Raw genomic sequence first — 144,179 nt, forward strand, 5'->3', positions numbered from 1 at the left:
TGTTTTAATTATTTTGTCCTCATTAGGCCTATCATGTTCAGTTATTATTATAATTTTAGTAATTTTTTAACTAAAAGCCAGCTCATTACATCATCCTGCAGGAAGTGACATTTTCGGTGGAGACAATGTATATACTTAAAAATACATGTATAATGTACAAAACCACACTAACCCTGTATCTCCATCATGATAAAGACGGAAGGGAAAAGATGAAAGGTGGAAGAAAGGAAACAGGAGCCCACAGACCTAAAGAGGAAGAGGAGGAGGAGGAAGAGGAAGAGGAGGAGGAGGAAGAGGAGGAGGAGGAGGAGGAAGAGGAGGAGGAGTGATGCAGTGTGGCAGAAATAAAAGAGGGATAGGAGGGTGGCGACAGGCCGAGGAATGAGAAGTGAGAGACAGTGACAGCGCACACACACACACACACACACACACACACCGCCTGACAGAGTTTAATGAAATATCATGTCAGAGCGCTCTGCCACAGGCCACATCTCCATCAACCAGAGGAAATGAACAGAGAGACAGAAGCGCACACATTCTGCACTGAACGAGAGAAAGACTGCTGGGTTGTTACCTTCATTCTGCAGACCTGACAAATGCTGGGATGTTTCAACCCATGATTGGGTCAAATATGGACAAACCCAACCCAAAAGGATTCATTAAAAAAATTAAACCATGTTGGGTTCGTCCATATTTGACCCAATCATGGGTTAAAACAACCCAGGGTATGAACTCAGAACACTACACTGCACCTAAAGGCAAATATACAACTATTATTATTATGATTTTATTATTATTATTATTATTATTATAACCAGTTGTATAGATCTACACAGATCATATCAATCACACTGCGCTTTAATACTTCCCCATGCACTTATTGTAATTTTATTAATATTTTAAATTAGCTTATATTTTTAGTTTCCGTGTTAATTTTAGTTTGCTTTTGTCATTTTATTTGTAAAAAAAAAAAAAAAAAGTGTAGAGTCTCAAAGTACCATCTGAAGTCCGGCAACGAGCGCTTAGGGCTTGACTGGATGACCCAGCACTGACAGCATCTGAAGCATCCCGAAGGACCTTGAAGAGCTGATGACCTCAAGCCGGGAAAATCCAGATCCCCGGTGCCGAAGAAAGGAAAGGTCACCAACAAATCCTGCTTTACACGTGGCAACATCCCAGACAGAAACATAGTGTCGGCCCAGATCCGGCCCGAGTGGAATCCACATGTACCGGATCTGGCCCGGATCTGGGCCGACACTATAAGGGCTTTCGCACTGGAGGAACCTTTTCATAGTTCCCAGAACTATTAGTGGGAATATTTTGGCGTGTTCGCACTGCAGGAACTAGGAACGATTTTAGCTCCTACTTCAGAGTCGGGTCTAAACCAGAATCATAGGAACTACCAGTGACGTCCAGCTTAAGTATGTTCAGTGGTTCATTTTTGTTGTAAAAAAGTTATTAAGAAGAAGACCATCACTTTTATCAGGGCTGGGGAGAAGGTATCACCAGTTAGGACCAGCTGATAACCACAGCACAGGACTGGGGAGAAGGTATCACCAGTTAGGACCAGCTGATAACCACAGCACAGGACTGGGGAGAAGGTATCACCAGTTAGGACCAGCTGATAACCACAGCACAGGACTGGGGAGAAGGTATCACCAGTTAGGACCAGATGATCAGCACAGGACTGGGGAGAAGGTATCACCAGTTAGGACCAGCTGATAACCACAGCACAGGACTGGGGAGAAGGTATCACCAGTTAAGACCAGCTGATAACCACAGCACAGGACTGGGGAGAAGGTATCACCAGTTAGGACCAGCTGATAACCACAGCACAGGACTGGGGAGAAGGTATCACCAGTTAGGACCAGCTGATAACCACAGCACAGGACTGGGGAGAAGGTATCACCAGTTAGGACCAGCTGATAACCACAGCACAGGACTTGGGAGAAGGTATCACCAGTTAGGACCAGCTGATAACCACAGCACAGGACTGGGGAGAAGGTATCACCAGTTAGGACCAGCTGATAACCACAGCACAGGACTGGGGAGAAGGTATCACCAGTTAGGACCAGCTGATAACCACAGCACAGGACTGGGGAGAAGGTATCACCAGTTAGGACCAGCTGATAACCACAGCACAGGACTGGGGAGAAGGTATCACCAGTTAGGACCAGCTGATATCCACAGCACAGGACTGGGGAGAAGGTATCACCAGTTAGGACCAGCTGATAACCACAGCACAGGACTGGGGAGAAGGTATCACCAGTTAAGACCAGCTGATAACCACAGCACAGGACTGGGGAGAAGGTATCACCAGTTAAGACCAGCTGATAACCACAGCACAGGACTGGGGAGAAGGTATCACCAGTTAGGACCAGCTGATAACCACAGCACAGGACTGGGGAGAAGGTATCACCAGTTAGGACCAGCTGATAACCACAGCACAGGACTGGGGAGAAGGTATCACCAGTTAAGACCAGCTGATAACCACAGCACAGGACTGGGGAGAAGGTATCACCAGTTAGGACCAGCTGATAACCACAGCACAGGACTGGGGAGAAGGTATCACCAGTTAAGACCAGCTGATAACCACAGCACAGGACTGGGGAGAAGGTATCACCAGTTAGGACCAGCTGATAACCACAGCACAGGACTGGGGAGAAGGTATCACCAGTTAGGACCAGCTGATAACCACAGCACAGGACTGGGTAGAACGTATCACCAGTTAAGACCAGCTGATAACCACAGCACAGGACTGGGGAGAAGGTATCACCAGTTAGGACCAGCTGATAACCACAGCACAGGACTGGGGAGAAGGTATCACCAGTTAGGACCAGATGATAACCACAGCACAGGACTGGGGAGAAGGTATCACCAGTTAGGACCAGCTGATAACCACAGCACAGGACTGGGGAGAAGGTATCACCAGTTAGGACCAGCTGATAACCACAGCACAGGACTGGGGAGAAGGTATCACCAGTTAGGACCAGCTGATAACCACAGCACAGGACTGGGGAGAAGGTATCACCAGTTAGGACCAGCTGATAACCACAGCACAGGACTGGGGAGAAGGTATCACCAGTTAGGACCAGCTGATAACCACAGCACAGGACTGCGGAGAAGGTATCACCAGTTAGGACCAGCTGATAACCACAGCACAGGACTGGGGAGAAGGTATCACCAGTTAAGACCAGCTGATAACCACAGCACAGGACTGCGGAGAAGGTATCACCAGTTAGGACCAGCTGATAACCACAGCACAGGACTGGGGAGAAGGTATCACCAGTTAGGACCAGCTGATAACCACAGCACAGGACTGCGGAGAAGGTATCACCAGTTAGGACCAGCTGATAACCACAGCACAGGACTGGGGAGAAGGTATCACCAGTTAAGACCAGCTGATAACCACAGCACAGGACTGCGGAGAAGGTATCACCAGTTAGGACCAGCTGATAACCACAGCACAGGACTGGGGAGAAGGTATCACCAGTTAGGACCAGCTGATAACCACAGCACAGGACTGGGAGATGAGACTCGACCTGGGGAAGTAAACTGTTAACATCGCTAAGGCCAGATGTGGTGCTGATCCCAGAATCCTTCAAGCAGATTCTCCTCTTCCAGCTTACATTTCCCGTATCGAGGAGGACAAGAGAACCACGGACATTGATGAGAGTGCAGAGGTGCGAGTCCTTTGTGATGGAGAGGGTTCGCAGACCAGTCTCTCTGCAGGGACTATAATATGCTGGCCATTAAATATAATAAAGCCAGTTGCCAAGGCCACATTTCTCATTTTTATTTGATGTAGCCGACAGTACTAACTACAATAATTAAAACTGAATAAAAATGTTTATAAGTCTGTATAGACCAAAAAAAAAAAAAAAAAAAAAAAAAAAAAAAGACTATATTATATATAATAACATAGCCAACAAATTTACAAAAAATTAAAATCAAAAATAGAAATATAAGAAATAATTTACTTGATGTACTAAAATAACTAAAACTCAAACAAAATTAAGTCTATAGTCTACATTTAAAAAACAAAATGGCAAAAACGCACAAAATCACTACAAATGTAACAAATTAAAATGAAAAATAAATCTAAAACAACTAAAACAAAATGAAGTCTATATAGACATTTAAAAAAAAAACATTAAATGACAACAACATTACTAAACATTTTAAACAAATTCAAAATAAAGACAAATTCAAAATATGAATAAAATTATAATAGGCTACCGTCTTAATTATAATAAAAACCCAAACATAAAAAGAACAGCCCAGAACACTATAGACATCCAGGCACAATTTCAATGAAAAATAAAATAAAAATCCTATTTAGAGCTAAATTGTTTAATATATATATATATTTTTTTTAAACTGAAGTCACAAGGAAACCAAATCAGATGACAAGCTAACATGTTAGTATATATATATATATATATATATATATATATATATATATATATATATATATTTTTTTTTTTTTAGTGCACAAAGATAGTAAGTTGTATGTGATGTGGTGTAATGAGTGATATAATCGCTGACAGACACAGAGTTGATGAAGCGTGCTGGTTAATGTTGTGTTTCTAAAGCGTTTCTCCTGATGAAAATGACTGTAATTTCAGCTCAATTCTGGACACACACGCTCATCATAACACACACAAACACGAACGGTTTCTGCTTCATAAGCAATTTAGACTGTAAACAAATACGCACTTTAATAATCTTTGATGTTGATACTCAACTTCATATTTATGCAATATCAGCACAAGCCTGCATTACTGTAAAGCAACAGCAGCACCTGCTGTACACGAGAGAAACTGACACTGGGAGGATCGTCTCCAAACTCACTGCCGTTATTTACTCACCCTCATGTTGTTCCAGATGGACGGTCTTCCTTCCATGGCGTTTTCCCACAACGTTCACACGACTCTTTTCAGTACAGAGAAAACATATACAGCGACCAAGAGCGTTCAAGGACTTTATGAACGGACAGTTCTGGCCCTGGACGAACTGTTATAGGCATACTAACATAAGCAATATTAACCTTTAAATAGCTTCTAGAAGTTAAAGTTTCAAAGAAAATGTAAGGGGTCAGTAACATATTTAAATGTTTTTGAAAGAGGTCTCTTCTGCTCACCAAAGCTGCATTTATTTCATCAAAAAATATGATGAAAACAGTAATATTGTGAAATATGATTACAATTTAAAACAACTGTTTTCTGAATAAATATATTGTAAAATGTAATTTATTCCAGTGATGTAAATTTTCAGCATCATTCCTCCAGTCTTCAGTGTCACATGATCCTTCAGAAATCATTCTAATATGCAGATTTGCTGCTCAAGAAACATTTATTAATAATATTATTAATTTTTAAAACAGTTGTGCAGCTTTTTATTTTTGTGGAAACCATGTTGCATTTAAGGATTATTTTATGAATGGAAAGTTCAAACAAACAGCATTTATTTGAAATTTTTTTTGTAACATTAATGCCTTTACTGTCACTTTTGACCAATTTAATGTATTTTTGCTGGATAAAAATATTAATTTTTTAAAAATAAAATAAAATTTGAAAGCTAGCGAAATGATTTTAAAAACTAAATGAAACATTTTTAACAAAATGAAACAAACAGAAGCACAAATAAAGGTCCAATGAATCTTTTATTTGTAAGGCACCATAAATACTTCCTTACTGCTCAATCTCTCATACATGAATAGTAAATGTTTTAACCTTTTTTTTTTCTTCCAATTGTCTTTAAATGAAGTTATAATAGCAGATTATCAACACAAACAAAATACATTTCCATCAAGTACATCATGTCATATACAACACGCACACACACACACATTTTAAAAAACTACTACAAAGCTCCAAAATGTGGCAAATATTTGATGAGTACTGTCAGAAGAGGGAGGGGCTTATGTCAGAAGAGGGAGGGGCTTATGTCTGGAGAGAGGCGGGGCTTCAGAGATGGGCTTACATACCGGTTTAAGTCACAAACTAGTCTCTTTCAGCAGATGTTCATGAGACTGAGACCAAGGCAGAACGTTTAGCAACTATAAGAACCAGCAGCCAGTGTTACGTGCATCTAAACAAATCAAAAGCGCAATCGTTTGACTTGACTATTAAATGATTATAGATTTCTGTATATCTCAGACCTGCGCTAAATGTCCTCATGGACACATACACCATAAATGTAGCTTTATACATACAAAAATGTGTACAAAATTATATGTATATTGATATATTTATACATGTACATAAATTGGCCAGCAGTTTTTTGAGATCAAACGGAAAGGAAACAAAATCTGAAAACTTAATTTAGAGATAAAAAAAAGAAAAGAAAGTAGAATCAAGGGCTCAACAAGCGAGCGTCTCGTAGTATACATCAGCACTGGTGTACTGAAAAACACAAACGAATTATGGGACAAAATCTAATAAATGTCCAGGAACACACAATTAGAAAATACCCACAATGCACCAGTGCATATGTACAACCTTAGGTCGAGGTGTCTTTAAAATAGCATGGGATACTAGCATACTACGTACTGTGCAGTATATACTGTGTGATGACCTCATTCAGCGTCCATTTCACATAAAAATGGTTATTTTGCAAATCGCAGGTATATTTTTACACTGGAAAATGTCTGTGGTTTGTTGTACACTGAACAATTTGGCAAATGCAGTAGGTCATCTGGGTAATCAAAGAGTACAGTAAACGTGCACACTATGTAGGGCACATGCTGAACTATTTATGCTGTAATTATGACAGATCGGCTAGGTTTTTTGTTAACAGAAACTTGGGAGTATTGAGAAGTTAATCAATTCATTTTGTGATTTGCACGTTATTGGGGGGGGGGGGGGTTGAGTATTGTATTACTGTATTTTTGATCAATATCAATAATAATGCATCCATTTAAATGCTTTATGGTTATCTTGGATGTTGAGAAGCACAGCTGCAGACACAGTAAAGGTAGTATGCCATTCCAAACATCCTATTACAGCTTCACAAACAAAGACTGTAAAAAAAGATGGATAGCGAGTCAACGCTTCTTTCCACTATAGAAAAATGAAGCCAAAAAAAAAATCCCAGTTGCCGATTACGTCGTTCAGAGCCCGAGTCTGCGAAGTAGTGGAGTATCAAGGTCCCGCCCACACTCGATCTCAAGCACAGCTGTCAATCATGACGTTCCACCCCGTTTTTATAGCATCAAATAACTAACTAAAACCAAACTTACTGGGAAAATTAACCCTTAAACATACATCTCTGTGATAAGAACTAGTTAAAATGACCGAAACGATCTTTGTAATAAAAAAAGTTTAAAGTGTAATTGGAATTTTTTGTTTGCCTCGTGTCCTATTCGATTACATGGAGAGGGCGGGGTTTATGAGCTTTACTGCAGTCAGCCACCAGGGGGCGATAGAAATGCTTTGGCTTCACTTTTCACAAATCATTTAACACGCACTCACTAGCTGCCACCTTCTGGTCACACATGGAACCACATTCACTGCAAACCAGGCGGCAGAAAAACAAACTTCCTTTTACACAGAAAATAAAATAAAAATGAGGGTGTGGGTCCGGATTGGGAATCTCTCTTTGCTTTTCTCAGGACTGTCACTTTCTTACACAGACTGTGGGCTTGATCAGTTCAAGGGCTCTTAAGGCTTTGCTTTACCTTGTTTTCTAGGCAACATCGACAGTGTGCCGTCTTTTTATATAAAATATTTCAATCAATTAATGTGAAAGGGTCACTACAGGGTTTAAACCCTTAACTAGATAAGCCTAGAATAAAATATCATGAAATACATTGAATAGTAGATAACAGAGGAAATTAACTGCAAGCATTTCTGATCCACTAAACAGACCACTGGCCAGCTGAAGTGCTTCACTAACCAGTGACGTGAAAGCATCGGAATCAGATGCTAGGCCATTCCAGGTGGTTGCCAAGGCGTTGCTATGGTTTCTAGGGTGTTGTCTAGCAAATGCTAGAACGTTGATATGCGGGCTGCTAAGTTTTTCTGAGTTGTTGTTTGCACATTGCAATGTATTTGAGGTGGTTGCTAGGGCAGTTGTGCAGTTGCTAGGGTGTTACTAGGTGCTTGCTAGGCCATTCTGGGTGGTTGCTAAGGTTTTCTGAATATTTGTAGCATGTTGCTATGTCACTACTAGAGTGTTCTGTGTGGTTGCCAGGGTGCTGCTCTGTGGTTGCTACATTGTTCTGAATAGTTAATGAATTGCTATGCAACTGTTAGGGCACGTTTTGATTAGTTGCTAGGCTGTTGCTATGTGATTAATAAGTTGTTCTGAGTAGCTGTTTGAGCATAATGTGTTTGGGGCGTTTACCGGGGCAGTTGCACAGTTGCTAGGGTGTTCTAAATGCTTTGAGCATGTTGCTATGCCAGTGCCAGAGTGTTCTGAGTGGTTGCTAGGTTGTTGCTCTGTGGTTGCCACAGGGTTCTGAATGGTTGCTTGTACATTGCCTTTGCAAATGCTAGATTTAATTGGTTGCTAGGCCATTGCTTTGTGGTTAAGTTGTTCCGAGTGGTTGTTTGTGCAATATTTATTTAGGGTGGTTGCCAGGGCAGTTATGCAGTTACCAGGTGGTTGCTAGGGTGTTCTGAATGTTTTGCACATGTTGCTCTGCCACACCTAGAGATATCTGGGTGGTTACCAGGGTGTTGCTGTGTGGTTGCTTTTGTGCATTCCTATGCAAATTCTAGAGCTTTGTGATTGGTTACTAGGGTGTTCTGAATTATTTCTGTGCCACTATCAGAGTATTATGGGTGGTTGCTGTGTGGTTTCTGAATGATAGTTAGTGCATCGCTATGTAAATGATATGACGTTTTAATTGGTGTCTTAAGTGTTGCTATGCAGTTGCTAAGTTGTTCTAGGGTGCGTTTTCCAAAAGCAACTAAGGTCGCAAGTTCCATCCTTACCAAAAGAGTTCAACAAAACTAATGAATATAGTTGGCTAACGATGCTTTTGGTAAACGCAGCCCTGCGTGGTTATTATGGGGTGGTTGCCAGGGCAGTTATGCAGTTGCTAGGGTGTTGCTTGGCGGTTGCTAGAGCGTTGCCTGTGCGTTTTGGGCGACTCATAAGTGTGCACTACCTAGTCTCTATGATATTCAGGTCTTTAGATATGGTTTGGGTTCCTTCGTCAATATCTATGAAGCATTTTTCACCCATTTTATCATCTGCCAGTAGAGCTGCACGATTCTGGGTAAATTAAGAAACAAATTTTTTTTGTTTCAAATAGAGATCACGATTCTCCCACGATTCTGAACAGACAACTAAATAAAATAACAGCATTTACTAGCGGCTCTCACAAAGTATGAATTCCTGCAGTCTATTTAAAAATGTTTAATTAATTAGAACGAATCATTTAAAAAAATTGGTTTGAGTGAATGATTCAATGACTCTTGTTTTATTACTGGAAGAATCAGCGTTTTTAAACGAATCTCTTGTATCAGTGATTCAATGACAAATACATTTTTAATAGTACCTTGTCGCCACCTACTGGGCGTAACAATATAATCGTTATTTGAAGCAGCGTTACTTTCAAAAAGGGATTTGCTCTATTTTGATATCGCTACCGTAGACAACAGTGTTTATATCCGAACTATAAACAGTTATCCCAGTACTTCTGTGATCATTTGACTATTTGTAAAACAGAAATAGTGATACAGTGTGGCTGAATAAACTGTTTGTGAAGCTGTTTAATTCCTTTACAGGACAATTGCTCTCTCTGGCTCAGCCGCAACACCAACGCAGATTTGAATGTTTCGGTGTGATTTTGTCAAAGTGATTTTTGTCGAATTGTTGTCATTTAGGAATATGATTGTGTAGGCGTTTGAATCGACATTGCGATGTATTAACGATTTATCGTGCAGCTCTATCTGCCAGGAAAAATTAAGAGTCATTTACAGTAATAATACAACTCTCCTCAACAAGACACACGATTTGAGGAATGTTACATGCTGAAGTTTAATACTTAGGGTTAGGGGTTTGTTCAGATCACTAATATGATACCCCAATATATGATAGTAATAGAACCTTAGCAAGCACCACTAATGAAAAGCAAAAGAATCAAACAATATTACAGAGGAAAGATTCGCTGTAGAGAGAGAGAGGGAGAGAGAGAGAAAGAGAGGAGAGAGGAGAGAGGAGAGAGATTGAATCAGACCCAATCCAATGAGACAGGTGTGAAGAGAGGAAAAGGAAGGTTTCGGCGATCTCTCCTCGTCTCTTTCTGAGCTCCGCCCCTCTTTACAGAACTCATGAGACAGAATCAAACCATCTCTACGAAGGCTAGTCGGATTTGTCTGCATCATCCTCGCGGTGGCCGTCAGCCCCGTCGCGAGAGCTCTTGTCCTCCTTGGCCATGTGCGCGTGTGACGCGAGGATGCTGGACAGCGACAGGAGGCCAGAGCTGGAGGTGACGGCGGGCAGGGAGGGCTGAGTCAAGCCCAGGGGCAGATGGTTCATGGGTAACGCCAAACCCTGAAGCTGAGAGAGCTGGTGAACCTGAAGCTGCTGCTGTGATCACATCAAACAACAAACAAACAAACATCCGTGGAGGTTAAAGACAGCTTTAACTTTCTTATTGTTGACATGCATGTGCATTTAACAATGACAAAGCCACATTACATTTAACTTTACATAACTTTGCATGTAAAACACTTACTGATAAGAATATAATTGTAATGCCATAATTTTCACTATTATTTCGCCTTTCCGTGTATGAGAGCGCTAATACAGAGTTGTTTTAATAGTGTTGCTTATTCGAACTGTCCATTTTGATGAATCGGTGCAAACGAGAATCTAATATTCGACAGTTTGAAAATTTGCTTGATCACTCAAAAAAATGTCATGTAATATAAATAATAATATTGCGGTCTTTTACTTGCATAAAAACGATGCATAAAAATGAAATATTCTCCATTCAGTGCGGAAAAAAAAATTCTCGCATAAAACTATTTTAAGCTAATTGGCTAAAATGATGGATCCTCCGATTTTCTAAAATGTGTGTGTATATATATATATTAGGGGTGTAACGGTTCACAAAATTCACGGTTCGGTTCGATATGATACATTTGTGTCACGGTTCGGTACGTTTTCCATAGGCTACAGCAAAAATAAATAAATGCCAGAGAAATTTCCTTGATTTAATTTTTTTTTTTATTATTATTTTATTTAATGAAACTAACATCATAAAGTATGATTTTTTTTTATTGATTTTTTTTACTGAGCAATAATGGAGCTATACTTGACTCATCTTATGAGTATATAAAACAAAACAGCTCCTTGGACAAAATGAAATGTAATATTGTAGTAGTAGGCTAGTTATAAACAAAGGTTTATTTTAGTTCAGATTAACATTTGAGGGCAGCAATTGTATTTATAATGTCAAAATAAAACAGACGTAATGTTACTTGAAAGCATTATAGCCCACGCACTATTCCTGACAAACTTCCATACTTGCAGTTAGTGTTCCTACAGCAAATCCATTCCACGGTGAATGTTGCTGATCTGTGGACACCGGCCAGTTCATTCATGGCACGATGTTTCTTCCTGGTTTCCACGTCAGCGCTGTTTGATCCGTTAATAACAGAGAAATGTGCATGTTTCTCACTAGATCTCGCAGCGATGTTATTACTTCAGTGGCGAATTCAAAAAGCATTTTCAAAAGCAAATTAAAATGCTTTCTTTACTGGTCTGGATCTCTTAGCGCTGTGTGGTGTTGTTCGATCAGGCTCGCGCATAGGGCTCGCGAGTCCCGCTTCACAGGTCAAAACTGATAAACGGTCCACACAAACACAATAAGAGTAGCTCAGTTTCGTTCCTTACATTGCATTTGCCAGTTGATTTTGTGGTCGCGCCAGCCTCTATCAGAGCGCTTGCCACCCGCGACGCGCCTTCATTTGAAATAACGAAATTTTGGTCGGCAGAAAAAATGGTCCAACGATCCGTTCGGTACGTAATGCGTACCGAAAACCGAACCGAAAGCCTCGTACCGAACGGTTCGATACGAATACGCGTATCGTTACACCCCTAATATATACATATATATATATATATATATTTTTTTTTTATGCTGTCAAGACAATATATATACATACTTTCTTTAGCAACAATCTCTCTGCCCTTCATATTAACACTCATGCTGAACAGTATGAAGATCCTACCCGAATAATTGAGTTCATCTCAGGAGGAGTGACCTGTTTGGCTCGCTCAATCGCCCCCAGGACCTGCTGCTGGTGCTACACACAAAAGCACACACACATACACATTTTATATCTGCAGGTAAGATAAAGCACAGCACACAAAAACCAACCAAAACCCTCTTCCAGTGTATAAAATCAACCCATGACACAAACCAACAGCACATTTATGTCACTAATGAGGCTGAGAGTCATTATAGAGAGTGTCATAAATAAATCACACAGTCTGACCTCTTGAGACAGGTAGGGCAACACCTGAGCACAGATTCCGTTCAATCTCTTCACGATCTCCGCCTGCGGACAGAACACAAGCACATCTCATGGGTTTACATACATTAATAAGGTAGCTGGGGATGCGCTTACAGTCTGCTGATGTTGCACAAAAGCACATGAACAACAGTCAGTCATGATAATGTATGCTGACCGTGTTTGATGGAAGAACGCTACTGAATCTAGGACGCTGCATACGTAATGTACAAACCATACAAGTAGAGTTCTGCACTTTAAAGGAAACTTTGCAGGTTTTGCACAACCTTCAATCTAAAGAGCTACATTTCTTCCGTCATATTTATTCAATATGTTGACAACTATGATAATGCAGAAAAAGGAGACACAAAATTCATATTCTCACCTGTTTGTGCATTTCAATGTTGAGTCCATATGACATCTCGTAGTACTGCAGTCAGAGAAACGGGAAAGAGGAACAGAGCAGGTATTTACATTTACAGATGCATATGAACATGGAATAGCTGGACTTACGCACATTTAGTGATTCCCATTTTGTAGGGTAAATTAGGACATCTTAAAATGTCTCAAACAGTGTCTCAAAGAGGCATTACAAAAGAGTTTGGAGAGAAGAAAGCAAAACACACAGTGGAGCATTGACAGTCAAAATCGTTATATTTAATGATCTTTATCTAGTATTTCTCCTGAAACTGTGATTTAGTCTCGGTGCTCGAAGCGTCGCTCTGAGCTAAAGCAGCAGATCACTCAGATCTCTGCGGTCCCGCTCTCTCAGACACAGCTGTTACTGACACACATTCACATTGATCCGTCACGAAGACGTCAATACGCCTGTGCACACTTAAGACCCATGATACAACTGATCAATGAGACGCTTGTGTGTGAATTACTGCAGACGCCAAAAGGGTTACAGACAAAAGAAAAAGACTAGATTAAATGAATAAGGGAATGGGAAAAAATGCACAATTAAGACAAACAATTAAGCCCCCCCAAAAAAGGGGGGAGGAGTGTAAGAAATGTGCATACAAGAACTAAATAAAAGACTATAGAAAGAAACAGTATGCTGGATAATAGCATAATCTGAGTATAACTGTAGGTCTGATCAAATATTTTACATTCATGCTTTTACTCACCATTATGTAATGACGCTGCATTTCAGATTTCTCACTCGCCAGTTTATCACATTCCATCTTCAGACTAGGACAGAAAGAGAGCAAACACAAGGCAGCATGAGATGTACTATTCATTTCTTGTAAAAATGTGTTTTAGGAGAGAAAATGACATGATGCATCTTAAGGTGATGGAAAAGTTCTTATTATTCAGTTATGGTCTGAATGACACGGTCTGGGTGTATGACAGCTTAAATATTTGCATTTCACCCAAAAACACACACACACACACACTCATTGAGGCTGTTAGCTGCACTTTACCTCATTTTCTCTCTTTCACTCTCGAAGCAGGAAAAAAAACGAGAGAATTCTGCAACATTCTATCACCATGACAACAAGTTTTCTGTCTGGACAGTCTGATCGAGACTTGTGATTGGCTGGCCATGCATTTAGAAGAGCGTAATTATGAAAGAATGTATGATTCTGTCCTTCATATAATACCTCACCGTTTCTAAAAGTGGCTTTGGTAATGCTTTACGTTAAATTGTCAGTGCTACACATACACTACCATTCACAAGATTGGGGTCAGTAAGTTTTTGAAAGAAGTTTTATGCTCACCATGGCTGCATTCATTTGAACAAAAATGGCAATATTGTGAAATATTATAAAAATTTGTGAATATATTTTAAAATGTAATTTATTCATGTGATCAAAGCTGTATTTTCAGCATCATTACTCCAGTCTTCAGTGTCACATGATCCTTCAGAAATCATTCAAATATGCTGATTTGCTGCTAAACAAACACTTCTGATTTTACTGACTGACGCTAGTGTACATAGCTACACTAAAAACTGACATAAGTGGATATCTATTAGCTTTTGGACGTCATCTATATGCTAATACACTCCTAAACGTTGACAAAATAAACCTTATGCAAATGCATTTAAAATTTACAATCATTCTCTGCCGGGAAAACTATTTGTGGTACAAATTTTGGATATAAAAATGAACAAATGCACTCCAGAGAGTGAGAATGTCCTTCCCCCAACATCACCTGCCACCGCCTAAAAGCAAGTACTAAATCATGGTTTATGACTGTGATGTACACTAAAGACTATTGACTAGTTGAAACAAATTACTTTTTTTTTTTATTTATATATCCATTCCCAACGCCCTAAAATCAACACAGGAAAGAAAATTGCATTTGTCAAGGCATTTTATGAGGTCTTTAATCACTAAAAGCAATAATAATAATAATAATAACAACAACAACGTAATCACGAGCAGCTCCACAGAATAGTTACTCATTAACCGGCATGATACTTGGGTAAATACTCAGTGACGTGCCGTGATTTGATTTTACACATACGCCAGAGTTATGGCTCTTTCACACCGAGAGAGAATATTCAGTGTGGAAACCTAAAGCGCCGCAGTGTCGTCTGCTAGAAGCGGCAGATCTGAAAGACATCAGCACACACTCGTTTGTTTATCCTTCTCCATTTCCCTCTTCCTTCCTCCGTCCGTGGTTTGTCTGATGTGTGATGGCCGGATGCCCTCCACGATCGCTCGTATCTCTGGTGCTGACAGATGATGACAGGAAGCTTTTCCAGGAGGGGTCGCGTTCACACCATTTGCCCGACACAGAGAGGAATTCACTCGGGCAGGGGTGTTTTTAGGGTGTCGAGTGAAAGTGCCCGTGCTTCTCAGGGCTTGTGTTGAATGTGCTTTAACTTACGGGCAAACTAGTTTTGTGTATTTGAAAGCTTTGGTATGTGCCTGTAAAGCGGCGTCTGGTTACACTGCCATTCAAAAGATCACCAAGGCTGCATTTATTGAAACTAAAAATACAGTAATTGTGTGAAATATTATCGCATTTTCTATTTTTAATATATGTTAACATGTGATTTACTCCAGTGATCAAAGCTTGAGTTTTCAGCATCATTACTCCAGTCTTCAGTGTCACATGATCCTTTATTATGATGATTTGCTGCTCAAGAAACATTTATTATTTTCAGTGTTGAAAACAGCTTAATGTTTTAGTAGAAACTACGATACCATTTGTTTCAGGATTCTTTGATGAAGAGCATTTCTTTGAAATATAATCTTTAGCAGCATTATAAATGTCTTTGCCACTTTTGTTCAATTTAATGCACCCTTAATTTCATTGAAAAATAAACCCTACTGATAAACCTTGTGACGGTGGTGCACGAGTGTTTGTATACCTGTGATATTGTGCCTGCAGGAACTGAAACTCGTCTTTGATGCGATCACAAGAGTCTGATGTGGTGAATTTGAGCGGCTGTGCTGATTGAGACGAAGCCTGAAAAACAAAGGCATTGAGATGAGAGATTAGATTCGACAGTGACTGATGATGAACGAGCTAGGCGTTAGCTAGGAAGTAGTAGGTTAACACACTGAACCATAATTCAATTGTTAAACTCTTCGTTTCCAGTTATCAAGCTAATTTTAAGACAGAACTGATGCTAAAATGTGCAATAAAAGTATAACAAAATGTTATGACCACAGACAAAAAGCAAACCCCAGCCATGATGATAACAATTCTTTTGATCATATTTAGCTTGTGGTGTGACTGGTGTCCCTTCTCAATAGCATTTCATTACTGCAAAGTGCAAACAGGTTAAAACAGTTCTTCTGAACGCCACAACTGAGACCGTGATTATATCTCGTATCTGAGGTGAGCTGCTCAGGTCAGGCTGAAATTAAAGCTTCGCACAAACAGAATAGAAAGGGCCATTGGCTTTTCACCTCTGCCCTGCTTTACTAGGGGTCACTGACATGTGACCTTTAAGACCAGACAGACAGGAACAACACAAACCATCACACCTTAGAAAGAGAGAAACTGGATATGTTTCTGTGCTCAGCGTGTTTAATAGTCACACAGTCGTTTGAAAGCAGACAGATGCACACAGAAATTGATGGACGTGTGTGTGTGTGTGTGTGTGTGTGTGTGTGTGTGTTTAGATACAATTGGCCCCCAGAGGAGGAATATACAGGCAGAACAAAACATCTTTTACACACACTTTGAGTTTTCATGTCTTATGGGGACTTTCCATAGAATGTCGCCTAAACTTTTATACTGTACAAACTGTATATTCTATCCTATCCGTTTCATGAGAACACATTAAAAAGGTAAACTAAAGCACCTTTCCCATTCTCCTCCCTCACATTCAGTCCATCCCTCCTGTGGATGATAGTGTCTCGAGGGAGAGGAGAGACATGTGTGTGTTTCAGTAAATCCCTCTTGTCACTAGTCTATGGCTGCTAATAGAAATCAATTAGAGGAAGAGAAACAGCAGCATCACCTGTGACCCCTGAACCTCCTCCTCCTCGTTCACTCCAGCATCATTCTCAGTTTAAATGTGCTTTATTGGGATGACACTATTGACACACTAAACTCCAGTCAGAACACCGTAAGCCTCACACACGCTACGGGACAGAAGGTCGTCGCCCTGCACACTTAACGACTCAGGTTTCTGTTGTGTTGGTGCACACAACACGTTTATGCACTAAATTACACAGAACAGGGTAAATGATAAAAATGTGCTTGAAGGATAAGTGGGATGTTTTGCTCATGCTTCACAATGCATGCTCTCCTCTTGCATTCTTTTGCTCTTTTTGAAGAAAATCTTCCGTAGCGCCTGCGACTAGTTGAAGCACGTCTCAATGAGCAACACCACAAGATCTGCCACTTCTTGCAGAGTAAAAAACATCAACGGTGACAAACTAGTAGGGGATATTTTGGGGATATTTAATTTAATTTTATCAATCAATAAATTCCACTAGAAACAAACCTTGTTGTATTATTTTAATTTAATACTGTGAAGCTGCTTTGATACAATCTGTATTGTGAAAAGCGCTATACAAATATACTTGACAAACTGGAGTCTTATAGAGCGGGCAGTGGGCACCTTAGCATTGTGACGTGTGTGTGCGGTGTGTATATATATAAGCTTCTAGAATAAAACAGAAATATATCAAATAAAGCCTTCATAATAAAACAGAAATACAAATAAATGAAAGCCAAAAAAAATATAAATAATTATGATAAAATAAAATAATAAAAATGAATGATAAAAAAAAATATTTTGAATAAAAAATTTTTTTAAAAGATTGCCAAAGCAACATACACAAAACAAAAAAGCACAAAAAAAAAAAAAAAAAATTAAGCCTCTAGAATGAAACGGGCACACACCCATGTGTGTGTGTGTGTGTGTGTGTGTGTGTGTGTAAACAGAAATAAAAAATAAATAAAATAAAGCCTCTAGATTTTTTTTTTTTTAGCAAATAAAATAAAATATCTAGAATAAAACAGAAAAACTAAAAACTAAATAAAAATCTCTCTCTCTCCTCTGGCGGCTGTCGGGGGTAAAGGCTCTGCTGTTGCCCCCTTTGTGATGCTAATGAGGGACTATGGCCTGAGTGACCCAGACATCTGCTGCGTGCGCACACACACACTTAGAGCCCTCAGGGTCTTATCTGCTTTTTTGTCTCCAAAATTGCGGCTGGTGTGTGTTAGTAGCACAGGAAGTGAGATGTTTTGAGGGGGGGGGGGGGGGGGGGGGGGGGGGGGTTGAGCGTGGCGCAGACAAAAACAGTCTCGCAATTACACTCCAGCTCATGTGTGCAGGCGTATATATATATATATATGTGTGTGTGTATGTGTGTATGTGTTTTCACAGTATGACTGATCTTTCAGTGGTTCACAAACACATTAGCAGCAGCAGCAGCAGCGGGGTGTGGTGGCGGTGGTTGTGCACACACACACAGTTAACAGCCGAGAGTGTGTGTGTGTGTGTGTGAGATTATTCCAGAGAATATGAAAGCGTGTGTGCCTGTGTGTGCGCCGGGGGGATTAACCTCTCTCTCTGTTGGGGGTGTTGTACTGAGAGGGGGGTCTTGTTAATTCAGTTGTCCTTAATAATGTCTTCCAGACCCCTGTCCACCCTCACAACACAATACACACATAATGAACCCAGACTACTCTGTGTGTGTGTGTGTGTGTGTGTGTGTGTGTGTGTGTGTGTGTGTGTGTCTGAGAAAGAGAGTCTCATACTCAGCAGAAACACAGAAAGAAAAAACACATTTAAAACTAGACACTGAAGAAAGTGTTATGCAGCTGTTAAGGTGTTTTGAGTGGTTGATGGAACATTGCCATGTGATTGTTACAGTGTGGTTGTCGGGGTGCTTCTATGTGGTTGCTAAGGTTTTCTGCATGATTGGCGGATGCTATGCAGTTTTTAAATGCTACTACATACGTACTGGCCCAAGTCAGAAAAGGCCCTAAAATTCCTGTGATATTCCAACACTGTCTCATGAACATCAAAATCATAAAACTAACCATAACGCCCACCCTCTAATGCATGATTTGAAGAAACATTTATGTCTGTATAATAAACAGCGCTAGATGAGCTATAGAACGAATGTTTGTTTAAATTACTGCAGCACAATTAATCAAATCAAGATAAAACTGAAATATGGTGATTGTCAAACTTGGTGCCAAAACGTGAAGACTGCGATTTAAATAAACTAAAAGTATGTATTTAAATAAAATAAAAATATGCACTGCATGTTTCAGAGAATATATTACAAATTATTAATGTAATTTTATAGTAAAAAGCAATTTTATTTTGACTGATTTAGTTATTATACAGTGAAATACTACAATTGAACAATTTCTTAATTTGTGTAATTTTTTTTATGTAATGATAATGTTACTTTTTATTACTATATAAATCACAAGCATTTTTTTAAATTGCATTTTAATTTGCAAATCACATTTATTTTTTACAAAAAACACAATCCCCCCCCCCCCATCATCATGCAGCACTACTTTCAATCATTAACTCATGCATAAGCAATAATAGCAGTTATGCTTGCCTTAGCAAACACCACTACGTACATAAACAAAGATAAGTGATGAGAGAAAAAGAGATCCTGTGACTGATATCTGGCTGCATAAAGAACCACACACGCACCTGCTCCTGTACACACACACACACACACACACACACACACACACGTGTCTCACACACTCATTCCTGCTAAACGTTCACAGCTGATTAGTGGGTTTCTAACAGAATTCAAAAGTAGAATGTAACAATTATGCTGTGAAATCATGAGCTGGGAATGAGCATTAAAAAAAAAAAAAGTACAATTTCCCAGAAAATGGCAACTGACCTACAACAGTGTTTCTTCGAATTTCCTGATGAATCATCACATGACCCGTGATGTGTTGAGTGCTAAAAATAGCCGTTTATCGTTGAGCTGTTACATGGAGATCTGTAAAGTTCTTGATGTGCAGCATTTTGGCTTCTGGTTTTGTTTAAGCGCTGGTATTTGGATGGTTTTCTAAAGCACTAGAGGGTTCTTTGTGGAAGTTAAGACGGTTCTCCATGGCATCAGACTGTAAAATCCTTTAAGAGTTTGCCAAGTCAAGCATCTCTATTATTATTGCTCATACTGAGGGTTAGAGACTTGAACAAACCCAAACACTAAGTAGGCTAATTAACTTTGGCACGCAACTTCTTTTGCACTACAATTGCTCGGCTTGTTGAAGAGAGATGTGTTTTTATGTTTCTAAGAGACTGAACTTACAATTTACACAGCAACCACACTAAGGGTGCTCTCTGATTGATCGTTATCGGCCGATAATAGCTTTATATAGGCTAGTTTGATTGCGTTCTGGCAGTTCTACCAGGTGTCTGAAAATTTGTAACCTCTTTGCGGAGAGTAACTCTATAGCAATGACAGCAAGAAACTAGAGCTGTGCGATTTCACAGTGTTGCGCTTTCTAAAAGCCCAAACTGAACATTCAAAACCAGCGTTTAATCAGTGATTGTTCGTAAAATACAGTCTTCAGCTGCTATTTGATAATAAAAAGTTATCAAAAAAGCATTAAAGGGATATTGAATGAATGTGTATTTAAATTGGGTCATTCATGTAGTAGAAATGTGAAATTATTTTATAAGTTGGTGCCTTCTAGACTGAGAAAAGCCAGAAAATGTATTTTTGGCTCATGTGGATGAAAGACTACAACTCCCAGAATGCACTTGCTTCGCTGCCCTACGAGGACACTCCCAAGCCACGCCTACCGGTTACAGAGGGCAGTATCGGGAGAAATTATACAGCTAGGCTACTAGTCGACTGGAAACTGAAAAGACGGCGTTTTATCATGAGATCCCCCTATGGGTGGGTTGAACACGTGCGGGACGAGCTCCTCCTACTGGCTGTAGTCTCTCGCCTCTGGACTAAAGAGCCTCTGATGAGCTAAATGACGATTTTTGTGTCATCAGAGGTTTTATTCCAGACACACAATACAGAAATCTCTCGTCTCAGGGGGACATGAAGGAGGGAAGCACGGTCACTCGAAAATACTACCGGGTTTCTACTGATACAAAGCTTAATGCTAATCGGTGAAGTATCCCTTTAAGCCGCGAAAGTGATACTGTTCCCTAAGCGTCTTTCTGTGCGCACGCTCCAATACGGAGTGAAACACGGAGAAGCAAAGTGAAGTTTTGGACGTTGAGTTAGTGCCTAAACGGTCAAATACGCACAGAAAAATGTGTCAAAATGGTTAGTATTCGCTTAAACACCGTGGGTTATGTCTTAAGTGAACCGTTGGGAGATGAGTCGTATGTGTAACAGTGTATTGGATTTGTGGTATTAAAGTATTTAATTAAACAGTTCAGACTAGAGAAACTTTGGTAATGGGACATCCCAAACTGCAAGGGTGTTTCCAATACAAACTTGACATATTCCCGCTCTATTTCTGACATATTTCATAATCAATCTGGTTATTTTTTCCTCTTTTGAAAAGTCATAGAAATGCTTCCATGGACTTTTTCCTTTTGCTATTGGAGCACCACCTGTTTACCACCAGAGAAATGTTCCCAACTATGATGACTTCTACTTCGAGAACCCCCGCAAATGTGAAAAGCTTCACTTTTTTAACTTTATGAGAGAGAAAAAAAAAAAATTTTTCCTCAGACTAAAACAATGATATCAACACAAGACCTCAAAAAGATCAGTGTGTTATCTCAGCACAAGAGAAAAGGAGTTTGTTATTGTCCATTATCTTCACTGAGCACAGAGTTCAAGAGTTCAGATGGAGAGAGGAAGAGGATGGTCATCGCAATCTGACGAATAGCTACTTATGGTCACCAAACAAAGCTGAAGCTGTAATCCTTAACCATAATCCACTGGGCCTGATTTATTACCACAAACAAGCTGAAAAGAATCAACAATTGGATTAAGAGAAACAGTGTCACACATACTTCATTTAGAATTAAGTGTTTTCTTTCTATTTAAAAAAAAGAAAAATTCTGACTGTGAGCACAAGTTGCACAAGTTTAACTGTCTGCAGCAAAATATCATTCCCTTTCAAATAATTCCTAACTCAGGATTAGTCCCGAAACAATGATCAAATCTGTCGACCACAAGTCGATAAGTAACTTCAGAGGTTTGATAAGTCAAACTGATCCCAAAGATCCTGAATTCCAAAGAACACAGTAAATCTTTGAGGCTAAGATTAAACGGGGCAGTCGGCTGTAACTCCTAATCCAAGATTTGGGATCCAGCAGTTAATCTCCGCCTGATTCCCACTTCTGCTGAAATTTCAGAGGTTTAAGACCAAAGTTTTGCTCAGTGTACTTAAGAATTCATCAGCAGCAATAAGACGTGAAGATAACGTCTTTAAAGTGGTCAGTTTTCGCTGTTGATGTATTAATCTGTTATTTTAAGACACTAGAGCCTTGTCAACAACAACAACAACAACAAAATCCATAAAGAAATGCTGCCTCCCAAACTTTGGAAATAATTCCTAATGGGATTAATCTGGAATTCTCTATGAACTGACATTATGAACATATAATTATTTATGCACTTATATTAATATTTATTAAATAACCTTGGAAATAAACACTAAAATATAGATATATCTACATTTTAGAATTAAATTATGTATATAATTCAAAAATAATAATGTACGGTCTTTAGTTTTTAGATGGTCCTTGTTTGATCTTATTAGGACTAGTATCAATTACAAAAGAATTACCAAAGCATTTAGAGGCTGTTAAAACGACACCGTTTTCAACAAAAAACTGAAAACTTTTCATATATTTTGGCCGGTTATTTACACAACAACTGTATTTTGCAAACGCAAGCTTTTAAAAAAGGATTTCAAAGTGCAAGTTTTTGAAAACGATGACTTCATTCACATGCATATTATGTGTTCAGTCAAAGTGACATCGCCAACTACTGGCCTGGCATGAACAATACAACGTCTTTAGTCGTTTTCTCGGATCTGTGTGAACGGGGATCGTTTTGACGACGTTGACGTCTGTATGCGAAAAAGGGAAAACGTTTCCGTATTTAGTACATCGTTGTCGTGTAAACGCACCCTTTAAAGTGTCACTTCATGGAACTATAAGCCAGAGACCAACTATCAATCCCAAGTGAAAACACCAGTAACATGCTTCAAAATAAAATATGAAATACCAGACTAAGGAATCGTTTTACGGACACTGCTCAGGCTCAAACTGCAATCGGTTCAAGTGTCAGAACGTCCCGTTCACTTTCTCACAGCCATCATCTCAAGTTCGCTGAAGACTGAAACGTTCTCCTAAATTCTACTCTCTGAATTAGCAAAAAGGCCTCAATTAAAGAAACCTCCAAATCCATCCACTTGTGGGGTTTTCATTTAGCGTCCTCGTGTTTGTGTGTTCACATATGCCTGTGTGCACGGGGGAAAAGGCAATTAGGCTTGAGTGCAAACAAAATAATGACTGGGGACTCATTAACACAAGCTGCCCACTGTGTGCACAGGAACAATTCATGGAAACGACACAATTAAGCCTCTACAGGGAGGGAACCAAGCAACTGGTGTGCAAACAAGCATCTCCGACCCTACCTGAACCAGAATACATTCAGAAATGCTTTCATTTAGACATGCGACCTGGAAACCTGACATCTGAATCGTGAGATATAGGCCAAACTGTGAAAGGAACCTGCCAAAGATCAATAAACAAAACACATTAAGAAGCCACTGCGATCTATCCATCCATCTAGCGCAGCAAAAATACACAAAGACATCTTCTAAAATGTCTCTGGTGGTAATCCAGGTGGAAAAAAAATCATGTATAGATTCATATTACTGGAAAGAACAACACTGCATTGATAAACATTAAGTTAGGCCTAATCGTTGCTTTCTGGGACTCATTTTGACAATGCTTTCAAAACAATATGCTTCATGTATGTCTTTCAATGTCAACAATGTTCATACTCTTCTACTAAAAACAAGTAGATCCAGTTTTTGCAGGAGGAAGGATACAGACTGAACAACACTAGTGAGGACTAGACAATGAGAAACTGGCCATCTTTAAAACTCACACTGGCACAATAGTGGACAATAGTGCACAAACTAAGTGGACTTAGAAGCTCCATACAGAACTTACATTTTCTGTAAGTGGACATACGAGAAGAAAACACAAAAAAACATGGTATTGCCATTGTACATGTAAAAAAAAAACGCACCTTTGTGCATGTGCAGCATGGTATAACCATGGTCCCTGCCCCAAAACATGGTATAATCAGGGTTCATGTCCACAAAAACATTACAGTACCATACACAAACAAATAAAATGGTAATAACATGGTATTTGCTGTTATATCAATATAGATGTGATACAATGTCCATAACACCTGCTGTGGGACAATCAGCATGAATAAAGGAGAATGAAACACTTACCGAGTGCCTGGCTTGTGGAAACATCATATCAGCCTGTTTTTGTGCTTTATTCTTTCTCTGTAGATGATATGAAAAAGCTTTGGATTGAGGATCTCTTTGTTCGGTCTCGATTAGGTCTAAACTGATCAGTTTGAAGGTAGAAAGGTATTTAGTCTGGTCTCCTGAACAGATTTCCTGGCTATGATCTCCAGTTTTCCTGGATTTTTTTTTGTTCAGCACTGCAAAAACCTACATCAACTTCAGACGGCTTTGCCTTTAGAATAACAAAAACAGAAGATTATCTTTACTAAAGTTTGTGACATTGCGGTTTCAAACACGAAAAATGAATCTTCTTTTGGAAAAGGCCAATCTCAGCGATTAATCCACAGCCAGGCTGATCATACTTGCCCAATTTCCAGCTACAAGCTAACTGGCTAAAGCTAACAGATGCGTCTATATTGCAGAAAGTGAGTCGAATGCGTTTGAAAATGAGGTAAAAGCGTCTAAAACTGGTCGTGTGTACACTAGTCTTGCGTATATCTGTCTATAGACGGTGAAATAATAGCCTGTGCTCGAAAAATCATGCCTCTTCCGCCGCTTCTGGACTCGTATGTACGGACTCGTGATGCAAGACGCCAAACAACGGATTCTACTACGGCGAAGGCTTTCCTCATGAATATTAATTACTCCGTGCTCACGTTGCCTGGTAACCTTCCGGGAGCGTATGTTTACATCACCTAATTAATATTCAATGAGTGGTCTGGCTTTACTGCTGGGTCTCCGATACAAAATCTAAATCTTAATATTTAACCTTCCAGTATTGCAAAAAGTTAATTTTTTTGCACTACTTTGTTTTATTTTTGTCACAAAAATACAAGTATGATGTGACGTGGTGTTATAAAAATGTCCTTAAAATTATTTATATTTGTAGTATTATTTATTTGAGGAAGGTGTACTTGGGAAGATTTTTTAAAATCTATTTGTATTCATTATTTTATACCGAAAATGTTATACCGAGAACTGTTTGGCACTATTAAAATGTAAATAATAAATTCAAGAGTTCGCTTTCCAGCCAATCCGACAGGCCTACGTCATGTTGCGTCATTAATATTCATAATATAAGCCTTTATCGTAGTAGGATTTGTACCTTGGTGCGTTCGCATGCGGGATTTAAGGTGGCGCTCAGTAGGCCCATTTTAAGATGTCAAATGGATGAAATAACAGTAACACCGGAAGTGTCTGTCGGTGGAAGGTGTTGGAATTGCGCTGCTTTTGTTCCCGGTCAATGCACAGCGACTCCAACCTGTAATACAGGCAACTGCACCCATGGGACCATTTCCACCGTGGTGAACATGTTATTTATTAATATCACCAGACATATTCCTGGAGTATTAAAGACGCCATTCTGTGATTTATAATATAATATAATATAATATGCAAATAACAAAATTAGGATGATATATAGCCTATATAAAATGCATTTTTGGCTGGGTATCATGGGTTATATAGACATTTTCATCATTGGGTTTATTTTAAGCATTACAAACACTACCTAATGCATATTAAACAACTTTTAAAAACAAGTAATTGATCAAGCACATTATAAATAACAAATTAGCCTATACTACTGTTTAAAACAATTGTAAATGCATGTAATTCCCCCTAGGCTACAAGGTGATCTTAAAGGGATAGTTCACCCAAAAATGAAAATTCTGTCATCAATCACTCACCCTCAAGTCGTTCCAAAACGGTAAGATTTTCGCTCATCTCCAGAACACAAATGAAGATCTTTATTAATGAAATCTGAGAGATTTCTGTCCCTAATTTGACAGCTACACAACTACCACTTTGACGTTTTGATAAAACTAATCCATATGAATTGAGCAGTTCAGTCAGAAATCTCTGAGGAGACGCGATCGCTTTATATGATGAACAGATTGAATTTAGACTTTTATTTATACATTGAAATAATACAGTAAATATAAACAGAAGCTCATCCGAACCTGCTTGATGCACGAGAACAAACCTCTTTCAGAAGCTCAAACGTGCTGCGTAACACGGGAATGAACCTCATTGGTTCTTGCTGAAGCTCAAACGTGATGCGTAACACGAGAATGAACCTCATTGGTTCTTGCTGAAGCTCAAACGTGCTGCGTAACACGAGAATGAACCTCATTGGTTCTTGCTGAAGCTCAAACGTGCTGCGTAACACGAGAATGAACCTCATTGGTTCTTGCTGAAGCTCAAACGTGCTGCGTAACACGAGAATGAACCTCATTGGTTCTTGCTGAAGCTCAAACGTGCTGCGTAACACGAGAATGAACCTCATTGGTTCTTGCTGAAGCTCAGACGTGCTGCGTAACACGAGAATGAACCTCATTGGTTCTTGCTGAAGCTCAAACATGATCCGTAACACGAGAATGAACCTCATTGGTTCTTGCTGAAGCTCAGACGTGCTGCGTAACACGAGAATGAACCTCATTGGTTCTTGCTGAAGCTCAAACGTGCTGCGTAACACGAGAATGAACCTCATTGGTTCTTGCTGAAGTTCAAACGTGCTGCGTAACACGAGAATGAACCTCATTGGTTCTTGCTGAAGCTCAAACATGATCCGTAACACGAGAATGAACCTCATTGGTTCTTGCAGAAGCTCAAACGTGATGCGTAACATGAGAATGATCCTCATTGGTTCTCACACGTCAAGTGAACATGCTTGAGCTTCCGTTTACCACAACTGATGTGTGAGTTGATGAATGTTTATATGTTTATATGTTTATACGTTTATATGTTTTATAAATCTAAGTTTTATTTAGCTGGTAGGGAATTTTTCTGTGTGCTCCTTCTGGACAAAAAAAACCACAACCATATTTGGCAAACAATTTAAAATAAAGGCCATAATAAACTTCTGTGCTGAATTTATAATGTAGATGAAACAAAAACAAAATACTTCCACTTCAAACATTAAGAAAAGCAGCAATGTGCAGATTTTTAACACTTCAACATTGCAAAGAAAACAAGTTACAAGACAATCAGCAAGTATAGGAACAAATTTATTTAAATTTAAAACAGATACTTTATAATTTTTCTTTTTTTAGAAGGCGGTTATGAAAATCATTTCCATGTTTGAATGAGGTTCAGGCAACAGTGGTTGAAATGAAACAAATACAAATAAAAACAACAACAAAAAAAATATGGCGAGAATGTCGTAAAATAAATTTCCACTATGTTTCCTCGTCTCGAGGATTTCGATGTTTGTCTGAGCCCAAAACTCCCACCTGGACAAAGAGCACATGCTTTAATAATTACAATTCCTTAAAAAGTAGAAAGAAAAAAAAAGAAAAGAGAAAAACAGCAGTTTATCTTCTAACTTAAATACAAAGTAAATCCGTTTACTCTCTTATTTAGTGTTTTACTCATTTTTAAAAGGAGGCCGCGTCTTATTTCACGGTCCGCATGTGATTTTGGACAACAATTGGCACTTGTTACGAGTCAGTCTCAGAGAAGGGGATTGGCACGCACAATATTATACAACATTTACATTTGGTATAATTACAAAATAAAAGGGTGAAAAGAAGCAGAGAACGAATGAGAGAGAAAACCCAAATAAAATGTACATGATCGTCCTGTCATAATAAAAAAAAAAAGGAGAAAATATTAAAGTGGTCCTGGACATAACAGCTTTCAGGTAATGTATTACAATAGAAGAACAGGGGATGAAATACAATTTTAATGGGTCAGAACTTCAACCATTTGACCATCCATCACACAGATGCATCTAACCGTACCAGTGAACATACTTACATGGAAATAACGTAACTGTCTTGTCTGCAAAGGGGCAGCAAATCCAAAAGGAGCGTCCGAAAAGATTCACATGTTCATTCCATCACAATGAATCATTGAATCAAATTGCTAGAGAAAGCTCTTACAGGAATGCGGAAGATTCATTTTTGTGTCTCTGAAATGAAGCGAATACTGTGAATTTGGTTCCAACAATAGCAACTTCTACAGCCAAATTTCCTTTTCAGGAATAATAACATCTGGTTTAATGGCACAGACATTTGAAGGAAACTCTAGCGCCCTCTTGAGTACCGAGTGTTGCTACTTCCAGAGCAATGCAATTTCAACAAGACATGTTTGCAATGCATTGGTCAAGCATCTGCATCTGCGTTTCTGTATTTGTGTACAGTATTGTTGCCCAGATGCCTTTGAGAACAGCCAAAGCCTTCATTACTGATCCTTAATTACCTGTCCACTTCAGAACCGAAATAGAAAGCCGCAGGCGAACAATTATCTTTCCAACAGCGGGACGGATACTATTTTCAATTTACCACTCGCTGGACAATTAGGAAGTTGGCCAATGAAGAATATTTGACCTGAGGAAGGTTGTGATTTACTGCTGTGTTAAGCATACAAAATATATGCAGGTCATTGGCAAGATCCAATAAACGAACAAAGTTTTGCCTCCAAACCTCATCGACTGTGCCCTACTGACAAAAGAAGTGTGCTTGTCACGTGACTACCAATCCTAAAATGCCCAAAAAACATCACACGGTTCACAGAGGTAGAGGTTCTTGAGGGAACGTCAAAACTGGCACAGTTATAGATATGTGTGTAGCTCAAACGGTCGCGCTGCGGCTCGAAGCGTTTCTAGGCATTTGCCTTGTGGCACAAAAAAAAAAAAAGTGCATGAAGAACAATCAAAGCTATGCCGAATAACGTGCCCTTCTTACAATCGAAGGCCTTCGAACCGCAGATATAACAAAGCAACACATTCTCATAGTGAGCAGAGCCATAATTTCGACAGTCGCAGTGAACTAACAAGTGTGAGTGGCGCGACGCGACAAAAGCAAATAGAACCCATTATAAAAAGTGATGCTGTCTACACTGGATGCGGAGCGACAAGAACATTCCCGACAGTAAACTGGTGCCCCCTTTTATTTCTGACGTTGTGGCAAGCAGGGCCGAGAGCTGTGGGAACAGAAGGATAAAAGGAGGAGTGACGACAGAGGACCAGGCCTGAACTATGTTTTCTTATGTTTACATGCGGCAGTCGTCCATGAGGGGCTGCCGCTTTACTCTCTCTTTGTTGTTAAACTTTACGTTGATCGTACGCCAGTTCCCGCCTACTTCTTCCCTTATCAACGAACTTTGTTACAGATATAGTTCAAGTGCTTGCACAACTTCTGACACGAAGAACAAATGGATTTGCAACGGTCGCTTTGTCGCGTCTAGTGTAGACAGCCTGAAGCTGTTGCGGTGTGACGACTGTCGCGATCCATTTGAACACTTTAGAGTAAGACATGGTATTTTAGATGATTAAGTGCTCAATGGTCACGATTTGCTTCAATGTCTTCAAATCTAACTTACTACAACAACACAGCAGGATTTACAAAATGGTGTGACATTTCCAAACCCCACTTAAACACTGAATCACACGGGTCGAGTTTACAAATATCACGTCAGGTTTTATATCCATCAAGAAAGCGCTTGGGAATGCTTCTCTAGTATGACCGTGGTAAGTGATGAACTCAAAAGTGATAAAATAATGAATAATGCATGAGCATTTGGTGGAATGGGGTGTAAAACTGATCACGTACAAACAGAAGAGACGTTTCTCTTGGTACCGAATCACACTTTGAGCTGTGACCAATTGCTTCTGGCATGGTTTTTCGTAGCCCTTGATGAAAATGAATGAAACATCACCAGTATAAAATATCAACTGTAAAAGAACCATAGAACACTTTTTTTTTCTATCTGTGCATCACATACACGATGAAGGAAACAAGCTGTGAATTTAGAAAGAAATTCAAATAAAATCAGAATCGAAAGAAAAAGTCACTACTTGCAAGCGTCGACCAAATAGATCTTCAATCACAAATAAAAAGCTGTCTATTTTCATATGGTACATTTCCTATGTTTGTTTTTAAGCACTTCACCTAAACATCATTTGGAAATTTAACAATAATAAAAAAAAAAAGATCTGTAGGAAAGTGAAAAGTGTGGTAAGGGAAATATATTTATAGTACAATATATTGTGTGCTTGGGGAAAAAAATTAAAATAGAAAATAAAATAAAAAACTGATCATTTTTATCCATAACGGAGGTTTATACAGCAGTTCAGACACTAGTCTCCTATTTCTGTCTCATAACATGGGAGTGCTTCAAACAGGAAACAATAGCATTCAAATTATCAACAACTTCAGATCTGGTCCATAAATTATATAAATAAAATGTTCTTTATTTAATTAATCTTTTCTTTTGCTTAAAAATCATATTTTTTATTTTTCATATATCTCATATAACATTCACACCGCAGAGAAGGCCGTTTCGCTTATGCCTCTCTGATGTTTCCAAACGCTCTAGGTTTTCTCAGACTATTGCTCATCATAACTGTGCGCGTTGATTTTTAAAACCACATTCGTCCTCCACACGTTACCAGCTATGTGTATATCATTTGACGTATTCATAGTGACCAAAAAAAAAGAAAAATCTAAAATCAAAACGAAGAATCACAGTATCAATAATATTGTAATTCATAAGAAAACCAACAGAACCATATACAATTACGAAAAAGTGATTTTTTTTCTCTTTTTTTTGCCAAAGATAGTGTACCACAGACGTTTTGTACATAAGCAATAATGTGTATAGGTATTTACAAATATAAATATACACAATCAATTAAGTTCAGCGCATAAATGCTTTCCTGTCCCCCCCAGCCTCGTCCTCCCACGTTCCCACCGGAATTTCGTTCAGAAATTCTTGAAATTGTTGAGCGAAAAATGTATGTTATGACAATAAAATAAAATAAAAAACTGCATAAACAAATAATGGATTGTGTGCATCTGGGCCGCTGGATGACGACTATACCCGCGAGTCTACGGCCCGGATTCTGAATTGATAAAGTATCTGTTCATGAGCGAAAAAATAAAATAAAATAAAAGATATCCGCGCACTAATTTATTAGATCGCGAAGTTAAAACGAAACCGGGAAGAAAGATAAAAGATAACAACCATGGGGGGAGGAAGCAATGCAATAATTTTCAACTCTAAATGTGGAAATCAGCAGAACAATACCTATCGTATGTGTATAATCCTGTTTCGCGCACATTTAAAAATCCTTAACGCTGTCTCTTACCCATCATTAATTCGACTGCTCTTATAATTTACTTTATATTCTGTTGCAGTAGAAGAAGCTATAGTTACTTATCATTAAAACGTTTTTAAAATGATCATCTCAGCAATATACACAGATTTATTTATTTTCATCTCTCCCTCACGTGCTTTTTGCTTATATAGGCATTCTTACACTATTTTCGTTCATTATCATTTTTTTTCAGATTTTTTGTTGATTTTTATTTTTTTTTGCATTTGCGATGCTCTCACATGAAGTTTACATTCATCGATGCGAGTTGAAGACTAGCCTCGTCGAGAGAATCATCTCCGCGAGTGAAAAGGTTCTCCACACCATCAGCGGAACCCGCTGGATTTCTAGAATCCGCCGGAATCCTCAGAATTCTAGAAGGATCCAATGGATCCGTTTCGGAACTTCTGGCACCACAGCACTAAGTCCTTGTGTCCATGTACAAGTATGTAAATATGTTATTATTATAATTTTTTTAGTCATTTGTCTTTTTGCAGGGCTGTGAACACCACATTTTTCCATTGATCCAGGCAGAATTCCCGAGAAACACTCGGAGCAGATGACGTGATTGGAGCGAGTGATAGTACAGGAAGAGGAAGGAACGTCACATCCAGTTTTTCAGGCCAGCGCATCACAGATCATTCTCATCGTAGCTCCGCCAATCCAACATTTCCTTGAAATACGCGCGGCGAGTCGGAGTCTAACGCCCTTTGTCAAATCCAAGCCACGTTTCGGTGGTCAAATTTGATAAAAGGGAAAGAGGCCTTTGACGAGAGCTGCCGGGGGCTGAGCGGACAGACTTTGGCAAACAAATAAAAAAAATGAACGATGAGCAGGACACGTCCCGTTACGATTCCGCTGGACAGAAAGAGAACAACTCTGGAAGCTGGGAAAGAGAAATGAAAAGAACGGTGTGTTTTGAAGGTGTACATGATGCCTGTGTGTGTATGTGTATGTGTGTGTGTGTGTGTGTGTAGTGGACGTAGGTGTGTGCACGCTCTGTGGGTGCCTGTTCTATGCTGATTCGTGAGAGCGGTGTCGGACTCGTCACGTCTCACACCAGGTTGTACTCCTTCAGGTTTAGCTGCAGGATGGTGTCTTTCACCGCCGCGAACACAAAGCGGATGTTCTCCGTGTCGGTGGCGCAGGTGAAATGCGAGTAGATGATCTTATCGCTGTCAGGGTTCAGATCCACGAACATCTTCAGGATGAACTCCCGTGCGGCCTGGGCGTCCCTCTGGGGCCCTACAAAACAATGTGCACATGGAGTTAAAGACTTCAGGAGACCTGGAGGAGTTTATTTACTCCACAATTAAGAGTTCCTCACCTTGATCCAAACCAACTGGCAACATGATGAATGATTAAAAATACGTTATAATGCTTGTTTTGGAGCAAAACAGTATTTATAGAGTGCAAAAGCTAACTGATCAGTGAATTCCCATGCTTTTTCCATCATTTGTGATACTGAAAAGGGATGTAAAAAACCACTTTGTAGACTAGAGATATCTTTCACAGTTATTCCTTGCTGAAGGTACAAAAGTTTGGGGTCAGTACGACTTTTTCATGTTTTTGAAAGTCTCTTTTGCTCACTAAGGCTGCATTTATTTGATCGAAAAATAATAGTACTGTGAAATATTATTAGAATTTAAAATAAACGTTTTCTACATGAATTTACTTGTTTCAAAGCTGAATTACTCCAGTTTTCAGTGTCACATGATCCTTCAGAAATAATTCTAATACGATGATCTGCAGCTCAAGAAACATTTATTAATATTAATGACAATGTTGAAAACAGTCGCTGCTTTTTTTTTCATTTCTTTTTTTTACATAATTTTTATTGATGATTTTTCAAGAAAATTTCTTATACAGCATTAGGGAAAACAGGAAAAAAAACAATAAAACAAGGGGTATACATTCTGTTTTGGGGCAAGTATAGATTCAGATATACAGTCATTGATTTTTTACATTACAGTACTCAATCCTGCTTAATATTTTTATGGAAAACGTGATTTTTTCAGGATTCTTTGATGAATAAAAAGTAATAAAAAAACAGCAGTTATTTTAAATATATTGTTTTATAACATTATAAATGTTTTAATGCCACTTTTGAACAATTCAATGTGTCCTTGCTGAATGAAAGTATTAATTTATTTCAAAAAACCTCTCTGTAAAGTTTATATAATGTGCTGACAATAGAAATTTCCATGACCTTTTAAGAATGTATTTATTTACATGATTATTTTTAGGCCTGGAAATCAGAAATTTCCTGATGTTTACCCACATAAAAAACGATTTCTGTGATTAGCAATTTTGCAAGGTTATAACTAGTGTAGTATTTCGTCCAATATCTGGCTATTAAGAAAAATTTTCTTTAAAAAGTTGAAATTACACTGCTTTATTCTGTCAATTAACTCTTAAGAACTCATGGCAGATCTGTTTTGAAAGGTTAATACATTAATTCTGAGATTTTGAACAGCATTTTTACTGCTGTTACGCTCTACACACCTTCAAAACATGTCAACGAAAAGCTAATAATTTCATCAGCTACTAAAACACATGCATGCATTGGTACTGTCTGCATTAAACCAGTCTACGTGAAAAACACTGTACGACGGGAAGAAGACGTACCATCAAACTCTGGGAAATAGTCGACCAGGTGGGAGTAAGAGATCTTCTCCTCCAGCAGGTCCTTCTTGTTGAGGAAGAGGATGACAGAGGAGTTTTGGAACCATGGATATGTGATTATCGTCCTGAACAGAGCCTTGCTCTCCTCCATACGATTCTGAACACAGACACAAAGAATGGATCATAATACATGTCAAAATGCACAGTGAAAAAAACACTCACACACACACACACACACACACACACACACACACACACACACACACACACACACACACACACACACACACAACCACAGGTAAAGGTAAACACGTCTATAGTCAAATAAAGCTGCTCACCTCATTGTCCGATTCTACCAGAACCTGATCGTACTCGCTCAGAGCCACCAGGAACATGATGGATGTCACATTCTCAAAACAGTGGATCCACTTCCTGCGCTCTGACCTCTGACCCCCTACATCAACCATCCTGAGAAACAAAGAGAGCGAGCGTTTGCATTATTGATTGGTTAAAGACATTATATGCATCAATAATTCATGACTATACTGTGCACAGTATGCAAATCTTCTGTATGCATGGAAGGACCTTGTCAGCATGCTAAAATGCACAGTAACACAACCAGAACACGCTGCATATGTATCCCAAAATGCAATGCGCTCAACCTGAATTTACAGTTTCAAGTGTGCCGAATTCACCGACAGCGACATCTTAACTCCTTTATCTCCTCCTTGACTTATTTTTATTATTTTTTAAGACGTTTCGGATCTAAAAAGCAAGATAAGTATATTTTGTTGCTGAAATGACAGCTGGATGTACTGAATCTACAACATATCATAGTACTGTTTGTTTATCCTTGCATAATGCACATTTGTCAGTTTAGTAGCCAGTATATAGTATATTCGTGCATATACTGCATATATTGTAGTATGCAGTATGCATGCAACAACAAAATACCTTATGCATTCCATGCAATATATACAGTTTAATAGCACTATTTAAAAATAATAATAATAATAATAATAATAATAATAATGTAAACAAGGAAGTCAAACTGTAATATACTACATTGTTGTCACTTGACCCTTATTTTGTTGAATGTTAAATCCAGCAAGTCCAAGAATCATCTTGCACATAAAAATATTTTTACATAGTAAAAGCATAGTACTGTTGTTTATCACTGCATAATGCACACTTTTCAGTTTTGCATACTCTTTAAAAAGTAGTAGGCAATATACAGCATATGTATGCATATATTGTACTGAATACATTGGAGTATGGAGTATGCAGTATGCATGTAGCAACAAAGTACATAACAAAATACCTTATGCATACCATACAATATACACTGTATAGCTACTATTTAAAGAAAGTCAAACTGTGATATGCTACATTGTTGTCACTTGACCCTTATTATGTTGCACGTTGAAGTCCAAGAATCATCTTGCACATGTGAACATTTGAGTCCAATCACCTAATTAGTCAATAAAGATAAACATTGTGCATATGCATAATGCACAAACAATAAAAGTAGTATGCTAGCATGCTATTCCGAACATACCCATAGCCCTAGATTTCAGTAACATGGTAAATGTGTGCAGCCAGCACTGATTTCGGGGGTTCACGCGGCGCCCCCTAGTGGAGTCAGAGCTCCAGTCCTGAGCCAGCAGTTCACAGAGGGGCTTTTGATAAATGAAGCCCTCTAGGATTGGCTGCCCAAAATAAAGCTCCTTCAGATAGAAGCGTCCTCATTTCCTTCAGCCAGGGGCTCGGTGACCTACTTCTGAACATACACACGCTCTTTAATGTAGGACGAGTCTCCACATTCACTCCGCACTTAGCGAACTTTGGCAGGAGGACAGACAGAGAGAGAGAGAGAGAGAGATAGATGTGAAAAGATAGAGAGATGGCCGTGCGCACTCTTTTTTTTCCTCTTCCGGGAAGCTCGACACGAGGTGCGTGTGGGTTTAAGACAGTTTTACAGAGATTAACAACCACAGAGCTGATGGTAATCATTTATGGAGTCAATATGGCAAAAGAGGGCAGAAATAATCTGGTGTGTGTTTTGATGAATTTTCATATCACGTACATAGGAACGATTCAAAAACACTCTGTGAATCTCATCAGTGTCTTTCATAAGCATGACAGATTGTAAATGTGTGGGTGCACTAGATACGAAAACTTTCCGTAAACTTATAGCAAATTTGTCATGAAAGTTCAATAATTAGGCCTAAAACACTGTCGCAAAAACTATGAATCTAAGTAAAAAAAAAAAAAAAAAAATGGTGTAATTTTAAGTGAGTTCTTGTTCAAATTTTAGTTCACATTCTTTTGAAAACACTCATTTTGGTTTAAACTGTAGTTTTGCTTAGCTAGTTTTTGTCTACATAGGCCACACCCTTGGGTCATGAATATTAATCACATTATATGATGTTAGCCCTCACTAATTTACATTCCTATTATTCATTTAGCGGATGCTTTTATCCAAAGAGACGTACAAATGAGGACAACAACTAAGTGATTCATCCTAAGGAGGAAATAACATGAGAAGTCTACAATACAAAGTTTCAGATGTTGTCTAGAAATTAGCTTTGCGGAAGTTGTTAAGTGCTAACCACGGTTGGATTACAATTGACCACTTGTGCATTTCGTTTAACCACAGCGGCCGGATGGCAGAGTCCTTTTAACTGGCAACACACACTGCGGCCATGCAAAATAAACCTCTTTAAAATATAATGGTCATCTTTTAAAAGTGAAACATTGCTACGCCCCTTGCATGCACTACCGATCAAATAAAAAATATAAAAAATTTAAGAAATGAATACTTTAATTCAGCAAGGATGCATTAAATTGATCAAAAGTGACATTTATAATGTTCCAAAAGATTTAAACGCTGTTCTTTTGAACTTTCTATTTATCGAATAAACCTGAAAAAAATAAAATTTATCACGGTTTCCACAAAAATATTAAGCAGCACAACTGTTTTCAACACTGATAATAATAATCAGAAATGTTTCTTGAGCATCAAATCCCTCATAGGTGAACGTGATTTCACCAAGTACCACATGTTCCTGGATCAACATCTTTGTTGATCCTGGAACAACTTTCCAATCAACCAATCAGATTCGAGGGACAAGTTTACAGTTTATGACAAGTTTAGGCTTAGAACCAGGGTGAGGTCCCTTCAACATCACTGTTATTCACCTATCATTTCCCTCTGATTTTAGGGAAAAGTTATGGGTAGGGTTAGGTTTAGGGGTAGGGATAGGGTAAGGACTAGATTTTGGGACAGGAATTTTATTCCAGGGTCAACAAAATATGTTGATCCAGGAACATGTCTTACTTGGCAAAATCACGGTGACCAATCATCATATTAGAATGATTTCTGAAGGATCATGTGACACTGAAAACTGAAGTAATGATGCTGAAAACTCAGCTTTGATCACAGGAATAAATTACATTTTAAAATATATTCAAATAGAAAATATTATTTCACAATATTACTGAATTTTTGACCAACTAAATGCATGCTTGGTGAGCATAAAAGACTTCCTTTAAAAACATATAACAAACTTTTTAATACTCATTTAAATTTGTGCTTCAGCCGACGACAGAGTGTCTCTCTCAAGAGAAAACTGGAAATAGTTTTGTGGGTTTTGATTGTTTTGACAAACAAATCAATTGAAAAATACAACCAAGACAACTTTAACCGATGTGGGGTGTGACTGGATCTTTGTAGGTCACACACTAGAAAGTCGTCTTCAGCTCAGGAAAATATTAATAACTCTCCAGCGGTGGATGTATTCTCGATTGCTAACCTACATTCAGTGGGACAAAAAAAAATCCTTTCCTAAATTTCAAAATGAAAGCTGATTAATAATTGCCCTGTTTCCTCTACCTGAAAATGATGCTTTGAAGGTCGAACGGGTATTCAATAATCCCTGTGGTCGGGATTCGAACCCTCAGAACATCCTGCTGGGTGGGAAGGTAGGAGGACTCGGAGATACGATCCAGATCAGTCAGATAGCTACAGAAAGAGAAGGAGAGAGATAAAAACATCATTAACCCCTTTATATCACACGCGGGTGGTTTGGTAAAGGATGTTTCCAGACGTCCCAGTCAGCAGATCTCAGAGGATGCTTATTATGGTGTCTTGTGAGACAACCTAAAGAACACAACGGCTAAATAGGGAAGACACATGTGTGTGTGTGTGTGTGTGGTCAAACTAAGGTTATTTTATTTGCAGAAAGTACACTGGTCTAATATTCCTGACGAATAGAAATCTCTTTATTGACTTTATTTCATTTTAATGAAGAATGAAGAGAATTAATAAAAACACCATTTGCTCCAGAGGAACATTTTCATAGTTTCTATAACTATTGGCAGATGTACCTGATTTTTGTGTGTGTTTGCTCCACGGGAATTGGAATGATTTTAGTTTATGGGGAACTAAATAAGCTCCTACTTCTAAACCAGGGCTATAGGAACTTCCAGTGACGTAAGTGTACATTGATTGGCCGAACGCATGCCATACGAAACAACGGCACCCGGCATTTTTAAAAAGCCGTTTACAGTTTACATATACTTACTCCACGGACATGGAAAACAGCGGTAAGACATAAACGTACAGAAAGCTAATGTTAAAGTCTATTGCGATCTCAAAATTCCGGCCAGTTGATAATCAATATCAAAATCGACTGCTGGCGATAGATCCTTCTCCTATTTAGCACCAAAACTTTGGAACAGTCTTCCTAACATTGTCCGGGAAGCAGACACACTCTGTCAGTTCAAAGCTAGACTAAAAACACATCTCTTTGACCTGGCATTCACATAACACATTATAGACTTCTAGAATTCAATGTTAGGCTGCATAGATTAGGTCAGCCGGAACCGGGAACACTTCCCATAAATCCTGATGTACTCGTTACATCATAAGAAGAATGGCATCTATGCTTATATTATGGTGCTTTTCCACTACACAGTACCAGCTCGCATCGGCTCGACTCGACTCGCCTTTGTTTGGTTTTCCACTGTGTAAAAGTTGTACCTGTACCTGCTTCCAGGTACTTTTTTTCGTACCACCTCCGGCGAGGTTCTGAGCGAGCTGAGGCGATACTAAAATGTGACGTGAAAACACGGCAGACTGCTGATTGGTCAGAGAGAATCGTCACTATTCACTGCGTCATCATTGCACGCGCCAGACGGAGTATCCTGAATAAAAAACAGCAAAAACAAAAACATCCAAAAACAGCATACACTCGATTTCCTCCATTGTCCTGTGTGTGTGTGTGTGGGTAGCGGGTGTGTGTCGCGTAGAAGATTAAGTCACGGCAGTTTCATGCGGCGTCGCTATGACGACCAGGTACTATTGTGGAGGTACTATCTGCAATGGAAAACGGAGCGAAAAGCGAGCCGAGCCGAGCCGAGCCGAGTCGAGTTGAGCTGGTACTGGTAATGGAAAAGCGCCATTAGTCTCTCTGTTTATCCCGAGGTTTACCGCAGTCCGCCGGATCCAGGCCGTATCCAGATCTGATGAAGGACCTGCGCCTGGACACGACGACAACGCAGTCCTGAAGTTTCAACTAGTCTCTCCCCTGTGAAGGTCTCCCTTTACCTCTCTACAGATAAAGCGTTGTCGGGATAATTCCGGTTCGCGTGGCTACGCGGAAGTGATAAAAAATTCTGTATTATACATTTTAAGGCCAGACAAGTAGTTTGTTGAGGGTCGGTTTGTAGGGAAGGACTACACGCCTGCGCACATATATTCAAACGCACAAACCTATAGACTGAACTCGTAATACGCATGTGAACGCCATCAGCGTTCTCACAGGTTTGCGTTTTTAAAGTTTGCGTAGAAAGAACTTAAGAGTTTTCTGTTAGAACGGGCTGCCCGTAAGTTAATAACTAATGATCGTTGCGACGTAAGTGAATCAATCGAACTAACTTTAGCTGGACAATAACTTTATTCTAGAGCTGCTATAAAGCCAAAACAATCTCAGTTACTTTAATTTCCTATTATCACTGTAAAGCCGCTTTGGAACAATCTACATAGTTAAAAGCGCAATATAAATGAAGATGACTTGACTTGAACTGACTTAAAGGCTGTGGCCATTGTCTGCAGTGTTGTGCTCTATTCTCAGCCTTGATTATATGTTGCACTTTATTCTTTAAATCGCATAAAGCCCAGAATACACCGAGCCGACATCAAAGAACTAGAGACGCTAAAAGTTGACTGTGTTGTCGCCTCTCGTCGGCTGCGTCTCAGCCAAAAAGCTGCGCTTGAACACACCGAAAGGACTAAAGGCGACTGTCAACTAGCACGTGTATTCTGTGCCTGCGTGTAAGTAAACATCTGTCTATATCGGCACGCAGCAATAGTCTATTTTCTTCATTCAAAAAGGGAAACCGAAACTAGGACTGCAGAAACAAACCGTAAAACAAAGCAGCGCTTGCTTACTATCACTATCAAAATATCAGAATGTAAATTTATCTCTTTTAATTCCTTTTATGACTGTTTTAATTTCCCTTGCTTTTATTTTGTGCTTATTTTCTATGCAAAGCACTTTGAATTGCCATAGTGTGATATTTTAATTCCTTTCTATGTAAAGCATTTTGAATAACTTTAAATTTTCCTTGCTTTTATTTTGTGATTATTTGTATTCCTTTCTTTGTAAAGCACTTTGAATTGCCATAGTGTATGAAATGTGCTATATAAATAAACTTGCCTTGCCTTGCCCGTTTTACCAATTAAACTACAATGTACTTGTTTTGAAAAATAATTGAACTATTAAAGATTATATCAACAGAACTGAAGAAATAAACTATTGAAACTATCAAATGAATAATCAAACATGCTTTAGTAGAACAGGTCTGATTCATTTGTGTGAACTGGTTCATTAAAAAAAAAAAGATCCACTGATTAATTTTGATTAATGATTAATTTCGAAGCAAAATATTTAGATCAGAAACGTATTGAAATATTACATAAACGAGTATGTTTCTAGTTTTGTGTAAATCTCAGATAGTTCTACTGTACTGACGTGACCTGTATTACCCCAACAAACCAGCAGGGGGTGTGATTCACATGATGCCAACGACTCCCAAGCTTCATACATTTGTGTGTATTAATGTGGTGAAATATGCACTGCCTCCATATTTTATTGGGCCAGTAAAAGAAATAGGACAAGACTGACTGCCGCCAAACTGTTCAATTAGATCATCAGAGAGACACGGACACAAACCCATTCAGAAAAAAGAACCACGAAACACCGGAGCACGTTCTTCGAGAGATTAATTGATTTGTGTGTGTTGTACAAGCTGGAAGACATGTTATTTCTAAGTACAAATTGATTTGTTCCCCTTCTTTTTCCAGATTTAATAACATCTTGGATATTGGCTAGCATTAAAGAAATAGTTCACCCAAAAATGGCAATCCATTTTTACTTCAACGATCGGTTGTTTCTTTCTTTCACGGAACAACTGAGGAGAATTTTTTTCTTTCGAAATTGTATTGGTCATTTTTCCACACAATTACAATGAATAGGAATGCGGGCTTTCAAGCTCTAAACAGGACACACCATAAAAGTTATCCATGTGACTCGCGTGCTGTATTGTAAATCTTCTGAAGTCACATGATTGCTTTGCTTTGTGGGAGTTATTTACAAAAAAAAAAAATCATTCTCATTCATCAGAGTTCATGAGCAATAGCGATGTAGGACTGACCTTTTAAATCAAATATTTTCAAAGAATCAGTTGATTTAGCTCACAAAAATCAGTCTGAATCACCGGTTGATGAATCAGACAGATTCTCAGATTCAGTGATCAGTTCAAGATTTCCCCACATAAGAGTTTAGACATGAGTGATGAATGATTTCCAGATGAACAAACATTTCTCAATGGAATAACACGCACCAATGATCATTTACAATATGACCAGGAATGTGTTAAGAATGTTGACTTTTTTTTTTAATTGTTAGGGGATTTGACATGGTTTAAACACAAACATGATTATGAATAATTAGGGCTGTCACTTTTGTGAAAAAAATCCTGTTTCGATTTTTGAGACGCAAGTGTTCATTGAATCGATTGTAAAATCGATTTTCCATGTCTAAAGACGTTTCCATTTTAAAATATAGGCAAATCCACGGACAACTAACAGGCATTAGGACGAACGTAAAGAGGGCGTGCCGCGCTTGAGACGTGCACAAGTCAGCAATATTCCTGATGATTTATTGGCGTGAAGATTCGTGCACAATGACAAACAGGAGTGCAACATTCTCGAAAAACAATAAGCAGAGTGGACTGCCATAACATCAATGAGAAACATCACTGCAGGCTTCAACATGGCTGTGTTTACCATTAGAAATGTCAAACAAACTTCGCCTACGTAGGCGACTGTAGACCGTAGCCCGAATCTGTGTCTGTATGCACGAGACTGTCTGAATACCGGCAGAATTCACATTTTTGTAGTAAAAAGAGACACATTATGCAGAAGTATAATTAGCCGTTATGTGTGTGTGTCAGAGCCTGCAGTTGCTGTGTGACGCGCGTTCGCTGCGAGCGTATCGTGACGAGCTGGACGCGCCCCGAGAGAAGGCCGTTAAAATCAATTCCCTATTTTCGTTTTCGAAACTTGTGTTGGTTGGTCCGATCGATTGTGCAATCGATTTTCGAACGTAAAGTGACAGCCCTATGAATAATCATATTGTATTCAATACAGAGATGATACTCACTATTTGGTGGAGTCTGACAGCTGGTACTCTCGGCGTCTGTCGTAGGCCTCTTGAATGCCTGGATCTGTCCAGAGCATCTTTATGGCATTAATGTAGGGGTGGTCAAATGACATCACCTTCTCAATGTCCACCTCCTTCACCAGCATAGCGTTCGCCTGCAGTCCAAACAGATCAGAAGTGTAAGACAAAAACAACGGAAGAAAATATGAAGAGTTCAGATGCAAAAGCCTCTAAGTGCCATCTGAAATTTTCTTCTAGAATGATCATTTTTATGAAGCTCGTATATTTAGGTTCAGTAATTTCACTTAAATGGCTAAACTGCATCTTCATATATTTAAATACATGACATAGAAGTTTTACCATACAGTTTAACGATATGTCAAAGACAACAGAAGTAATTATGAAGTGCAGGGCTCCAGACTGTGACCAAATGTTTGCATTTTGCGACCTTTTTTCTTCAAAGTTACTTTGCAAGTAAATTTTGTTGGAGGTCGCACTGCCATCACCATGTTGCCCAACTGATAAGAGCAGCCCTTTCTGTTGCATATGAAAAACGGCAAACGAAACAAAACCTTCTCTTTGAGCTGCGCTGAGAGTTTATTAGCTCGGACCAATACTAGACAGCGCGGCACGAGTTCGATCACGCGACACCGTTACTACACAGCGCCAGGAGATCAAGTGAGAAAGCGTTTGAATTCGCCGAAAATCACAATATGAATGAAATAAATGTTTTTCTCTAATACACATTGGCCACAATTATTGGTGCCCCTAGAAATTTTAATGAGTAAAATATATCTGATGCATATTTCCCTTTATATTTACAATTTTCAGCACACCAGGGTGACTAGGAACATGAAATTATCCGGCCATGAGTTAAATATGAGGAAACACAAAGGCTAAATTCCCTTAATCATCCATCACAATAATATTGTTCTGATGTGCATCAAAAGATTGTTGAGCTTCACAAAATAGAAAGTGGCTGTAAGAAAATAGCTAAAGCATTGAAAATTCCCATTTCCACCATCAGGGCAATAATTAAGAAGATGTTACAAAATTGCCTGAAAGAAAACGTGTGTCTTGATTGTCTTAGCGAGGAGACATCTTTTAATGTTGTGGGCCTGTTTTTCTGCTGGAGGTCCTGGACATCTTCACACATACATGGATTCTATCAAATACCAACAGATTTAAAAAACAAAAAACAACCACAAATGAAGCTTGTGCCATGGCCCTCCCAGTTCCTCGACCTGAACCCTTTAGAAAACTGAAGAGGAGAGTGTATCAACATGGATCTGGGAAACTGAAGGATCTGGAGAGGTTCTGTATGGAGGAATGATCTCTGATCTCTTGTCAGGTGTTCTCCAAACTCATCCGGCATTATAGGAGACAACTCGGCTGTTATCTTGGCAAAAGGTTGCAAAAAGTATTAATTGTGATTTTTTAAATAAAAGGTCAATAGGATAAACACTGCAGATTTATTTTCACAGCGAGCCAATAATTCTAACCAGGACTGTGTGTTCTTTTAAAGTATATTATTTTCATAATAAGTACTCTTTTTTAAAGTATGTACTTCTTTTACTCAAGGGCTGACATGCCACAGAAGTCTGACGTGTGCAAAACTCCTATAAAAACCTATTTTAAACATTTTTAAACGTTTCTGTAATTATTATAGATAGAGCTTCTATTATGCATGACGTCTTATTAATAGTAAGACCACATGGAATATTTGTCGTTTTTATTTTTTTTTGCCACGCTAAAACACATTTTAAGAGAATGACAAAAAATTATGAATGGAGAAAAATCAATTCATGGTTGAAATAAGTTGTTAAAAGCAAAAGGTGAACAGTTACAGCAGCTAAAAAATAAACTTCCTCATATACATACATATAAATTTGAACCTAAAATCTTTTTTAAGAAAAAGGTTAAAGGTGCTGTTTTTCATTTTTCACAAAACATTTAGCAATTGCATTTGGTGATACTAGTGGAGCATAAAATACACACTTTTTGCCTATTTCTGTTAATTTTACACCCATTTAAAAAATTCAGTAGATTAAAATTTTTTCACATTTGAACTGCTGATTATATGAAAATCGCAACACTCTATTTGAGTACAGCAATTCTGGAAATTAAAATGTTGCCCCAGTCAAATAAAAGTAAAAATAATAATAATACAATTCAAATCAAATTGTAATAAATGGTGTATTTCAAATGAAAAGAATTGCAATATGTTCATCACATTGTGTCAAACGGGCCGTTTACACAATTTTCAGCTAGAAACTTTATGCGTTTTGGCTGTTCAATTACATGACAATGGTCTGAAAACACAAAGTTTTGAAAACGGGTTTCAAATTTCACATGTTTGAAAACAATACCGTTATCGTCTCCGTGTAAACTACAAAAACACAAATTTGTGAAAATGGTGGCATCATGCGAATGCGTTTTTCGTGTTCAGTCTATAGGTGCGTAGTGTTTCTCTACAAAGTGACAATGCCAACTACTGGCCAGGCAGCAGAATACAGCGTTTTTAATCATTTTCAAACGGGATCATTTTGACAATGTTGTCTGTGCGCGAAAAATGCACACAAAAAAATCTTTGTCATGTAAACGTACCCTTATACTACCACATGAACCCTGAAGATTCTTCTCCCCAATGGCTGGATATGAAAATAAATCTTTTTTATTTTCAAAATCAAAAGAAAGAAACAAGAAATTGTATTCTGCATAAAGAATTTGGCAGGAAATGTATAATGCAAAAAAGGCTTTAAAAAAAAGTCTTGATTCAGGGGTGAAACATGACCTAGATGTTTTAATCAGATTAACCCTCAAATGCTTTAAAATGGTCCGAAAACACTCAACGATTCTAACCTTGTTCTGCTCGTACTTGTAGCCGATTTTCAGGTTTTCGGTGGCGCGGATCATGGCCTGCATGGAGGTGAAGATGTTCTGGTACACCAGCTTGGTGAAGCCACGTTTGTCCTCGTCTGTGTATCCAGTGCCATGGATGATACGCATCTGTTTGATGAACGTACTCTTGCCGCTCTCACCCGTGCCTAGAGCAGAGAGAAGGGTCAGAGGTCAGGTTTATGTTGAAAGACTAGATAAAGACCACAGGAACGGCATCCTTCATTCATGATCATCCTTTCAGATGGTTTGGTCACAATGTGGCAGCACATCAGGACACTTAATTGTTCAATTGAGAAAAAAAAAAACTCATGACTCACATGAATGTAATTTATTTTGCCCGTTTAATTGTCCTTTATTTTATATATCTGTATTAAATATATACACACTGAACAAAATGATAAACGCCAGATAATGATTGGTTTTCGGACCCCCCCCAAAACAGTAAAACTGCACATTTTAGAGTGGCCTTTTATTGTGGCCAGCCTAATGCACACCTGTGCAATAATCATGCTTTCTTATCAGCATCTTGATATGCCACACCTGTGAGGTGGATGGATTATCTCGGCAAAGGAGAAGTGCTCACTAACACAGATTTAGACAGATTTGTGAACAATATTTGAGAGAAATAGGCCTTTTGTGTACGTAGAAAAAGTCTTAGATCTTTGAGTTCAGCTCATGACAAATGGAGGAAAAAACAAAAGTGTTGCGTTTATCATTTTATTCAGTGCATATACCTACATACAAATATTTTATCTGCTGACCTGCACTTCACCATGAACCAACATTAGAATATATGAACATGTTATTAAATTATTGAAATGCTCATGGGGGATTTTACATCTAAGGAGTTTGGGACAAACCAACCAACAAAAACGTTTGGGAACCTCTAGGTTTCATTAATGCAATGTGTTTTAATTAAAAAAAAATCTACAAAATAAAAAAAAATCTAAACAATGTTGAATGCCTGTGAAGCCCAGTGTACAGTCTGAACTTCAAAAGGGTTGGTATGATCTGTCACACATGTGAACTCGCCCACACACACACACACAGACCCTCATACTCAGACAGAGATTAAAGTCAACATGGAATGACACACACACTTTAATTCTGTAACATTTCCAAATGAAACAGGGTATTCAATGGGTTTCTTTTTCAAAGGGAAAAAAGGAAGGAAGTCCCTTAAAATAGCATGCATTAATTAAACGTGCACAATAAGACCTGGAACACAAAGGAAGATATTTTGAAGAATGTTTGTAACCAAAGTATTTTGTAACCATAGTATTGTTTCCCCCATACTACAGAAGTCAATGGTGGCCCACAACTGTTTGGTTACAAACATTCTTCAAAATATATGTTCCTTTGTGTTCAGCAGAACAAAGAAATTCATACAGGTTTTGGAACAACATGAGGGTGAGTAAATGATGACAGAATTTTCATTTTTGGGTGAACTATCGCTTTAAGAGTGTAAAGCATCATCGCTCAAACTGTAGCCACAGTAGAAGGAGGTGAAAACTGTGTGTAGGTTTTGGTTGGAAAACCACAAACCTATTGAGAGACACTGACAATACCAAAATATGCAGTTTTTGTTTTGTTTTTGTTGTCCCCACTCGCCTCGAACAACAAACCTCTCAAACAAAACGTCACCCCTGGCTTCCTCTCTTTTACACACAGTTAAAAGCTCTTTCTCCTTCCCTGTCTGTCGTTACATAACACTCCTGTTCTGCTTCTCGGTTCAGCTGAGTGAGGATTTCAAATGAAGGCCGCTTTTTCAGAATGAGAAAAATCCTTCATCCCCTCTGTGACTGACGGAAGTGAACCGATCAGCAAAGGGGCACGAGCATATCTGCACAAATAAAGCCAAATCCTACTCAGTTTTTGAAAAATTGTTGAGGCTCAGAGGAATGTAAATATGGTGCTGCGGTGGAAGCTTTCAACTCTACATGCAGCACAAAATCTACCACACACTTTCATTGTCCATCAGGTGTTACAATAGTTCACCCAAAAATTACTGTGAGTTCAAGTTTTCAGAGTTTTAGTGTCAGTACTACATTAAACGGCTATATATAATGTTGAATATAATGTATAATAATACAATGGGGGAATATTTGTGGGTCCTGATAATGCCAAATGTCTGATGTTACCAGTAAAAAGTGGCCTACATTATTTTAAATACATGTAGTCAGTGACAGAGTGCAAGCATATTCGTCTAAAATAATTCTGTATTTTCAGCTTCAGAATCATGAATAATAGCCTATTTTTATTCTGGTGTCTCCATCTCCCAATGTAATAAACAGTACATTGGGTTATCAGCACCAAGTCCAAGCCTATTCATTTCCACCCACAATGTAATATCAAATTTAGTATTTTAATATTTAAACAGCACATTTTTTATTAACATTTTAACATGTGTTGGAGTATCGCAATAATATCGTATCGTAATAATATCGTATCGTGAGTTCAGTGTCGTGATCGACGCATCGAATCGTGACATGAGGGTATTGTTACACCCCTATCATCAGGTAATACTAATAAAGTTTCCAAGCAGGTTTCACAAACATTTCCCCCATCTCCAATTTTTCCAGCCATTGCCAATATACTTTATATACTATAACTGCATTTACTGTGCAGGGTCAACATATTACAAGCTGATATTTACTTGGTCTAATATTTGTTACTTTTAGTAAAAAAAAAAAATAATAAAAAAAAATCATATGAACAATATTTTAAATATATTTTTAGAATTTTTTCTAATAAGCCCCTGGAATTTATATGGCATTGAAGGGGCTTGTATTGACAAATTATACTATAAAACAGTCAAGCCTAATATTAGGGATGCAACGGATCGTAGTTGATCCCTGATCCATACGGACCAGTCCCCACGGTTCGGCACGCATGTGATTTGCGGATTAACTGCAAAGTTTAACCTTCATAGAGTGAATGTTTATCATTTGCACGTGTTTTGTCTGGCCAATTTTACACATTCAAGCAATTTTAAACCATTCAAGCGTAAGAAAAGGCCAAAGAGAACTGATTCCTCTTTCGTGTCTCCTTCCGCTTGAACAGACTATACACACAAAATTATGTCAAAATTCCCATCTTGGCATGTATTCTCGTAAACACAGTCGATTATGTCTTAAGTGTATATAAACAGTTCAGAAAGAAATCAGATGGGTATCATTATATTGGATCCGTGCACTCGGTCTTAAAGTGACAGCAGCCTATAAATACTTAATGCAGTCCAAGTCAATGTTAATCAAACAACAAAACAAAGATTAAAATATATTTAATTTTTACAGTTTAGTGTTTAGTGTTAAACACTATAGTTAGGCCGTTTGTTCGTTCCGACAAACGGGGCACTACTTTTTCTTTTGCTCAATATGTTCAACGTTAATAAAAGGTATCCAAGCAAAAAGTTCTCCACGCATTATCCTGCAGTTAATGAGAAAAGTGTAATTTATTGGCACACTATATTGACTGCGTATTGAGACATGTAAAACTGTTGAGCTAGATTTTCAACCAATCAGCATCGAAAATGTAAGTAGGTCAGAGCCGAAATCAAGCCAATATCACTACGCACATGTAAACATGGAGGAGGACGAAAGCAGCGCATCTTCATCTGATAGCAGCGATCAAGCTCGATTAACACCCGTAAAGTGTATTCTTCATGTCGGAAAAGATGGTGGGAAAGGTCCGCAGCCCTTTACTGAAGTCCGATGGGAAAAAAATCAAGCAATGTGCGTAGGAATGGCTCAAAACGTCGGACACTACGGTGCTAACGTTAGCTATTGCTAATAAACATGTTGCCCTCCTGGACAAACCGGTCTCTGATGTCCCAACAACTACGGGTTTCACCCGGCCTGCTATCAGCGTTTTATAGACAAAAAACGCTTGACTTGTGTGTATGTGTGTGATGGGTAGGTTTAGGGGTCGGGTTAGTGTGTGTGTGTGTGTGAGTGAGTGAGAGAGAGAGAGATGGGTAGGTTTAGGGGTCGGGTTAGTGTGTGTGTGTGTGAGTGAGAGAGATGGGTAGGTTTAGGGGTCGGGTTAGTGTGTGTGTGTGTGAGAGAGATGGGTAGGTTTAGGGGTCGGGTTAGTGTGTGTGTGTGTGTGAGTGAGAGAGATGGGTAGGTTTAGGGGTCGGGTTAGTGTGTGTGTGTGTGTGTGTGTGTGTGAGAGAGATGGGTAGGTTTAGGGGTCGGGTTAGTGTGTGTGTGTGTGAGTGAGAGAGATGGGTAGGTTTAGGGGTCGGGTTAGTGTGTGTGTGTGTGTGTGTGTGTGTGAGAGAGATGGGTAGGTTTAGGGGTCGGGTTAGTGTGTGTGTGTGTGTGTGTGTGTGTGTGAGAGAGATGGGTAGGTTTAGGGGTCGGGTTAGTGTGTGTGTGAGTGAGTGAGAGAGATGGGTAGGTTTAGGGGTCGGGTTAGTGTGTGTGTGTGTGTGTGTGTGTGTGTGAGAGAGATGGGTAGGTTTAGGGGTCGGGTTAGTGTGTGTGTGTGTGTGTGTGTGTGTGTGTGTGTGAGAGAGATGGGTAGGTTTAGGGGTCGGGTTAGTGTGTGTGTGTGTGTGTGAGAGAGAGATGGGTAGGTTTAGGGGTCGGGTTAGTGTGTGTGTGTGTGTGTGTGTGTGTGTGTGAGAGAGATGGGTAGGTTTAGGGGTCGGGTTAGTGTGTGTGTGTGTGAGTGAGAGAGATGGGTAGGTTTATGGGTCGGGTTAGTGTGTGTGTGTGTGTGTGTGTGTGTGTGTGTGAGAGAGATGGGTAGGTTTAGGGGTCGGGTTAGTGTGTGTGTGAGTGAGTGAGAGAGATGGGTAGGTTTAGGGGTCGGGTTAGTGTGTGTGTGTGTGTGTGTGTGTGTGTGTGTGTGTGTGTGTGTGTGTGTGTGTGTGTGAGAGAGATGGGTAGGTTTAGGGGTCGGGTTAGTGTGTGTGTGTGTGTGTGTGTGTGTGTGTGTGTGTGTGAGAGAGATGGGTAGGTTTAGGGGTCGGGTTAGTGTGTGTGTGTGTGAGTGAGAGAGATGGGTAGGTTTATGGGTCGGGTTAGTGTGTGTGTGTGTATGTGTGTGTGTGTGTGAGAGAGATGGGTAGGTTTAGGGGTCGGGTTAGTGTGTGTGTGAGTGAGTGAGAGAGATGGGTAGGTTTAGGGGTCGGGTTAGTGTGTGTGTGTGTGTGTGTGTGTGAGAGAGATGGGTAGGTTTAGGGGTCGGGTTAGTGTGTGTGTGTGTGTGTGTGTGTGTGTGTGTGTGTGTGTGTGTGTGTGTGTGTGTGAGAGAGAGATGGGTAGGTTTAGGGGTCGGGTTAGTGTGTGTGTGTGTGTGTGTGTGTGTGTGTGTGTGTGTGAGAGAGATGGGTAGGTTTAGGGGTCGGGTTAGTGTGTGTGTGAGTGAGAGAGATGGGTAGGTTTAGGGGTCGGGTTAGTGTGTGTGTGTGTGTGTGTGTGTGTGTGTGTGTGTGAGAGAGATGGGTAGGTTTAGGGGTCGGGTTAGTGTGTGTGTGTGTGTGAGTGAGAGAGATGGGTAGGTTTATGGGTCGGGTTAGTGTGTGTGTGTGTGTGTGTGAGTGAGAGAGATGGGTAGGTTTATGGGTCGGGTTAGTGTGTGTGTGTGTGTGTGTGTGAGAGAGATGGGTAGGTTTAGGGGTCGGGTTAGTGTGTGTGTGAGTGAGAGAGATGGGTAGGTTTAGGGGTCGGGTTAGTGTGTGTGTGTGTGTGTGTGTGTGTGTGTGTGTGTGTGTGTGTGTGTGTGTGTGTGTGTGTGTGTGTGTGTGTGTGTGTGTGTGTGTGTGTGTGTGTGTGTGTGTGAGAGAGAGATGGGTAGGTTTAGGGGTCGGGTTAGTGTGTGTGTGAGTGAGAGAGATGGGTAGGTTTAGGGGTCGGGTTAGTGTGTGTGTGTGTGTGTGTGTGTGTGTGTGTGTGTGTGTGTGTGTGTGTGTGTGTGAGAGAGAGATGGGTAGGTTTAGGGGTCGGGTTAGTGTGTGTGTGTGTGAGAGAGAGAGAGATGGGTAGGTTTAGGGGTCGGGTTAGTGTCTGTGTGAGAGAGAGATGGGTAGGCAAATAAATAAATCAAAATTAAATCTTGTTTACAATAATCATTCCTGGTAATATGTACATGTAGTGCAGTTACTGCTCGTGTATGCCAATTAATAATTCACCATTAAATGTGTCATTTTTAAAAGTGTTTTTTTTTTTTATACTTTTGAGTTTAACTTGGAGTGAGATTTGGGGAGATTAGGGGGGGTTTGCAAAAAAAAAAACTTGCATCACAATAAGTGTATTGTGATTGTCAAAACATTTTAGTAACTAAACTGAATTTTATTAGGTTTAGTGACAACATGTTACAATGTTTATATGGTACAATTTCTGGTAAGCTACGTTTTTGTTATTTTTTGTTATTTATTTTTTTTACAAATTTCTTGAAACAAATTTCACGATTTCAATTCAATTCTTGTGATTTGATTTAATATTGACTCATTTGGATAAATATTAGGTACACAAGATAGGCGTGAATTTTTCTCAAGAAAAAAAAAAATACATAGGCTACATACAGACAGCCCTATCGGCTGGTAGTATTATTTAAGGTTAAAAATAACTCAAATTAAATATAATGCGTTTTTTATTATAATAACTTTATTTAATGATATAAGTACAAATATAATAAATATGTAATATAGTACACATATTTAGCTAAATACTCTCTATAGCTCTTTTTCTAGCCAACTAACGTGCCTATATTATGGTCATTAAATGGCTTTTCTGAGGTAAATGTTATGTGACATAATTGTTCTCCAGCTGTTTTATTGGCCCCTTTGTTTGATTGATTGATCGATATTATGTATGAAGAATATACATTTCGGTAAGCTGTACTGTTTCTTTCAACATTGTTCATTCGTGTTAATTCACTATTAGCTAGTAGAGATGATCGGGTCACGTGCCGCTAGGGATCTGTCGCGTCACAATCACAAACGCCAAAACGGTATTTATTGTTTGAATTTCGTAATAAAATTGACAGAATCTGAGAGCTGAGATTTTTTTTATATCATAAGTAACCTGCTCTGTCTATTCTGTTGGTCTCCATGTCCTCTTTGCTTCGCGATTTTTCTGTGCGTGAGAAAATGGATGTGTGGCGTGAGAGCGTGTGAATGCGTGAGAGTTGGCAGCTCTGTTATTATATTTTGGCTTAATTCTATAAATATTACCTTTGAATTGGAACAACATAATGAGAAGTAATTGGGATGTTAATGCTACAGTAGAAGTTTTCTTGATAATCTTATCATGTTTACTGTCCCTAGATAGCAACTTCAGGTATATCACACATTTCAAACTGGTTTATTTTGTACTTCAAGTGGTAATTCGGCATTTTTGGGTTTATATGATAAACAGGTTTGAAAGTGCAAAATTCCCTATGTTTTCCCTTTTTTTCAAAATCGGCACCTTTAGCATCATTTTTCTCAAAAACTGCAAGGTTGTGTGTGGAGAACTTTTTCCTAAGGAATCTCTATATATTTCTGATGTTAAATATAAAAAAGGTAGGTAGTGCCCCACTTGGTGGAACGAAACCCTATTTCTAGGCCTCTTTTAGGCTACCGACAGCGGCCTAAGTGTTTTTATACATTTAATGATTACATTTCTACATTTGAATACTACTGTTAGACTATGCTTTATTAGTAACTTTGTATTATTTGTAATATTGTATTTATCTATGGTTGTAATTAGTGTATCTGTGACTGTTCACTTGTCTTTAATAATGTTTGAACTTTATTACTTAGGCTAGTAGATTTTGCTGTGGTATCAAAGTACTTAAAGTGTGATTTAAGTCATTCATGGAAAGCAAAGTTACATTTGCCCCTGTCCCATTATTTATTTATTAATTTTTTTTGGCTGATCTGAAAAATGACTATCCAAAAATAATTAAATAAAACGTAATATGATTCGAACCGTAATATGATTCGTGAGTTTTGTGATCCGCTGCACCACTACCCAATATACATTCGAATTTAATAATAGTATTAAAATATTTTTATTAAATTATATAATATAATTTATTTAAATATTATAATTTATTTAATTATAATTATAATAAAGATATTTTGATTTTAATGAAATGGTGGCATTAAATTAAATAGCACAATGCCATTAACAATTGCACAAACTATTTGTGTAATATTTGGCAACTAAAAATCATAGATTGCCGCATGTGTAAAAAAAAAAAAAATGCATTTGCAGTGTAAACGCAGCCAAATGACAATTCTACAATGGCGTATTTAAAAAAAAAACTTAAATAGTTAGTTACAATGCAAAAATGTTGTTTGATAAAAGCAAACATAATAGTGCAGTTAATCTGCACTTCACACACATACAAGTCACATTTAACCTTCTCTCTGCAGATATTACAAGTACCAAATAAAAAAAAACAATAGAAATAAAGCTTACTGATCTTTTAGAAGAAGCACAAGCAATGCTATTTTTCTCTTTTCTCTCAGTGGATTCATGCTAATGGAGATCACCATTAAACACACTGATTGTGTAGCAGGTCTAAAATGGAAACACATTAAGACGTGATGCATTAGACAACTGAAGTAGCAACACCCGAGGTTTAAACAAGAGAGAGACAAGAGACCATAGAAGTCTACACTGCTTTTCCAAAGCAAAAAGAAGAGTTGGTTTTTAATGGGTCAGTGCTGATTATGTTATGACAGGGCTGGATCCCTGGAGAGTCAATGTGCTTCATATCAAACAGGTCAAACAGCATTTGCTTCCCATGCTAAACAGATGCAAATCTAACTGCATCAAATTACAGTATCTGTGCATCATTTAAAACTCACGTGCAACCCGCAAAACATGCGTCAGGTCTAATTGTTTTATCGTTCAGCCGAGCAACACGCCACAATGTAATTGCATCTTAGAACAAAAGCAGAAAAGATGGTTTTGTTGCTCAGAGACCCAGGAAATGTCCTGAACGCTGCGATAAAGGGAATTTCCCCGATCACAAAAAAACTAAAAACTAAACAACAACATATTTTTCCAAATATAGGGATGCATTAATGCCAAGAGACACCTGGCTTATAGGATGGTCATCAACACAAAACCTAAGCTTATTTGGGCAAAAGATTTGGCTCTAATGACCCATGATTCATTTCAGGAAGCAGGGAATCTTCTAGAAATGTCTGATGTTAAAGGCACACAATGCAAGATTTGTACCTTAATATAACAGTTTCGAAATGATTTCGATGGTAAACGAACTCGTAGTAGGGCGAATCATGCCGATAGCAAAGCGGGGGAGGGGAGGGACGCTGCTGGCAAAACCAGCAATGCAAGCTTGAGAGGTGGCGCCCGGCCAAATCTCGCGAGAATCACGACTTGCTTTACGGCACGACGTCACATACATCAACATGTGAAGCGGCCTCTATGAAAGACACTAGCACACATTTCAGACGTGAATCATTGCAGAGTCGACGAAGAAAACGAAGAAAGCGCGGTCGGAAGAGTGCAGAGACGGCTCTGCGTGAGTGGTTTTTTCGACAGTAACGTTAAATATAAGTACTCCACAGTGACTCTAGGGGTCGCTGTTTGAGAAAAACAGAAACTGCATAGTGTGCCTTTAAATAGATCTCTAGTATCTAATGAGTATGTGACTCATTATTATCTCTGAATGTGCCAGTCTTGCACAGCAAACCTAAAAGACAGAAAAATAAAAATTCTAACTTATTTCTCTGTGACAACGATGAGATTAAATGAAGACTGAAGCAATACAGTGGGTAAAGACTGAAGGCCATTCCTAACTCTGTACACACCTTTTAACCCAAACGGACCCAGGTTCACAATGCTTTCAATGAGGTGGAAAATCTTTTTAAAAGACGCACATCCGGCATTATTACACAAACTCTTCTGTACCTCTATGAACTATTACTACAAAGTGAATGAAAGTCTGATGACAAATATTTGCAGTGCTTTAAAGGAAAAAGAATCGGCATTCAAGGTTCAAAGTGCCAGTCATTTGGTTGCTATAGTAACAATGCTTCCCTTTTGTTTGTTTTAGTGCATTCAGTTTCCGTCAGAGAAATACTACACGCATCAGCATCTCTCCTGAATGAGCTCTTACAGTCATATAATGCAGTATAATGTGAACTTTGGCACGTCACATTTCACTTTTTTAGTCAATCAGTTGACTACCTGCCTGAAAAAAAAAAAGGTCAGAATCTCGATTTTTGGACACAGTACAAATGCGTACCAGTGCTGGTTAAAAACCTGTGTGTTTTTACATTTGGACCCTGATCTCATACCAAGCCACTAAATGCAGACAATGTTAATGTCTGTGTAAAATATTACAAGCCAGGAGTAGGTAATATAGCCTTCTCTACAACAACATGACATGTGCCGTTATACACCGGTACATTTTGCAGCATTGCATTCACTCTTGTTGTTGGTAATTCCTGAATGTGCACAATCATTTTTTTTATTTATTTTTTTCATTAATAAAGAAGCCAGAAAAAACAAACTTGTGAGGAATAGAAGTACAGACTCTTCAATAGGTTGAATAACATTGAAAATATATATTTCCAAATCTCCACCAGACAAAAAAAGACGAAACAAGGACTTGTTGCCCTTTTATGATGGCAGAACTATACAACAATAGACAGAAACATACAATGATATGCAGAACGATACAACGATATGCAGAACGATACAACGATAGGCAGAACTACACAACGATAGACAGAAACATACAATGATATGCAGAACGATACAACGATATGCAGAACGATACAACGATAGGAAGAACGATACAACGATAGGAAGAACGATACAACAATAGACAGAAACATACAATGATATGCAGAACGATACAACGATAGGCAGAACGACACAACGATAGACAGAAAGATACAACGATATGCAGAACGATACAACGATAGGCAGCACTACACAACGATAGACAGAAAGATACAACGATAGACAGAAAGATACAATGATAGGCAGAACGATACAACGATAGACAGAAAGATACAATGATAGGCAGAACGATACAACGATATGCAGAACGATACAACGATAGCCAGAACGATACAACGATAGCCAGAACGATACAACGATAGGCAGAACGATACAACGATAGGCAGAACGATACAACGATAGACAGAAAGATACAACGATAGGCAGAACGATACAACGATAGGCAGAACGATACAACGATAGAGAGAACGATACAACGATAGGCAGAACGATACAACGATAGGCAGAACGATACAACGATAGGCAGAACGATACAACGATAGGCAGAACGATACAACGATAGAGAGAACGATACAACGATAGGCAGAATGATACAACGATAGGCAGAACGATACAACGATAGACAGAAAGATACAACGATAGGCAGAACGATACAACGATAGGCAGAACGATACAACGATAGAGAGAACGATACAACGATAGGCAGAACGATACAACGATAGGCAGAACGATACAACGATAGACAGAACGATACAACGATAGACAGAACGATACAACGATAGACAGAACGATACAACGATAGGCAGAACGATACAACGATATGCAGAACTACACAACGATAGACAGAAAGATACAACGATAGACAGAAAGATACAATGACAGGTAGAACGATACAACGATAGACAGAAAGATACAACGATATGCAGAACGATACAACGATAGCCAGAACGATACAACGATAGCCAGAACGATACAACGATAGGCAGAACGATACAACGATAGGCAGAACGATACAACGATAGACAGAAAGATACAACGATAGGCAGAACGATACAACGATAGGCAGAACGATACAACGATAGAGAGAACGATACAACGATAGGCAGAACGATACAACGATAGGCAGAACGATACAACGATAGGCAGAACGATACAACGATAGACAGAAAGATACAACGATAGGCAGAACGATACAACGATAGGCAGAACGATACAACGATAGAGAGAACGATACAACGATAGGCAGAACGATACAACGATAGGCAGAACGATACAACGATAGACAGAACGATACAACGATAGACAGAACGATACAACGATAGACAGAACGATACAACGATAGGCAGAACGATACAAAAATATGCAGAACTATACAACGATAGACAGAACGATACAACGATAGGCAGAACGATACAACGATAGACAGAACGATAGACAGAATGATACAACGATAGACAGAACGATACAACGATAGACAGAAAGATACAACGATAGGCAGAACTATACGATAGACAGAACGATATAACGATTGACAGAACGATAGAAAGAACAATAATACAACGATAGCCATATAGATAGCCATATAGATAGATAGGGTTAGGATTGCAGGCTTTCTGTCGGACACTAGTCGCGTGACGAGTTCAGACATGACCTCAGGCCAGCACAACACACTGAACGCCTGTACTTCTGTCACTCACAGCGCTGTCTTCATTCACATCAAATTAAAGATGGTGCTTCCTCCGACTGAGCTCTAAACACATTCATTCATTCATGAAGCGAACGGATCCGCCTCCAAAACCTTCCCAGACGAGCCGAGCAAAAGAAATAGAATAATTTAAAACGTCTGATTTATTTCTCGTGACCCTGTCACAAGATTACAACAGCCCCCAACATACACTCCACCCTTCCAGTTATCTCTCTCTCTCGTTCTGCTTTGTGTACGAGGACAGACAGCCTCTCCTCTTAAATCAGTCATTTAGCTCCTCCGAAACAGCCAGCTCTCCTCCTCGTCCACTATTAGGCATATTCATAACTCAAATGCGTCTTTATTCTATTTTTTGAAATGACCTAGAAATAGGAGGGCAGCTATTATGGTCTCCAGCCGGTACGGTGCAGGCCTGCGGTCACGCTTCGGCTTCAGCTCTCTTACAAAATCAAACTGGACTGGACAACCGGATCTGTCAGAGCTAAGAAGCAAAAGAATACGAGTACAGGATTGGAAACACATGTGTCTTATCAGTTGGCCGACACAAAATATTGTGCATTTCTTTACACTGAATAGCTTTACAGCAACATTTAAAGTGGATCTAAACCTTGCATCAAAGTTATACATGAATTTTGAACAATACCCGTTCTTGTCTTAGGACGACTTTGATTAACTTTTTTGATCCACTTCAAATGTTGACTACTGTATAAGCTTTGTGAAATTTCCTTACCAGCAATGACAGTGAATGGTGAATTACACTTAGCAATACACTGCACCATAGAAGTCTCATAAAACAAGTTCATATAACCATATTTCAAGTCTTCCGAAGCCTTTCAAGTTGAACAATTCCTAAGCAATTTCTAAAACCTGACAACGGATTCACGAAAATCTTCTTAAGATAGAAGTTCTGATCAATTCTAGGAAGTTCGTAAGAATGTTCCTAAGAGCAATTCTTGGAAAATTCTTGAAGGGGTCCTATTATGCTTTTTCACTTTTACACAACAAGTTAGTGTGTAATGTTGCTGTTTGAGCATAAAAAAGATCAGCAAGGTTACAAAGCTCAAAGTCCACTCCAAAGGGAGATATTCTGTTTAACAGGAAACAGTTTTCAAGGACTACAACAAACGGCTCATTGGGTCTACAACACACTTCTTCCGGATCTTGAAGTCCCACTGTCACTCATTTAAATAATCCAAGGAATTGCAAAAAAAGGGGACAAGGCCTTGGTGAACTGCCCTAGAAAAGACGAAGACGGCCAGGAGCTGGATTCACGAAAGTCTTAAGAATAAAATTCTTCTTAACTGCTATTTTCTTCTTATTTTTTAATCTAAGAAAAAAGATAAGAATATTTTGTATTCCCAAAAAACTTTAAAAGGGATAGTTCACCCAAAAATCTAAATTCTGTCATCATTTAATCACCCTCACGTTGTTCCAAACCTGTTTAAATTTCTTTGTTCTGCTGAACACAAATGAAAGATATTCTGAAGTAGGTTTGGGGAAAAAATACTATGGAAGTCAATGGAATCAGAATACAAATATATTTATACAGCTTTGGAACAACCTGAGTAAATTATAACAGAATTTTTCATTTTTGGGTGAACTATCCCTTTAAGAAATACTCATATTCCTGAAAAGAACGTTCTTAAAAATCATTGTTAATAACTTCTTAAAGTTAGGGTAACACCCAACCTGTCTTAAATCCCCAAAGGTAAGATGTTTAATGAATTTATTGGATTGTTTCAAAGATTAAGCGTTACAACATAACACTGGTGTAGCAATGTTCGATGTTATGGGAAGGAGGAGGCGGGAACTGGCGAACAATCAGTAGATTTTAATAAATAAATAAACAAATACAAAACGAAAGTCCCTCACGGATGACGGCTGCCACATAAAACAGAAACAAAACATCAAATAAAATCCAGGCCTGGCCTCTCTTATCCTTCACTGTCTATACATATTACCAGTAATGTGGACGAGTACTCTGAAGTGACCGATCGATCATTAAAACAGTGATAGCACACTCTAGAGAGAGCACATAGAGACAGGGAAAGAAAGGCCGCTGCATCTTCTTGAGACGGGCTCTTTTAAAATAACTATTTTAACTTGACACGGCGCATTAAAAACACGGTGCTGAGAGATTAACTCCCGTCAAGCCAGTCGCAACAAAAATGTTCTGCGTGCTTATTATGATAACTACAGTAATCTACAGACAGCGCAAAAAGACGGGCTTTGAGGTGTTTTTAAATTGAAATCACCCGCCTTTCAATCAAAGAACACCAAAGAACACACTTAAGAAAAGATTTTGCGAATACCAAAAATTCTACTTTTTTTTTTTTTTTGGTTAGAAAATAAGAAGAAAATAGCAGTTAAGAAGAATTTTATTCTTAAGAATGATTCGTGAATCCGGTCCCCTGGTCTTAAACCAGAATCCAAAACTGCTATTTGTCGGAGGTGGATGGAAAAATTTACTAATCATGTAAAATTTCAAGAACCATGACTCAGTCCAGATAGACTGACTCAAAACAAAACTACATAGCATCAAACTACCACTTCCATTATAATCAAAAACTGTAGACACTGGGAGCATCCAATGTAGTGCATTACAACGCATGTTCGGTTTTCTCAAGCTACTTTATTTTTCCTGTACGACCAAAATAAATGATTTATTTATTTATTTGCTATTTTATAACACTTTACTATTAATTTACAAATATTTGTTATATTTACTATTTATTTACAAATATATATAGTATATACACACTACCATTCAAAAAAAAAAAAAAAAAATGTATACTCTTATTCAGCAAAGAGGCATTCAATTGAATAAAAGTAAAAAAGTAAAGTAAAAAAAAAAATAAGTCAATTATAATATTACAAAAGATTTCTATTTCAAATAAATGTTCATGTGACACTGAAGGACTGGAGTTATGATGCTGAAAACTCAAGATTTGCTTCACAGAAATAAATTAAAAGAAATGTTTTATTCAAATAGAACACTGTCATTTTAAATTGCAAAAATATTTACAATATTAATATTTGCTTTTACTGTATTTTTGATCAAATAAATGCAGCCTTTGTGAGCATACAAAAAAACCCTTATTTTAAAAGCATTACTGACCCAAAACAATTTGAACGGTAGTGCATATATAGTACAAATTTATCAATTCTATATAAAAATATAATATTTGTGAATTTATTCAAACGATTTTTTTTTTTTCAGGTAATTCAGTAACATATTCAAGTTATGTAATTGTCCATCTAATGATTGTCCTCTTCAACAATCCTGATTTTAGATTCAAATTAACCGGTGAAAACTAACCGAATCTGGATCTGGGCTGAACAGTGTCCCAAAACCACTTGGCAGTTCTCAGGCTCAATAATTATTCCATGCACAGTGGAAATAGGAGAGCAGTTTGGGATGTAGGATATGGCGGCACCTCGGGCTACAGCCCAGCACGAGTGGCCTGTATAACACGAGAGATGCTGGCAGCAGTGGAGAGCGCGAGCCAGAAAACTCACTCCAATCTAGGCTACAACTGTCCCTCAAGTCCTGCAGGAGTCTCATTCAGAGACCGGCCTGAAACCGTGCGTGTGTGTGTGTGTGTGTGTGTGGTGGGGGGGGGGGACCACGTGGGCGGACAGAGCTGAGAAACTGTGTTGTTGCCATAGAGACAGGCCGAACCCCCTTCCCCCCGCTACAAACCACCCCGTCAATTCCTGAGCGTACGTATAAAACAAGAGCACTTGTATCTTATCACGTCACTGCAGTCAAGCAAGGAAAGGAGATGATGCTGGGAAGAGAGACAGAAATGAAGAGATTTAGTCCAAAAACACTGCAAAATGCAAAAGGCAAATACGGCTCTGTTTTAATAAAGCATGTCCTGCTTTCAGCAAAATGAATCTGTCTGAGCTGAACCTACTCCTCCATATGTTCTCCTGACCCTTCGGTCAGCGCAGGTTTGAATCACTGCAGACGCCCAGACTGTGAGGGGGAAGCGGCACGGATGCTCCTGGAAAGCATGCAAATGTAACCAGTAGGCCATTTGCCTCGCGCTTTAACCGCAGTGAACTGTTGAGGTGAGCGTATCAGATAAACGACAACCACACAATTAGCATTGAGTGGTAGAGATAAACCTACTGAGGTTTGCATGACTCAAAAAGGAAGTGCTTGGTTATTTTATTTTGACTATGTAAACTCCACTAGCACCGGTTGCACTGAACTTTTCTCCCAAAGGCCAATAAGTCTTACAAGTTCATGCAAAAACATGCATCATGCAACCATAGAAGTGATACGGCGACTGCAATGGATCTTAGTCAGGGTAGCTGCAATATTTAATGTCACATGGATCAAATCATTCAGACAATAAAACAAACCAATAAACCAAATGTCTTTTTAGCAACAACATTCCCATGGTCCAAAACTTCAGATATATGGGATGCTGATTTGTCAATAAGATAATGTTATCTAGCATGCTGTCTTTAAAAAAAAAGAGACTCTTGAGCGCATCAGTAAGAATGTGGTAAACTACAAACACATCAGTAATATTTTGCATCATTTGCTATAGTTTTTATTTATTTATTTTTTAGCATGCATTTATGGAGTTAGTAATTATAGTGTATATAGTAATACTATAGTAATAGTATATTTATGCATATAATTTATGCATTATAGCTGTATATTTTCCAGCTTGTAGCATAAAAAACCCCACAAACGCCAATTTAAAAATACACTGCAAATATAAAAAATTATACTTTTTTGTGAAAGGGCAAGTAAAAATTAAAACTACTGGCCAGACTGGACACCAAAAAGAAATTATATTTGTTGAACTCAAAAGAAAAAAAATGCAAGGCATTACAAATGTATGAAAATTCAACAAATCCAGAAAACAAGGGTACTTTAAAGGGTACTAAAATTAGGGTCAAAAGCAGTCGAGAGATCATTTTTTCTGGGTATAACAACACTATCGTTCAAAAGTTTGAGCTTAGCAAGACACATTCTATTCATCAAAGCTGTTTTAGTTCAAACTAATAGTACCATTATCTTACAGCTGGTTGCCACATTTATAAACTACACTTTAAAGGTGTGGTATATTAAAGATAGTCTTTCATCTCAAAGAGACCATAACAGACACATATCGGGGGAAGTCGTAGCCTAACGGTTAGAGAGTCAGACTGGTAACCCAAAGGTTGTGCGTTTGATTCTCAATACCGGGAAGAAACGACTTGAGGTGCGCTTGAGCGAGGCACTTAACTCCCAAACGCTCCCCAGGCCCTGCTAATGTGTGTGAAGAGGACACATTCAGAGTATGGGTTACCATACTTGGCCTTCATGTCATGTCACTTTATATCACTGAGAATAAAAACAAGACAACTTTTAAAAAGTGACTTGAATCAACACGCTTCCGACCTCTGACACTTGATTATGCACTTTAAACTGTAGAACAGAGATAAGACAAACTATAATAAGCACCAACAATGATCTCTAAAACCACATGACCACTGTTAAACTAAACTATATTCACTTAATCAAGAACTGCAAAACAAAAGACATTAAGAACAAAAGTTGCTCCCACATGGTGTTCTGAACATATGGCGCAAATGAAACTGAAAGTCTCTATTTCAACAACAACAACAACAACACTAAAAATTCAATGTCTAATTATTTAATAATTTGCACATTAATAATTATTCCTAAATGTGATGCTGTCATAATAAGAGCATGATTTCACAGACACACCCTGCCTAACAACATAATGCATAGTCATATTTCTGCAATACATGGCCTTTTATGATCCCATAAATCAATAGAATTTTCTAAAACAAAGCTCTCAGAAGGCCAAAATGTGTCGGTGAAACTTTGAGAAATTGGTGTAATCAGCCTTTAATGTATACAAGCACAGCTTGTCTTTGTCTTTAAGGTTATTAACAGAACCAAAGACTCCATTTTACTGGCCTTAAAAAAGTTCTCATTTTGGAGCCGTCTGTCATCTCTCAGAAGTATGCGGTTCCTCACACTAGTTGCCTTATGATTCCTAGTTAAAGCTGCCGTCTGGATGGAATGTAATGTTAATGAATGGCTACTTGTAGACTGGTAGCGTCGCCTCCCGTTTCTAATGTGCTCTTTATGAGTGACGGAAGGGAAACGCTGAAAACCAGGGACGCTCCATGTCTCAGCGCTACTACAGGAAAACAGGAAATGCTGCAGGGACAGAGCCAATAACAATTAAAAAGGTCTTTCCCTTCCATAAAGGAGAACAGTAACCAACAAATAAACAAGCCTGAACCTACGCTTAATTCTTTAAGACAACAATGTGAAAGCATTATTAGTCTCGGCTGGTTAAAACTGGACCAGCAAAAAATAAGATTTTTTTTTTGGGGTTTTCCTGTAAACATCCTTAAAATTACGATTAATTTACCTAAGAAGCAAAATCACAAGATATTATGACAACATTTTGTAAGCTGTATGAATAAAACATGAACAACTCAATCAAGAAAAGGGTAAGAAAAATAAACTTAATTCAAAGAGAAAACAAGTTTATTTTTTACATTTTTTTGTTGTTTTGCTTCTCAAATAAATGATCTTGTTAAAAAATATGCTCATTTTACTGCAAAACAAGATCAAGAATATGATTTTGTGGATTTAAACTGAACGACCCATAGCATGGAAGAGGACTGAATTGTATTTTAAAGAAATTCAGTACAGATTGTGTTCTTCAACCTTGGAACACAAAAGGTATTTTATTAAATGTGATCAAACTAAATATAGAAAACTAAACACAAATTCCTATAGAGAGGATTTCAAACATCCATCCATTTATCACCCTAAGCCCATAAAGCCTTTATATATTTTCAAGGCTTCTTAAACTAAATTGGAATTTAAAAGACATTCCATTCAATTCAATTCTGAATGAAGCACAACAACCCTGGTAACCAGATGGTTGATAGGCCTCGTCATCAAACCTTTAGATGAACACCAGTTGTCCTTCAAATTACACCTGCAATGAGCCAATAATTAACAAAGAGGCAAATCATGCTATGTTTAATCTCCGCATTATACTAGAATGGCTGAGATGTAGAGTTGGGGAATCAAAAAATCGATTCCAATTCTGGAATCGGATACTTAAAGGGTTAGTTCACCCAAAAATGAAAATGATGTCATTAATGACTCACCCTCATGTCGTTCCAAGCCCGTAAGACCTCCGTTCATCTTCGGAACACAGTTTAAGATATTTTAGATTTAGTCCGAGAGCTTTCTGTCCCTCCGTTGAAAATGTATGTACGGTATACTGTCCATGTCCAGAAAAGGTAATACAGACATCATCAAAGTAGTCCATGTGACTACAGTGGCTCAATCTTAAGTTTATAAAGCGACGAGAATACTTTTTGTGCGCAAAAAACAACAAAAATAACAACTTTATTCCACTATTAATTTCCTTCTCTCTGGGCCTCGAGTTTTTTCACATAGTATAAATGCGTAGCACATCTGTGTCTTACGGGCTTGGAACGACATGAAGGGTGAGTCATTAATGACATAATTTTCATTTTTGGGTGAACTAACCCTTTAGAGCAACACTATGGAACTTTTCCTCGTCGGTCCCCCTACAGGTTGGAAGTGGAATTGTCCATTACCACTGTCGTAAATAATTTAGCCTACTGTCGCACGCACGCTGTTTATCCAGCACCGGCTTTGGAATGAACGATGTCCACAGACAAGGTAGAGTATGATGCATGATTTTATGAAAGCATGATGTATTGCGACATCAGAAACGAAGAAAAACAAAATAATGACTATTGTAACGCTTGCCGTAAAGCAAGTCAAATTTGTAGTTTTCTTATGTCTCATTAGAACTACAGAAACGCGACCCGATCTGGCAAACTTGCATAGTGCGGTTATAGCCGATATAGGGCCGCAAAGCGGAGGCATAAGTGCCTTTCACCCTGTTACGACTTGATGAACCACTGAAACGATTTTGGAAACATTATTTTAAGGTAAAAAAATTTTACATAGTGTTGCTTTAAGTTCAGGAATTGAAAATTTGTTGTCATTTGTGTGCATTTTAATATGACTTAAAACAATTCAAGCGCAAGAAGACCCACACGCTGTTTTGTTTTGCGGACACATCCAATGCGTGTGCACAGAAAGCCGCCTCTCATACTGTATAGTGTGCGATACTGAGAGTTGAAGAGTTCTCTTCCGCGTCTTTTTGAACAGATAAATACACAAAAATATATCAAAATATCCTCGTGAACAGTCGGTTATGTCTTAGGTGAAAGGAAATAGTTGACAAAGAAATTGCATGTGAAACAATATATTGGATCCGTGCAGCTCTTAAAGTGACAGCAGCCTAAAATTCCTGCTGCCATCTCTATAATAACGTTAATCAATCAACATATACAAAGAGAAAATTCAGTTGCTGTTCTTGACTGAATAACTTTTGTAACTATATTTGTAATGTATATTTTATTTATAGAGTGCTGTGTTATCCTACATTTGATTAGTTTCTGTACCTTAATACCTGAAAATCTTAATTTCAATCGTATCTTTTTTCAGTTCCAATTGCTAATTTGTTTATTTGTGCTTTTTAAATTACTGAGTGTTTACTTGTCTTTAAAGGGATACTTCACCGATTAGCGTTAAGCTTTGTATCGGTAGAAACCCGGTAGTATTTTCGAGTGACCGTGCTTCCCTCCCTCATGTCCCCCTGAGACGAGAGATTTCTGTATTGTGTGTCTGGAAAAAAACCTCTGATGACGTCATTTATCGTCATCAGAGGCTCTTTTGTCCAGAGGCGAGAGACTACAGCCAGTAGGAGGAGCTCGTTCCGCATGTCTTCAACCCACCCATAGGGGGATCTCACGATAAAACGCCGTCTTTTCAGTTTCCAGTCGACTAGTAGCCTAGTTGTATCATTTCTCCCGATACTGCCCTCTGTAACCAGTAGGCGTGGCTTGGGAGTGTCCTCGTAGGGCAGCGAAGCAAGTGCATTCTGGGAGTTGTAGTCTTTCAACCACATGAGCCAAAAATAAATTTTCTGGCTTTTCTCAGTCTAGACGGCACCAACTTCTAAAATAATTTCACATTTCAACTACATAAATGAACCAATTTAAATACACATTCATCTTTCCAGCGGTGAAATATCCCTTTAATAATGCTTGAAATTTATATTAGTTATGAAGAGACGACTCAACGCTGGCGATATGTTATGCCCTAAATTAATACATGATTAACTAACTGTATTTTTCTATGTACATTTCTGAAATGCACTTTCTGTAAAGCTGCTTTGAAACAATATGTATTGTGGAAAGCGCTATACAAATACATTTGAATTTAATTGAAGTTCTGCTAGTTGTTTTTTAAACCATAGTTCCTTGTGTGAGTGTTCTTTAGCCTGTTGTTCGTGGTATTCGGCTACAATTAAATGTTTTGAAATAAGACTTAGAATAAATGTGAATGATATCCTATCCAAGTTTGTTTGCTTTTTACCTTATTGGAACTGAAAAAAGGAATTGATAAGAATCGGAATCGAAAAGCAGAATTGGAATTGGAATCGTTAAAATTCAAATATGATACCCAACCCTATTGGGATGTGAGCGTGTGTGTACGGTCATTCATCTTCGAGTAACTGTCAAGAAAACGAATGTTTGCTACCAATGAGATGGCAAGAAGACTGCCTGTGTTCCACATCTACTCACTAAAAGCTCCCTTTCTGTTCCTTTCCATCAGTGGGCTTGCGTTTCTATGGCCTACTTTGTGAGGAAATTGATCTGTTAAATGTGTCAAGGATAAGAAAAGGAAAAACGTGCATGTGTGCAACAGGAAAGGCCATTCGAGGTTTGCGGTGTATAATTAGACACATGGTTACCATACAAAGTCATATCTTTTGGCCAGTCCATTTCTGTTCGTCGTATGCTATGGCTGAGCCTAACCAGATGAAAAATAATGAAAAGAAAGAAATTAAGACAGGAATAAAGAATGATGTGTGTGTGTGCCATCTATCCTCGCAGGTCTCTGTGGCGTTGCCGGAGAATGGCACCTGTTCTATAAATACCGGCACAGGGGGAGCAGAGGACGAACTCAGAAGTCAGGTCAGTCAATCACCTTGAAGAATTTCATCAAGGATAACAGAGAGAACATCTATAAATACACACATCAGAGAAATAGAGATCTTTCACTTAGTAATCTCACTGTAAGAACCCAAACAGCAAGTTTGGGATGAAAATACTCACTATTTTTCTCCGAGCATCGTGAGGGCAAGGCACAACACGCCCGTGTCGCTTCTCTCTCACTTAGCTCTCCTCCGAGACCACCTGGCCCCGTTTGGCGCCGTGTGTGGCAGCATGTGTGCGGTTCAGACAACAGCACTCTCTACAGGCCGGTTAAGATGAGGGGCTGCTTATATAAGAGTAACAGCAGGGACTCACGGCCAATTAAAATCCAGCCTCATTAAAGAGGACATCACCTACCGTTAGGGACACTTCAGGATTCCACTTGCCTGCTGTTATGCGAAATTCTGATACTGGCCTTGAAGGAACGATAGGTAGGTGACTAGGGCTGCACAATATATCAAAATTATCGAAATATCGCAAATGTATATATCGCGATATGCATATAAGCTTGCAATAACTGGAGTCATGAATAAAAATCACTCACTGCTCTTGGCTGAATAACTTTTGTAGCTTTAATAAGAATCAGTATATATTTAATTCATACAGTGAAAACTCAGCAGTGTTTTATTTTTACATTTGATTTTCAGTTTCTGTTGTTAAATAACCCTAATGTAGGCCTTCCTGGAACACTAAACCCTGTGGTTTACACTGATGTTAAAATAACACTTCTTATGCTACAGTAAAACACTGCAGCAAAAAGAATGTGAAACAAGTAAATATATTTTAAAGATAATTTAAGTTTATTTTACACACTTTAAGCATTATCGTATCGCATATGGAATATCGCATTATTTAATTTCGCATATCGCACTTTTCTTCAATATCGTGCAGCCCTAATTAATATTAACAAAATTCAAGTAAAAATGTTGTGAACAAGACCTCAAATGCACCCTCACAGGTACACGAACACTTCTGAAGTCAGTCATAAGGTCCTTGCACACTGAGTCTGAAATTTTTGTATGCGTTTTATTGTATTCGTCATTCGGTGGCTCTGAATTGACAAAACACCTCTCAAAATGCTTGCCACAGTTGCGAAAAATGAAAATCGAACCCGATCCGAATTTTTATGACGGATGAGAATTTCGGACTCAGTGTGCAAGGACCTTTAGGGGAAAGGAGTATTTATGTACATGTGGACCAACAATGTTAAATGGCAAATCTCTTTTTCCATATGACAATACAAAAATGCTTTAAGATGTTCCCATAAAAACGGCAGGCAATAAATTGGTGATAAAATTTTTCCTAACAAACAGCAACGATAAAAAACACTTGCAAGCAAGCAATCAAATCTACAACACCAAACCACAACCAAATACCCAGCGTCCACCATCATTATCAAAAAACGGACCGATCTCATTGCACAGCATCTGAAATGCTGAAATGTCGGAATAAAAGTCTGTCGTCAAAGCGGTTGAGTATAATTACCTTCCAGAACTGTATTACACGACTGTGTTCCCAAACAGCAGCATTCGTCTGCGCGCTCTGAGTCATAATTTATTATAAACAAAATGATTTTTATAGAATATAAATATAGAGATATTTAGCACTTGTTTATCAGGAAGTGACGATTTTGTTCTCTTCGGCTCGCTGGATGGAAATAGTGCTTTATTCGCAAATGTTTTATGCGATATTCCAATTTTGCGCACAAGTCAAATTCGCAACTTTGGATGGAAACATGGCTTGAGAGTAAATGAAGACAGGATTTTCATTTTCAAGTGAACTATCCCGTTAATTTCCCAGAATTCAGTAAATTCCACTTCCAATTCAAATCTCACCTATGTGTTGTGGCCAATTCGATTTAAACTCACACTTTATATTAGGGCTGGGTGATGATAACGATATGTATCGCGATAGACAATCAATATCAATAAAAAATGCGTTCGATAAAACGTTTGATAATAAAAAAAATTCCGGCGGAAGAAACCAGAAGTTGCGAAGCAAGTTTGGTTGCATGAACAAAGGCACTCACTCTCTGGTAACCGTAGGGGGTGACACGCTAACAGCTGGTCATGTAACAGTATGGTTGCGCCATATCGTTGTCTCGTGTTGCTGGATTCTTCAGTAACAGAACCGGCGTGGAGTGATAAGTGAAAAGTGAGTGCAGCAGCGAGTGAGGAAATTGTTGATAAAACAGGGAAAGTCGGCTCGCCGGTATGGCAGTTTGGGGGATTTTATAAGTCTGACCGTAGTCTGACCCAATGTCGTCCGCAAATTACGCAAGACCGTCGTCGGTTTCTCTGTTTATATTTAACACTTTGCACTATTTTATTACACTTTATTAGGCATTTACGTATTCTTTAATTTTGCACCTTAATGTTAAGAGATAATTGTTAAGTGTTCATTGTGATTTTAGACTTATGTTTACATTTTAATTATTTGAGTGTTGTCCATGGTTGTGTGACATTTCTGCCTTTATAACTGAGGGGATTATAATCAGAGGAAGGTTCAGTTTAAAATAAAAATGTTAAATGTAATATATTATTCTCCTGGTCCTTATTTTAAATGGGTCATAAAAAAGATCAATAATTATCGATATCGACCGATATGAAACGCTTATATCATGATACAGTTTTCAGCCATATCGCCCAGCCCTACTTTATATTTGGTGGATCTTTGGTGGATGGGAGGCCAAAATGCAGAGAAAACTCTTTGTTTTAGAAATATCAGATTTTGTGTGGATGGATGGGGCCTGAGAAGGTAAAACACCAGCTGATTAAAACATCATAAAGCTGTAATGCATTTTGGTGCCCTAGACTACGTTCACACTGCGAGCCTTAGCATTCAACTCCGATTTATTGCCAAGATCCGATTTTTTTTGTATAGCTGTTCACATTGTTGTTTTAAATATGGCCAATATCAGATTCCAGCTCAAACAAATAATGGTCCTGAACTGACTTGCATGTGCAAAAGAATGATAAAAAGACGTCACGCAGCACGCAGTCATACCGAAGTAAACACGGAGGACATTAAAGTAAGCGATTACGCGTTTATTTATAGTGTGATCTGCTGCGGAAGCCAGCGAATGTATGCGCAGTCAATATAAAGAAACTAAGACGAGGATGCGTTAAGTTCAGCGAGTCGGTGTTTCCCGAAACCATCGTCCTAACGAACATTCGCAAACAGCATCGCAAAGTTGTGTGGTTGGAACGACAGCTCTCGACCTGTGGTTAGAAGCAGAGTTTCTAGTTTGCATGATATGTGGTCTTAATAAATCCTTGTCTTGAGCAAAATAAGCAAGCTGACATTCAGTGCAATCTGTATCTTTTATTTAGAATACATACAAATGTCATTTACGTCTTTTTGTTTGTTTGTTTTCTCTAGTACGCAAGAACGAGCCTATGATTGAATCTGGAAATAAAGCAAAATAACTGAGAAAAATAGTCCTCAGATGCCATGTCCGTAATTTATAGCAAAACATCTAGCGTTAATTCGACCTCAAACTGATTCAAGAAGTTATTACTCCACCACGTGCGTGACATCATTAACCAGCGTGGTTGAACGATCAATTTGCGACAGTACGGTTTTGGGAAACAGTCGTGATTAGCTAGTTGATTTCTTCAACGATGCATCGTAGTTAAGCAGCGAGTTGCGTCGTTTGTAAGGGAAACGCACCCCTGTTTGGATTTAGGACCACATATGGAAGTGGCCCAAATCAGAATTGGAAAGATCAGATCCCATGTGGTTTGTGCTGTTCACACTGTCATGAGAAAAAGCAGATCTGAGTCACATATGAACAACAACAAAAATCTGAGCCCTAGTTCTGGTAGTGATTTGGTTGGAAAATCATCTGGCAGGAACATCATCCACAGAGATCCACTGTTCTCTAAGCAGAGAAAGCGGGTGGTTCTGTGATAAACTCAAGTCTATTAGCTCTCCTAACATGGACAGGAGCGACAGGAAATATCCCGCCAGCTCTAGACTGGGCTGTCATAGCGTCTTGTCACAGAGGCACAGTCATGACTTCACTGCCTTATTTGATCAAGACGGATGTCTCAGCATGTTCATATATCCATTATGCTCTGCGACGGTGGGTCGCAATCAAACAAAAAGCCCCGCGCAGACACCTGATGCACACGCCGGCCAAGAGTTTCGACGCCTGCTAGGTGGAAGTCCAAAGTGCAAATCCTCTTGTTTGCACTGGACGTGGAAACCACCGTGAAGCCTTGCTTCAGGGAGGGAGCAGAGACAGAGACAGAGACAGAGACTGACTGGAGAACAGTTGTTGCTCTGAAAACAAAGTAAAGGACTTCTTATGAAAAAAAAAAAAAAAACAAGACGGATGTGTCCTGGGAGCACTACAATTGAAAGTGAAAGTGTGTGCAGAAGCCAAGGCCCTTACTGAAACATGATGTGGCCGTTAAAACCAAAGTTTAATCTTCAGTAGGGCAGCCAGGAACACAGCACTCCAAAACAACTGCTGCCAATGCTAACAGATTGTCAACAATACAAACTCACACACCACATCACCAGGCCATTTTGGTGCATAAAAAGCTTAAATAAAATTGTCTGGTTTTGTTGTTCACAATGACACTGGCACCATTAACATAAAAGCTTCCGTGTAAAGACACAGTTAAACTAGAAATTGTAAACACAAGAGACCGGAAATGGCAACTTATGCAAAGAAACTCGGTGCGTTCCACTGTGTATGAAAGTGTCATTTTAAACGCTGACCTGAAAGTTTGAATGACGAGAAGACGCGCGTGACCGACAGAGAATCTACAAGTCACAGATTGACCACTTGGACTACTTTCGTTTACAACTTCATTAAAACAAGGCAATTACAAGAAAGACTACAAAGGTTCTTCTACAAAGAAGAAAAAACACATGAAAAAACAATGTTAAAAGGTACTGAAAAAGAAAAGAGACAATATCTATATTACAGTAAATTGACCAACAAAAAAAACCTAATAAATACAATAGTAAGTATATTATTTTAGTCATTACATAGGTAAATAGCCTCAAGCTCAGTCTCAAACTTGTAGTACAGAGCTAAAATACAAATCATTGTTACAAAAAAAGTGGAGATTATATATTTTCTTATTTTAAATGTATTATTTGTGATATATTTACTAGAGTGTGACATCCTATTTGTTGCTGTGTGAGCGTTGTTATTGTTAACTAAAAGCTCAAATAAAATATGATAAAATATATATTATAAATATATATTAAAAACGTTGAAAAACTAACTGAAATAAAATATATAAATAAGTTGAAGTACTAAAATTTCTAAAACTACAACTGAAATAAAAATTACAGCTTAAATATATAAATAATACTAAAATAGCACTGTTGCGGTGTTGCATGCTTAAAGTCTAGAGTTGGGGATCATGTTTAAAAACTGCTGCAATGGTCATTCAACTCATCCTTATATAAAATCGTCAAGGTTGAAGTCAGAAGAGTGCTAGTGCGTCAACACCTGAAACTATTGACTAGCAAGAATGTAGACCAGTGCAAGAAAAAATTCTGTCCATTCCAACAGAGGACACTTAATTTTGGGGGACAATTTCTAGCTTTAATCTGTTTTGACCAAGTACAGAGAGCAACAAGGCCCAGTGCGCCTGGCTCTTCCATAGCCTGATAAGGGCTTCAGGGCAGACCAGGGGCAGCACAAACCGCATGGACGGGGGAAAGGGTGGAGAAGAGCAGTGAAGCGAGCAGCTAAATGAATTGCACTGGCAGGAAGTCATGGCCCTGTCAAACTAAGCCAGCGAGAAGCTGGATAAAATGAACTCTTTACCATTTCAAACACCCGAGTTGGGTTCAAACGGGTAAAGAAGACGTACGATGAGCTAAAATATAATGACTATGACCATTAAGACTTCTGAATGGAATTTGAACTGGGTCAAACATTATATGTTCAAATGGGATAGCAATATACAAAACAAATGAACAGTCCATTAAACCCATTACAACACGCATGTTAAAGGGATAGTTCACCCAGAGATGAAAATTCTGTCATTAATTACTCCCCCGCATCTCGTTCCAAACCCGTAAGACTTTCAAAACTCAAATGAAGACCTTTTTGATGAAATCTGAGAGATTTCTGTCCCTCCATTGACAGCTACGCAACTAACATTTTGACGCTTCAAAAAGTTCTAGAGATCGTAAAAACTAATCCATATGAATTGAGCGGTTTATTCAAAGTTTTCTGAAGAGACACGATTGCTTTACATGATGAACAGATTGAATTTAAGCTTTTATTCACATTTAAACATTCATCAACTCACAAATCAGTTGAGGTAAACGGAAACTTAAGCATGTTTGCTTGAAGTGCGAGAACCAATGAGGTTCATTCTCGTGTTACGCAGTACGTTTGAGCTTCACAAGAACCAACGAGGATCATTCTCGTGTTACGCAGCACGTTTGAGCTTCTGCAAGAACCAATGAGGTTCATTCTTGTGTTATGCATAACGTTTGAGCTTCTGCAAGAACCAATGAGGTTCATTCTCGTGTTACGCAGCACGTTTGAGCTTCAGTAAGAACCAATGAGGTACATTCTCGTGTTACGCAGTACGTTTGAGCTTCACAAGAACCAACGAGGATCATTCTCGTGTTACGCAGCACGTTTGAGCTTCAGCAAGAACCAATGAGGTTCATTCTCGTGTTACGCAGCACGTTTGAGCTTCTGCAAGAACCAATGAGGTTCATTCTCGTGTTACGCAGCACGTTTGAGCTTCTGCAAGAACCAATGAGGTTCATTCTTGTGTTATGCATAACGTTTGAGCTTCTGCAAGAACCAATGAGGTTCATTCTCGTGTTACGCAGCACGTTTGAGCTTCAGTAAGAACCAATGAGGTTCATTCTCGTGTTACGCAGCACGTTTGAGCTTCTGCAAGAACCAATGAGGTTCATTCTCGTGTTACGCAGCACGTTTGAGCTTCAGTAAGAACCAATGAGGTACATTCTCGTGTTATGCATAATGTTTGAGCTTCTGCAAGAACCAATGAGGTTCATTCTCGTGTTACGCAGCACGTTTGAGCTTCAGTAAGAACCAATGAGGTTCATTCTCGTGTTACGCAGCACGTTTGAGCTTCAGCAAGAATCAATGAGGTTCATTCTCGTGTTACGCAGCACGTTTGAGCTTCAGCAAGAATCAATGAGGTTCATTCTCGTGTTACGCAGCACGTTTGAGCTTCAGCAAGAATCAATGAGGTTCATTCTCGTGTTACGCAGCACGTTTGAGCTTCTGCAAGAACCAATGAGGTTCATTCTCGTGATACACAGCACGTTTGAGCTTCAGCAAGAACCAATGAGGCTCATTCTCGTGTTACGCAGCACGTTTGAGCTTCAGCAAGAATCAATGAGGTTCATTCTCGTGTTACGCAGCACGTTTGAGCTTCAGTAAGAACCAATGAGGTACATTCTCGTGTTATGCATAATGTTTGAGCTTCTGCAAGAACCAATGAGGTTCATTCTCGTGTTACGCAGCACGTTTGAGCTTCAGCAAGAACCAATGAGGTTCATTCTCGTGTTACGCAGCACGTTTGAGCTTCAGCAAGAACCAATGAGGTTCATTCTCGTGTTACGCAGCACGTTTGAGCTTCAGCAAGAACCAATGAGGTTCATTCTCGTGTTACGCAGCACGTTTGAGCTTCAGCAAGAACCAATGAGGTTCATTCTCGTGTTACGCAGCACGTTTGAGCTTCAGCAGGAACCAATGAGGAACATTCTCGTGTTACGCAGCACGTTTGAGCTTCAGCAAGAACCAATGAGGATCATTCTCGTGTTACGCAGCACGTTTGAGCTTCTGCAAGAACCAATGAGGTTCATTCTCGTGTTACGCAGCACGTTTGAGCTTCAGTAAGAACCAATGAGGTACATTCTCGTGTTATGCATAATGTTTGAGCTTCTGCAAGAACCAATGAGGTTCATTCTCGTGTTACGCAGCACGTTTGAGCTTCAGCAAGAACCAATGAGGTTCATTCTCGTGTTACGCAGCACGTTTGAGCTTCAGCAAGAACCAATGAGGTTCATTCTCGTGTTACGCAGCACGTTTGAGCTTCTGCAAGAACCAATTAGGTTCATTCTCGTGTTACGCAGCACGTTTGAGCTTCAGCAAGAACCAATGAGGTTCATTCTCGTGTTACGCAGCACGTTTGAGCTTCAGCAAGAACCAATGAGGTTCATTCTCGTGTTACGCAGCACGTTTGAGCTTCAGCAAGAACCAATGAGGATCATTCTCGTGTTACGCAGCACGTTTGAGCTTCAGCAAGAACCAATGAGGTTCATACTCGTGTTACGCAGCACGTTTGAGCTTCAGCAAGAACCAATGAGGTTCATTCTCGTGTTACGCAGCACGTTTGAGCTTCAGCAAGAACCAATGAGGATCATTCTCGTGTTACGCAGCACGTTTGAGCTTCAGCAAGAACCAATGAGGATCATTCTCGTGTTACGCAGCACGTTTGAGCTTCAGCAAGAACCAATGAGGATCATTCTCGTGTTACGCAGCACGTTTGAGCTTCTGCAAGAACCAATAACAGTTGTTCTTGCGCATCAATGCTTTTATGTGAATAAAAGACTAAATAAAATCTGTTCATCATATAAAGCGATCAGGTCTCTTCAGAAAATTTGGACTCAACCTCTCAATTCATTTAGATTAGTTTTACTATCTCTTCATAAACTTTTTAAGAGTCAAAATGGTAGTTGCGTAGCTTTCAATGGCGGGACAGAAATCTCTCAGATTTCATCAAAAAGATCTTAATTTTGGGAGAACTACCCCTTTAAATGTATGTAAAAGTTGCAAGGCTGAAAGCATTTCTGTGGTCCATAAAACACACTGTTAAAATTAAGAGTATAATTACATCATCAGGGAGAACATCTTAATTGGGAGCATGCATGAGATTACAACTTGGTGAAGATCTCATACTTGGATCCCATAAGATGACAGAAAGGCACAGCATATTTTGTGAATGCTTCTTGATTGCATAATTAGGAATCTCTAGGAATTTCTTAAATGAGCAATCATGGAATAGTCACTGCTTTTGGAAATCCAACTTCACACTTAATGTCCCACTCACACGCAAATGAGGGAGGGTGAGTGCACATATATGCTATGCATAATGTTTTCTTCTAAAAGAAAACATGAATTTCGTGTATTTCTTCTCAATTGCTTCTGAGCAGATCAGAGGATCCAAACAACACAGACTAATCTCTTAACACAACAAATAAAACTTAAAAAAGATGCATGGATGAGGGTCGCTAGTCTCTCATCGAGTGTCATCAAGCATCAAGTGATCAAGCATTTTTTAACACCTCCAATTTATTATTACTTTAAAAAAAACTGAAATCCTAGAGCATGGAATAATATCCTGTTTCTTTTTGCATATTCTATTTTCTGCAGAAGCAGGACTGAGCTCTTGTACTTCAAACAACGGGTACTACAATCTTGAATACTGGTTCGCCAATGTATCAAGTAGACGCCAAATAATAAAGATGCAAATTTCAAGTCAACTGACCCTTTCCTAAGCTCCGCCCCCTTGGATACTGTAGCTAACAAGCTAACGATTTCTGTTAACATTTTCAGTAAAACACACTGATGAACGACACAGTAAAATCTAAAAATGCTTTAAGTCTCATTCGCAAATGATATCAGCAGATTGTCAATAATATTAAGTTTAATTGAACATAACACTTCTTTAAATGTTTCTACAGGTACTGTCTCAGGTATCAAACGTGTTCATCCTCGTTGGGACGCCTGTAGACCTGTATAGGGATGGGGCCGATCCGATCCAGTATCGGTATCGGGACCGATACCAGCGTAATTCACGTATCGGATTTTCCCGATCCAACCTGCGGAGATATCCGATATCCTTGAGTCATGTCTGCGCTTTAACGTTGTCTGCTGAAATGACTCCAAAAGTGATTCCCGCCGGCTAGTCTGCTAGCTGGCTGCAAACTGCGGAATGGATTTCCTGAACGGAGGCGCGGCTCAATGAGACACAGAGTTATGAGACACGCCACCGCTCAGGAAATCCATTCCGCAGTTTGCGGCCGCTGTGTGGAAATTCTTCACACTGGAAACACCGCAGAGCAAGACAGCAAAATGCAATGTTTGCAAAGCCGTAACTCAGAGCTCGTTGAAGCTCCCTCGCGTCGTACAACACAACGAATGCAATCAAACATTTAAAAAAGCACCACGTTACTGTGCGTTCACACCAAACGCGAATAGCGCGTCAAATTCGCGTCTGCCGCGTCTAGTTGGACGCTTGAATATTTTGAATCCATTCGCGCGCCCAGAGCGAAATTGACGCTCGTAAAAAGCAAAAGTTTGAAGCGAAATTGACGCGCGTCTGAGGCGAAATCCGCTTGTCTGTTTGCACATGGCTGATGTTGATCGAGCATTCATCGAGAGAGTTACAGCATCGGAGCGAGGATCACCCTTTAGATAGTGTGTGTGTGTGTAAGATGTTTACACTTGCACTTTTCTTATTTCAAGACTCAAGTATTTGACATTTTGGGAATGTAATAAATATTGACATGACCTACAGTTGCATATTTGTTTTCAGAATGGGATTTTTCCTGTTAACAGGATTTACTGTTTTTCTGACTTCCTTTTCTGACCTTATACTTACCATACATGCATAAATATGTAGGCCATATCATACTTGCCTGTTGAGAGGAGTTTATTTCAGCATCATATAAAATAAACAATAATGATAATAATAATATTAAAGCAAACACAGCTCTGGTATCGGAATAGTATCGGTATCGGCCGATATCCAAATTCAGGTATCGGGATCGGATCGGAAGTGAAAAAATGTGGATCGGTGCATCCCTAGACCTGTAACATCAAAAAAGAGCAATAGGTTGATAATATGGCAGATGATGATATTTGGGGGTGAAATAATAACGAACGAAGAGTAAATTGTGGCATATTTTGCTGAAAAAGCTAATTTCAGGTTCATTCCAATGTCGTGTGAAGCTCGTCAACCGTAACCAAAGTGAGTTAAAACACAACAAACACTACATTGATTCAGAAGTCACACAGAAAATATAAGGTTTACAGTTCAAATTCTCTGTGCATTGGAAATGAATTCATGAATGACATAACATATCAAGATTTCAGTTCAAGATGTGACAGCTTCACAATAATTCTCTGAGATCTCAAAGGACAAGAAAATCTGTACAACAATACATGGCACATTACTTCAGCGCTAAGCACAGACAGCAGTGGGAAATTCATAAACATTATGCATTATTTTCTAATAATGTTGTAGTGCAACGGCATTAATATAATTAATTATTTGTAAAAGTCACCTCAGAAGAAAAAAAAGAATCAATACAAATGTTAAATCCTGTTCATTTGAACATCCAGAACACTTGCTTTTCCATTTTGCGGCACAGTAAAAACGGGACACCATCCCAGTGTGTTTCCGCGTGAAAGTGCAATTAATGTCAATCAAAAATAGGACAAATTCTACATTTCACAAAATGTAACAGTGAATCTGCATTACCTGTGGCCCAAACAAACTGTAAAGCCACACAGAGATCATCTTAATAATACAGGCATTAGGATTACATATTCATTCAATTTGTGACTATATGAGATCTTAATATAAGGTTGTCAAACAAAACAGCCCTGCCCAAAAGCACGAGAAAGAATCTTTTCTGGAATAAAATAAAATAAAAATAAATTTATTTTTAAGGTTTCTGAGAGAATATCAGATGTTCTACTTTAGTTTGAAAAAAGTAGATCACTCACAGCATTAGCAATTATAAGGTCATGGGTTTGATTCCCAGGGAATTAATTAACTAAGAAAAATATATAACATTTTACATATATTCCAGTCTATTATCTTCATGTATTTGGTTTAAAATGGCTTTAAAGATACATTTTTCAGAGACAACCTAAAGTAGCCAATTTAATGTATAATGAACTATATTTAATGCAAAATGTCTAAAATACAGTAAAAATCTTGTGCCAAGGCTTGGCTGTGTTAGGCTGCAATATTTACCAGCAATTATTTATAAATTTTTCCAAACATGAATAATGCCACAGTCATACAATACTCTAATACATGTAAGATGTACGACAAGGATCGCAAAATGTGTGACCAAATAAAGTGCAGCAAAATCATTGTGAATATCTGAAATAGCGGCCAGCCCTACTAATAACCACAATTTGTCAAAGCTTAACTAGCCTAAGCTGTTTTTAACAGAGTGAGAAGCTGGTTAACACAAAAGCAGCTATGGTATCAGCCATGGAAGCAAAGCCTATTAAGGTCCTGGCTAATCCAGACTAGCCAAGACTTATCCAGAGTTAGGCTGACAGTTTTAACTTATTTAGGATGGGCCATTAATAGGATGACTGAGCACCAACAAGCTGCTTTTTTTTATATATATATATATATATATATATATATATACTTCCTTTGGTGGCATGGGGATAGGGATAGGGAATGAGACAGGGAGAGAACTTTTACTTATTAATTCTCTCATAGCGGTAAAGGTCGAACTCTTGTATTTTCACAGAGGTCACGGAGGAGCCACATTATAGGAGCCACCGTGTCCTCACAATCATTCACTGTTACAGAACTGCTCCTGTTCTCGCATTACTAGAGTTCACCACACTAGATGAGCTCGAGTGGGGGCAACTTCAAACAACTGGTACTACAATCTTCAATACTGGTTCGCCAATGTATCAAGTAGACGCCAAATAATAAAGATGCAAATTTCAAGTCAACTGACTCTTTCCTAAGCTCCGCCCCCCTGGATACTGTAGCTAACAAGCTAACGATTTCTTGTTAACATTTTCAGTAAAACACGCTGATGAACGACACAGTAAAATCTAAAGTCTCATTCGAAAATGATATCAGCAGATAGTCTTTAATATTAAGTTTAATTGAACATAACGCTTCTTTAAATGTTTCTACAGGTACTGTCTCAGGTATCAAACGTGTTCATTCTCGTAGGGACGCCTCTAGACCTGTAACATCAAAAAAGAGCAATAGGTTGATAATATGGCAGATGATGATATTTGGGGGCAAAATAATAACGAACGAAGAGTAAATTGTGGCATATTTTGCTGAAAAAGCAAATTTCAAGTTCATTCCAATGTCGTGTGAAGCTCGTCAACCGTAACCAAAGTGGGAGGAGTTTAGCGAAGGGTCAATAGGACATCATCTTCACACATGTCGTCACCAAAACTTCTGTCCATCTCTCCTACTATCTGTCTTTATTATCTGCTCAGTTTCATAGTATTTTATGATCCATACTAGCAGCTCATTTTGTGGTTTCAAGCGGAAGAACAGCCCTGACTAATAGGAAATGAATGACGGGTTGTCCGTGTCAGATATCACCGCTTACCAATTCACTGAGTCATACACAGAACAGCAACCAAACTTCACAGCTTGATAAAGCATCCAATTCTCCTTCCTTGGGAGTAACCAGAGTCCAGAGCACTCACGCCCTCATAAGGCAATAACCGTCCACCATTTTGAGATAATTTGACCCAAGAATTAATGTTAAAAGAGCAACAGCGACCCGAATTTGACAGGTGGCACCGACTGACATGGTAAATTGATTGATGTTTAGCGCTCAAGCCTGATACCTACAAACTAATTGTTTTTTTTTTCTCATTAATTTGAAGATTATCAAGGGAAAAGCATCCTTTGCAGCCACAGAAGAGTGTCTATATATGTAACCAACCCAATATACACCATGGTTAATGGAAACATAGAATCAGGCTATTAATTAATTATATACATTGTGCATTCTGAGCTTTTTAAGCACCAAGTTCCCATACGAACTAGCCTAATTACTTGCGCAATATGTAATATTTAATTGTGCATGCGTGGCGCGCTAATCACCATTTACTCGACGCACGTTCACTATCAATGCCACTTTAAAATGCTCTGGAGAAAGTAAAATGTGATCTAAAACAGACACGTAAACTAAAAAAAGACTGATGAAAAGACGAGAGAATATCATCCTGCACCAACATACATTAGAAAGCTTTTTAAACTACTCATTACAACCTTTACTAGAATTGATCACGTGGTAAATTTTGACTAACTTTCAGATTTAGATTTTTCACTAAAGGTGTATATTAGGCTACAACTGTGGCATTGTTGTAGATAGATTTTCTATGTGTGGGCTAATATTTTTCATAACAAATGCTATGGATAAAGGGAAAGAAATACGTTAACATTGGCCTTAGCATGGCAATGAAGCGCCCATCAATGGTCTTACCTGTAATTATATTCTTATTTTGACAAATGGTATAGTTAAACAATTTACAATAACTATGTTACTTTTTCATAAGGTCCTTTAAAGTCTGGACCAGATATAAAACCTGGATTTCATATATTAAAAAAAGTTATTTAAGTAAAATTCAGTCAAACTGAAAACGTTTTCGGTGCTTAAATAATATAAAATACGTAATATATCCTATGTAAACAAGTCATTGTTAACTAGGCTAGTACTTTATTGCAGTTATGTTATCAACCATATTTGCATGTGGGTGATAGGCCTTACCACAAAAGACCATTTATAGCAAAAAATAAATAAACTAAATGAATATCTTCAAACCAAAACTACGCCCATTTCTATACTTCAAATCACTAAAGCTGTAAACGTTCAGCTGACAATCTCCCAAACCTCAGCATCATTTCCCTAAAATTTGAATAGTGTAATCTGACATGTAGTAACACAAACCACAAAACAGTCTCATGTCATTTGCACCTATTGACACTTTGCATCTTTCAGAGCAAACCTGCCATACTGTAAACTCATTATTGATTGCACATATTCTTCTAGCTCTTATCAAGCAGCATGCAACATCACACAACACACCACTTGGGGTTGACTCATAACACAAAAGTGACAGCTAGAAAAATTAACTAGCTAATGTACGATTGTATAGGAAGACCTATGATGACAAGCACTATCATGTACATGCACACAACAGAGAGCATGCTGAGATTTGTGTGCTGTTGCATTGCATGCCAGGCCCTGTCCAGCATTCGGCCCACATATGCTAAAGCGCTAACGCCTTAGCACTTTTCGTAACGTTGGTATTGTTGACTTGAATAATAATAATAAATAATAAATAAATAAAAAAACATTAACCACAAACACCTCAAGCCGCCACCACACTAAAACGGAGGTGGTGTGTTTAGCACCACAAGTCACAGCTGAAAACCACAGCGAAACCTGTCGACTGACTATGAGTGTGTGTGTGTGTGTGTGTGTGTGAGAGTGAGTGAGTGAGTTTAACGGCGGCGGCGGCAACTGCGGTCTCCGTACCGAGCAGAAGCAGCTTCAACTCCCGTCTCGAGTCGCGTTTGTCTCGACGCAGTTGCTTATCGATTTCTGCGTTGATCCGTTTCGACTCCTTGGCCTCTTCGCTCAGGCAGCAGGCCATCATCGACTCTAAAGTCATCCCCACTGCTTTACTGGCCTCGTCGGGGCTTCAGAAACCAGGAAAAAAAATATATATATCGCCTCGCTCAATCAGCCGTTGGAAAAAGGCGCGAAAAAAATAATGAAATAACCCCTTAATTCTCCTTCTCTGAGGTAAACTATTAAGAAAAAGAAGGGAAAAAATGAGAGGGAGGTGAGGAGATGATCTGAAGGGGGTTTGAGAGTGGGGGAGGGGGCCGGGGGGCCTCGCGCGCTGCGTTCAGTCCTCTCGCGGCGAACGCGAGCCTCTACCCCGCGTGCGGACCGCGGTGAAATCACGGAGGTACGTGAGGAAGAGAAACCGGGAGGATAGTGTCGACGAGGAGAAGGAGGTCCGGGAGCCTTATCTCGCAAATGATTGAAAAATCCAGGACAAACTATCCTCGCGTAAGTTACATGCGACACTCCCACAAAACGGCTCCGCGGCGGCTCACCACCAACACGGGTCCCGGTGAAAACGGGACAGATCGCAAAGTCGCGACATCCACTTTTCCTGGCTATCCCCCCCCCTCCTCTCCAGCCGTATCCACCCCTTCAAACGGAGGGAAAAAAACCTCCTCTGGAAAGGAGGAATTGCTGTCCGTTCGGGGTGAATGAAGCGTCACTGCTTCACAATGAATAATGTCAAAAACATTCCGTTTTGTGTCGCTTTTATATAATGAAAGCTCTCAGTCTGTCACAACACTTGTAGAAAATTTTTAAAAATCCTGGAAGAAGGGAGGAAAAAAGCCCGTTGCCTTTAAAAATGGAATATGCCACTTTTTTTTTTTTTTTGGTGCGGATGACAGCACGCAGCGTCTCCTCCTACATCAGCGGAGCTGCGTGCGCGCGCACACTAGTGTGATTCCACGGATGATTGACAAGGAAAGGAGAGGCGGGAACTGTGCGCGTGCGGATAACAGGAACTGTCAAGTTTGGTCGACGGCACAAAGTCAGTCAGGCATTCTGATCTGAAAGCGCTCACTCTGGGGCGTGTCTCTTATTCTGAGGAAATAGTGTGTGCACTTGGCTGAGCGCTATTGCTTTCACAGGAGTCTCGCATTGTAGAACAGATTTCTGCACGCACGCACACGCACACACACACACACACACACACACACACACACACACACACACACACACACACACACACACACACACACACAAAAGTGGCATTCAAAGTTTTGCACTTATAGATAAAGGTTGCACTTTATTTTAAGGTGTCATTGTTACAGTGTAATGTAAGTATATATGTAAGTACTGAGTAATATTAAGCAACTACATGTACTTACTACTTACTATAGGGTTAGGGTAGGATTAGGATTTGGTTGAGGGTTAGTTGCATGTAATTATGCATAATTTACTGTTATTACTATGGTAAGTACATGTAACATTATGTAACAAGGACACTGTAAAATAAAGTGCTACCTAGATAAATATACTTTAATGATCCCATGAGGGAAATTGTAAATAGACTATGCTACTATTAATCATACTACTAATAATAATAATGTCTGCGTATTCCCCTTATGAGATGAGTATTTTTAATCACATCAAAATAGAAGTTATAGTCAAAATAGAAAATTAAAAAAATGTTCTACTTTTTATTAGGCTATATGATTCAAATATATTTTAAAAATCAGTTTATTGTAATTTGAGCTGAAATGACTTGGACAAAACATCCAAGTTGATTGAAATAGCATTTGGGAAATCTCTTGATACCATATAGGATGATATTGTACCATATTGATATAAAAAATCAATATATATATAAAAAAGAAAATATATTTCATTCTCTGTTATCAACAACATATATACATCTGTTATCGTACAGCTATATATATATAGCTGTACAGTGTTACTGTGTAGGCTGTTAATAATTTAACGGTGCTGTAATCAAACATCACAATTGTGGAACTCTGCCTACATCTAGTGGACATATCTGGTAGTGAATGTTGAATTATTGACGCCATAACGTATTGATAAAGTCCTGATGGGTGGGTATGTTAAACATTTGCTTTAAGTTTCATAGCGAAGTGTAAAACAGCATAACATTAATGTAAATCAATCAACTAATCTATACAAAAGCCGGTGCCTCTGAAGAAGAATTTTTTTTTAGATCACTGCAAAATTCCCATACCTCCATTTGTATTATTTTATTGTTTTAATTACTTTACTATTATTTTAAAATGTAGAAAATAGTCATATGATTTAGGATATCTGACTGGAAATATTGTTATGTTAATGTTAATTGTTGGTCAATGTCAGTACATGACAAACATGTGGAACGTCACATGATTTTCTCTCTTTAAGAGATAGTTCAAGTCAAGTCAAGTTTATTTGTATAGCGCTTTTCACAATACAGATTGTATCAAAGCAGCTTCACAGTATTAAATTTAAATAATACAACAAAATTTGTTTCAAGAGGAATTTATTGATTGATAAAATTAAATTAAATATCCCCAAAATATCCCCAACTGAGCAAGCCAAAGGCAACAGTGGCAAGGAACCGAAAAACTCCATCAAGTGACCTAATGGTGTCCTAAAACTCCATCAGGTGACCTAATGGAGAAAAAAAAACCTTGGGAGAACCCAGGCTCAGTCGGGGGCCAGTTCTCCTCTGGCATTTATGAGCTAGAGGCCGGATTGTAGTTTGAACTGTAAGATTATATGAATGCCTGGCTGAAGAGATGCGACTTTAATCTAGTTTTAAACTGGGAGAGCGAGTCTGAGCAACGAACAGTATCAGGAAGACTATTCCAGAGTTTTGGAGCCAAATGTGAAAATGCTCTCCCTCCTTTGGTGGTTCTGGATATCCTAGGTATGACCAAAAGCCTTGAATTTAGTGATCTTAAAGAGCGCGATGGATTATAGGGCGATAGAAGATCCGTTAAATAGACTGGAGCTAAGCCGTTTAGGGCTTTATAAGTCAGTAGCAATACCTTGTAATTAATACGGAACTTTATAGGTAACCAATGCAGTGATGATAAAATCTGTGTTATATGATCATATTTTCTTGATCTAGTAAGAACTCTAGCGGCGGCATTTTGGACTAACTGTAGCTTGTTTATTGAGGATGCAGGACAACCAGCTAATAAAGCATTACAGTAATCCAGTCTCGAGGTCATGAATGCATGAACTAACTTTTCTGCATCAGAAACTGATAGCATATTACGTAGCTTAGCAATGTTTCTAAGGTGGAAAAAGGCTGTTTTTGTAACATATGAAATATGATTTTCAAAAGACAGGTTGCAATCGAGTATAACACCCAGCCCCAGGTCTTTTACTGTAGAGGATAAAGTAACAGGACATCCTATGATGTTAAAGTTGTATTGTGCGAGGTTTTGTGGGCGGTTTTTTGAACCGATAAGTATTACCTCTGTCTTGTCTGGATTTAATAAAAGAAAATTACGCGTCATCCAATCTTTTATATCTTTAACACACTCTGTCAATTTGGAAAATTTTGCGTTTTCATCCGGCCTTGATGAATCATATATTTGAGTTCACCCAGAAGAGAAAATTCTAAATGTATTATTCATTATTAAATAATTGATAAAAACGAACTCTCGTTGAGTTGTGATAGTGAAAGAAAGACAGTAAGTCCCGCCTTCTTTGATTTGATTGGTCATCTCGATCATCACATTTAGACTACTGAGGCAGAGCAGCCTAAAAATGTAATCATCATAAAAATGCAACTTTTAAAACTTTTTTTCATCCTAACAACAAACAGCTTTACTCATTCTACGCTAAAAGCATGAGATAAGGCAAATACAATAAGAAAATATGAATTCTATTATTATTATTATTTTTAAATTCATAGCTCAGACAAAATCATTGGCTCTGGTCTGGGAGGGGCAGTGCCCCCCTGGTCCCCCCTCAAACTCCGCCTATGCATGTTTGCTTGATGTGTGAGAACCAATGAGGTTCATTTTCACACGACTGAGATTCAGCAAGAACCAATGAGGTTCATATGGATTAATCTTAGAATCTCTTTATGAATTTTTTGAAGCGTCAAAGTGGTAGTTGCGTAGCTGTCAATGGAGGGACAGAAATATCTCAGATTTCATTAAAAAGATCTTCATTTGTGTTCCGAAGATGAACGAAAGTCTTACAGGTTTGGAACGACATGATGGCGATGAGGCTAAATTAATGACAAAATGTAAAATTTTGGGTGAACTAACCCTTTAAATCCCTAACTCTATGAACATAGTGATGCTCGACTTGGCAGTAATGCTGACAATGTCCTCACTGTGATTAAGTTTGATGTGGTAGCAATGTCTGCTATTTCACCAATTCATAAAAACAATAAATTTGCATGCTAATCTGTTCTTATTGCGCGCGACTGCAGTCGTTTGCCGAATAAAGTAGCTACACTAGATCCTGACAGCAGAGGGCAGCAGATATTCATGATCAACAATCCTGATCCTATATGTTTCTTCAGACAAAAGAGGGCACTGTTCGACTACAAATGCTCTCAGCCGTGCATACTTATTCATTTCAACCGTGCACAGATCCAGTTCAAGGGAAAAAGTTATCACAATTAGCTTAATAAACCTCGAGAACAATCTCTTGCACACACATCACATAGCTAGGCCTTGCCTAATCTGCTATCCTTCTTCATAGTGCATGCTTATTTTCATGAAGAACTAAAAAACACGTCATGATCTGCAGTTTTCTTAGATCACATTGCTAATTTAAAAGCCAATGTTTCTTCCAGTCTCACTTTATATGGTCTCGTTTCGATCAAGTTGCAAAATGGACATATAGCCTAGCTGCCAACACGCAAAGACAAGCTGTCAGTAACATGACAGCACGAGACACCTATGGTAGCCTCCTAGCCAATATATATTTTTAAAAGTTCTCGATGACTTCGAACTTCTTTTAATTAATTTACAATAAGCACAAACCCTCTGCAACGTATAAACACTGAAAAATGGCCTTTCATATAGTCGTTTAGAATAAATGCGGTATTGATTTTTGTTTTGATGTTTGATAGTGAAGGTCTGGCCCTGGATTTACGTGCTTTAAACTGGACCTGATCTGGGAGCGGTCGAGATCACTTTTATTCCCGCCAGAGCTCCAAGCCTGTTTCCAATGGCAACCATATATGTGCAGCTAAGCGCAGCGACCCACTAGAGAGAGTTCCATGTGGAACGCAGAACGTTCTCTCGTCATCTGATTTCACCGCGGGATGTTTGCGATCTCTCCACCCGGCCAGTCATGGAACGTTCCGATGCCAGAACTCCCTGTACGCCTCCAGGGTTGCCAAATCTGTGATCGTGTAAAAGGCTTGGCACATTGCATTAGTAGTTTTTGTCTGAAATACTGACAGTTTTTCTCGATTGCTTAAACACATTTCTTGAAACTATTCTCAAAATAGTAAACACAAATCCAGGTTACACTTTATTTTAAGGTGTCATTGTTACAGTGTTATTATATATTTAAGTAGGCTACTGAGTAATATTAAGCAACTACACAGATACTTACTATAGGGTTAGGGTTGGATTAGGATTTGTTTGAGGGTTAGTTGCATGTAATTATGCATAAGTTACTGTCATTACTATGGTAAGTACATGCAACATATGTAAGAAGGACACTGTAAAATAAAGTGTTACCCAAATCCATAACGTCTCACCCAATTCCCCAAACATCCTATTTTCAGGTCAAAATGAAACTCTACACTCAAAACCATTCATTCTTGCTGAAAAAACAAACTTTGCCCCCAGACATCACACACACACACACACACACACACACACACACACACACACACACACACACACACACACACACACACACACACACACACACACACACACACACACACACACACACACACACACACACACACACACACACACACACACACACACACACACACACACACACACACACACACACACACTACAACATAGTCTTACACACTGGTGCAATAATTTTACAACAACATTTCAAAAACTGGTAAGTTATGTTGCTTGTTCTTATGATTGACGCGACGGTGAAGTGACTAAAATTTGACCTTATTCGTAGCCCAGCCTCCCTCATAGTCATACCATGGACAAAGACATGGGCAACTAGAGTGTCTTGTCTCCTTGCCCTTCACCTTCCTCCTCCTCCTCCTCCTCCACTCCTGTGTCCTCAACCTCTTTCTTCATGTCTTTCTGGATCCATTGTTCCAAAACCCAATGAACTGACTCTGGCACTTTCATCTATCAATAATAATACAGTTTTTTTTCCAATTGCTAACACACAATTTTGCAAATTATAGGCTGGTTTTATCAAAATACCTAACTAAATTCACAAAACCATACAACCAAACTGCAAAATACCTAATATATCCTGCAAAATGAAGCACTACAACCAAAACTACATATAGCATTATCAAAATCAAACTTTTGCACGAAATGGCACACTTGGGCATAAAGAAAAGCACTCTCATCTTTAGTAGGCCTATGCTTTGCCATAATACTAAAATAGTTCAAATTGTAGAAAATTCTTCATATTGTTCACATGCACAGGAATATTTGCAGATACACACACATGCTGTTGAAACATTTTTTTATTTTATTTTTCACCAAACAAGTCAGTGCAACATATGCACAGCAGATATATTTACATTGGACTGAACAAAAATATGCTCACAAAAAAACAGTAAACTGAAAAAGATTGAAGTGTTAACAATTAACCATTGAGGTGTTTGGTCAGGTGACACATGTATTGGCCAATCAGCTCATGGAGTGTCATTTTTAAAGGCAGTGTTTTGAAATGGCAAACATGTGACTTTATATCAGATTGTTGTGTCTTATGCAGAGAACTGTGTTCAGTGCGTTTAAAAAGTGCCATTTTGAATAGCAAAATGTGTGTAAAGCAGAAAATGTGTTTAGACTTTTGAAGACTTGAGAAGAGGTTCTGCTCTCTGTGTGTCCGTTTAATTGTGCTGTGCATGTCATTTTAGTGTGTTGGACAAAACTGTAATATCAATAGAAGGTTCTGATTGGTTTGCGATCAGTTTTGACTTTTAGTGTTTCCACTTGGGTAATTGTATGCTAATTTAGCTGAAGCTGTGCGGACTTGAGTGAACAATATTGAATGCTAGTGATTTCTAAATGACAGCATGGTGTAGGCAATGAGAAATGAAGGGATTTGTGTGTAGAGTTTTGCAATGACAGTTCAACAAATCTGACTCGTCATGTGTCAAAACAGGGGAATAGTGTTTATAGTTTAGGGAAATGGGTGTTCTTTTTGATAAATGGCGCTATGGTTTTGAAATTTTAGTTCAAAAGCCTGGTTATAGTATTTAAGCAATCAAGAAAAACTGTAATAGCATTATACCAATGATAAAACTGTGCTAGATGAGTTTTGTGAGGGAGGGCCTTTGAGCTCCTTGATGAAAAGTGACTATGACTAACTGTAGGCTATAGTGCATATAATGCCAGACTGTAAAATATGTATTTTAGGTATGGCATATGTTGAGTTTTGATATTTGGAAAGGGCCACTGGGTTAATTCTGGCTATTTATGATTGGCCTTTGGCAGGGGTGTGCAAACACTGTCCAAGCACAGTTTAGCTCCAGTTTGCCTCAACACACCAACCTGGAAGTAGTAATGAATGGGAGAAACAAAGCTTTTCAAAGCTTTGAATCAATTGAACCAATTGCTTCGCAGAATGATTGCAATGATTTAACAAAAATGATGCAACTAAGCGTTCGAAAGCTGGGAGTTCTGCTGGTCAGAACAGTGTAAATGCAACAAAACACCTTTAACAAACCCATTACAAATGTTTAATTGAAAGTAAAATCTGATAAGATTAAATATCAAGTGTCTGTATAATAGGCTATGTGTTCTTTTATAAATTTTCAGGGCTTGTTTTGTTTGTTCGATGGATTGCCTCAACTAAACAGGCCAATAAGAGATAACTACTATTATTTATTTTATTTAGGCTATACTAATGTCTAATTAAAACATCTACAAATGTATAAAACTCATCAAAGATCAGGTAAAACCTATACTTGTTCAATGGTTCACAGAGATCATCCCCTCGATTTTGACCGATGGAGCGAGTCTCTGATGTACATCTCAAGCAGCAATATCCCATAATTCCACTTGATTGTGACGTCACAGCAGATCTCGCTTAACTACATATGATATGTTAATTATTTTGAGATTGAATCGCATAATTGTATAATATATTAATTATGTTGAGATTTAATCGCATATTACTTAGTAGCTACCTTATGTTCACAGTCAAAGTTTATACTATTGATTTTTTTTTTTTTTTTTTTTTTTTAACAGCTCATAGGATTTTATATATTTTCTCTAACAACTTAAATGCATATATAATGGTGTAAAAAAGGGGGTTTAAATAATAAATCAGCATACTGAAGAAAGCGTAATGGTTAACTTGGATCATGTGTGCCTTGATAACAATCACATTACAGCCTTGACGTCATTGAATTTCGTTCAGAGTTGTGCGACAGGCAATCACTGTTTGCAGATACCATAGAAATGAATGAGAAGTGCCGTAAACTGAAACCTGTCACGCAATTGTCCCTGAGTTCTCATATAAAACAGTATTTTTTCAGTGTAAACTATAAAAATAGAATAATCCAAAACGAAAGTTTAAGAGCAAAGATGTTGAAGATTAGCCAATGGGCTGTCAATTCATTAAACGATAAGCCGTTTTCCCACGAAAGCAGTTTATTCAGTGTAATGAAGCCTTTCCTCCATTGACATCCATTAAAAAAACGGCCTCTGGTCTCCTCGATGCGTACCGCAGCGTTAGCAGGCGTTACACTTTTTATTTTTTGCTAACATTGCAGGCTTGCTTTCAAGTGGCTTTGTTTCCAGTATGCGTTGTATGGGATCCAGTATTTGGAAGAACTGGATTCTAAACAACAAAGAAATTCCACAATTTATCAAGACCTTGAAGCAGATATGAGGGAGAAACACCAGCTCCCAGTATAAAGGGTTTTCCTTGCCATTAATGTTTGGATACACGCCTACGTCTCCTTCCATTAAAAATAATGGCTAGTGCGGTGGCTGCGATATACATAAACCGACCAACATCCATCGCCATGATTTTTTAAATGACTTATCGCAAGAGGAAAAAATGACATGTTAGTCATAGCCTATAACATCGGTTAATGGAAACGCAATCGTTTTTTTTAATCAACATTTAGAAATATCGCAAAAGTTTTGCGAAGATCTGTAATGGAAACGTGGCTAGTGGCCCTCCAGGAGCAGGATTGGACACCCCTGGCATTTGGGCTGGGTTTATTACACAGACCTGGCAACACCCTGCTGTACACAGAAATGGGAACTCTGTCATCCTCAAGTCGTGCAAAATGCATTTGCTGTGTGAAATTTATGCTGTGATTCGCTGAAAATCTTCCTCTCTGCTGCAGCTCTCAAATCTCATTCTGCATTCCTCATTTTCAGACGTTTATCTATACTTTTGGGAGCTCGACAGACATGGGCTCTGAATAGTTTCTGTTGTGCTGCATAGAGAAAACTACAGTACATTTGGAATAACAAGAGCGTGATCAAATAAGGACAGAAATTTCATTGATTTAGCTTGTAATTTGTACCAAACATCTCAACCTTGGCTTGTCTTCACCTCACAGTGATTGATTGCCATCTGGTTTTTCCCCCTCACCACTTGGTCCTCTCTATTGTCAACCCCACAATCCCTACCGTCCAGCTCTCAAAGACAATGATTTGGAAAGCCGCGCTCTCTGTACGTCTGTGGACGCATACGATAATGGTTTAGGATTAGTGCTTCTGCTATAAAGGGTCACGGGATCATTTGTGAAAAGGGGTGACCCATGAAACTGAAGTATTATTAAGACATCAATCCTGCCTTCTAGCCATTATACACTTGATTAGGGCACTTAACCCCGGCTCTTCCCCAAGGACTTCCCCTGCAATTAATGCAATTAGTCAGTGACGCAAAGATATCGGCTAATCGAGTACACCATTGGAATCAGCGCCTTAGTAACAATAAGGATTGTTTTTTCTGTTTGCCCAGAAGTTATTTCTTTGCATTCTCACTGGGCTCACCAACATAAAAAAAATAGCAACAGTGTCAGAAAACTATATTTTAATCAACACTGAAAAGGCACTTAACATCAAATACAGACCCTTTCCAAAAAATTTGAATACTGTATCATGGAAAAGTTTATTTATTTCCATAATTCCATTCAAAACGTTAAACTTCCATAGATTATAGATTCAGGGCCCACAACTTAAAAACGATTTCAAGTATTTAGTTGTTTATTTGTACATAATTTGGGCTTCCAGCTCATAAAACCCACGAAAACAGGAAAACATGAAATCACACAGTAATTACACAGTGATACCATGGTCATTGAACCAGGTTTTGGTTCTTTTGGCAGTGTGGGCAGGTGCAAATCCTGCTGGAAAATGAAGTCAGCATCTCCATAAAGCTTGTCTGCTTAAGGAAGCATGAAGTGCTCTGGAAATGTCCTGGTAGACGTCTGCGTTGAGTGGACAGCACAGTGGACCAACACCAGCCGATGACATGGCTCCCCAAACCAACACAGACTGTGGAAACTTCACACTGGACTTCAAGCATCTTGGATTGTGTGCCTCTCCATTCTTCCTCCAGACTCTGGGACCTTGGTTTCCAAATGAGATGCAAAATTTGCTCTCATCAGAAAAGAGGACTTTGGTCCACTGTGCTTTATTAAATCCAGAGTCAACGCAGCCGTCCACCGCTTCCTTCAGCAGACAAGCTTTATGGAGATGCTTCCTTCATTTTCCAGCAGGATTTGCACATGCCCACACTGCCAAAATAACCAAAACCTGGTTCAATGACCATGGTATCACTGTGTGATTACTGTGTGATTTCATGTAATATTCTAATTTTTTTAAATCCTGTTTTCGTGGGTTTTATGAGCTGGAAGCCCACATTATGTACAAATAAACAACTAAATACTTGAAATTGTTTAAGTTGTGGGCCCTGAATCTATAATCTATGGAAGTTTAACGTTTTGAATGGACCTATGGAAATAAATAAACTTTTCCATGATATTCACATTTTTTGGAAAGGGTCTGTAATTTATGTTCTATTTCCAATAATAGCAGGAAATGTAAAGTTATAATGTAACTCTGTGACAGCTATAAACTTCAACCTTTTTGCTGGAAAATGATGGCATAGCCTATGGTGCAAAACATAGTCATTTATCACTCGTGACTCCAAGACTGTCAGACTTCGACAGAACAACAAAACCTCATCTATGTCGGCCAGCTTGATAGATTTACCTTGGCTACAGAATTGGCAAAACAACAATGCTCAAGCTGCACAGCATAAAACAACATGTATGATCAACAAATGTAAGATTGTTGGAATATATGAGCATAAACACGTTACCAGGGTCAAACAATAAAGATGGCCTATAGTTTTAGACCATCATTACCATTGAATTTTTGTCTCGCATTTATGATCTATGTGACGTTGTTGCAAATTTTGATTTGAGAATATGCTGTTTTGGTATAGCAAATCAGTATAATAATGTTTTGCATCATAATTATGATGTAAAAACTCTAACATTTCTAACAAATATGAAAATACTTTGCTAAAATAAATATTTCTCATTTTTGTTGTGGGGCCAGTTAAGTGAAATTAAATGTAAAAATGTTAAAATAAAAAAGTACACATTTATAAAACGTGACAGTAAAGCCATTCATTATGTTCCAAAAGTTAATCACATTACATTTCTATTTCAAAATAAATGCTGATTCTTTGGTGAACTTTTCATTCACCAAAGAATCCTGAAAAAAAAAAAATGTATCATGGTTTTCACCAAAAATGTAAGCAGCTCAACAGTTTTCAACACTGTCAATAATCAGAAATGTTTCTTGAGCATCAAATCATCATATTAGAATGATTTCTGAAGGATCATGTGACACTGAAGACTGGAGGAATGATGCTGAAAATGCAGCTTTGATCACAGGAATAAATCACATTTTAATACATTTTCATATATGCAATAATATTTCTCAATATTGCTGTTTTTATAATCAAATAAATGCAGCCTTGGTGAGCATAGGAGATTAAAAGCCCACTAGTTGCATAATAAAGAGTATTTCTATGCTGTTGCAGTGCAAGCATTAGCAGCTCAGTGTTCTGCCAGACCATAGCATTCATCAGGATTAGGAATATTCCCAAATGCTGCTGCATGAAATGGCCACATAAATACTCACCGTCTTCAGTTCCTGATATCAGGATTACTAAGACGCTTCCCACATCAGGGACAGTCTCTGCACAAAGACCCAAACTCTACTACTTTCATAGCATAAATCACTTGCCAAACAACTTTTCATCCCTGTAGTTCGGCAGAAAAACAGTCGGGAAGCGCACGCTTACAAAACACGGTTCCAAGAAATCCCTGACTGCGTCTTTCTGACAAGTTCCCAGTTATCTATCACAGAGAGCGCAGGGTAGCCGCGGTCCTGCGGTGAAGGGAAACAGTGTGTTGTCTCTTGTATCTTGCCTTTTGCAAACCCAAGTCATTAATTAAAACATCCTTCCTTCGACATCAGAGACAAAAATTGAAACTAACCAAGAGGCCTTTTGCAATTAAGATGCACAGATCCAATTAAGAGAGTGATTAATTGCCAGGGAGGGAATTTAAATAGGAACGGCTGCAAATAAGGCACAGTGGTCGGTCCTGAAACAGGTTCGCCGTCGGTGAGGATGAGAAATCAAGGAAATAATTGTCCAGCAACAGGAGGCTGAAAGGTTACAGTTTGAATCAGAGCTACAGTATAAAGGACGACCACGTAAAACAATTCAGTGCGTTAAAATGATTTAATCTTCCTTTTTGAGTACAATCTTGTAGCTTTACAGGAATGAACACACGCATTTCTCATCAAATTCTTCCAAGAGCAAATGTTCTGAGCTATGCCACATTAACTTTATAGCTCTATACTCTTTAATGTATGTCAACTATTGTCTCATTTGTGTCTATTTTTAATTCTCCCCATGACTTTTAGGAGAAGCATCCAACACAAAGCTGATACTGCAAATGAGTCTCCTGAGCTTCCAGGAAATATAAATATACTTATTGTAGGAGGCTATTTTAGACACACTGTAAGATTTACAGTTTTTGTAAATACTTCATTATTTACATGAATTTAATATATAAATGAGAGAAAATAATGACCTGTTCTAAGCATTTATTATATAGAACACATCAGTATTCAGTTGTACTGATCTTGTATTTTTTGTTATTTTTTACTGTTTTATATTCATAATATTGTGGAAAAAGGTACAGTAAATGGAGGAACTGGATTTGAACCTGTATCAGCCGTATGAGCACCACAGCTCAATATGTCAGAGAATGTGCGTTTGCCTAAATCTTTTTCTTCAAAGTCGCCACGAAATCAAAATTTTTAACAATTCTTTTTTTATAAAGGATTTATCTGTGCACATCATTATTGTTTTAAATGTATGTGTCTCGTAATCTTTAATCCAAATATCTTCGTCTTGCATCTCTTCTCTTCTCTTCTCTTCTCTTCTCTTCTCTTCTCTTCTCTTCTCTTCTCTTCTCTTCTCTTCTCTTCTCTCCTCTCCTCTCCTCTCCTCTCCTCTCCTCTCCTCTCCTCTCCTCTCCTCTCTTCTCTTCTCTTCTCTTCTCTGATGAAGAGGGCGGGGCAACCTGTCACTCACACCATCCACCAATAATAGCAAACCACAACCATTCAATTTATTCCTCATGCACAAAATCAAGTCTCATCCAAAATGTTTTCTCTATTTCTAGAAGCTGTTTCACTCGGATATATGTCACAATAGAGAAGAAAATACTATTTCAAATTCTGTATCATGCCGATTTTAAACCTTATACGCTGTGTTGTTCCCGGGTCAAAAATGACCGGCCTTTTTTTCATTTTTTTTATTGCTTGTAAATCGCTTGTTATGTTATATTATCACCAAGTATTGGATTAAATCTTTTTGTCAACTTGTTTTCTTTCAATTAGGACAGGTTTTGTATTTCTTTTAGATCATAGGCCTCACTGATCTGAGCTTATGCACCTCAGTTTTTAAGTGAAAAATAGCTGTATTTGTGGATGATTTTGTCAATATTCAACAAAATATTGGAAAAAAATTGCACTGTTTATCACACTAGTGTGCTTTAATGTTTAATGTTTTTGAAATGCTTTTATCATGAAAAAAATTGTACAGTCAAACTTCCGGATCAAAGATGACTGGCCTACAAAAAAAATTGCTTCTAAATCTCATTATGCTATATTATCACCAAATATTGGAATCAATCTCTTTTTTTCTTTCAATTAGTACAGGTTTTTTATTTTATTTTTTTAAATGATTGATCATAGGCCTCATTGATCTTGACCTCACTGATCTCTGTGACAAAGAAAGCCTGTAATACTCAAAATAGTTTGTTTGTGTACATGAACGTGTGTGTGTGTGTGTGTGTGTGTGTGTGTGTGTGTGTGTGTGTGTGTGTGTGTGTGTGTGTGTGTATCCATGCATGCACAGGTCTGAGGCCTTTATCTTTGCAAGCACACATGTAAATATGTGAACATGATAAACATGCTCCTGGTAACTAAATGTTTCTCTTATTTTCGATCTCCCATTCATTTTCAATAGCTGGTCATTTTTTACCAATATAAGCTCGGATCAATGAGGGCTACTACCAGACAGTTTGAAAAATAAATACAAAACCTGTCCTAATTGAAAGAAAACAAGTTGACAAAAGATTGAATCCAATATTTGATAATAAAAATATAGCACACAGAGAGATTTTTAAGTTTTTTTTTGTTTTTTTTTTTTAAGTGTAACAAGGTGGAAGAAATCCCCAAAAAGTACAAAAATCATCCAAAACAATTTGGGATGCATTTAAACACTGTGTGAGTGAAGTCAGTAAGTTTTAGTCCAATGCAATAACATTAACATTTTCGAGGAAAAAGAAAATCCTCTCTGGGTCAAAATGACCCGAACATAACATGTTAAAGTAAAGTTGTTCTCCACCTCATCTTCAGCTTGTGTTCATTTATTCTGATAATGAGAATGAGTTGTGACTCGATGTACCATTAAACTGGAGGAGGTTTGTCATACTGGGTGACTGAATGAAAGACAGATCTTCCAGTGTTCTTGTTCATAATAAACATTCAGGGGGCAAATCACTGACTCCAAGTATAAGCAATTGTAATAATGATGCTAGCTTTAGCAAACAAACAAGCGTATAATCGGTTATGTTAGAAATCAGGATGTGAGATGTAATGTCAAAGTTGTGTGTCACCATCACCATGGAGTTGATTATCCAGACAGACAAGTCATACCTGCAAATAGAAACACCATAATTACATAGCGATCAGGGCAAAGCAAGAGAGAGAGAGGGAGAGGGTGAATAAAAGAAAGAGTGAACTAAAAAAACAAGTACATGGCTTACTCAAAAGAAAGAGAACAAATACCCATCATGCTTACCTTTAAAATGCTATCCTGTTTTTTTACCCCAGTTTCACCATGTCGGGTTGTTTTCACAAACAATGTCCAAATATGTCTCAGTTGTGTTTACTTTCATGTACCATGGTATTACCATGTTTTTTATGGCGGGGCATAGCAACACATCCATATAAAACTAATGTAGACAGCAGCTCAGATGATTTGGTTTTGGGAAAATGTGATAAGAATATTTGAATTCACACTGATATCTCAAGATGATTTATTGCAGACTTGGTATTTGGATGTATTTATAAAGTACATTTGTATCTCAAAACAACGAAAACAAACATTAGGCTACAAAAAATGTAAGTTACTGTGGTGAAATAGAGCTGCCAATAGTTTAATGATTTTTAAAATGAGTATTTATCCGAGAACTAATCTGAGCACAATTTGAGATCTCTTCTGAAACTAGCCAGTTTTAGTGGCATTACTGGGGTCTTTTTCAACAACAACAAAAATCTAAACAGGAGATTTAAAGTCGGCATGAAACTGAAGTCTTTTCCCCCCGTATATGCGAGTGAATGTAGGGCGGGGCTTGATTTTGTCCCTGGGGAATTGATTGGATGATTGTGGTTTGCTATTGGTGGATCTCATGTGAGTGACAGGTTGCCCCGCCCTCTTCATCAGAGAAGAGATGTCACGGCGAGAGGGGAAGTTATTTTGATAAAAAATTATGAGGCATATTAATTTAAAACAATAGTGATGTGCACAGATCAATAATTTATAATAAATACTCCAATATTCTAGCCGGGTTCACACCAGACCCTTCTCAGTCGTAACTGAGAGTGGGTCTGGGGAAGCTTCATTCACATCACATTGCCAAAGGACGAAAGCACCAAAGCACCAACGGACGTCGCTCAAATGCCATAGGCACAATTGGATAGACTTAAAACCAATCAGAGCGGCCGATCATCATCGTGTAAAGCCCACCTCAACGTTTGTGATTGGTGCCTAGATTTGGAAAGATTGGAAATGGGCTTGAATGAGCTCTTGGCCGGAGTGACTTGCAGAGCAAATCTAAATATGCCGGAAGTTCGTCTGGGTTTTCCCAGGCTACCAATATTCCATAAGAAAACAAAAACAAGATTTGTCAATTTTGTTTTTATGGTGCTTTAGGTAAAAGTCTCCATTCGCTCTGCAGAACCAACAGTTGAGATATTAAAGTGAAAGTGTTTTCTGTAGGTGTTGTTGACTGGAGTGTGGGAGTTCACCTATCGTGTGAGATGTTGAAGGTGATGCGATGAGCCATGTCAAGCCCTTGGCGTTCAGGACTGCACCTCCAAAACACATTATCGTTCACTGTCCACCTCCATACTGCCATCACAAATTGCAAACTGCAAGCTATTTTTTATGTTTTTTGCAGGAAACGGCATTCAACCATTATGGCTGGTGGTAATAACCTGTAAACGTTCATCTTTTTTCACCGGCTGATTCGAGAGACTGAAAAGAAACTTTACAGCCACCTCCCATCATAAATAACCATTACTGCAAATGACTCCGTGAGCAAATTGTACTGTGTGAGTTTGAGAAATGTGATATATTTTGTTATTTTCCATTAATTCGCACACTGAGCAGTAAAATTGAATGTTTCCCCAGCGGCTGATTCTGCAGCTCAAACCGCTGGTGTTGACTCTTCTCGACCGTACGCCTGTAAATGGGAACGCAACAGCTGTGCTCTGTACGCTCTGAGTGAATCAGTCATGGCATTTCAGAGTGGCTTTTGTTCCCGTAATTGACTTCAATGCTGGAGAGCAGCGTCACCTGCCGTCTCCGGTACCGGGGTCAGTATTAGATAATCAATGTGCCATTGACCAACCAGAACTTATCAAAGAAGAGGAAATATCGATTACGCGCCGCAGCCTTACAGAGCCAAGTTCATTGGTTTTAACTAGTGCTATTCCTTTGTGAGGTGGCATTTAGATGGATTGATGCCTCTGCAAGTCGGGTGTGAAAGAAAGAGCCACATTATTGAGATGGTATTATATAAGAGAGTCCCATGAGCTGAAGAAATCCATCGCAGAGGTTTTAATCATGTGCAACATGTGCACCCGTGTAGAGAGCCGGTACACACGCGCCACATGTTCCAGCACCGCCGCTGGTTGGGTTTCCTGATGATGTTTAGGGTGAACCAGGCCGGGGTGATGTTGAGTAAATCTGTTCATTAATCCGAGCTTTGTGGAAAGAGTTTGTTAACTGCGGAGGCATCCTTTGATCATGAAATGCTCATTGCTGAGAGAGAGAAGTGGGAGGAAAGGTAATGAGAGCGTGCCTGAATCAACGGGACTTTGAATCAACTCACTCCAAAGACCTTTCACACTTCTGCCAAATATTCTCATTAAAAAATATTGTTAGAGCCAAAAAGCTAAGATTTCTTGGCTTTATCAAGGGCGCTGACAGCCATTTCCAGATGGCATGAAAGTCACACCGAAACAGTAGGAAGAATCATTTGTTTGCTCCAATATGAAATGCAGCCAGGAGGTGCAATAAACTTTATAAATATGATTTGTTTTAGATGTTAAAATGCTTTCATATATCCCAGTTTAATTGGAAGATGAGGGGAGTTCAAAATACTACAAAAAAAATTTCCAATCAGCCAAGCGAAGTCAACATCATAACATTTTCAGTTGGATTCCTGAATATATACATCATGCATTTTTTGCATTTAATTTAGGTGTGTTTGAATATATATATATATATATATATATATATATATATATATATATATATATATGCATACATATGTGTGACACACATACAGTATATTACAGGTGAAACTTGAAAAATTTGAATATCGTGCAAAAGTTCACGTATTTCAGTAATTCAATTTAAAATGTGAAACTAATATATTATATAGACTCATTGCATGCAAAGTGAGATATTTCAAGCCTTTATTTGTTATTATAATTTTGATGATTATGGCTTACAGCTTATGCAAATTTTCTACATTTCTGAGATTTTGAATTTAGGGTTTTCATAGCTTATAATATAGCCATAGGCCTAATCATCAAAATTATAACAAATAAAGGCTTGAAATATCTCACTTTGCATGTAATGAGTATATATAATATATTAGTTTCACATTTTAAGTTGAATTACTGAAATAAATGAACTTTTGCACGATATTCTAATCTTTCGAGTTTCACCTGTGTATAAACAAACTTTTGCTAGATGTGATTAATTAATATACAAGTACATACTGTATATATATACACACACCTAAACACAAAATGCATGATGTTCTTTGCCAACTTTTAAAATGTATCTTTAAAAATAATGTTATAATTAATTGACAAAAATAAAGGTCCATCCACACCAGTATCTCTCTCTTTATTCTAAGCATGCACTGCATCTGTCGCTTTAAATGCTCAAGCTCTTTAAAGCAGGATGAATTCTGATTGGCTGTCAGTGTTTTTATCATTCATCAGCTGCAAAAAATCATTATGAAACTGATTCTAACAATATTTTCCCTGTGCCGTTATCGTTAAAGTTGTGGTGTGGGCTATTCTTTTATATTTAGAAAGATTTTTAGAACTATATCGTCATTGGTGTGAACGGTCAATGGGCAGCATAAAAGTCTGGATCATAACCCAGTTACCCAACATACATCTGTTAAATATGAGCGATTTCATAATACTCAAACCCCTAATTTTCTCACCTCAAGTGTTGTCTGCGTGTGATGACGTGCTAGTCAACACTGTGTAGGGACCCTGTGAATTGGAACACAGCAATTACCTTTGCAAATCCATTTGATGAGTTTATGGCCGAGAAATTACACACTCCACATTTAATTCGCCACCACCAAGGGGGAAAATTGGATTTCCAAAGGGAAATCTTAAAGAGGGAATAAAATAATAGAGTACCACTAATTCTTATAATAATCTATTGACCTTTTGAACACGTTGTTCTTCCTGACATTATGTGATGATGAAACCAGCGTCAAGTGCCACTTCAACATTTGCAAAAAGGGCTACATGTCATCATAAAAATGTCTCAATGTCAGATACAAGGGAATCAGAATGATACAAGTTAACAGTATATGTCAGAGTGTAATTCTAGGAAATGTTTTAATTAACAGATCATCCGAGAATAATGGGAAAAAGGCACGGAAAATGATGACATCAGAAAAACGTTTAAAAGCCAAACTGATGAAGCTAATAAAGATGGGCAGCAAAACAAGTGAAAGAATTGAGATCTCTTTAATATCTCATTTGTTTCTCCCAGACAGCATGATTTTGAATGATTTTCCTCCTGATGATGTTTCTACATTATCTCAAACTGCGCTCACACATATCAAGTTTGCAAATACGGGTCAGAGATCTCAATATGAACTCAAATATTTCTCACCAAATAATATAATGCTATCTGCAACAATTGTTGTTTCTATTTCTCCAAAGGCATTTTAGAATAACGATATTAGGTAAAATAATAAGCAAAACTATTCCCTCTACTATTTAACACTGTAACACTTTAACAATGTAAAGACTGGACATTGTATCCTCCCCCTTAATGATAGCATAGGTATTTTTTTATTTTATTTAATTTTTTGCTACTAATCAGACTCTGACTAGTTGATGCATCTGAGCTATTTTCATTATCAGCGCTGAGAAATATGGCTACATGCAAACAGCAGCCAATTAGAGCGGGTACGGACTGGAGAGACGAGCCCCCCCGCCGAGAACAGTCTCTTAGCGTGTGTGTGGCGCTCACATGCACTGGTGCGACAGCCGTAAAACCAGAAGAATACATTGCAACAACACATCTGAACTCCAGAGAGGGGTCTTAAAGCAAGGGATTAGCTTTCTGCACCGATACACTTTCATCATATGTACATGTGCAAGTTTAATGACGCATCTGAATGTAGAAGGCTAACGAAGACCATTTAAACCAGGACTGTGACTCACTCTCTTTACAATAGCGCAATGCATGGAGACTTTAAGCCATTTAGATAGGGGCCAGAATTGAAAAGGCTTCAATGATCAATGCATGTTCAGTAGCCTAGGTGACGTATATCATTACATTTCAAGACAATGACATGCATTTCTGTTACATTTTACATAACAAATGAAATATTTACTTAAAATAGTTACTTTTTAGAACTTGATGTTAGCCAACACCATCATTAAAGGTGCATTATTTAGTAACTAACTTTAGTAAAGTAACTTTAGTTTAGGGTCCAATTCTCACTACTAGTTGCTTATTAGCTTGCGTAGGATATTGGCTGTTTATTATTACTTATAAAGCACATATTAATGCCTTTTTCTGCATGATTCTACATCCCTTACTCTTACCCAATACCTAAACTTAACAACTACCTTACTAACTATTAATAAGCAGTGAATAGAAGTTTATTGAAGCATTAGTTAATAGTGAGAATTGGACCCTAATCTAAAGTGTGACCGTAACTTTTTTTGTCCAATATTAACAAAAAATAAATTAGTCAATACACCATCAATCCTTCCTCCAAAATAATTTTTTTTATTTTTATTTTTTTACCCTGATTCACTATGGTAAGCCTGTTATAAGTGTTTATATTTTAGACCTAGCGAGATGTTTTTCGCAGGAAATTGAGAACATACGTAACTCGCCCGTGCGTGTCTTGTGATATCCATAAATAGAGAAAACTTGCCCAGGCTACTTTGATGCGTGTCTGGTGTGGGATTGGCAGAGGTTAGTTGAGTGTGTGTGTGTGTGTGTGTGTGTGTGTTAGAGGTTAGTTGTCACAACGAGTGAGAAAGGTTGAAATGGAGCTGCTAAATCGCCAACTTCAGGGGAATCACCCGTTTATAGAAACCCCAAACAGAGGAGAGTCTGCTGGCAACAAGAGAACGAGACAGAACTCGTAATAAAACAAGAATCAACATTGGCTTGGCTTTTCGGAGATGGTGAGAACTGAGGGATTTGAAATGTTGTAAAAGTGATGTGAGATGGCGGAATAGCACTTGGGAACACTTCGACTCTGCGCAGTAAAAAGTCACGTTGCTTCTAATGACAGAAGTGAGGGGGAGAGGATTTTTCAGGCGTGACTTTTTACTACGCCGAGTCGAAGTGCTCCCAAGTGCTATTCCGCCATATATTATAGTTATCCTTTTTTCCCGCTTAGAAAAGCGACACGTTTTATTTTGTGTCACCATACTTGGTCGTGTAACTACTCGTGTAACTGTATTTAAATAGGGAAAACGTGGAGGTGTTTGGTCGCTTCTAACTTCATCTCTGTTTGGTCCCTAATGAATATACTGGGCTAAGCTAACTGCTATCAAAGTGTCGCCGCACGCCAGAGCGATTAAGTGCACGCACTGAGATGAGAGAGGTATGTATCAACTCGTCTTAGTTAAGGTAATGACGGTAACACTTTATAATAACTGCACGCTATTAATCATTAGTTAAGCATTAGTAAACAGTTAATTCATCATTTATAAAGCATTAATAGACATTAACAAGCAGTTTATAAATACAGTTATAAATGCAGTATTCTTAATTTATAAGCATATCTATAATGTGTTTAATAATTGTGTTTTCATACTTAATTAATGATCAATTTATCATTTCTAAATGAAGTATTTCATTATTTACAAACCGGTTATTTAGGAGTTGTCAGTGGTTCATAAGATCACTTAGAAAGTGTAAGTAAATTATTAATAAACAGTTTAAATACATATTATTATTCAGACATATAGTAATAGTTACTTAGTGTGTTAATAAATGGTTTATTAACATGTATTTCTACTGTAATTCAGGGTTAATTCGGGTAGTTATAAAGCATTTAGTAGTGGTCAGTTCACTATGTTTGTGAGCTAATCTAAAGTGAGGACTAGTTATGCTTTGTAAAGCGTTTATAAAGAAGATTTAAAGGCTGTTAATATTTTTATGTTCTGTATCGCTGTGTTGTATTTGTTTGCTTTTTCTGTTTAGAAGAAAACTGAGTCTTTAAATCTCCTTTATAAATGCTTTACAAAGCATAACTAGTCCTCACTTTAGATTAGCTCACAAACATAGTTAACTGACCACTACTAAATGCTTTATAACTACCTGAATCTACTACATTTACTTACACTTTCTAAGTGATCTTATTAGCCACTGACAACTCCTAAATAACCGGTTTGTAAATAATGCAATACTTCATTTAAAAATGATAAAGTGATCATTAATAAATTAAGAAAATACAATTATTAAACACATTATAGACATGCTAATAAATCAAGAATACAGCATTTATAACTGTATTTATAAACTGCTTATTAATGTATATTAATGCTTTATAAATGATGAATTAACTGTTTACTAATGCTTAACTAATGATTAATAGCGTGCAGTTATTATAAAGTGTTACCGGAATGATATAGTTTAATATGAAAAAACGGTGGAGTGTTCCTTTAAAAGCAAATATCTCCCTTTGCTTTGAACTTTGAGCGTTGTAACTTTGCAGATGTTGTTTATGCTCAAACAGCAACATTACACACTAACTAAAGTTAGAAAAGTGAAATCATAATCAACCACCCCTTTAATATAGTGTCTTAATTATAAACAAACACGCTTGTTTGTAGCGTTTAACAGTTTACTGCACTTTGATATACTCTTCTCGTTATTTCCCTGTAGCGGCTAATAAATCGGAAGTCTCACACATTCACAGAAAACATCTTACTTCCATATTGAAAATAAGGTGGATAGTAACTATGGCACTTTGGCAGAAACTATGGTTACCATAGGGATTTCTGTGTAACCATGGCGAATGTTTTGGTAGCAAAGAAACTGACAAAGAATATACAGAAAGAAAATGTAATTGTGAGATCACTGTAATTTTATCTTTCTTAATTACTTGCATCACCGATATTGTAAAACCACTTCTTACTCTCAGTATGTCTTGTTATTGAGTGATTTCGGCTCCAAACAACATTGTGCACCATACAATGGGCGACAGGGGCACGATTTCAAATGTAACACAGTGACTTAAAACTACTATTAAGCATTACTTTGATTGAGTGGAAGCGTGTGGGTGTGGAGTTATTGTCTCAGTGGGTCTGACTGCTGTTCCTGCACCCCGACACCTCTTTCTGTTTCACTTCCACATCACAGCTGGTGTCTGTTTCACACCTGTCTGAGCAATTAAAGCACGCACACATCTGCCTCACTATCTAAAAGAAGACGTATTGATTTAATAAGGCAAATTATAATTACTAAACACTAACCTTGCCCCCTGATGGATGGATTGTCTTGTGAATTGGGGGGGGGATTTCTCGACGTTTGGTGAGGTCACCCTCTGTTGAAACTGGATTTTGGATGGAGGTACTAATACTATATACATTACTATATACTGTATTTAATGGAATTGTTTGAATTCACTGCCCATCTACTGGACAACATGAAGTATAGAAGCCCGTTTGACACCCCTTAATATGAAGTAGAAATGTTTAGTCAAAACTACAACACTGTACACTGTGAGATATCATGACCAAATAATGCTAAAGTACCGTTCATAAAATAAATAAAGTAACAATTGCAATCACACGAATGAATATGCAATGTGTTTAATCATTTTCAATGGTACACTGTAAAAAATGATCGTGATTTTAACAGTAAAAGACTGTAAAAATGCTACAGTGAAAAACTGTTAATTGGTTAAAGTCCGCGTGAACCGGAAGTTGCAAATGACTTTTCTCCAGTGTTGTGACGTATTTCCAAGTGAAGCGGAATATTGAACAGAGGGCAGGGTTTTACTTTAGCGCTCCTCCTCTCCATCTCTGCTCATGCAGACTAACGGTTTGAGGCGAGTGGTTAAGCGTTTTTCAACCCAAGCCGTCAAACTGACGTCATCAGAAAGGGAACACCATTCCAGACCGGAAGTAACTTTTCAGACTTTGATTAAAGATTACCACGGCAAAAAAATTATTTCTGTGTATTAACTTGCACGGATTAATTGTTCACCACAAGACTAGTAATATGCGCTACTAAAGTAAATAGGGTCAATTTTGAATTCATGTCGACTTTAACAGAAAGTTTCCTTATATACGGTAAATAACTGCGATAGATCTAATGGTACATTTAATGTAATTTTACTGTAAAATACCGTTAAATTTACCATTTTTGGAAGTAAACACGAACAAGTCATTGTATAATTTACAGTGAGAAACCGTAAATTGACATTCCCACAATTCCCTGCGTGACACTTCACATTTGATGTATTTTTGTTGAAATAACTGTTTCGTCATAGTTTTCTTCGTTTTTTTCTAATCAGTTATGTAGCCTACATTAGTGTTTTATGTTACATTTAATGTTGTTAAATTAATATTTATTGTATTTTTAAAATTTCATGTGTGTTACCATGATGGTGTTTAATGTTTGTGTGAATAACACTGCGTAGCTTCTATGTATATTAGTATTAACTTTCTTGTGGAAAAACTGCTTTGATTGATCATGTGACTCTCATTACTGCTGTGATTGTGTATTACAATGGTATAAAACAGATACTAATACTTCAATAGGTCAGTAAATTAACATTATATCTGATAATGAAATACGGTTTATTACTGTAAATTTTAAGTTAAGTCTGTAAAACCTAAAATGTTGCTACTGTATTTTTTACTGTAAATTTCTGGTAACCACAGCTTCCAGTTTTTACCGTAAATTTAACAGAATTTTTTTTTTTTTTTTACAGTGTAAGCTAAAGTAATCACACACACACAAGCAAACAACTAGAATTCAGTATGGAGTCATTTAGCATTGTTTTATGACTCCCATGCCCCTTTTTTATTTTGAATATCTTTGACAAAATCACATCCTGAGTTCTAGCTTTGTATTGCTCATTGGTGCAGTAATGGATTCTCACAGTAATTGTCGAGTTCACAAGTTGCATTAGGATTTTGATTTCACACATGCATTTATGTCCCAGCTCAGATGTCTGACAGCAGATGGAGATCATAAAGTCAAGTTCATTTGAAAAGAATTTTTATCAGAAAAAGTTGCTCAACTCCCACAAGTGGCTGTGATATCTCATTAAAGCTGAAAGGCCTTTTTGCTCTTTGTAATACCTGTGACTTCAAGAGAGAGAGAGAGAGAGAGAGAGAGAGAGAGAGAGAGAGAGAGAGAGAGAGAGAGAGAGAGAGAGAGAGAGAGAGAGAGAGAGAGTTATAATGACAGTATGAGAAGGTCTGGTGATATCGAGCAGGTCGTTTCAAGTCATTGCTCACATTTTCACAGGCCCGCATGTTTCCATTAATCTGTCATTATAAAAAATACTACCTCTCCAACAATATCTCTTGAGCTCCTGGGGTTTTGCAGTCTGGTTGGGATGATAATTTCTCAGAAGAAAGCACCAGACTATTTCACCTTTTTCCGAGAGGTTGCATTTCAAAATGAATCCAAACGGATGGCTTTGTTTGGGTGTCTAGTCAAAATTTGGTGCTTGATGAAGCAATCATCACTTTTATTATTGCTCACACTGAGCACAAGAAATTTTCATAACTATCGCATTTTGGCAAAAACTAATGTACCATACAAGACAAAAGAACTGTACAGTATAAGAAAATAAACAGAATGGAGAAAGAGAGAATGAAAGTGAGAGAAACAGAAAAGGGATGGAGAACAAGAACATGTGAAACATGCGATGTGTGTGGGCGAACGCGATTCATCATCTTTAATGCCTACAAGATCTATTTTTTCCACACTGATGACAGCAAATGTGTTTGGGAGGAGTGTCTAAGAAACCCCATCTGTCTTTATCATAACAAGACCACAGTAAATAAAACCACTGACCATCAAGGGCGAGAGAAAAAGGTACACAAACTTTGTTTGGTTGCAAATAAATATCCAATTAAAACCATCGAAATCACATGACAAATGAGTTATGCAACAAAGTTTAACCCTTTAAAGCCTAATGTATGGACTCTAAATTATCAACACGATCAAAACTTTGCTGAAAAACCACTGATTGATACTTTATACTTTTTTTAGCAAGTAAAAGACCTTTTAGTATAATTGTAAAAACATCCACTTTCAGCTCGTGGTTCACGTGTGTTTTTGAGCAGTGAAATCTTTACTGATTTTTATAAAGTAAACAAATAACATTAACAATAAATATACATTTACTGGACTGAAGCAACAATTATCAACACATAATTTTTTAGGAAAATAATGTGAAAAAGTGATAGAGGAAGATTTATTTGTTCATCTCTCAATATTCATTGTATTACAGTGCATTATGATTTTAAAACTACAGAGCTTTGATAAAAACTAAGCATTTAAATATCATCTTACTAAGACATATTATTCTGAAATATAGAGCGACGACTGATATTTTAATGCATTTTAAGTCAGTAGTCTGCTATACTTACAAAAAGAAGATGGCCACATATTTCAATTCTCAGTTTCAGCCTCTGAATAAAATTATTTAGTAGTATGAGCTCCATATTATTATATCATATAATAATCCTGATGTATCAAATATGAGACATAGTAAAATCAGATCAAAAGCACGCACATCCAAAGCAATATTTTGCTCAAATTGGGTGCTCGACAAGAAAATTAATAAAAAGGAAATAAAGTCGGCACACCATGGCTCCAAAAATGTGAAAATGTAATAATAGACAGGTGGTAACGTTTCGAGCACTTAGGCTCTTCGTCAGACGTATCAAATATAATACATACATGATATGATACATGCAACAAAAATAAAATAAAATTGTAGATTGCTTTTTATATTTTGTCTAATGCTCAATTACAGTAACTATTCTATTTTTAAACTATGTCAGGCTTTACAGGGTTAATACTTAGTGGTGTTTGCCAAGTCAAACATTACTATTAGTGATATGAACACCCCTACAACTAAATCTAAAACATGATGTATGAATTAAGCGATAGAAACCTGCTGTCAATCAGTGCAGCTCAAGCTTTCCTTGTTGCATCACATCCATCACTTTGTACAGACTCAACAAGCAATGCATCTCTCCAAAGTAATGGAAGTGCTAAATAAACCTCTGCGGGTAAAGTGTGCCAGTCTAATTGATCTAGTTGAACTTCTATACCTCTATAAGAAAACAGAAAACCAGCATAAATGCTCTGGTGAGCTGAAGTGGTCTGAGTGCTCACGCTGTCACCTCGATGACAAGAGGAGCGATTCCCAGATGGAGAATTAGGAGATCATCATCTCTGTCTGAAATCCTCCAGCTCAGTGGGCCGTCACCTGTGGCGTGTGAGGGGGTGTCGCTCCTTAATTACGCTGATAATAGGACGATCATGCCCCCCCCCCCCCCCCCCTCTCTACAAAGACGCAGAAATCCCTGGACTTTTGAATCAGAATTGTGTGTCGCCAGAGTGAGGCAAGCAGACTGCAAACTCAGAAATCACACTCACACCTTCATGCTCCAGTGCTTTTCCTGATTATTCAGTTCATTTCTTATCTATATTTTTACATTTTATGAAAAAATAGTGGTCTTTCCCATGCAAACCCTCGACACCAAGATGTGTTCTGTGTAGTTGCCAGGGCAAATCTACGGGGTTAGTAGCCTATGGTATTGGGTGGCCGGTTGCATAAACTGCTTAGACTATTAGTCCAGTCATTTTATGAAAAAAGGTTGAACAAATTGCAACAGAAGCAGACTCAACTGATTTTGTATCCTCAATATGTCCTGAGTAAAGAAAAAAAAGCCCCCGAAGAATCCCATTAGGGGAAAGTTTCGAAAAAGACCCAAATATACCCTATTCATACTTTTTCTCACATGAATAGGGTAAAAAATGTAACCTTTAGATATCACCATGAAAATTACTGAGTTGATTACTTGCATCAAGACAAACAAAAAATGTATTACAAGTTTTTTGAAATGGTTTGTTAACATTGACAAACAGTGCATAATCTAATTACGTATGTGCTAATTTGCATAAATACCACAACAGATCTAAACATTGGGTATAGCCAGGTGAACATGTCTTGTTGAATCTTGTTGACACATAACAGTAAAATACTTAATGTTAAGGTCTGAATGGAACCCATTTAGGCTACCCATGAACATTAATACATAGAGGCAGGAAGAAGTACTTTAGAAACCAGCCTTTATTCATTTTTAAGAGATTGGGTTTGGGGCTGGGTCCGTGGGACTGTTTCTGGGGATTCACTTTTTATTTTGCCTACCTTTTGTCTTCTGTATTCTCCTTACCCTTGTCTCCTGTTCTTCCCTCAGACTCGTCCCCCAGAAACAGTCCCACGGACCCAGCCCCAAACCCAATCTCTTAAAAATGAATAAAGGCTGGTTTCTAAAGTACTTCTTCCTGCCTCTATGTATTAATGTTCATGGGTAGCCTAAATGGGTTCCATTCAGACCTTAACATTAAGTATTTTACTGTTATGTGTCAACAAGATTCAACAAGACATGTTCACCTGGCTATACCCAATGTTTAGATCTGTTGTGGTATTTATGCAAATTAGCACATACGTAATTAGATTATGCACCGTTTGTCCATGTTAACAAACCATTTAAAAAAACTTGTAATACATTTTTTGTTTGTCTTGATGCAAGTAATCAACTCAGTAATTTTCATGGTGATATCTAAAGGTTAAATTTTGTACCCTATATTCACGTAAGAAAAAGAATGAATAGGCGTATGAATAGGGTATATTTGGGTCTTTTTCAAAACTTTCCCCTAATGTGATTCTTCTGGGCTTTTTTTTTCTTTACTCAGGACATATTGAGGATACAAAATCAGTTGAGTCTGCTTCTGTTGCAATTTGTTCAAGGTTGACCCCCATTTTGGCTTAAAATGACTGGACTATATAGTCTTAGATTTATGAAAGGAAATGAATGTGAAAATATAAAAATTCCTATTTATGCAGTTGAGATTAACACAAAAAAAAAAAAAAGTTAAATTAAAAAGATGCACAAGGGTTAAATACTATCCCTTACACTAAAAACAGCTTAAATGGTTTTTGATTAAATGTAAAACACAATAATAACATTGGGTTAAAATATTACCCATGTATTTTTTAATAAAGAAAAATGAAAACAATTTTCTTTCCACTTTAAGATTTTTCATGCACCTGCATTTAGAGTGCATCTATGCTAAAGTATATCAATTTGCCCAGCTGTTTTCATTTATTTTATGGAAATCATCTTCAAATCAACAAAGCATCAGTGTCAGTATCCCATCATTTCATAACACGCTCAAGCGATCGCATCAGGTGGTCACAGCCCTCCGTGCGAGCATCTTTCTCCAGAAGCTGCACTCAGCTGTGGAATATAAGAAAAGAGCTCCCGATGATAGACATTTCCTCCAATTATTCTAAGGAGGTGAACGAGCAGTGAATTTGAGGAAGGGTGTGAGGATAGTCACCAGCTCTGCGTCTGATATCATGACACTGGCTGATTTGACCTGCTATTGAGTTCACTTTCCCTGCGTTAGAAAGAAGTCACTTCTTCCTCTCCATTGGGCTTGGTGAGCGATCGCTGTGCCATCTTAATTGCACCCAGACCAACAAACAATAAAGCCCTGCTCGCTTTGGACTGGCCCAGTCTGCGCACTCCCACACTGTTAGACTTTTCAAGGGTTTTTTACAGTAACTTACTGGCAACACTGTTGCCAGTAAGTTACTGTAATTAAGAGTTACAGTACCAAACCGTATTTCAGTTTTGTGTAATACAGTGCATTACTGTAAAAACGAAGCTAATCAGTACAGTGCATTACTGTAAAAACTAAGCTAATCAGTACACTACTGTAATTATTTTTATTTGTACTAAATATAAATTAGATTTGATAATTTTGATATATGATTAATTTTATTTTTATCCAACATAAGTACTACTTTCATACAAACCAATTAGACAAAGTTATCACAAAATACCATTTTTTTATTTAAAACATTTCATATCACAAAATAAACATGCCAATGCTGGAAATGATGTGTGAAATTTTTACACATTAATGGGTAAGTTTAGAGACAACATTTTTTGTGTTAATTTTAACTCATTCATTGTGTTAATGATTTTAACAAAGTAAATATGTCAGAGAGGTTAGCACAAAGATGTGTAAACGTGTTAAATTAACACATTATGTGCTGTCCTTCACTGCAAACATTTTTGAAAACATACATAAAATCATAAACAAAACATTAGCATTTGACTAAATGAATGTAGAGTCATTGGTTGTTTAGCTTATACAAGTATTATAATGAAATATCAACCATTACATTCATAAAACTGCAGAATATAAATACATTAAGCATTCAAAAAGGAAATGTCCAAAACAGGACAAAACACAGTTCTTTTCACAATACAAGACACATAACCCCACCTTAAAAATAATTTCACTTATTTCCAAAAATGTGTTGGATTCATGTACACTGGTGGCCAAAAGAAGTATTTAAGTGGCGTAATGTTTTTGAAAGAAGTCTCTTTGATGCTCAAGAAACATTTATTATTATTATCAATGTCTGACTGTCTACTCCATCTTTTCTACAGCATAGGAGTAAAAGTCATCATCAAAATAATCTTTAAAAAGCCAACACAATGTTTTTGTCCACCTTTGTGAATAAATGAACTTCTCCAAAGATTGGTTCCTGTTCAGAACTTGATTGACAACATCAGAGTGTTCCCTGGTCTGCATGTGTGCCCACAAACACAAATGTACTCAGTCCTTCAGAGGAGATCCCAGTTCCAAAACTATATGAGAGAGAGAGAGAGAGAGAGAGAGAGAGAGAGAGAGAGAGAGAGAGAGAGAGAGAGAGAGAGAGAGAGAGAGAGAGAGAGAGAGAGAGAGAGAGAGAATATTAGTGTCACATTATTTTTAACCTCCTTTTTTGTTAATTTTTATTATTATTTTCACAAAAACTTAAGAATATATATTTGTAAACAGCTTTTGTCAATAAGTAGCATACAAAAGAACTAAATTAAATTATGCCAGATTAAATTTTAATACTTACAAATCCTAAATTCTGTCCAAAAATGCTGAGATGCATAGAAAGAAGTTGAACGACTGAAATAGATGATTTTAGCCCATTTCAGCTTGTCTGCAGTGAAGGAGTACCTGTTTGAGACAAATACACAGTAAGATACATGCAAGAAATCACTGTGTGATGATCGTTCTCCTTCCTACAGTAGTTAACCCACCTGTGCGCTGATATTAGGACCTTCCTAGTCAGGTGGAACTGCAATGGTAGAGTCGCTGGCTAATAAAATATAAAAATAATGCAAAAATATAAACTTAAGTTGTTTAGAATGCTAGATTTGGTCTGAATGAATTAGTGAGAGTTTTACTGCAGTGCTTACCTGGATACATTTAATCTGGTGAGACTGAACAAAGACAATGGTCCATCTTCTGATTGGTTCATTTGCTGTGTAATAAAGTTAGACATAATGCAAAGGTCACTTATTTGATATAAAGTTAGCCAATTTTATAGAGATTTTATAAGATATTGTTAGCTACCTAGTCTGCACCAGTGGCTCAAAAGCAATTTTCACATAGTGTATGCTAATCATTTCAGCAAACTTATCTCAAAATATATCACAAATGGGCTGGCCTACCTCTGGAATCTTGCTAAGTCACTGGCGCGAATTGGCGCTTTGTTGCAGTTGCCTTTAAACACAAAAATGGAAGTAAATATTAAATTCCATTAAAAAAAAAAAAACTATAATATGGTATAGTTTGCAAACTAATGCTAAAACTATAAAGGTTCTCATCAGTAGGCCAACATTAGGATATAAACAGAATTTCACATTAGTTTATTCACATTTATTGTTAATGTAAACGCGTTGCTCGTTGGCATATTTTAACTCGACAATTCAATAATCTAACAAAGTGTGTAAAATGAAACGTTAGCTCAGTTTACCATGGTAAAGTTCGTTACCGCCATGTTGACGACGAGTAACGTTAGGCTAACGTTAACGTTATAACATACGTTAAACTGGGCACAATCCTGTCAACATACACAGAATATATATATATTTTTTTTACCTTGCTTGCTGATCTCTCTCTCGGTGAAGTGAATTCCGTCTCTTCCCCGGGCCAGACACGAACGTCGCGATCCAACAAAAGACAGACCCCATTACCTACACTGGATGTCTGTCTGACGCGACACGACAAATCCCAGACAGTGTAGTGATGCGCCGCGGCCGTTATATTTCAGACGTAGTCCGATACGAGTCCAAGCGCTCGCACTAGTTCTTACAAGGGATAAACAGGTTTGCATTTAAAGGTCCGGTCGCTTCAATGTGTCCAATATAGACAGCCTCTGGCTATTATAGCGTTGTAGACACGTGGTGTAAGGCAACAATTAGGAAATAAAAAGCACGGTGGAATGGTGCCAGCCAGAGAGGCAGTTACGTCAAATACAGTAGTATACAGCAAATTTAAAAAATACAGTAAGTCTCTGTATGTGGTGTTAGACGTCACAGAAAATTCCCATGATGCAATTGGAATCACAGTTATTTACTGTAAAGAGAAATAGCAGTATAATACTGGGGGATTTAAAGTAAATAACTGTAGAAATTACAGAAAAGTCTAACAGTGCAGATCAGCCCTCCTCATACTCTCTACTTTCTCTTTTACCTCCGATCTGCATTTCTTTCTGTCGATCCTCCTTTGATCTTCCCGTCCGCCTGCCCTCTTCCTTTCTGCACAGCTTGTCAGATGTGCAGATGTTTCACAGTTCTGTTCCTCTGTTCTGAGACGTGGCACGGCTGGTCAAGCTGCCTGAAACAGAGCATAATTGACAGGCTTCTCCTTGTTCGGAATGCAATTAGCAGTGGAGAACCAAACCCACCATCGCAGGCCACACACACACACACACACACACACACACACACACACACACACACACACACACACACACACACACACACACTACACCTGGCAGTTTTCACGAAGAAGACGATTTTTGGTAGAGCATTAGAAACAAAAATGCCAAGTTTCTGTTGTGACAACTATAGAGATAGAATGATAATCGATTTGAATAATAATATTTTACGATATTCTTACCTTACTAAACAATAACTCATTATTGTGGTTGTTTCTATAATATCGGGTTTATGAAAAAATGGCACCATTTGCTACGTCTCTAAATATGAGCCCCCGAACAACAAGATTCACAGAATAACTTATTTAATGTAATGTTTTTTGTTGGGTTTTTTTTCAAATAAAAAATGTGTAGATTACCCATTAAACATTATCAACTCAATTTGTGGAAAATTATTATTATTAAAATATAATAATAATAATACTTATTATTATTAATAATACTTATTATAACTTATTAATACTTATTATTATTATTATTTATTATTAATATTATTATTAATAAATCTTATTATTATTAGGCCTGTCAATGAAAAATTTGAAAATTTCAAAAACTTTTAACCTTTTATGTTCAAACCGGATTCAGACAATGATGGAGAGACTCAAGAAGAAGTGACAACATGTAGAAGCAACAGGACATTTTTGATTGGTTAGTTGATGAATTTATGTATCTTATGTGTAGTTATCTTCAAGTCATTGATTAGCATATTCTGTCTTGATAATCTATAAATCGTGTTCAGGGGGCGGGGTTTATGTAAATTCTAGGGTTTGTGATGTCACTAACCCGGGAGGAATGTCGTGTAGTCTCTACCAGCCGTTTGTTGTAGTCCTTAAAAAGTGATTTCTTTAAAAGCAAATATCTCCCTTTGCTTTGAACTTTGAGCGTTGTAACTTTGCAGATGTTGTTTATGCTCAAACAGCAACATTACACACTAACTAAAGTTAAGAAAGTGAAATCATAATCAACCACCCCTTTAATAATATACATAATAATAACCAGTATTGGTCGTGAAACACAATATCAGTTGAACTGATGAGAGCAGTTTAAAAAACTAGATCTAAAATAAAAATAACCTAGTATGAAAGTAAAAAGCTCCCCAAAGCTTCACAGTCCTGTATCTCTTCCTGGGTCAACATTTCATCCGGTAACGTTCGGCAGTTTTGAAATATATGCTGTTTAATGTTTGATGATCGCATTATTTTACAATGCTTCTATCGCTTGTTTCTGCGTAATAGCGCCGCTTATCTTATAACAGTGAAAACATGGATTGCCAGAAATTTGTCAACGCGTTGTGTCATAAATGATGGAAATGTCTGGCAATGGGGGGGCGGGAATTAAGTAGTTAACAAAAATGATTGGACACCATTGACCGCACCACTAGCATTCTAATGTAATATTAATGCTTCAGCTGTTTATGTAGAGCTGGAACATCGTCCTGACCAGCCTGCATCCTAATGTTCAAGTTTCCCTCTTGGCAGCACATCTTGACTCATTAGGCTCGAAGCCACAGGTAAATGCATTCTCATTAGCCTCTTTTCTAGCTCACCAACAAATCCAACGAACCCAAAAAAACATTGTGAGAGACATATTTGTCTGTACAAAACATTTGTTTGTGTTAGGTTATTTATACATGCTGTGTGTGCTTTCATTGCCTAGAACGGAAGATCCTGATGCTTGTAAGTAAGGTAAACACTTCATTATTAGGACACATTAATGAGACATCCTGTTCTATCAGGCTTAACTCGAAATGGTCATGTTGGACTTCATGAAAACTGCTGTATTTGTATGATTAAACAATGATTCTCAGCGCACGCAATCTCCTAAAACTTCTGGACCTTCAAACGTGATGAAAAGTGGATTGGTACCCAACATGCAACAGTTCAATTGAACCAATTAAGACATTCAAGTTTTGGTTTCTCTTGGTTCTGCCATTTTGTTAGATGGATTTCAGTTTGCTAGAACCACAGTTTAGCAGCTAGCACATGTATTATAAATAATTGCATTTGTCTATGATGTCATTTGCCAAATTCAAATATGCACATGCATGCAAATGAGACTGTCAGTGAATGATTTAGATTTCAGTGTGTTCCTCGCACAAAACCATCGTACAGCTTCAGAAGACGAAGAACACAAATCATTTGGACTAAATCACTTAATGGGGATTTTGGTCCTTTTAGTAGCTACGTTTATATGGACACCTTGGGCCCTATCTTGCACCCAGTGCAATTGACTTAGTCTACCGACTAGGGGTGTCAAAATTAATCGTTTCTACGATGCATCGCGATGCAGACGAGGACGATTCGGTATCGGTTCAGAAATAGACCATAACCGGTTATAATGTACTGACGCTTTTCTTACGTCATTTGTCGCGCACATGCTTTGTTGCGGTAGCATACAATGGCAGAGGGAGGTGAGACGCGAGTGAGAGAAAATTAAAAATGCTCCAACTACTTTAAAAGCCAACATCTGGGCACATTTCGGCTTTTATGAACAACGTGGTAAGCACGACCTGCAGAAGACACGCACTGTGTACGCTCATGTCACGCACAAATAGAATATGCAGGTAATACCACTAACTTGATAAACCACGTTAGCCGTTTTCACCCCGAGCTGTTATCGCCCGGCAGAGTCTGACTGCTTTAGAGTAAGTGGATGAGCTCCGTCACCCGAATCCGCAGCCAAAAACAAATCATCCACCCGCCCCAATAACTTTCTCTGATTTAAGTATCCGCACCCGATGGTCAAATTACAATTATTCTGTGTTGTTACGCGTGATTATAAATGGATGATCGTCACTTTCAACAGCGGACTCGGCGACGGTTGATGCGCGCATCTTTAATGGTAACATAATACACTGATGAATGAGCGCTGCTTTTAAATGAACATTTCTTTAAAACTAAATTTATTTGACAGATTTTCCTTTTCTTAGTGTCATAAACAAGCTTTAATCCCATGAAACTTAAACTGGAATGTCACTGTTTCTGTCACTGCAACTTCCCGAACAGGCGAGCACATGCGCGCACACATCACTTTTGAAGTAAAATTTTAAATTGAGGATGCGGTGCATCGTGATGCTTCGTGATATCGAATTGAACCGGATCGATGACATAATAATCATAATCGAACCGAACCGTGAGACCAGTGTCGGTTCACACCCCTACTACCGACGCATGTATCATTCCTATTTTGCACCCGCGCACAGCGGACTTTTCCCTCCACAGACGCACGTCAGTAAATTAGGAAATGAACTTGCGCTCCAGGGGGCGGTGCAGAGAAAAGAGGAGGTGTGTTCCGGCACAAACGTTCCCTGGTGCTATTTTGCAGGTTTCAAAAACAATTCCGCCACTGACCAGGAGAAACCTAGTCTAAAGTCAGTGGCGCGTTGCGCATGTTATTCATATGCTATTTTAAGGGCGCATGCTTGGCCATAATCAATGTAGCGTGTGCACAACGTGCATGCACTTTGCTTATCTCATCTACTCACAGACGCAGTAGTTCTCATTTTTAGAAAACAATACATTATTACATTGAACAATATTAACACACGAGGGAAATCATTGTTGTGTGAAGATGTGAAAAAATAGGCATAAATCTAGCTTACACATTTACCCAAATTTTTATACACCTGTTTAACCGAAGCTAATTTGGGTGTGTTTCTCCATCCCCAATGTCACTTCTCTGTGTTTTACGGCCCTGACGAGAACGTCAGTCTCCTCGGCTGTGAAACGCTCCTGGCGTGCGCCTGGCAAATCCGCCGTTATAATAGCAATCCGCCATGGAACAAGCGCGCCTGCTCTTAAAGGGAATGTGAGATGACGCTCTGATTGGTTTATTTCACGTTACGCCCAAACCACACCTATGAGTAATGAAGCTACTTCAAACTAACCCATTTTAGATTTGTGTCGGGCGCAAGAGTCATTTATCCCGCCGGTATAATAGCAACAGCGCCCAAGACCCGCCCACAAAGTTACTTGCATTTCGCGCTTGATACTTGCGTTTCAGATCGTTAAAATAGGTCCCCTTATGTTTCAATCGGAATGAAATCAATCCGATTGATGAATCCAAACACAGTATTTACATGAACGATAAATAAATAATTGGGTTGATGTGCGCGTTTATACGTCACAAGCTTAAAATCGGAAATTATTTTTTGACATGCGCACACTGGACAAATATACAGTTTCCCGCTGTTCGCGCATAATTCTGCTACTTTGGTTCTTTATTTGTTTTAAACAGCAGACTTAATATGTATCCGTCTCTGGTCATGATTTGGAGAGTGAACATATGAACCGTTTTGCCGTGCTGCTTATCATCACGCAGTAAAAATGCCCAAACCAGTCGTCTGTGGATGCGAATCCGAAACAAGGACTGGTGGGACGTTGTCCTGCTCCACTTCACAGTGAAAGGAGAAGTTTATAATGACGGGACACTCATTTATATGAAACTTTATTCAACAGGAAGAACAGCTCGTTCCGCGTGTCATTACGCTATTTCAACGTCATTGCACATGCGCAGTGCTTTCAGTTTCGGTTTTCAATCCGATCAAGTGTTTACATGTTCTCTTGATCGGATTACAAAAGGAATAAACCACCCCTTTCAATCCGATCGAAATTCCAATCGGATCGAGCTCAATCGGATCGATTAAGGTGTTTACATGAAGGTTTTTCAGTACGATTGAGCCGTCAATCCGATTATAAGGGTGCATGTAAACGCAGCTAGTGTTTGACAGAATTGTTAAGTAATTAGTCTTATTTATTTATTTATTTTATAATTTCTTAAAGCTACCTATAGATCTACATGTTTTCAGTTCATCATCGAGACTATTCCACAGTTTAATTGTCACTATATGCATTTGTTGTCTGGGAAAGAATATTGTTAATATTCTTAATAATACCCTTTGTGTTGGCAGAAAGAATGTCATATGGGTTTGGAAACACATGAGAGTAAGTAAAATGACAATTGTAGTTTTATTGGGTTAATTTTTTCTTTCCTAATGCTTCTAAACTGAAAGCATTCATTTTTCTCCCAGTCACTGTCCTTTTAAATACAAAGTGGCAACAGGCAGAAATATATACGAGAAAGACTGATCCTCTCATCTGACAGCACTTAACCAAAAACATTTTTTTAATCTATCAGGATGACAACTTTATGTGTAGAATTGTTTCAAACTGGACAAAACAGAGTCAGAATCAATGTCTCATGGTCGGCATTTGCATTGTTCTATAGCAATTGACTGAGAAAAACTGACACATCTAGCAAATCATTAAACAAACAAGTATCACTCTTAGGGCTCTATCTTGCACCCAGCGCAATTGACTTTGTACACCGACGCATGTATCATTCCTATTTTGCACCCGCGCACAGCGGACTTTTCCCTCCACAGACGCACGTCGGTAATTTAGGAAATGTACTTGTGCTCCCGGGGGCGGTTCAGCGCAAAGAGGAGGTGTGTTCCGGCACAAGCGTTCCCTGGTGCTATTTTGCAGGTTTCGAAAACAATTCCGCCACTGACCAGGAAAAACCTAGTCTAAAGTCAGTGGTGCGTTGCGCATGTTATTCATATGCTATTTTAAGGGCGCATGCTTGGCCATAATCAATGTAGAGTGTGCACAACGCGCATACACTTTGATTCTCTCATCTACACAGAAGCAGCAGTTCTCATTTTTAGAAAACCATACATTATTACAAGGAACAATATTAACACACGAGGGAAATCATTGTTGTGTCCATGAAGATGTGAAAAAATAGGCATAAATCTAGCTTACACATTTACCCAAATTATTATACGCCTGTTTAACCAAAGCTAATTTGGGTGGGTTTCTCCATCCCCAATGTCACTTCTCTGTGTTTTAAGGCCCTGACGAGAACGTCGGTCTCCTCGGCTGTGAACCGCTCCTGGCGTGCGTCTGGCAAATCCACCGTTATAATAGCAACAGCGCCCGAGACCCGCCCACAAAGTTACTTGCGTTTCGCGCTTGATACTTGCGTTTCAGATCGTTAAAATAGGGCCCTTAAAAATAAAGGTTCTTTCTTGCATCAATGGTTCCATAAAGAACCTTTAAGATCCATGGAACTTTTCCATTGCACAAAAGGCTCTTTATATTGAAAAAAAGGTTCTTTAGATTCTTAAAATGTTCTCTTTTTTTAGAACCATTGACTGAAAGGTTCTTTGGGGAACCAGTCATGGTTCTTCTATGATGTCGCTGTGAACATTTTTGGAACCTTTCTAGATGCACTTTTGAGTTGGTTTTGCATCTTTTCCCCACTACGAACTCACTGAAGTCACAGCAGCTTCTCTGCCAGAACGATAGACTCTAAAATCAAAGATGCTTGTAAAATATCCAGCACAAATACAGAAGCGCCAAGAATAAAAAGCATTTGACCTCACCCACACACCGTAGAGTGACCTCTGACCTTCAGCTTCAGGATGAAAATATTGTTTCCTGCCAATAGAACAAGAAAAGTTTACTCCAGTGTTCAGCTAACAGCTGACTGATCTTGTGCAATTGATTAATACTGTATCAAGCTCTTGGTATCAAGCAGTTAATATTATTTATCAATATTCATGCTGTTATTTATACTGTGATATGATGAACATTGTTTGCCTTTTCAAGAAACTCTGGGTCAGCCGGCATCTCCAGAAAGTGGATAAAAATCTATTTCAAACCGCAAAAAGATATTATGGAAAACGGCCTGAAAATGTTCATGAAGTGATTTTCAATAAAGCTGAAGTTATTTATTGCCAAATAATAATATGACTTAAGTTGATCACTATGCATTTCAAAGCTTAGTTGTCCGCACACAACACTGAAGCTTCTGTTGTTGCTTTCTTTATATAACTTCACTTGCTTTTTGTATATAACCCATTCATAATTTGAATAAAGTTTTATTTTTCATGCTGCTATGAACACAAGTATCAGAAGTGACAAGCATTAAAATGTGGGTTTTTTACAAACTTTATTACCAACTGTTCATTTGATCCTTTTAATGTAATATTTACATAAATGAACGATATCTGAAGGCTACATTTATTTCATATTTTTAATTTTCAAATAGGTAAAATGAAACCGTTACAATAGTGTTTGCTATAGTAAATTTAACCGTATAATAAAAAACAAAATAACAAAACAAAATAAAACTGTAAAGTTTTGGTATTGTAACCAACTTCTGAACGTTTGGTATCATATAACAGTTGCTATAAAACAGTTTACACTTTATTTTAATGTGACGTAGTTACATTGTACTTACTCAAATAAGTACTGAGTAATATTAACTAACTACATGTACTTACTATAAAGTTATGGTTAAGTTTGGTTTAGGGTTAGTCACTCTGTTATTACTATAGTAACTATAAATGTAACTATGTCACCTTAAAATAAAGTGTTACCAATGAAACTAGTAAGAATGTGAAAGTGTGCTTTAGGCAAGTTTAGATTCAAAAAGTGCACATAGTTGAAGAAACTCCCACACGTGATCTTGAGCTGTTTGTGAATTTTTCACATATTTTAATCTTTACCTGTTTCCTTGCGGCACATCCCACCGTAGGCATGAGTTTTCTAACACCATACTGTGCCGCACCTCTGGCATCCAGTGTAGACAGGTTATTACTACTGCAGAAATATAGAAGTATAAGTATATGCCATAGGCTAATTAATGATGTTTGCCCACTCAGTTTTTTTGACAAGTTTGACTTTTACGTTGAATTTACCACCAGCAGCTTTTTTACAGACAGAACACCCACTGTAAGCCAATAAATGTCCTGTTTCTGCTCCACGTTCTCCTGAAATCCTCATGTGTGTCCTCCCCAGTGGACATCCCCTCAGGAACAGCTGTTAGTGTGGAGGACAGGTCTCCCTGCGGACCGAACCTTCTCTGCAGAGTGAGAGACAGCGAGACAGCTTTCATCTGAGAGGCGTTAACCCGCGTCTAGAGGTCTAGAGGTCAGAAACCAGACAGATCTCTGTGTGTAAAAAACACACACATACCATCAGCATCCAATTCAAGCTGCTTTAACCATCAACAACCAGAGTTATTATCGTTAACTAAAACCAAAACCATAAAAAGTTTAATCAATTGAAATAAAAAAACATTAACTGGAATGTGTATATATATATATATATATATATATATATATATATATATATATATATATATATATGTATATATATATATAACGTAAACTTGTGGTAATGTACTGAAAATGACAAACACAACAAAATTATTAAGTTACTAAAACTTTAACTAAATAAAATACAGAAACAGAATCCATTTAATAAAAAATCTAATTCAAAATATTAACAAAAACTAAAATAAAATCACTAAACAGTCAACAAGTCTGTTGCAATTGCAAACAATTAAAGCATACATTTTTCAGATTTAAAACAGAAAATGTATTATTAAAATGTGTATTATTAAAGCCGATGTCACGTTTGGTTTTGGCTTTTGGTTCACGTTTATATTTTATGTCTTTTATTTTGAAATTCTCAGTCATGTTTCCTAGTTTCTTGTCATGTGACTTCCTTGCCCTCATGTGATCTTCCCTGTCTTATGTGTCATGTAATGATTGGTTGATCGTCTTTATTGTTCACAGTTGTTTCTTAATAGTCTTGTTGTCTAAATAGCCCTAATGTTTCCATTGTATCTTGTCTAGCTTCGTCAAAGTAACCTGCTGTTGATGAGTTTCCTATTTCATGTTTTGTGATCAAGTTAATGTCAAGTCAAGTTCACGTTTTTGGTAATAAAGAAACTGCACTTGGGTTCAGTAATGCTCGCCTCCAGTGGACCTGTGTTATAGTCGGCATGAAACAGAAGTTGCGATAGTCTTTTCCTCTTTATTGTGACGTATATCAGAGTGAAACGGCTTCTAGAACAAGGAAAAAAAAGGGTGGGGCTTGATTTTGTCCATGAGGAATTTACTGCATGGTTATTGGTCAATCTCATGTGAGTGACAGGTTGTCCCGCCGCATGCAAATAAAGCATAACAATTGCCATATGTTTCCACCGTTAATGCAATAAACCATTATGCAGAATGGTTTAGAAGTGCTCTGATCTGGCAGGCATTCGGCTCGGCTCGGCTCCGATCATCTAGCGCTGAGGCCCCAGCAGATTTTCCGTGATGGATGACTATAAATACTGGAGCTCCATCATAAACACCCTTCAGCAGCAGCGCGGCTCTCTTCTGACTCACTGAGATCTTTTAATAGCGTTAGCCTGCTGTCGAGGGCTGGTGGCTTCAGAACCCCACTCGTTTGATTAGCCACTTCACCCCGGACTGTTTCTTCACTCTTGATTCATACTGCGGTAATTCTGGTCAATCTGCAAATGATTTTTAGTCAGTTTAAGTCAGTGGGTATACTGTGTGTTGGCCTTACTTATGGCTTGCGATACTGCTCTGCTAAAAGACCATATTTAAACTGCTTGAGCTGGTCACCAGTTATATTGCTGGATTCAATATAAGGCACTTTCTTGCTGGTTAGTCTACTTGGCTATAGCAATAACCAGCTTCACCAGTCTGTACTAACAGACCATGCAGCGCTGCTCTTCTTTTTTAGTTAAGACCATCTTGCAATTTAACACTAGAAGTCCCAGAGTTTTTTAACCCTCCTTTAGCCAAGTGGATGCTAACTGGCCAGTCTTTTGGCTATCATTAGCATCAATTCATGTGTAAATGTGGTCATTACCTGAGCAATCTGCAGGGGGGTTGGGGGGGGGGGGGGGGGGTGTGTGAATGGTTGCTGGTGGCTTGTTTGTATGTGTGAGGGAGGGAGGGCTGCTAAAAGCAGAGAACTTGACTCGCTGCTGTTTCCTGCAGTATATTGCAACTAAACCTGACAAGTTTGGGATCAAGTTTTGGGTAGCTTGCGACCTAAAATCCAAGTACATTTGTAATGTCCTCCCATATCTTGGCAAGGACCCTAGTCGTCCCAGTGGAGAGAGACTGTCTGAAAATGTAGTGATGAGGCTGATGGAACCATTCCTAGACAAGGGCAGAAATGTTACCACGGACAATTTCTTCACATCGCTGTCACTTGCGCATAAACTTCTTAGCCGGAAAACCACCATCCTCGGCACAGTCAACAAGATTCGCCGGGAAATCCCTCAATCCGCTAGACACACAGATCGCAATGAATTCACCACTCAGGTATGTTGCAGGTCTTTTGTGGTTCTATGTTTATGTGTTTCAAATTTTTAGAATCAACACCGCCAAGTGTGTCATTGTGTGTAAAAGTGCTATGAAAATAAAAATTTATCTTATTTATTAGGTGTTTTCAACCACTGCTGCTACGCTGACGGCGTATGCGGCCAAACGGAAGAAGACCGTCTACATTCTTAGCAGCATGCACAGCGTGATTCAGACTGAAAATACCACCAAAAGGAAGCCAAACACTGTCACCCTTTACAACACCACAAAGTGCGGCGTGGATGTGATGGACCAGATGGTGCGGGAGTACACTGTCCGCACAGGGACACGGCGCTGGCCAGTTGCCGTGTTCTATAACATGATTGACATGGCAGCACTGAATGCACATGTGCTGTATCAAGCATGCACCGGAAGGCAGGAAAGACGGGTGGACTTCCTGCTGGAGCTTGCAAGAGAGTTGGCTAACTCTCATATGTGTGCGAAGAAGGCAAGAAAATAACAATTGCTTCGGACACAACCCTCCACACCTAGCCCTGGAAAAAGAGCCATGTGTCAGGTCAAACACCAATGCAAGAACAATCATGCCACTGTGCGATGTGTTCACTGCTACAGATACACAATCCGGCCTCTAGCTCATAAATGCCAGAGGAGAACTGGCCCCCGACTGAGCCTGGGTTCTCCCAAGGTTTTTTTTTTCTCCATTAGGTCACCTGATGGAGTTTTAGGACACCATTAGGTCACTTGATGAAGTTTTTCGGTTCCTTGCCACTGTTGCCTTTGGCTTGCTCAGTTGGGGATATTTTGGGGATATTTAATTTAATTTTATCAATCAATAAATTCCTCTTGAAACAAACATTGTTGTATTATTTTAATTTAATACTGTGAAGCTGCTTTGATACAATCTGTATTGTGAAAAGCGCTATACAAATAAACTTGACTTGACTTGACTTGACATGTGGTAAATGCAGACGGGAGATACCATGGCAGTGCCAGGATTGTGAGTGATTGCTGGAATGTACTCACTCACTTTTTAATATTATTTGTAAATATGTGTACAAATGGTTGGTTTCTTTTTTATTTTATTTTGTACTGTTTTTATCAATAAATCTCAGCAACAAAGGAAAAAAAACCCATGTGTGTTGATTTCTCCCTAAGATGGCAAAGTGAAACACAAGTTTCCTTGAAGTGGCTCAGCATGGCCCCACATTGTTTGCATTACAAAAGCAACTGTTCACAGCTGATTAAGGATATTAGCCTAAAGCCTTCCAGCCCATCGGCTGTCCTGCGGGTTTTATAGGTAGAAAAGCCAAATGGCTGCTCTCTGGGACTTCTAGTGCCAACATGAAATCAAAAGCAACCCTACCTGAACGTCATGTTAGAAATTAGTTAGAAATACCGAATAGGTTACAGAAATTAAATGAGTTGTGAATACTGACTTGTTTGTAAGTCCAATGGATAAAAGCTTCAGCTAAATGAATAAATGTTAAGGTAAATAAATATGTAATGTTGATTTTAAGCGTCTCCAAACTGATCTAACCTGTCTAAACTGTGAATGTTGTTGTCTTCAAAGTCATCAGTCATCCGGATTTAGAATAAATAAAGTATTTTAATAGTGAAGCCAATTATTGTTTTCATGCAGCTAACTTGTACCAACAGCACTCAACAGCTAATTAGATAGTTAGCTGAAATGGAAAATAATATGGCTCCCATTCTATCGTCATAGCAACAAGAACATTGTTTCAAGATACATGTCAGCTTAACTAAAATCAACAAATGCATTTTTTTCTCTCTATAATAAACGCTAATTGTTCACCTGTAGAATGTCTATCTATCTATCCATCCAACCAACCATCTACATCTATCTGTCTGTCTGTCTAACCATCAATCTATCTGTCTGTCTGTCTGTCTGTCTATCTATATATATATATATATATATATATATATAACCATCAATCTGTCTGTCTATCTATCTATCTATCTATCTATCTATCTATCTATCTATCTATCTATCTATCTATCTATCTATCTATCTATCTATCTATCTATCTATCTATCATCTATCTATCTATCTATCTATCTATCAAATATATATATATATATATTTGCCCATGCACATAATGAGTCAATGGGTTTGGTCCTCAACATTCTTCAAATATTCTAAGAGAATAAATGCATCTACACCAGTGCAAATTATACACCAAAAACATGAAATGGTCATTTGCATGATTCATTCATGTAGCATCAGGCAAATGTTTCCATTTACCGCCTCCATTGCCCTGTTCCGCAACAATGGTATACAGCATGAGAAAGTACATTTGGTATTTTAGTACACCACAGTTTTCATTTCGAATAATTTTCTTATTTAGTTTTTTGCTTTTTAGCATTGCAATGCTATGATCAAAATAATTTTTGCTATTAAAAAAGCAATTATCTTGTGACAGTTTGAGTAATTTTCAATATTTTGTTCAGAATAAACACCCTCACAAAAGTTGCCATTTTTTTGGCAGATATCTCCTAGTTAAAAGGGGATGATTATTTATAGTGCTTTAGCACACATGAGTGAAGGGTCACATTCCTCTGTTTGATGCTGAGTGCCGTTAGCAAGAAGCTAACGGATCGAAAAGCCTCTTGATGCCAAGAGTAATTATAACACTCCATTGAACCTGGAAAACACACTGAATATCCCTCCAGAGACAAACAGCCTGGGCGCATAAAAACCGTCACTTAAGGCAAGTCACTACAGACAAACCATTGTTTTGGGGCTTTTTTGGACTACTGGAAAGAAAACATCCAAAATACACATTTATTATTTGTGTCTGTAGATTTCAATTACTTGCATATCTTTAATGGCTGTTTTCTCAAATTGAGTCAGTAATCTCCTTTTCAGCATCACTTACATACACCGAACTTTACAGTTTTATTTCCATCTATATTCTGAAGGTTGTTTGCCTTACAGCTGCAAGCAGCAGTTATTGAGGTTCAAGGGCTTTAAGGCCTTTAAGCACATTCGTGAAAAGGTATTATGTTTTATTTAGCAAGCATGTAACCACCTAGATCATCGATGGAAAAGACCAATCACAGTCAATACAGGCAATTTACTAAAGAGTAAAAATAGTAGTTTTAAAGCTATATAACAGCTAACTAGTTCAGGCAAAGTTGCTCAGAATGAGGAGGTCTAACATGTGGCGTGAGTGTCGTGATATACAATCCTTTACGCACATGAAAAACACGAAGGCGCCCCCCGATGGCCGATTTCTTTCTAATTTCTCGCAGGCCGTGAGTCAAACAGTCTCAGCGAGTTTCGTTCCGATCGGCCGCCGGTAACCTTGTCTGACAGCCGCTCAAATTTATTGGCCAACGATGGCCGTGTTTTTCGAGATATGCGAATGTCCTCGTAAACAATCACGGCACCTTGGACAAAGATACGTTATGCCAGTTTTCAAGTCAATCGGACTGACTGTTGTGTAGCTGTAGCCGTTTTCGTGTTTTTCTTATCTTATAGCGCCACCAAGTGGCCAGTCGCGGTGTCCTTTTTCACGCAACCACAGAACGAGCCCGTATATAAGTGTGCCATGTTTGGTGAAATGATCTCATTCTATTAAAGAGGGATAGTCGTTTTAGTAAAAGTGACGTCCAGTTGTTGACATCAATCAAAATTTTGACTTTTTTTTGTGATAATTATTGACAATCAGACACCAGAAAATCATTCTGCACTGGTTTGGTTCTGATCGGGTGACAAACCTAGGACTAGTTCGCAAAAGTATGTTTAAAAAAAAATCCCAAATACCCGAAAATCTTAACAAACGGTTTAGGAGTTATGAGCCATTACAGACGTTTGATCGCTGTAGCGCCACCATCTGGCCGATTGGGGCTAGCCTTGGTGACGTTGTAGACGGGGTGGGTACTACCATCCCTCAAAGTTTCAAGTCTCTCCGACTAACGGTTTGGTCTGCCTGATCACTGTTAGGGGAGAATGCTGATCCTTGGAAATTATAACAATTACAATAGGGTTTTAGCGATTCGCCCTTGAACCCCTAATCAGCCAATCATCAGAGTTTATGTGCACTCACAACCAAAGGGATACATAATCAAATTCCTAAATATCCATTTACCATTTTAACATTCATACTGAGTGACTGATATAATCTTTACCATAGAATACACTTGTTTATTCACATGAGTCGACAGTTTGAACTTTCTTGTTTCCTTTCATTTATTTTCAAGATCTGAGGTGAATTATCCATTGTCGCTTTCAGTGTGGCTATAGAGGTCAATATGATATTCAAACTTACATTAGACTCTTTTAGTAATAAATTACATAAACAGTACCTGGGATTATGATACTTTGTATGTTGTTGTTCTAGCCGTGACATCGCAGAAATAGAAAGGGTTGTAATAGAGCGCAACAGCCGGGTTCCAGAAGTAAAAACTCCATTCATTTTCTCCATACGGACATTTTTAACGATAACTTATAAACCTTTAAAGACAGCCTTACTGTGAGCTACGAGGTTGTTAACTGATAGTATTTGCTTGTATTGAAGCCGTCAGCCCCCATTATTTCAACGTAGTTTTCAAATAATTGCGTTTCACAGCTGAATTCATGGTGAAAAACTACATTACCCATGATGCTGTGCAGAAAATTCCACCAAAATTCCAAGCAAAATGTGCCAAAAGCTCTCTTTAGCTCCGCCCACTCCCATGAAGCACGGCGAATGGCGTAATCTCTCTACACTCTCAAAATACTTAAATATTTGAATATACACGCATATTTTGCAATAAAATTAAATATATCGTTTTTTTTTTTATATATATAAAATCAACATTTTAAGTGAGTATGTTTTTATTTCTCCATCGTTTTTATTTGCAATTTGATTATGCTGTTCTCAATGCTTTGTGGGATTGTAGTTCTTTCCCTCACTAAAGCCGTTAAGTACACAGTCTTGTCTCTTTGCATTTTTGTCAGATTTTGAAATACTTATTTGCTTCAGATCTGTAGTTTGTAGTGTTGTAATTCACCTCGAAGCTGCTTGGCTTGATTTATGACTTATAACTCTTTAACAAAGACTTCCTGAAAATCCCTGTTGGAGAAATTACTTCCGGAACAAACGCCGGGTGCTAAAGCACTCTATAGTAATGGCGTATAATGTTAACAAAATGAAACACAAATTTTGAACCTAGCTTTATCCAATGTTCAGATTTTGTGCATATTTGATTATGATATATTTACATACATAAACATAGCAATTTCAGAATACAAAACAATTGTCCTAATGTACTGCGATTGATCAACTGGGAAATTATAACTATTAGTTAAAACATTGAACCTTTTCACCATTACTTATAAGTCATAAATCTTGTCTTAAAGACTTGCCTGTAAAACGGCTCAGATGCAACACACACACACACACACACACACACACACACACACACACACACACACACACACACACACACGCTCATATTTCAGCAGTGCACGTTTGTCAAAGGTGGCAGGTTGAGGAAATGTGTTTTTGGATACCGACATCCCTAACTTTAATGTGACAAAGGCAAAAGAACGAAGAGGAAGAAACAAAGGGGTTGTGATGAAAAAGAGGCTTGTGACAGCAGGAGAAAAAAAGGAGCTTGTGATGGTGCACAGATGAAAGAAAACAAAGCCAAAGCTTTGACAAGACAAGACCGTACAAGGCTGCTTCAATCACAGCTGTACGCTATAACCTTCCAGGACACATTTAAGGGCACTTTACAACCACACGCCTACAAACTTCTCTATTTCAGCCCATCGACTTCAATTTAACTTGTTAAAGCTAAACCAAAAGGCCTTGATTCAGTCCAGTACGCTGGGATTTTAAACGACTGTCTTGATATAGGAATTAATAAATATTATGTCTCTGTGCTTTTGTGACAAATCAATCAGTTCGTCACGTCCTCCTCGTATTGTTATTAAAGCTTGTCCTGAGTGGCTGCCAGTGGGGAGACATGAAAGAGAAATTATGAATCTGACAAACACCGTCACAATGTTCTCAATACTCCGCCATCACGCGCTTCAAAGGAAATGTCAGTGTGAGAGCAAGGAGAGCGTGGGGAAAGGAGGAGAGTGACAGCATCTCACAGCGCCACGACTCAATCTACTCTGGCAGTTTGACTCATTCACAACGTGAGGAGAAATAAAAAAAGAGGTTGATGCAAAATTACTTATTCTGCTTCTGTTGTGGCATACGGATTGAATTGGACAGAAGAGCATTACAATAAGAGATCTGTATGGAAGTAAAATAATGCCAAATGTTTTTGAAACAAAAAAGCCTGTTGAATTGCACTGCTTGAAAAAAAATATGCATTGCATTAACCATGCTTGCGTTGTATTTTTAGGGATTGCATTTTTATGGGCTGAAATTCAACATGGTTGAATATTTCAATTCAAAATTTTTCAAACACATTTTAATTAATAAAAATTCAATCCATATTCAACTTTCATATTTCACTTTCAAAAATATTCAAACTGTTTAAATATACAACCTATAATATTCAACAGGCAATTTTCGGTCCATTTTATTTCGCTTCCACAAATTCAATGGTTCAAATTTGACAGTAAATTCAACATTGACATCCAGGAACTGCAGGAAAAGCAGTAGATTACCGAGCATACTCCTCATCTGCTGTTAGTCGACCTCACCAACAGGGGGTGCAAAAGCGTGGTTTGTTGACGGAGACCAGAGCAACAGTTAGAGCAAGCCATTCATTCATAAAAACTGATTTACAGAAATGTAAGTGTATTTGTGATTATTATGAGGGCTGTTTTTATGTTTCACGGTCCCTGTGTAGCCTACATGCGTCTTTCTCACCGTGAACGAGATTATAATGTGATTCCCCCGATGCTGATGTACAGATCAAATGTTACATTTGAGGTAGACATATTTCTCTTGGTTGTTTACTTTCCTTAACTTTATATCGTGGCGATGTGCTTCAGTACTAGGGTTTCCCTCAATACTTCAGGGCTGCTTTTTTGTTTCAAAAACATTTGGCATTATTTTACTTCCATAGATCTGACTGGAGAAGTTGAAAGACAGCTGAAGATATGTATCCAATGTATACATAGGCTATGTAGGTATATATAGGTATACTGTACGTATGCTATGCAAGTTTAGTTTTTTTTTTTTTTAAGTGCATGCTAATATTACACAACCATTTTCACAAATGTATTGCTTAGTTGGGGTTTTCTCCAGAGCGGCTATATAGATAAATGAACTAAATTAATAACTTTTGTACAACAAAAATGAACCATCACTGAACTTACATAAGCTCGACTATGGCACTATTTTCTTCTAGATCTGCGGTACAGCCGAAACAAAATGTGTTGCATTATTTTTCCTGTTATCACTGTAAAGCTGCTTTGAAACGATCTATTGTAAAAAGCTCTATATAAATAAAGCTAACCTGACGACTAAGAAAGGAGGAATTTCTCAATAGACTATTTCAGATGTTGAAAATGGCAAGGAATACAAAGAGTGCCAGAGCAATTTATCAATGTAACATGAACCTAAATTAACCTAAAAGTTAATTAACATACTAAAACAGACAGTTCCAACTCTGACTGGATGCCATAAAAAAAGCAGATGAATGCACATTCAATATTAATGCATTCCTGTAGATTTAAAGCTAAAGTTGAAGTAAAGTCATGGTTTCGATTCCCATGGAATATGTGAATTATTCAAATATATACCCAGAATGCACTGCAGGCCTAAGCTATTTGGATAAAAGTGTAATTGTACATTAATAATTGTACGTTCCTAACTGACCACAGTTAGTCTAATGAACTACTTGGTGGAAGAATTATTTTTATTTTTTTATAAATGAAAAAAGAATAAATTTATTCATTAAAAAAATTATAATTTCTAATTAAAAATAATTAATATATTTATAATAATTAATAGTTAGGCTTTTTTCCACAAGAGCTACCCATCCACCCTACTAGTGCTCCTTGATAAATAAAATAAATAAAAAATAAATAAAATAATGAATTTTTTATTAATTTTAGTTAATTAAGGAGATTTTTAGGCTTTTTTCCCCATTAGAGTTCCCCATGCACCCTTATCTAAAATAAAAATAGGAATAACAGTTGTTATCGGTAATTCAAAAAATTATATTATAAATTCAAATGGACATGTACAGTGAAAACAACTAATATCCACTAGAGCACTCCTTGATTAATAAAATAAAACACTGAACAAGCATTTCTCCAACTTCGCCAGCTAAAAGTAGCAGCAAATCAACTTGCAAAGGCAAAGAAACAGGTTTTCCCTGTTGAGAACCAGAAGCGATAACACAGCGATACGGGACGCAGCGTGACAGGAGCTCCAGCTCGCAGCCATCATTTTCTTAATATGATAATAAATACACTATATTATACATCTTATTGTCTGGAATTGTTTATCTCTGGATTACTCTCAAATATGAATATATGAAAACCTTTGAGCCTCGCATAATTTGATATTCAACCTTCATTCACTTCTTATGCAAACAGCAACAATCCCAAGGCAAACCCTTCATATTCTCTGACGGATCTTGATTTATCCCTATATTCATAACACAAAGTTCAACTTAGAAAATAAAGCACCAGTCAAACAGATCTTTTGACTATGAAATATTGATTTATTTATATGCAGTTCGAAAGCTACGGGGGAATATGCTCATTTCTTTCCATCAAACGTGTGTGTAAAGAGCTTCCCTGTTTTAATATTTCTCCCAGCATGCCTCCACCACCCAAAACCCGGAGCGTTTTGTATATGACTTGACAAGTGTGGGGACACATTCAACACAGGGGTTTTGATTATCTGCACAAAAATGAGGGTGGTAAATTGTCTAGTTTTAATGCTTAGCCTATACGCCTCTGCATCTTTATTTTCATTATTGCGTTGAATCTTGTGTAAAATCTCCTGCACTGAGAACAGCAAGTCAACGTGATTCTCTCACTTTATACAGAACCTTTCAAACGTTTGGGGTCGGGAAGATGAATGAAGTCTCTTCTAGGGCTGCATTTATTTGATTAAAAATACATTAAAAAGAGTAATATTGTGAAATATTATTACAATTTAACAGAACTGTTTTCTATTTAAATATTTTGTAAAATGTAATTTATTCCTGTGATGCAAAGCTAAATTTCAGCATCATTCCTCCAGTCTTCAGTGTCACATGATCCTTCAGAAATCATAATAATATGATGATTTGATGCTCAAGAAACATTTATGATTATTATCAATGTTGAAAACTGTTGCACTGATTCATATTTTTGGAAACCGTCATGCATTTTTCAGGATTGTTTGATGAATAGGTTTGATTTATTTTAAATATAAATCTTTTGTTACATTATTACTTTTTATCCATTTAACGCATCCTTGCTTAATAAAAGTATTATTTTCTTTAAAAATATCATTCTAACCCCAAACTTACAGCAGTGTATTTTCTTTATATGCTACAAAAACAAGTTTCCATGTGACATAAAATAAAAATATATATTACAGTGATTATTTGGTGCATATTATAATTTTTTTTTTATTTTTTTTTATCCCTTCCACAAATCCCTTTTACTTTTTCAGCCCCTCCATTCTGGTACATAACGCCCATTAACTCCCAACAGACATAAAGAGTAAAGACACACACAAATAAGACACAATCAGAAATGTAGAGCTGATTTAACACAGGCACAGAAGAGATTAGCTGGAGAGAGGTATTCATCTAATGATGTTACTTCAGTACTTGCTTCTGTTAACCTCATCATTTGTAGTTAGGGAAGATACAAGTATGATCATTCAAATACTTGCTCAGTGCATTGAAAGTGCACAATCTGCTGCACATACTTCACATGTATTTTGCCCTTATTGTAGCTGTACCCAACCTCAGTACTCATGGTAATAGTTTCCTGCAAATGTTTGTCACTAAAACAGGTAAACAGGTTATTAACATGCCAACAGTTTAATTTACTTTAACCTACGCTATTCAAGATTCATGACAGTAGTTGATCTGAAAGAGAAAAATAACTGTATTATAGGGATGCATGATATATCGGCAACCATATCGGTATCGGCCGATATATGTTCATTTTTTATTTTATTATCGTTATCGGCCCGGTAAGAAGATTTGGCTGATATAAAGCCCATAAATGATGGATTATTTCCTTCAGCTGAGACACAGTATGTGAACTGCTTTGCCATGATAGTTTGAATTGCTTGAAATATGATTGGAATCTCTAAAGTGCAACAAGTGCAGCGCAAGTCTGTCATAGGCTCCATAATTATAATGAGAACATCATAATAATTGTGTGCTGGGGACATGGATTTTAATGGTGAGACTTTTGTTTTTGTAATCAGGCTCTCAAAAATGATGTAAAAATTTGGATTTAGATTTATCAGCTAATATATCAGTTATTGGCTTTCAAAGAATTATCGGTTATCGGTATCGGTCACATTTTTTTATATCGGTGGATCTAGTTAGCTGTTTACTCTAATATCTACTATAGCACTCATTGATAAATAAAATTGAATGAAAATACAATAAATATACCCCCCCCCCCCCCCCCAATATAATTTTTTTTTTTTTATATATAAAAAAAAATATTAAATTAAAAAAATATATTAAAATGTTTAATAAATTAAAATGTACATTTACAATGAAACCATTATATTCACTATAGCACCCATTCATAAATAAAATAAAACATAATAATATTAATAATAATGCAAAAAGTAAAAAAAAAAAAAAAATACCAAGGTAAAGATGTGTTAGAGATTGTTAGGCTTGAGAGTTACTCATCCACCCTTGTCTAAAATAAAAATAGGAATAATAGTGCATTTAAAAAAATAACATTATAAATTAAAATCTACATTTACAGTGAAAACATAAATCCACTATATAGTGCTCCTTGTTATTTTATCATGTAAGTGAAGTAGTCAATGCATTGTCACATGCACACATACATAACGTTGCATTGTCTCGATTGCGTCTGTATTATTCACACCACAGGATATCATTCCTTATTAATATGCAGTTTGCTTCCTCAGAGCTGTGGTCGTATGAACCGAAAAAGTAAATATTAAACAGGAAGCTGAAGAACAAACTAAATGAGTTTGCTTGTTTATAAATCACATTCAGATTGTATCAGTTGCTATGTTTGATTGAAATAAAATACAAGAGCACTATTCCTCCAGCCTTAAATTTCCAAGCATTCTTGCAGGAAAGGGAGTGAAACGTATAATAAGACAACAATTTTCCTTCCTGTCATCTTTTATTTCTATTTTTTCCTGGAAAACATTAGCTATATAGTTTGATGGTCGATTTACCAGACGCGGCTCTAGCGTTCTGCTCTCCCTCCGAGCAATAACAGTCTGATTATTCATAACCCCAGTTCGCATCTCTGGGAAAAGATCTCCACATGTAGAAGGAGACGGAGGTGTTTTGATGTGCCACACACGCTCATTAAAAAGGGCTGGAAAGGTTAGTGACAGTCACAGCAAATGGGCCACTCGTCTTCCGCACGAGTGTGTAAACGACATTCACGCGTCTCCTAATGAGGAGGACAAAACATTCCCGGAATGATTATTTGAGCAATTTCAGTGAACACAGGAAATACAGAGAGCAACTTAATTGCGTTGGGGGGAAAGAGATTGATTGAGAAGAGAGAGTGCGTTTATGAAGTGTGATTGTTACAGGGAAAAATCTGTGGAATTCTGCATAATGCATTTAAAGGGTCACCAGGGTAGGTGATTTGTTCCTTAAACATTTTTTTGTCATGCTGGTTGAAAGTCTCTTCACATCCTGAAAGCAATTTTAAGTTAAAGGGATATTTCACCGCTGGAAAGATGAATGTGTATTTAAATTGGGTCATTTATGTAGTAGAAATGTGAAATTATTTTAGAAGTTGGTGCCTTCTAGACTGAGAAATTCTGTCAGTGTAAGAAGATTTGACTCGCAGTCCTGCAGTGTGACTTCTCCTACGACGACCGTCAGATTTTCTTCGTTTTTCAAGACAAGCCACGACCAAAATAAATGTTCGAAATTTCTTTGTAGCCATCATTCCAGTCCCGCGTGTAGTGCATCTCACGTTAAACGTACGTGTCGTTGATTGATGATGTAAAACTCCGGACAAAATTTCCGTTTTTAACGCGTCTTGACTGTCGTACAGTCTGACATTAATGACAACTGAGATCTTACAGTGTGACATGACTTAAAGTGATGATCATGTTCGTACAGTCTGACAAGCTACAATCGTAAAGGACGATAATAAATCGCACAGTGTGCACCCGGCTTTAGACAGACGTCAGTCACCGAGCAGCACAACAGAAACAGCAGCACGTTTTACAGTTCCTCCTGAACCAAAACAACCAGCTTATGCTGCATTCACGCCATAACTACTGTCCTTTGCAAGACATGGAAACCCGTGACGATGTACTCGACGAACTTATGTGTTTCAGTGGCAACACCATCAATGCTGAAATGAACCTGCAGCAGTCAGGTGGTACAGGTCAGCGCTCTTTAAGTTGTTTCATTATTATTATAATGTTATTTGCTTTGAGACATGAGGTAGTTTAACGTCATCTCTCGTGACTCTTTTGTTCGCTCTCTGCTGTGTGTGTTCATGTGTTTTGAAGGAGTCGTGGCTTTGGAGACGCTCTGAAGGGAGAACAGGATCTCATGCTTTCAAAGCTAGCTCGCTATTGCTAACCTCTCTGAAAATTGGCTATCTTAACTTTAAACATGGTGAAATAGTAAATGGAGTTGAAAGTACTATAGCTTTCAGCAGTACTATAGTACTACAGCTACTGAAACAAGCTGAAATTATTAAATAATTAATTGGACGTGAATAAAAACTGAAACTAAAGCAGAACTAAAAATAAATTAAACCTCAATATGAATATTTTAAAATAACAATACGAATAAAAATGACAAAAGCACAAAAAATACAAAAAAATTAAGAAAATTACACAATAAGATAAACTAAAAAATCTCATTCAAAATATCAATAAAAAACTATAACAGTATATAAATAATACTAGAATAACAGGAGATTATAGTCTTATTGATAACTGAAAGCATAATCAAATTAAAACTAAAAACGAAATTAACAAATTAAACCTTTAGTAGTCCATTTTAAAAAACGAATGTAAAAAGCACATATTAAATAATAAAAGCACATAACAAAATGACAAAAAATTTCAAATGAAAACTGAAAATATAAAAATAAAAGCTAATTCAAAATATGAATGAAAACTGTAATAGTATGAATAATACAAAAATAAAACATTGAAATACTACACTTTTATTGACAGTTGAAAGCATAATCAAATTAACTATAAGTGAACACCCAGATAGTGTTGATATACAGGTGTTTAAAGGATTTGTAAAATAGAAAATAATGTAACCTGCAAAAATAAATCATTACAACTCTTAATGTGTAGCAAATGAATGCATTAAACCAAAACCAAAACATTAAACAAACCATTTCATATTAACTTGGATGACTAGTCAATTGGTAAGGCTGACTAATTTGTTTTAGACTTTTTTCAAACCCACAGTTCATGTGGAAGAGCAGCAAAGAGCAAGAAAACAGTGTTTACAAAAATAGCCTGTTTAATTCTGAGGGTCAGAGAGAAGGTGGAAAATGGTCATGAAAACTCAACTCTTTTGGCACAAGAAACCTTGACTAACATTAAAATGATATGATAAAAACATGATATTATACTTTCTATGCAATTTACTGATCATTCCCGTTCACGCCACCAAAAAAAAGATCCGAATAAACATTAAAGCTACACAGTGTAACTTTTTAAGTTGATTCTTAGCAAAAAACACTTTGTTCTATCAAAAGTATATGTGCTCATTCATGTGTAATTACTTCCACCAACTAATAAAGTTTTCTCGTAAGCGTAAAATCTGCCATTTATAATACATACGAGCGAGTCGCTCGAATGGCGGCAGCCATGTTGCGCCTCCATCTTGAAAATACATTCGCCAAAGAGGGACATACCTGGAAATTCAAGCTTCGCCTTTCGCGTTTTTACACTCAGTGACACCGTGACGAATGCGAGGGGGAGATTACTCGCGACTGCCGGCAGATTTGAAAGATTGCTGATGGAGGATCACGCCTATTTTCGAGGACATGTAGCAGAGTCGCCAAGGAAGCGAAAGAGAGAATTAAAACGTCAACGCGACAGGCAAATCAGCAAGACCAAAGTGTCACATGCCTGTCCTGTCTTGTGTAGCACATGTGGTGTTTGTGTTCCTGTCTCTGTTTTGACCCCACCCTCCTTGTTATCTCATTACTGGTTTCATTTGTCCCACCTGTTGTTCCCTCATTACCTGCCTGATTTGTCCCTTTTATAAGTTCCTTTGTGTTTGCAGTCTGTGTCGGATCGTTGTCCTGTACACGTCTCCTGTTCTCCCGTGACCCCTTTTGGTATGTTCGTTTTTGAAGTTGTTGTTTTGTATTTAGTTATGTTTTCCCCCTCGTGGGTTTTGTTTTGTGTTTAGTGTTTCTTTTGTAATAAATATCTTTTTCCCTTTGCATTTGAGTTCTCCCTTTGTTTTCTGTAATTAACGTGACAGAACGATCCGACCATGTCAAGGACTCAGCAAAGGGTCTCTTCCCCAGCCACCGAGCGGGAGAGGAGGCAAAGTTTTGAGGGGACCCGGTTGGTCATATTTCGCGGGACCCGTGGAGGCCGCAGTAGAGGAGGTGGGCGAGAGGAATTTCAAGACCACTCTCCACTCTGGCCCCTCCTCGACCCAGTTCCGGTGGTCCCAGTTCCGGTGGTTCCGAAACGGAGGAGGAGAGGAAAGAACCCCTCCGTGGCTATGTCGGTGGTCCCTGTTCCGGTGGTCCCTGTTCCGGTGGTCCCTGTTCCGGTGGTCCCTGTTCCGGTGGCCCCTGTTCCGGTGGTCCCGAGTCTAGTGGCCCAACCCGAGACTGTTCACGTTCCGTCTGCCCAGTCAGAGACTGTTCAGGTCACATCTGCCCAGCCAGAGATGGTTCAAGCCACATCTGCCCAGTCGGAGACAGATCGGGAGATGCCCATTCTCATGGCCGGGGGGGCACTGATCGGCTATTTAGAGCGTTTAGCTCGGATCCTGGAGACGCCCTTCAAACCTTCAGTGTCTGTTCCTGAGCCGGAGCCAGTGTCTGTTCCTGAGCCGGAGCCAGTGTCTGTTCCTGAGCCGGAGCCAGTGTCTGTTCCTGAGCCGGAGCCAGTGTCTGTTCCTGAGCCGGAGCCAGTGTCTGTTCCTGAGCCGGAGCCAGTGTCTGTTCCTGAGCCGGAGCCAGTGTCTGTTCCTGAGCCGGAGCCAGTGTCTGTTCCTGAGCCGGAGCCAGTGTCTGTTCCTGAGCCGGAGCCGGAACCGGAGCCAGTGTCAGTTCCTGTGTCTGTTCCAGTTCCTGAGCCGGAGCCAGTGCCGTCTGTTCCTGAGCCCTCAGTGACCGCGACACTGGCCAATATGACCACAGCTATGTGGTGTGTGTGGGCTACGCACACACTTGGACCGGTGGTGTCTGTTCCTGGGCCGGTAGTGTCTGTTCCTGAACCGGTGGTGCCAGTTCCCGAGCCGGTGGTGCCAGTTCCAGTGCCCGAGCCGGTGGTGCCAGTTCCAGTGCCCGAGCCGGTGGTGCCAGTTCCAGTGCCCGAGCCAGTGGTGCCAGTTCCAGTGTCCGAGCCAGTTCCAGTGCCCGAGCCGGTGGTGCCAGTTCCTGAGCCGGAGCCGTCTGTTCCTGAGCCCTCAGTGACCGCGACACTGGCCATTATGGCCACAGCCATGTGGTGTGTGTGGGCTACGCACACACTTGGGCCGGTGGTGTCTGTTCCTGGGCCGGTGGTGTCTGTTCCTGGGCCGCTGGTGTCTGTTCCTGAGCCGGTGGTGCCAGTTCCAGTGCCCGAGCCGGTGGTGCCAGTTCCAGTTCCAGTGCCTGAGCCGGTGGTGCCAGTTCCAGTGCTTCAGCCGGTGGTATCTGTTCCTGAACCAGTGGTGTCTGAGCCGGTGGTATCTGTTCCTGAGCCGGTGGTGTCTGCTCCTGAGCCGGTGGAGTCTGTTCCAGTGCCTGAGCCGGAGGTGCCAGTTCCAGTGCCTGAGCCGTTGGTGCCAGTGCCTGAGCCGGAGGTGCCAGTTCCAGTGCCTGAGCCGTTGGTGCCAGTTCCAGTGCCTGAGCCGGTGGAGTCTGTTCCAGTTCCTGAGCCGGTGGAGTCTGTTCCAGTTCCTGAGCCGGTGGAGTCTGTTCCAGTTCCTGAGCCGGTGGAGTCTGTTCCAGTTCCTGAGCCGGTGGAGTCTGTTCCAGTTCCTGAGCCGCCCGAGGGGTCTTCTCCGCCGTGGCCGCCCGAGGGGTCTTCTCCGCCCTGGCCGCCCGAGGGGTCTTCTCCGCCCTGGCCGCCCGAGGGGTCTTCTCCGCCCTGGCCGCCCGAGGGGTCTTCTCCGCCCTGGCCGCCCGAGGGAGAGTCTACTCCGCCCTGGCCGCCCGATGGACTCTCTGTTCCGCCCTGGCCTCCAGAACTGTCCATTTTCCCTGCCCCACCCCGGTCTGTCTTTTCTGTTTCCCCTGTCCCACCCCGGTCTGTCTTTCCTGTTCCCCCTGTCCCACCCTGGTCTGTCCCTCCCGTCCCACCCTGGTCTGTCCCTCCCGTCCCACCCTGGTCTGTCCCTCCCGTCCCACCCTGGTCTGTCCCTCCCGTCCCACCCTGGTCTGTCCCTCCCGTCCCACCCTGGTCTGTCCCTCCCGTCCCACCCTGGTCTGTCCCTCCCGTCCCACCCTGGTCTGTCCCTCCCGTCCCACCCTGGTCTGTCCCTCCCGTCCCACCCTGGTCTGTCCCTCCCGTCCCACCCTGGTCTGTCTTTCCTGTCCCTCCCGTCCCGCCCTGGTCTGTCTTTCCTGTCCCTCCCGTCCCGCCCTGGTCTGTCCCTCCCGTCCCGCCCTGGTCTGTCCCTCCCGTCCCGCCCTGGTCTGTCCCTCCCGTCCCTAGTGGAGCGTCTGGTAGCCGCTCCTTAAGGAGGGGGTAATGTCACATGCCTGTCCTGTCTTGTGTAGCACATGTGGTGTTTGTGTTCCTGTCTCTGTTTT

General features: G+C 38.4%; 4 protein-coding genes and 2 long non-coding RNA genes across 9 annotated transcripts in view; 3 read left to right on the forward strand and 3 right to left on the reverse strand.

Annotated features, from left to right (window-relative positions):
• Window positions 1-5,646: 5,646 nt before the first annotated feature.
• On the reverse strand, window positions 5,647-24,974 carry chico. Of its 2 annotated transcripts, none has more exons than XM_082173264.1 (7): window positions 24,348-24,974; window positions 15,805-15,902; window positions 13,607-13,670; window positions 12,862-12,906; window positions 12,462-12,524; window positions 12,195-12,269; window positions 5,647-10,545 (listed from the first exon to the last, which is right to left on the reverse strand). In XM_082173264.1, the coding sequence occupies exons 1-7, from the start codon at window positions 24,372-24,374 to the stop codon at window positions 10,318-10,320; spliced, it is 600 nt and encodes a 199-aa protein (XP_082029390.1). In that variant the 5' UTR covers window positions 24,375-24,974; the 3' UTR covers window positions 5,647-10,317. The 2 variants fall into 2 exon arrangements, with proteins under 2 accessions (XP_082029390.1, XP_082029391.1); XM_082173265.1 differs by having other exon boundaries at window positions 5,647-10,542; window positions 24,348-24,973.
• Window positions 24,975-27,355: 2,381 nt separating this feature from the next.
• gna11b (guanine nucleotide binding protein (G protein), alpha 11b (Gq class)) lies at window positions 27,356-84,529 on the reverse strand. Its single transcript, XM_082173176.1, has 7 exons — window positions 83,562-84,529; window positions 45,684-45,868; window positions 42,822-42,976; window positions 37,988-38,116; window positions 34,431-34,560; window positions 34,096-34,249; window positions 27,356-32,712 (listed from the first exon to the last, which is right to left on the reverse strand). The coding sequence occupies exons 1-7, from the start codon at window positions 83,695-83,697 to the stop codon at window positions 32,522-32,524; spliced, it is 1,080 nt and encodes a 359-aa protein (XP_082029302.1). The 5' UTR covers window positions 83,698-84,529; the 3' UTR covers window positions 27,356-32,521.
• LOC309501252 lies at window positions 49,201-52,371 on the forward strand. The gene is made up of 2 exons (XR_014206818.1): window positions 49,201-49,640; window positions 50,531-52,371. It is a non-coding gene; the product is annotated as an uncharacterized lncRNA (long non-coding RNA).
• A 29,527-nt stretch (window positions 84,530-114,056) lies between the features above and the next one.
• On the reverse strand, window positions 114,057-116,085 carry LOC309501235. 3 transcript variants are annotated; one of them, XR_014206799.1, is made up of 4 exons: window positions 115,682-116,085; window positions 115,268-115,491; window positions 115,081-115,184; window positions 114,057-114,820 (listed from the first exon to the last, which is right to left on the reverse strand). It is a non-coding gene; the product is annotated as an uncharacterized lncRNA (long non-coding RNA). The 3 variants fall into 3 exon arrangements; XR_014206800.1 differs by having other exon boundaries at window positions 114,057-114,595; window positions 114,667-114,820; window positions 115,081-115,491; XR_014206801.1 differs by having other exon boundaries at window positions 115,081-115,491.
• Window positions 116,086-126,799: 10,714 nt separating this feature from the next.
• LOC309501173 (piggyBac transposable element-derived protein 4-like) lies at window positions 126,800-127,607 on the forward strand. The gene is made up of 2 exons (XM_082173239.1): window positions 126,800-127,093; window positions 127,215-127,607. The coding sequence occupies exons 1-2, from the start codon at window positions 126,908-126,910 to the stop codon at window positions 127,590-127,592; spliced, it is 564 nt and encodes a 187-aa protein (XP_082029365.1). The 5' UTR covers window positions 126,800-126,907; the 3' UTR covers window positions 127,593-127,607.
• Window positions 127,608-141,552: 13,945 nt separating this feature from the next.
• The window catches only part of LOC309500509 (uncharacterized protein), a gene marked incomplete at its 3' end in the record, with an annotated part of 2,779 nt that continues 152 nt past the window's right edge, over window positions 141,553-144,179 (forward strand). Inside the window, exons 1-2 of the mRNA XM_082172118.1 lie at window positions 141,553-142,333; window positions 142,832-143,730. Coding sequence (XP_082028244.1) covers window positions 141,698-142,333; window positions 142,832-143,730 — 1,535 coding nt within the window. The 5' untranslated portion in view covers window positions 141,553-141,697. The remainder of the gene's footprint in view (window positions 142,334-142,831; window positions 143,731-144,179) is intronic.

This window comes from Leuciscus leuciscus, assembly GCF_965113295.1.
Source record: "Leuciscus leuciscus genome assembly, chromosome: 6".
NCBI lineage: Eukaryota > Metazoa > Chordata > Actinopteri > Cypriniformes > Leuciscidae > Leuciscus > Leuciscus leuciscus.

Bases quoted from the DNA above. Each gene is read 5' to 3' on its own strand.
- LOC309501173 (XM_082173239.1), top strand. From the start codon at position 126,908: ATGAGGCTGATGGAACCATTCCTAGACAAGGGCAGAAATGTTACCACG. The intron at 127,094-127,214 runs GTATGTTGCAGG...CTTATTTATTAG, and splicing joins GCAATGAATTCACCACTCAG to GTGTTTTCAACCACTGCTGC.
- gna11b (XM_082173176.1), bottom strand. From the start codon at position 83,697: ATGACTTTAGAGTCGATGATGGCCTGCTGCCTGAGCGAAGAGGCCAAG. The intron at 45,869-83,561 runs GTACGGAGACCG...TCTCTGCTCTAG, and splicing joins GTTGAAGCTGCTTCTGCTCG to GCACGGGTGAGAGCGGCAAG. The intron at 38,117-42,821 runs GTGAGTATCATC...CTCTTTCTGTAG, and splicing joins CTGTCAGACTCCACCAAATA to CTATCTGACTGATCTGGATC.
- chico (XM_082173264.1), bottom strand. From the start codon at position 24,374: ATGATGTTTCCACAAGCCAGGCACTCG. The intron at 12,907-13,606 runs GTGAGTAAAAGC...CTCTGACTGCAG, and splicing joins TGCAGCGTCATTACATAATG to TACTACGAGATGTCATATGG. The intron at 12,270-12,461 runs GTCAGACTGTGT...TTTTGTGTGTAG, and splicing joins TGCCCTACCTGTCTCAAGAG to CACCAGCAGCAGGTCCTGGG.